This window comes from Sarcophilus harrisii, chromosome 4 (genome assembly GCF_902635505.1).
Source record: "Sarcophilus harrisii chromosome 4, mSarHar1.11, whole genome shotgun sequence".
Taxonomy (NCBI): domain Eukaryota; kingdom Metazoa; phylum Chordata; class Mammalia; order Dasyuromorphia; family Dasyuridae; genus Sarcophilus; species Sarcophilus harrisii.
Window position 1 is genome coordinate 54,590,781 of NC_045429.1, and position 121,944 is coordinate 54,712,724.

The 121,944-nt window shown below is 37.7% G+C and overlaps 2 protein-coding genes across 13 annotated transcripts; one reads left to right on the forward strand and one right to left on the reverse strand.

The window, feature by feature from the left end:
• Nucleotides 1–367: 367 nt before the first annotated feature.
• On the forward strand, nt 368–11,636 carry LOC116419057 (neurofilament heavy polypeptide-like). Of its 9 annotated transcripts, XM_031936818.1 has the most exons (15): nt 368–468; nt 1,016–1,120; nt 1,386–1,493; nt 1,621–1,728; nt 1,852–1,950; nt 3,312–3,437; nt 3,537–3,668; nt 3,768–3,884; nt 3,999–4,097; nt 4,860–4,964; nt 5,092–5,196; nt 5,456–5,584; nt 5,687–5,776; nt 10,205–10,679; nt 10,710–11,636. In XM_031936818.1, the coding sequence occupies exons 2-15, from the start codon at nt 1,030–1,032 to the stop codon at nt 11,071–11,073; spliced, it is 2,148 nt and encodes a 715-aa protein (XP_031792678.1). In that variant the 5' UTR covers nt 368–468; nt 1,016–1,029; the 3' UTR covers nt 11,074–11,636. The 9 variants fall into 9 exon arrangements, with proteins under 9 accessions (XP_031792678.1, XP_031792673.1, XP_031792672.1 ...); XM_031936813.1 differs by having other exon boundaries at nt 370–468; nt 3,768–3,872; nt 10,205–11,636; XM_031936812.1 differs by having other exon boundaries at nt 372–468; nt 10,205–11,636.
• Nucleotides 11,637–31,155: 19,519 nt separating this feature from the next.
• Nucleotides 31,156–114,261, reverse strand: ILDR2 (immunoglobulin like domain containing receptor 2). 4 transcript variants are annotated; one of them, XM_031936822.1, is made up of 11 exons: nt 113,585–114,259; nt 105,435–105,578; nt 84,900–85,232; nt 83,378–83,497; nt 58,567–58,623; nt 54,457–54,603; nt 53,367–53,543; nt 38,770–38,883; nt 35,710–35,926; nt 33,276–33,963; nt 31,156–32,246 (listed from the first exon to the last, which is right to left on the reverse strand). In XM_031936822.1, the coding sequence occupies exons 2-11, from the start codon at nt 105,514–105,516 to the stop codon at nt 32,211–32,213; spliced, it is 1,971 nt and encodes a 656-aa protein (XP_031792682.1). In that variant the 5' UTR covers nt 105,517–105,578; nt 113,585–114,259; the 3' UTR covers nt 31,156–32,210. The 4 variants fall into 4 exon arrangements, with proteins under 4 accessions (XP_031792682.1, XP_031792684.1, XP_031792681.1 ...); XM_031936824.1 differs by lacking the exon at nt 58,567–58,623; XM_031936821.1 differs by lacking the exon at nt 31,156–32,246 and having other exon boundaries at nt 32,892–33,963; nt 113,585–114,261.
• Nucleotides 114,262–121,944: the final 7,683 nt, after the last annotated feature.

Below are 121,944 nucleotides of genomic sequence, written 5' to 3' on the forward strand. Positions count from 1 at the left end.
ATAAGAATATATCAGGTGCTCTGAATATATGAACTCTAGCTATTATTAAGAGTCATAAAAAAGTTCACATTTCAATTGTTCCTTTCAACAGTGATTTCTTCACAACAGTTCTGGAAGATAAGGTTAGAGTGAGTATCCCTACTTTTGTAGATCAGAAATCTGAATGAAGTTCAGAGAGGATTAATATCTTAAACATAAACAAGGAACTTAATAGGGAGCAATCATGATTCAACTCAATTCTCCTGATTCCAAGTCTGATGCCGAATTTTGGGGATGAGAGGACCAGGATCTAGAAGGCATACTAGGGAGACCAACATTTGCCTGGCAGTGTTCAGAGGGACACAGGTGGGATAGATAATCTCATTAAAACCCTAAAAGGAAACCCCCACCAATGGGTGAAAGAGCTGATGGGAGAAGAAAGTTAGATTGTTACTAACAGGGAAAAAAGACCAGGCTCGTGGCAGCGAGGTAAGGATTGTTCCCTAGACCCAAACTTTGAAAAAAAAATCATTAGGTAGCACTTATTTTTAGTAAGATGTCGAAACTAGAAGAGATGCTAGAGATTAGTATAATTCCATATATATATATATATACTGATATTTCACTTGCCTAAGATTAAACCTATGTAACTTGGGCAGGTAGGTCCCTTTAGAACTATGAGCCTTATTCTTATCTGTAAAATGGGGACACTGATGGTACTGAAAACATTAAAGTGTTACATAGATGCATGCTGTTATAATTTCATTGTATTAAACATTTTGCCTACTGTATCTAGATGACTGATAGCAGATCCACCTACTTAATCACTATTGCTTTCTACATTGTTAGAATTAGGTCTAATTAGGTCTTGGATTACCCCTCTCCCACACACTTTTTAAGTTTTCTTTTGTATATTCATTAAATTGTAAGCTCTTTCAGGGAAGGGACTGTCTCTTGTTTGTATTTCTAGCACTTAGCACAATGTAGATGCTTAGTAAGAATTTAAAGATGCCCTGTCTTCTTTCTTTCTAAACAGAACTAATTTCCAAAATGGCTACTCCTCTGAAAAGGGACATAAACACAAGTGACCAAGAAGATCAAAAACCTAAGGAAGAAGAGGACTTGGAACACTTCTCAAAAGGTAAAAGAGACAGGTCCCATCTTCCTTCTATCCTTGTTCTCCAGCATACCCTCTTGTCAATACTTTGTCTGCTCCATTTCCCCACTTTTCAGTTTCCTTTTGAATGTTTTCTCCTATTAGATTATAAACTCCTTGAGGGCAGGTACTGGTTTTTTTTTTTTTTTTTTTTTTTTTTTTTTTTTTTTTTTTTTTTTTTATGTCTATCACTTGGCACAGTCTAGATACTTAATAAATATTCAGTGGTGCTCTATCTTCTTACAAACAGAACGACTAATGTCCAAGATGGCTACTCCTCCAAAAAGAACCATAAGCACAAGTGACCAGGAACACCAAAAAGAAAAGGAAGAAGAGAACTTGGAAGCCTCCTCAAAAGGTAAAGGAGAGGGCAAACTTTTTGAAAGTAGCGACTTTTTCCTTTGCTTATTTGCATTCCTAGCACTGAGCACAATATATTAATAAATGTTAACATTCAATGCTGCCCTGTCTTCTTCTACAAACAGAACTACTGATGTCCAAGATGGCTACTCCTCCAAAAAGAACCATAAGCACAAGTGACCAGGAACACCAAAAAGGCAAGAAAGAAGAGAACTTGGAAACCCCCTCAAAAGGTAAAGGAGAGGGCAAATTTCTTGAGAGTAGGGATTCTTTTCTTTGCTTATTTTTATCCCTAGCACTGAACACAATGTAGGTACTTAATAAATATTCAGTGGTGCCCTTTCTTCTACAAACAGAACTACTAATGTCCAAGATGGCTACCCCTCCAAAAAGCACAAGTGACCAGGAACACCAAAAAGCCAAGAAAGAAGAGGACTTGGGAGCTTTCTCAAAAGGTAAAGAAGAGGGCAAATTTCTTGAGAGGAGGGACTGTTTCCTTTGCTTGTTTGTATCCCTAGCACTGAACACAATGTAGGTACTTAATAAATATTCAGTGGTGCCCTTTCTTCTACAAACAGAACTACTAATGTCCAAGATGGCTACCCCTCCAAAAAATTATTATTATTATTATTATTATAGTAACTTTAATTGACAGAATCCATGCCAGGGTAATTTTTTTTTTTTTTACAACATTATCCCTTGCACTCACTTCTGTTCTGATTTTTCCCTTCCACCCTCCACCCCTTCCCCTAGATGGCAAGCAGTCCTATATATGTTGAATATGTCCTAGTATATCCTATATACAATATATGTGTGCAGATCCAAACAGTTTTCTTGTTGCACAGGGAAAACTGGATTCAGAAGATAGAAATAACCCGGGAAGAAAAACAAAAATGCAAACAGTTTACATTCGTTTCCCAGTGTTTTTTCTTTGGGTGTAGCTGCTTCTGTCCATCATTGATCAATTGAAACTGAATTGGGTCTCTTTGTCAAAGAAATCCACTTCCATCAGATTACATCTTCATACAGTATTGTTGTTGATGTATATAATGATCTCTTGGTTCTGCTCATTTCACTTAGCATCAGTTCATGTAAGTCTCTCCAAGCTTCTCTTCATCTTGCTGGTCATTTCTTACAGAACAATAATATTCCATAACATTCATATACCACAATTTACTCAACCATTCTCCAATTGATGGGCATCCATTCATTTTCCGGTTTCTGGCCACTACAAACAGGGCTGCCACAAACATTTTGGCACATACAGGTCCCTTTCCCTTCTTTAGTATCTCTTTGGGATATAAGCCCAGTAGTAGCACTGCTGGATCAAAAGGTATGCACAGTTTGATAACTTTTTGGGCATAATTCCAGAGTGTTCTCCAGAATGGTTGGATTCGTTCACAACTCCAACAATGTATCAGTGTCCCAGTTTTCCTGCATCCCCTCCAACAATCATCATTATTTTTTCCTGTCATCTTAGCCAATCTGACAGGTGTGTAGTAGTATCTCAAGAGTTGTCTTAATTTGCATTTCTCTGATTAATAATGATTTGGAACACTCTTTCATATGAGTGGTAATGATTTCAATTTCATCATCTGAAAATTTTCTGTTCATATCCTTTGACCATTTATCAATTGGAGAATGGCTTGGTTTCTTATAAATTAGAGTCAGTTCTCTATATATTTTGGAAATGAGGAAAAAGGTAAACTTCTTGAGAGGAGGGACTGTTTCCTTTGCTTGTTTGTATACCTAACACTGAACACAATGTAGGTGCTTAATAAATATTCAGTGGTGCCCTGTCTTCTTCTACAAACAGAACTACTAATATTCAAGATGGCTACCCCTCCAAAAAGCACAAGTGACCAGGAACACCAAAAAGCCAAGGAAGAAGAGAACTTGGAAGCTTTCTCAAAAGGTAAAGGAGAAGGTAAACTTCTTGAGAGTAGGTATTCTTTCCTTTGCTTATTTGTATCCCTAGCACTGAACACAATGTAGGTGCTTAACAAATATTCAATGGTGCCCTGTCTTCTTCTACAAACAGAACTAATAATATTCGAGATGGCTACTCCTCCAAAAAGAACCAGAACAAGTGACCAGGAACACCAAAAAGCCAAGGAAGAAGAGGGCTTGAAAGCACCCTCAAAAGGTGAAGGAGAAGGTAAACTTCTTGAGAGTAGGGATTCTTTTCTTTGCTTATTTGTATCCCTAGCACTGAACACAATGTAGGTGCTTAACAAATATTCAATGGGGCCCTGTCTTCTTCTACAAACAGAACTAATAATATTCGAGATGGCTACTCCTCCAAAAAGAACCAGAACAAGTGACCAGGAACACCAAAAAGCCAAGGAAGAAGAGGGCTTGGAAGCCCCCTCAAAAGGTGAAGGAGAAGGTAAACTTCTTGAGAATAGGGATTATTTCATTTGCTTATTTGTATCCCTAGCATTGAACACAATGTAGGTGCCTAATAAATATTCAGTGGTGCCCTGTCTTCTTCTACAAACAGAACTACTAATGTCCAAGATGGCTACCCCTCCAAAAAGCACAAGTGACCAGAAACACCAAAAAGCCAAGAAAGAAGAGAACTTGGAAGCCTTCTCAAAAGGTAAAGCAGAGTATCAATTGGAGAATGGCTGAATAAATTGTGGCATATGAATATTATGAAATATTGTTGTTCTGTAAGAAATGACCAACAGGATTATTTCAAAAAGGCCTGGAGAGACTTGCCAGAACTGATGCTTAGTGAAATGAGTAGGACCAGGAGATCATTATATACTTCAACAACAATACTATATGATGATCAATTCTGATGGACCTGGCCATCTTCAGCAATGAGATGAAACAAATCAGTTCCAATAGAACAGTAATGAACTGAAACAGCTACACCCAGGGAAAGAACTCTGGGAGATGACTAAGAATCACTATATAGGATTCCCAATCCCTCTATTTTTGTCTGCCTGCAGTTTTGATTTCCTTCACAGGCTAATCGTACAAGATTTCAAAGTCTGATTGTTTTAGTATAACAAACTAATAGTATGGACATGTATACATATATTGTATTTAACATCTTTAACATGTATTGGTCAACCTGCCATTTGGGGGAAGGGGTGGGGGGAAAGAGGGGAAAAGTTGGAACAAAGTTTTGCAATTGTAAATGATGAAAAATTACTCATGCATATATCTTGTAAATAAAAAGCTATTTTAAAAAATAGAGAAAAGAAAATAGATAATACTGCATTAAAAAAGGTAAAGGAGAGTGCAAACTTGGAAGGAGTCCCTACTCTCAACTTTGCTTATTTGTATCCCTAGCACTGAGCACGATATATTTAATGTTAATATTCAATACTGCCCTGTCTTCTACAAACAGAACTACTAAAGTCCAAGTTGGCTACCCCTCCAAAGACAACCATAAACACAAGTGACCAGGAACACCAAAAAGCCAAGGAAGAGAACTTGGAAGCCTCCTCAAAAGGTAAAGGAGAAGGCAAACTTCTTGAGAGTAGGGACTCTTTCCTTTCCTTATTTGTATCCCTAGCACTGAGTACAATGTAGGTGTTCAATAAATATTCAATGGTTCTTTATCTTGCTCTTACAAACAGAATTAACTTCCAAGATGGCTACTTCTCCAACAGAAACCAAAACCACAAGTGACAAGGAGTACCAAAAAGCCAAGGAATTCGAGAAGTTGCATAACTTGTTGAAAGGTAAAGGAAAGTGCAAGCTCCTTGGAGGCAGGGACCATCTTTTATCTTTGTACTCCAGCATACCCCTTTTGCCAGTACTTTCTCTGCCCTATTCTTCCACTTTTCAATTTCCTTTTTGCATGTTATTTTCTCCTATTAGATTGTAAACTCCTTGAGGGACAGCAGGGATTATCTTTTTCTTATTTGTATGCCTAGCATTTAGTAAGATGCAGGTGCTTAATAAATATTCAATGATCCTCTGTCTTCTTCCTACAAACAGAACTAATTTCCAAGTTGGTTACTCTTTCAAAAAGAAACATAAGGACGCGTGAGCAGGAGTATCAAAAAGCCAAGGAAGAGAACCTGGAAGACCCCTTAAGACGTAAAGAAGTGTTCACAACTGTTGAGAGTAGGGACTGTTTTTTCTTTTGCTTATTTGTATCCCTACCATTGCACAATTTAGGTGCTTAATAAATATTTAATAGAGATCCATCTTCTTTCCTACAAACAGAACTAAAGTCTCTTACGGCTACTCTTCTAAAACAATACAAAAAATCAAATGACCAGGAGCACCAAAAGACCACAGAAGACTTCTCAACAGGTAAATGAGAATGTAAGCTTGAAGGAAGAAATTAGGACTACATGTGTGTATTACATATGTTATTGCATTTATAGGTGTGTGTATATACACACACATATATATGTGCTATAGTAAGTGCTTAATGCTTTTTAATTGAGTAGTATAGGGGTTACCTAAGTTAATGAAGAGCTAGATTGAATTCTCCCTTAACATTGGCTTCATTAGGACTTCTCTGGGACCATGAGATGAATCAATTTTTGCCTTTTAAAATCAAGGCTGGCCTAAAAGAGAACCTGAAAAGCTTAAGGAGCTTCTGTGTGAGAACTTTAGGAAAAGGGCCATGTAGGCTGTGAGCCTCTGTTAATCACAATTATTTGGAGGGACAACACCTGCCCTAAGGGCCATCCACCTGGAAAGGGTGCCTCCTCTCACTCCTTTTCTTCTTTTTTGGAATTAAAATGAAATGAAGATAAAATGAGTTGTGTAACTGATACCTCTGAGCTGCCTCAGAGCTAATGGAATAGGCTTCATCTGTACCTGGCTTATTGAATATTGGTTACCTCAGAAAAGGGCTAGGAAATCAGGAATTGGGACAAAAGTTAGGAGATGCCCACTTTTCTTTCTTGCTGCCTCTCTCTCATAAAGAGCTTTGGTTCCAAGCTGATTTGGACTTCCTGTCTTTCTTTCTCTCTCTCTCTTTTTTTTTTTTTTTTTTAATAACTTTTATTAAGAACCCATGCTTAATGTTTTAAAAATTTATCCTTGCACTCCTTTCTGATTTTTTTCCCTCCCACCTTCCACCCCTTCCCTAGATGGAAGCATCCTATATGTGAATATGTATAGTATATCCTAGATAAAATGTATGTGGCAGATCCAAACAGTTTTCTTGTTGCACAGGGAGAATTTTTAGAAGGTAAAATAACCGAGAAGAAAGACAGAAAATGCAAACAGTTTAATTCATTTCCCAGTGTTTTTCTTTGGGGTAGCTGCTTCTGTCCATCATTGATCAATTGAAACTGAATTGGGTCTTTGTCAAAAAACACTTCCATCAGAATAAACTCTTCATAAGAAATATTGTTGGAATATAAACTCTTGGTTCTGCTTTTCACTTAGCATCAGTTCAGTAAGTTCTCCGCCTCTCTGTATTCATCCTGTGGTCATTTCTTAAGAACAATTATTCCTAAATTATATAACAATTTACCCAACCATTCTCCAATTGATGGGATCCATTCATTTTCCGTTTTCTTACTACAAAAGGGCTGCCCAAACATTTTTGGACATACAGGCCCTTTCCTTCTTTAGTATCTTTGGGATATAAGCCCCAGTAGTACACTGCTGGACGGGAGCACAGTTTGATAACTTTTTTGGGCATAATTCCCAGAGTGTTCTCCAGAATGGTTGGATTCGTTCACAACTCCAACAATGTATCAGTGTCCCAGTTTTTCCGCATTCCCCTCCAACAATCATCAGTTATTTTTCCTGTCATCTTAGCCAATCTGGACAGGTGTGTAGTGGTATCTCAGAGTTGTCTTAATTTGCATTTCTTGATTAATAATGATTTGGAAACTTTTCATATGAGTGGTAATGATTTCAATTTCATCATCTAAAATTTTCTGTTCATATCCTTTTGACCATTTGTCAATTGGAGAATGGCTTGGTTTCTTATAAATTAGAGTCAGTTCTCTTATATTTTTGGAAATGAGGCCTTTTATCAGAACTTTTAACTGCGAAGATGTTTTCCTAGTTTGTTGCTTCCCTTCTAATCTTGTTTACATTAGTTTTGTTTGTACAGATGCTTTTTAATTTGATGTAATCAAAAATTTCTATTTTGTGATCAATAATGGTCTCTAGTTTGTCTTTGGTCACAAATTTCTTCCTCCTCCACAGGTCTGAGAGATAAACTATCCTATGTTCCTCCAATTTATTTATAATCTCATTCTTTATGTCTAAATCATGGACCCATTTTGATCTTATCTTGGTATATGGTGTTAAGTGTGGGTCCATGCCTAATTTCTGCCATACTAATTTCCAGTTATCCCAGCAGTTTTTGTCAAATAATGAATTCTTATCCCAAAAGTGAGGATCTTTGGGTTTGTTAAACACTAAATTGCTATAGCTGACTATTCTGTCTTGTGAACATAACCTGTTCCACTGATCAACTAATCTATTTCTTAGCCAGTACCAAATGGTTTTGGTGACTGCTGCTTCATAATATAGTTTTAGATCAGGTACAGCTAGGCCACCTACATTTGATTTTTTTTTTCATTAATTCTTTTGAGATTCTCGACCTTTTATTATTCCATATGAATTTTGTTGTTGTTTTTTCTAGATCATTAAAATAGTTTCTTGGGAGTCTGATTGGTATAGCACTAAATAAATAGATTAGTTTAGGGAGTATTGTCATCTTTATTATATTCGTTCAGCCTACCCAGGAGCACTTAATATTTTTCCAATTATTTAAGTCTGACTTCATTTGTGTGGAAAGTTTTTTTGTAATTTTGCTCATATAATTCTTGACTTTCCTTTGATAGATAGATTCCCAAATATTTTATGCTGTCGACAGTTATTCTGAATGGAATTTCTCTTTGTATCGCTTGCTGTTGAATTTTGTTGGTGATGTATAAAAAATGCTGAGGATTTATGGGGATTTATTTTATAACCTGCAAACTTTGCTAAAGTTATGAATTATTTCTAATAGCTTTTTAGTAGAATCTCTGGGGTTCTCTAAGTATGCTATCATATCATCTGCAAAGAGTGATAGTTTGGTTTCCTCATTGCCTACTGATTCCTTTAATCTCTTTCTCGACCGACTCTTATTGCCAAGGCTAGTGTTTCTAATACAATATTGAATAATAATGGTGATAGTGGGCAACCTTGCTTCACTCCAGACCTTACTGGAAAGGTTCCAGTTTTTCCCCATTGCATATGATGCTTACTGATGGTTTTAAATATATGCTCCTGATCCTGTCTTTCTTAGAAGTTGACTGACTCTCTGATAGCATCTTGGCACAGAAGAATACTCAAGAGCTCAAATTCCTATAACTTTGTCTGTTTTAAATCCATAATATTTGCACTAACGGGCAGCTATAGTATTTTAATTCATTTACTGAGGCTTTTAAATGTTGACAGAATTATTCCTTGTGTTTTATCTTGATCCTCTCTGGGTCCTTTCTGTAACTCTGTGTGGTAATCTTCCATGTCCCTGTTCCTGGCTTTGCAATAGGCTAATAATTCTTATCAGTTACTGAGGAATTCCAGATCATTTAATAGTTCCTTCCCTCTTAGATGTGGCTTTTCTCAGTTACTAGATAAGAAAATTTACTTTTCCATAGGAATTCAGTAGTGTCAATACTTTACAGAGATGTCTCTGTCTTTCGGTCTCCTTTCTTTCTTTCTATCCATTTTTTTTTTTTTTGGGGGGGGGGAGGAAGCAGTGATCACTGAGAGCCAGCCTTGCTTCCCATAAGGAATGGACCAAGATCAACTGATCTTAATTTTTTTTTTTTTTTTTTTTTTGAGAGGAGAGGGGTTGGCAGAACAAATCTACTAAACTAGTAGAGGAAAATGCTATAGAGACAGTTGGCCTAGATTTCATCAAAGTATTTGTAAAAAGACGGATCAATGAATTAAGCAGTAGTACAATTGAATAGATTCAGTACTGGCTAAATAAGTCTAAACTTTATTTTCTTTGTACTGCTTAAAAGAATCTGAACTAGATTGCCTAAAGAGTATATTTAGGATGGAGAACAATTCAGTAATTAAATATCTATAATATGAGACAGCATGCTAAATACCAAGTATATGAAGCTAAAAGACTGGGAATCTTCCCTCAAAGAGATTATAGCCTAGTAAGGTAGTGAATGATACAAAATAAGAATATAGTTTGAAGCTGGGAGATGTCTAGGAACTCACCTCCTGAGATTCTTTTTTTCTAGGCAAGCAAACTAAAAACCTAGAAATACTGATATTTGTCCAGCAATGGCTTGAGTCTGGGTCATGTGACTTTTTATCTACCTTCTTCATCAGACAAGTACAAATGGAACAAGCCATATAAAGCTGGAGAGCAAAGGGATGATGGATCATCAGGGACTTGACTTTTTTTAATCTTCCAAAAGACTTGGAAGAAGATTGGGATGGATATTTCCATAACCCAGATAGAAAAATATAACTCCTAGTTGTAGCATTCTTTCAATACAGAGAAATGGACAAGATCAAGTCTCAAGCCAGGAACCTTAGTTTCTTTAGGTTTCTGAATAGTCCTCCAAGAGAATGCAGTATCCTCTCACTCAGAAATATAATATAATGGAATCAACATCTCTTTGAAAGAGACTTATGGATAACTTGAAATTATCTTGATTTAAGAGTAGAAAACTTCTCAGGTCCCTTCCAGGTATATAGGTTTTCAGAAGTTAAGACTTTAGGAAGACCAACTTCTTTTTTTCTTTTAAGTTCCAAAAGGTGACAAACTTGCAGAAGACTCTTTGGGGCATGTTCAAAATGATTCATCAGCAACCTCTTCTATTCAACTACCCCCAACCTGGAAATTGAGAGAGTCCCTCTCAGGAACAACCCCTATTTTACCTCCAGTTCAACCAGCACCTGTGGTCAATGAGGAAGGAAGGTTGGACCATCAAACTAGGAGGCCTCAATTCACTGTCAGTCATCAGAGGACAACACCATACCCTTGTATTTACTGTGGAAGCGTGTCAAGACCACGCTCGTGCTGCTATTCAAAGGCAATACAATCTCTAAAGAACTTGGAGAGGAGGTTTCGATATCATGCTATTCGACACCAGATGGAAAGATACTTCCAGAACCAGCCTGATGTTTGTGACCAGTGCAATGGGGATACCTTGCCTGGATACCAAACTCGGATGAATTCCTCCTTTTTGACTAATTCCCGAAGGCAGGCGGCCCTGGCCATGTCAAACGGAGACCCGGCGGCCCTGGCCATGTCAAACGGAGACCCGGCGGCCCTGGCCATGTCAAACGGAGACCCGGCGGCCCTGGCCATGTCAAACGGAGACCCGGCGGCCCTGGCCATGTCAAATGGGTACTGCTCCAGTATTGGCGATGAGGATGATGATGATGGCTTTACTTTAATGTATGCCTCCAAAAACTTAAAGGGCCCTTTCCACTGTCCCTGTTGTTTAGAAATCTTTAGTCATCCAGGAGACTTTCTTATCCACCTGAAAAAACATTCCGGTATCAAAGTTGGCGTCTTGCTTCAAAAACCCAGTTATTATCTGTGCCCTTATTGTGAACAAACCTTCGACTCTTCAGAAAGCATGCTGGCACATCAGTGCTCCAACCAGTGAGCTGGGGAGGTATGCTGTCTGTTGTTCATAGACTTAATTTCCATTAATCAACAATTTGCCTATAGAATGGAAAGGGACTGGGAGAGGAGGTATAATCTGTTTGGTTCTGGTTAGAATGACACAGTGATGAAATGTAGTAACCTAGTTAAGTAAGGGGAACTGGAAAGGAGGAAAAGTGTGAAAGGCTAGTAGAAATAGGGAAAGAAAGTATAATATAAAATAGGAAGCCTCAAGGGAGGAACACACTTGCCATTGGAGAAAAATAAACTATAATCTCAGTCCCAGTATCTAGCTTGTCTCCCTAAAATTTAGTAATATACAAGTAGAGCTATTTATCTAAACAAGCTAAGGTATGTAAAAGATCATCTTGAAGTTGATTTTTAGCCAGCTTCAAAAGGTTCTTAATGTTTATAAACATCAGCTCAGAGGCCTACTTATCAGGCTTGTGATACTGATATTTGGTCTGATCCGTCTGTGTAAAGGTTAGAATGGATGGACATCTCAGACATGGTATCTGCTATATGGTTTTAAATGTTTTTATCTAAATAAAGTACTTTAAAAAAAAAAAACCTATGATCTAAATGAGTTCTTTTCTAAAAATAATGCACTTCCAAATTATTTAAAATCATTTAATACTGGATGACCTTAGCTTGCAACAATATAGCCCCATTGTATCAGTGAAGGAAGCTTATGGTAGTGTGCTCTTTGATTGCTGGTGTCAAATACTCTCCAAATGAATGCAAAAGCTTATGGATCCTGGGATACGGAAGGTATATCATCTTCATAGAACACTCAAGTTGTCGCACCCCGTTCCAACAGGCCTTCTTGTTATCCCCTGAAACCCTTAAGTCCAACTCCTATCTTTATAGCTTCACATGTCCTTTAGTCCATGGAACCTCTGCGATATAAACTCTTGTATTGCCTCATTGACCCTTTCATTTATTTATTTATTTGGTTTTAAAGATGAAATTGAGACCCAGATGTTTTAAATGGGTTGGGGAAATCTCTCTGGCATTGTTATTACATAACATATTAGAATTATATTAGAAACAATATTAGAATTTGATAGTTAAAGCGTCAGCTCGGTTGAGCAACAGATGGACTCATCCATCACCAATATACCCTTCATGAAGGGGTTGAACCAGCCGTCCTTTAAGGTTCCTTTTAGATATAAATTTATCATCTATCTTAAATGAGTACATTTTTCTCCCCTTTTTTTTTTTTTTTTTAATGCCTCATGAAAACACAATCAGTGATAATAGCCAACATTTATATGGCATTTCAAAGTTTGCAAAGAACTTTATAAATCTTATTTTTTTTCCTCCCAATAACTCTGGGAGATAGAAGCCATTATCCCCATTTTATAGATGAGGAAACTGCTAGAAAGAAGTTAAGTAGCTTGTCTAAGTTGGCACAGCCTGGTAAGAGATTTGAACACAAATCTTCCTGACTCCAATGCTCTATCTACTGTACCACATACCTGATCAGAGGATCATCGAACAGTTGTCTTTGTACATCTATCAAAGCAACTTGTATGATTTTTTGTTATAGGAGATATTTTAAATGACAGCCAATTAGGCCGAATTCTGCTTTGCCGAGTCAAATGCTTTATTATAAATAAATAGGGTAGCTTATATATTTTGTCATTCAGTCAGGTATGGGATTGTGGAAAATATGGTCTGCTGTAGGTAGTTCAGTAATTGATTGTAATCCACATAGTCTTTTGGGGGAGGGCAGTAATAGCTAATATAACCCCACTCACACACACCTCCAGTTGCTTGTTATTTTTCCATCTTTGAGAGCTTTTTTTTTTTTTTTTTTTTTTTTTTTTTTTTTTTTTAAGAAAAGCAATCCTTTATTGCTTTACTATCATGCCACATTTAGCAAAGACTTCATCTGGTCTACATGTTTTTTCCTTGACTACATTTCCCTGAGTGCCAGCTTTACTTTTTTTTGATGTTGTGTTTAATATTGAAGTGTTTGAACCCCACACATTGGGATTCTATGTCATTGAATTATTGATGTTGCCTTGGGAAGGCCATTTAGCCTTTTTGTGTCTGTTTCATTATAAATTAGAGAGAAACTAGAGAAAAAGACCTTATAATTGTTAAACTGTTGTATAAAAGTGAACTGTTATCTATCTCCAGGAGCCCTAGAAAAATCGGATAGATGTGCTACCAAGTAAGAAGTGTGAATAGCTAGATTGCTTAAGAGACCAGTAAAAAAAAAAATGAACTTGTACCCAGTGAATAGACTACTACAGTCAACCTCTCCCTACTTATCTCCTACTTAACAAATATAGAAATTAAACAAATTACCCAAAGCAGGGACTCCTTAGACCTTCAGGGAATCCATGAACTTAAATGAGAGAGATAATTACATCTTCATTTTTATTAACCTTGATATGATAGCATTGTCTTTAGTGGTTTAAAAACTTTGTTCCGGGGAGTCATAGACTTCATCCATCTGTGGAAATGGTTCATGATTCTGGGGGGGGAGGGGGAAGGTTTAAAAGATACACAAACAAAAAACCCTTCCTGCCCTAAAGTAGAATGGCCTAATGTGTGGAAAAAGCTTTTTTGAGTCAGGAAAAAAGGATCAAACTGAGGAAGTGTCAAAGGACCCTTTCTGAAGTGGAATGAGTTGTCTAGAGTTGGGGAAAATCACTCTTATTTGGAGTTTTCATAGCAAATTGGAGATAATAGAGAGGATTATTACACAAGAATATATAAGACTAAGCTTATGCGTCTCATGCTTTTTTGTATTCACCATCATTGATTCTTAGCTCTCAAAACCATCTTCAGTTGTGTTCAGCTCTTCCCGAATCCATTTGGGGTGTTCTTAGCAAAGATACTAGAATGGTTTGACATTTCCTTCTGCAGCCTATTTTACAGATGAGGAAACAGATAAACAACCAACATTTGTTAAGTTCTATCAAAGTGCTGTGAAAAGAGATAAAATACACATCATTCTATAAAATGAAGTCTAGACTTTAGTGGAAGCTTGTTATTAACTTATTTTATTTTTATTATTCTTCCTCCTAGACTAATTTTTTTTCCACTAGGTAAAAGAAACCAATATTGGCCTCATTACTTACTTAGCCTTAATCACTGAATGGGTGTTGCCTGGAGACCTGTTGAAGACTTTAGTTTAAAAGTTTTAAAAGGCTTTCAAGGTCTCCCATTGTATCCAGGACCATCTCCAATCATCCTGATCTATATCTTGCCACTGGACCCAAATAACTCTGGAAGAGAAAGTGAGGCTGGTAATTCTGAACAGCCCTTCCTCATTTAAATCCAATTCACTTGTTTTTTTACCTCCCTGATATCATATTCTTCTTTGAAAATGAAGGACAAAATAACAAGAAGTCAGTGACAGTCGTGGTTAGAACCAGATCTCCTGATTCTTTGTTCATAGCTCTTTCCACCATACAATGGTGAATTCAGCAGTGAAGGAAGCTTCCAGTGTGAGCATTTCCTTCATCAAGATGGGTCATATAACCCATTTATGACATAGTAGATAAGTTGCTCAAAGCAATATAGGTCAAATGATTTGCCCAGAATGGCATGTCAATAAGTGTCAGAGGAAAGATTTCATTCCAGGTCTTCCAAACTCCAGAAGCTGTTTTTAATCCAGAAATTCTTCACCTGAAGTCCATAGACCTTCAAGGGATTAGTAATTCACAGATAGATTTTGGGGAGGCATTTTGGGGAGAGGAGTTTGTAAACTTCAATAAGTTTTAAAAAATCTTTATTTCAGTATAATTTATTTCCTTTGTAATCATATATACTTTATATGCTTAAAAACATTATTCTGAGAAACATACTTTCACCAGGCTGCTCTTGAGGTCTCTGACACAATAAAGGTTAAGGACCTTTAAGAGACTATCTTTGTAAAAACAATTCTTTCCATGTTTAAATCCTTTCTTTTGCTTTTTTTTTCTTTAAGGGTGGTGTGTAAGTAGGAGAAAATAATCCTTTTTTAGGTTCCTTCCTGCAGAGAAATAATTTTAAAATCACCCTCTACTTATGAGTCTGAATTATAATGTTACCATAAACCCAGCATGTTGCTAAAACTAAAATTGAAGGTGAAGACACTATGTATTCAAGGAAGACAAAGGAGTAGTACCTTTGGTTAAAAACAAAACAAAACAAAACCCCAAACAAAAAGAAAAACATTTTCAATATCAGTTCTAGATACATCTGTCCTCTGGGGAGAAGATACTGTTGAAGGACTGGAACTGTGGCTTGCAATATCATCTCTTAAAGAATTCAGGCTCAAACTGTCTCCAAATCAAGCAAAGGCATTTACTTGGAGTTAAGGGTGACATACCTTATGGACCTCCTTCATGAGGGAAAGGGACCACCCAGCAGAGTGAAGTAGGAGTTTATGCAGAGAAGGGAAAGTAAAAGGAAAAAAAAAAAAAAGGAGACTGGGCAGAACAGAGAAATTGGATGATCTCAGATTTTGTATACCTCTGGACAATCTTAGAAAGTCCCGGTGATTGGTTTGAGACATCCATTAATACCATGAGAGAATCCAGCTTCTGTGGGATTGTATCTATCTTGACATTTTATAAATCATGAATCTATTCTGAAGCAACTTATTAAGTGTAAATTTCAGAAGAATAATGGGCTTTTACTTATCCCTTTATAGCAAACATGGCTTGCCTGTTGACTGTCCAGTGGACAAGAATTGGAGCTTTCCATCTTCTCTCTCTCCTAGAGAAGAAGTGATAGGTGAACTATTCACCTGATGCTCTGTTCAGACAATGCCAGAAGAAAAAAAGGAATGAATAGTGTGAAGATGAATGTGCCCAGATGAGTACAAAAAGAAGTGGACATTTGCAAGTGGCAGCATTACTTCATTGGATCTGGCTGTCTTCCAACCTTGGCAATCAGAGTTGATTGCCCAGAGATTCAGTCCTGTTCAAACCTTGTGTGCCTAAGCAGGCCTTTCTGGCAACATATGGGGATTTTCCAGACAAAAAAATGTTCCCCTGTTCTTTATATAATATTCTTTCTAATTGTCTTGCCTTTGATCTACCTCCTTTGGTCATTCTCCCCTTTCTTATGTCCTTCTTCATATAGAGAGACTTTTGGGTACCAGGACATAAAACATGCAAATATGATGAAGGAATTTGAAAATTGAGCAGATTTAAAAGGGCTCCTCAACAATACGCAAGATTAATCTATTTTTAAGCATTTCACAGAGTGTCTCCACAGGGTGCTTTTCTCTCTTCTGCAGTAAATCCTAGGTTTTGAGCACATGCATGGCTGTTCTATCTAAAAAGATCTTTTCGTGCAAACAGCTTACCTCTATGTGGAAAGGTACAAAACAGAGAGTTTATAAGTTGTATAAGGGGGAGTTTAATCAGTTTGCGGAGTTCCTCAGTCAATTTGAGGTGATTGTAAGGCATGGAATATATAAATCCTTTGTCTAGAACTTTTGAGAGGTGATTTCTCTTGTACTACTGACACAGGGCAAAGAGAACACAGTTTTTTTTATCAAGATAGTTGGCAGGCTAAGAATTAGGAGCATGGATTCTTATTGGAGGGAACATCCCTCTTTTATCTAGCCGTTGTTCATTTTGATAATAATATAGTGGCTTAAACTATATCATGACAGACCCAGATTAAACATAAGAAAAGACTTCCTGACTACAAGGATACATCAGAAAAAGTTTTATAATACAGGATATGGAACTTTCTCCACCCCTATAGTCTTTAAAAGTAAATATGATTCTTGTGTGATTTCAGGGTAGTGGAATGGAATGATACCTTTCACATCTTAAACGCCAGAATTTTGTGAATGAATACATATCTATTGATGACAAGTACTAACACTTTTATATTGGCAAATTTTGGCTTGAGCTAGGAAAAAACTCTAAAGTTAGTTACCTAAAAGCAGAACAAGGCATCTGGCCAAGTAGTATATTCACTCTCACTAAATGTTTCTGAGCAAAGTTAGTCAATCAACAAGCATTTTTTAAAATACCTTCTATGTGCCAGTGTTGTGCTAAGTGCTAGGGGTACAAAGACAGACAAAATAGTCCCTGCTTTTATGGAACTCACATTCTAATGGGTCTGACAATATAGAAATGACTGCGTACATATAAGAAGCATATAAAGCCATCTGAAAGCAGAGGACATCCAGAAGTGGGTGAGCTGAAACATATCTCTATCAGAAGGTGGACTTTGAGTTGGAGCTTAAAAGAAATCACTGGAACTCAGATGGAGAGAAGGGGACAGAGCTTTCCTAGGATGGAAGACAAAAGATGGAATATTCCGTTTGAGGGAACAGGTAAGTAGGTCAGTGTCAACAAATTATAGAGTTTGCAGAGTAAAGTGTGAAAAGACTAAAAAGATGGGAAAATTTTAAAAGAGCAGTAAATGTCAAACAGGAAGGGAGCCACTAAAACTCATCAAGCAGGATGTGATATGGTCCTACTTACACTTTAGAAAATGGCTTTATCAGCTGAGTGGAGAATGCATTGGAATGAAGATCAGTTAGAAGGCCACCATAGTGCTCCAGGTGAGAAGGGTTGAAAACTTGAGTTGTGTGAATAGAGAGAAGGGGATGGCTAAGAGAGATAGTATGTCAAGATTTGATCACAGATTGATGAATATTTTAAGCTGCATCGTCAAAAGTATTCCTGTTTAGGCTTAGAGTGGAATCTTATTTTAGAATAGTTAAAAAAAAACATTCTTAATCCATGGGCCTTTCAAAAAAAGACATTTGACTAGATTTGATGCACGCACCATAGTTTGTCACCCCCTCAAGCTAGATGATGATGATGAAGATGGCAATGATGATAATGAACATTTCTAAAGCATTTTGATGCTTTTGAAGTGCTATGATATCTCCTTTATGTCTCCTAACAACTGTGAGGTAGGAACCATGGTTATTTTACAAGTAAAGAAACTGAGACTCAAGAATCCCCCTGACCTGCATGATATCTGAGACTATTCTCAACTTCAAGATACTGTTAAAAGTTGTTTCTTCACAATGATCCAACAAATTGACTATTGTTATTCTCTTCATTTTACAGAAAGGAATTAAGACACAGAGAGGTTAAATGACTTTCCAAAGGTACAGGTTTTCTGAATGCTATCAAACACTCTTCTGCTATATTACACTAGGCTTGTATTTCAGCAGAAAAATAGGCCTGGTCTAACTAAAGAAAATTCTTAAAACCTGGTACTATTATTTAAAGCACACACTGATCTTTTTATAGTTTCAAATAAAAGTGAGTGTTTGAATCACACCCATACAGAAAATATGAAATTTTCCCTAGCTGGTATCCTGCAGGTTTGTCCTAAAAAAAACCTGAAAATTTGAATTTATAAAACACAAAAATTATAGGGTATTTATTTTATAAAAGTTTTTTTTTTTTCATGTTAAAAACCAGGAGCTCACTTAGTACTTTTAAAATCTGATGTGATTCACTAAAATAAATGGAATTCTTGCCCTTTTGGGGAATGCTCTGACTGCACAAAATAAGGAACATCAACCACCACATTTTAAAAATATATTATATATATATATATATGTGTATATATATATATATATGTATGTGTGTGTGTGTATGTATGTATGTATCAATATTTCTAACCACAAGAGATTTCACAAGGTCCACTAGATGGCACCTCAGGCAAACACATCTTCCCCATGTGGTTCTGATAATTATCTTTATATCCTATGACTTTTCTCAATCTGAAGAAATTTAGACAAACATTTCTGGAAAACTCTCAGTTTGGCAGGAAATAAAACATTATTTTCTTCTAAACATCACCCAAATGGTAACTGAAGCTTTCTATATTACATATCTAAAAGATATGTCATGATTATTTATGTAGGTATTTTCTTCATTTATTAGACTATAAACTACTCGAAGTCAGCATCATCTATACTTGGTATTCTTTCCAGTTCCCAGAATATTGTTTTAACACATAGTAAGGAGAACAATTTTTTTTGTTTGTTTTGTTTTGTCATTAACTTTGGAATTAAGCTCATGGTAAAGAATTATGTTTTAATTCTTTCTCATGCACATTCAAATGTTTATCATTGGTGTTGTATCTGTTCTGGTTGATGTCTACTTTCTACTGTTTCTACCATTACTCTAGTTCAGGGCCTCATTATTATGATAGTTTTTAGCTGCTGTAGTCAGAGGTGTTGGATTCAAATTCTCACTCTGTTACTGAGAGAATGAGAATAATGTATAGCAATGCTGTCTAGCTAAAATAAAGAATCACTAAACTCTACATAAGGATGCCTGAGGATAGTATATTAACCTAGAAAAAATCACATATTAATATTATCTATGTTTTATTGCATTTTTATTGATTTTGTTGAATGTTTTCCAATTACATTTTAATCAGTAGTGATATGCACCCTCTCTGTCCCCAGCAACTTGTTTGACATCTCTGGTATACAATACTGGGCTTGAAGATAGGAAGACCTAGTTCGGACTAATCCAATTTGGATTAGTTTGGACTCATTTACTTAACAGCTGTATAACTCTAATTACATAACTAACCTTTCTAAGTCACATAATCTCACTGAACATCAGTTTTCCCTTCTACAAAATGGTGGTCATAAGGGCACTTAATTCACTAGGTTATTGTGAGGCTTCAATGGGAAAATAGGTAGGTAGATGGAAAGAGAGAGGGGGGAAGGGAGGGAAGGGAGGGGAGAGAGAGAGATAATAGTGTGGTTCTTCACCTACTCCAATCAGTCAATCAACAGGCAAGATGATGCTTTAAACATATGAGAATTTTGAAAATTTTATCACTACACAAATGAAAGATTTTATTATTGTTCTCCTCTTTCATTTCTTTCTTTTCCTCCTCCTCTTTTTCCTTCCTCCTTCTTTCATGTTTTGGTTTCAGTTACCTAATTCAAAAAATAAAATAAAGATGGTCCAGTCTGAGGATCTCTAAAGTGACTTCTAGCTTTTTGATCACTAAGATTTAATCTTTCCAATCTATCTTTCCTACTACTACTACCAAAGTATTCTTCTTAGACACAGGTCTGATCATGTCAGTTCTGTGCTCAAAACTTCATTCAAACTTCACTATCTACAGGATAAAATGAAAATTCCATAGCTGGCTTGCCAACATCAAGCACTCAAAGCCTATGTTTCCAGTCTGATTGCACCTTTATACAGTTTCATACAGGCTTTCTCCCAATGGAATGAACTCATCTAGTAAGACTGGTGGTGATCTCTCTCTTTGAGTCTCATATTATTTGGCACTTAATTATGGCTATTTGTGTACATCTTATACCTCTTTTGTATTGTAAGCTTTCTAAAAATAAGAATTGTCTTTTTTTCATCTTTCTATCCCCGATGCCAAGAATATCTAGTTTTTTTTTTCACATAATAATCATTTAATAATGTGAAATAATATGCTGGAGGGGAAAAGTATTCTAGAATTGGATCACAAGAGTACTGAGTTTGAATCCTGATTCTGACACTGACCCTGCACACTTTTAGAAGATAATGTTCAGGCTTTTTTTTAAAATCACAACTTTCAGGTAGACCAATCATTTTAAAATTATTTCTCTTAGACCTATTTTTCACGTCAGCTGTTTTTCCAATAAAAAATCTCACATTTTTCCTATTTTTTTTAATTTTTGGACAAGTTATTTAAGTTATTTTCACCTCCATTTCTTCATTTGTCAAATGGAAATAACTGAAAATAGGGAGAAAAGACTTTCATTTCACAGTTAAAGAAAAACCATTTAATAACCAAATACCCTGGTGTGATCACTGACAAACACCTTACTGATGTATTTTATTTTACCCTGTTTGAGTTTTATTTCTTCACAGGATTGTTAGAAATAAGCAAACAAGCCAAGTTACTTGAGTTCTTTACAAATTTTAAAGGGCTATTATCCAAATATAGAACAAAGCAAATGGAGAAGTTCTGAATGCTGTGGATAAGTTCATTTACCTTGGCAGTATACTTTCCATTGATAATTGAGATGGATAATGTGATTTACACACATACTGCCAGACCTAACTCTGTGTTTGGGAGGCTCTGAAGGAAAGTGTGAGAGAGGAGAGATTTTAGATTACTAGGATGAAAGTCTACCGATCTACATTATTGTATGCTTATGAAACCTGGACAGTATACCAGTGCCATTCAAGAAACTGAATCGCTTCTATTTGAAATGCTTAAGAAGTTTCTGAAGATTGCCTGGCAGGATAAGATACCAGACACTGAGGTCCTTTCTCAAACTAAACTGCCAAGCATTCTACCTCTACAACAGAGAGCACAACTCCAATGGGCTGACCATTGTTCAACTGTACACTTGCCAAAAAGACTATTTTATGGAGAACTCACACAGGCAAAAGTTCACAGGGTGATTTAAAAAAAGCAATACAAGGACATTCTCAAGGTCTCTCTTAAGAACTTTAGAATTGGCTGTATGACATGGCATATGACACTGGCACAGGAGCACCCAGCATGGCATGCCCTCATCAGAGAAGGTGCTGTGCTCTATGAGCAAATCAGAATTGAATTAGCTCAGAAAAAATGCTCACTATTAGGGAAGCCACTCCAAATTCATGCCTAACCTATGGCAGAGCAGTCTCAGCTTGTATTGTTCTGCTCTTCCACAATTGGACACACTGTAACTCTACTCTAATATAGTGATACTATTTTGGTCCTCCTTGAGAAAGAAGAACATTAACCAACCAACATAAAGGGCTTTGCAATTTTTAAAGGGCCATGTAAAAGCTCTGTTAACAGTATTGAATTGAACTATTAGAATTATGAGGCACCACAATTTAAAATGAGAGCTAACATTCCCATTGACTGAAGAACTAAAGAGACTTCATTGGAACTGGTCTCTTCCAGAGAACTTTCGTTATTTTCTGGTCTTGATGAAGCTGAAGATCCCATAAGGAGTGCTCAGTCGAGGTGCCTAGGAATGTTGTTGCTTTCAGTCCTACAGTAAACCAGAAAGAGCAGCATCAGCAGGGAAAAGGCAGATTTGGCAGGGGGCCAGAAGGATGTCTGGAACTCTTGAAGAGTGTGGATTTATGCTGGAGCTCAGTCACTGTTCTCAGAATGAGTATCATTTCTATCAGAAAAACAAGGAAGGGGGATTGGAACGGAACCCACCTGATATGAATGGGACATCTTAGCTGTGTGTGAGAGGTGCTGTTATAAAGGGATGGTCCTGGGTTCTTCTACTCTCCTTCAAAATGTGTGTCTGTTTGAACCTATCTCGATAAAATAAAGCTAAAAATCTTTACATTTGGGCTTTTAAAGCTTTTAATTATCTGACAAACCCAAGAGCCTCTTTTGACATGTGTATTTGTCAAAGTATTTGTTTTCTAAAAACCTTCAGATTACATAATCCACCACTGAAAAGGGTCTACCCCCAATATCTTAGTTTACAACTCCATACAAACAACTGATGAATCTTGGAAATAAGGATTATGTTTATTTTTACTTTTCTTCATATCTTCTTGAGACTAGGTCTTGTTTCCTTGTTTATTTATATTAGATGTTCCAAAAGTCTTAGGGAAGTTTTAAGTCTTAATAGCTGGCATCTATTAATAACAACCACAAGAACAATAGCTAGTATTTATATAGCACTCTGCTTTTCAAATATTATTTCATTTGTTCTTCAGGACTACCCTAGATAGTAAGTTAACCTTAGATAGTAAGTGCTATTATTGTCTCCATTTTACAGTTAAGGAAACTAAGGCCCCAAAGATTAAGAGACTTACCCAGCATGACACAACTAGTAAATTTCTGAGTACAGTGAGTATCTGAATACAATAAATATTTTTGATTGACTGAATATGATACCTCTTCACTAATGGAGTTAGATAAAATTATGCTTTATTTCAAGAGTCTAAGACAATACAACCAAATGTAGAATGTCTCATAACAATTATCACATTGTTTCATGAGCAACATTGATACAACATTTTAGTTTTTTTATGCCAAGGACATAGCAAAAAGAACAAACATAATGGTTAGGTACATTACTGAAAAGTCAGGCATCTGAACCTCCCTTCCCTACAACTTTGCTCCATTTCTCCCTAGAATCCATTTTCTATTGAATCCAACCATCTGAAAAACTCCAAAGAACTGGAACCTTTGTTATTGTTGAAATTATTTCTTAAAACTAAGGTTAAGTATGTGGAAGAAAAGTTATCACAAGGTGCTCTCTCCCTTGGTGTCTGCCTAGTCTTTATCTCCAAACTCCCAGAATACCTTTTATTTTTGTTGTTTTTGAGCTAAGATTCTAACAGCATTTTCTCTTTCTTTTTTCTTCCTTCATTTCCATATCCTTTACCTCTCTCCAAAAATCCTTAAACCTTGCCAGTGAAATGAGATGCCAAAGATTTCACCCAAGAGCCCCTTCCCAGATTTCCTGCACTCATTGAAATTTGAGGTTTGCCCAGAATGTTTTTCAAGATAGAATTCTAAAGTTTATGCAATGAGCTGCTTCAGAATCTCTGCCAAATGTGCCCTGGAACAGTTCACAAAAATATAGCTTTTTGAGGTAAAATTATTTTTCATTTCTTACAACAGAACATTTCATAAATGTGTTTGACTTAATGAATGACAGACTCAGAGTCACAGAATGGCCCTTACAGATAACTTATCTAGTCATTTCAGTAATAATAATAAAATAATAATAATAAGCCTGCATTTATATTGTACTTTATAAATATCACACCTTTTGATCTTAATAACCCTGGGCAGAGTTATTATATATCTTCATTTTATAGATGAGGAAACTGAGGCAGAGATTAAGTGATTTACTCAGTCACACAGCTAGTGTCAGAGTCTGAATTTGAACTCTGTCTGACTATTTATTGGCCCACCTGGAACTAAAACCTTATGAAAATTAGTGGTTATTCCTAAACCACCTGAAGTATTCTATTTTAATGTCATCTGTGGAAGAGTGGGTACCAAGATGCATGCCTGATCCTGAAACATTGGCAAGGGTTTGATTCTTGGGAAAATAAACTGAATGTTCAGTTCCACTGACTCCTTTTCTTCATCTTCCCCCAGAAGTTGTATTTACCTGTGGCTAATGTGTGGTAATCTCTTTACTCAGCAAAGTCTGGCCTATTGTTGGAGATTGCTATCCAGCCCTTACTTAACTAAAGTATAATTCATCTTGCTTGAGATGTAGTGCTCTGGAGACAGATGAGATCATCAGACTTCACTCGACCTGTGTGAACTAAGTACTTGACAGCAGAAAAACAAACCTGTGTTAGTGAATCATTATCTTTCCCCTGGCCCATAAATGCCCTGACTGTCAATTCTTAATGGATTTGGATTTTACATTGACTTCCAGAACTTATTAAAAAATGTCACCAGCTCCTCAAGGTTTCTCACAATTTTAATTTTTGATAGGGTGTATATAAGCTTCTCCTGACCACGTCCACTTTTGACCTTAAAGTGTTGATTAGGCGATGATTTTCCTGAATACTTGGGTGGAAAAAGTCTTTTTTCTTTTTGTATTTTTTTTGCCATCCCCTTAGTCCATGGTCCCTTCTCTATCTGTCCCTAGTATGACTAAGAATAGTCTAATGACTAATAGAATAGCATGAAAAGGATGAGAAAATTACCTGTAATTTTTATTCTTTGATTTGACACAGTTATAACAGATCACTGCTCTGTGAATTGAAGAATATAGGTTCCTGGGGATTGATGCTAACATGCCCTCCCCTCTTCTCCAAAGAATTCTCCAGCTGAGGATGAGACAGATAACAGTGTCATGGCCAGATTATCCTGATGGCTTCAGATGGCAGGTAACCAGAACATTCCCTCCCCAGATGACTAGGAACCAACCTCTTTGGCATCCTACACAGGAAATTTGGAGACAAAATCCTGAAGCTTGATGAATGCACTATTTCAACTCTCACTAACATAACCTAGAGGAATTAATATGTAGACTGATCCAGACCTTTTGTCTTTACCAGAGTTTAGCCAAGTCATTTAGTTTCTTTTATCTCAGTTTTCCAGGTTATAAAATAACTGTAAAATTACTAATTATACTTACCTACTTTAGAGGTTAGAAATTGGCAGACAAATCAGATTGCTCTAAATTATCTGGAGGTTACTGAAAACAGCATGGTGTAATGTCAAGAGCACTGGAAGCGAAAGCAGAGCTTCTTCCAAATTCTGGTGGCTATATTTTCTATCTACACAATGATGGACAACTTATCTCTCTAAGCCTGTTTTCTCATCTGCAAAATGGGAATAATAATATTTGAACTACTTTCCTCACAGGCTTTTTAAGAGAAATTTTTTTTTGTATAAAAAGTACAGTATAAATGTGAACTATTATTAGATTAAGGGTAGGACAGCAGTAGTATAATCTAGTTCAAATTTTGCCTGATGTTTTTCTATCTGCTCTGGGCAAGTTGTCCTACCTTAGCATGTATGACTAAATAATCTGATGATAGCTAGCATTTATATAGCACTTTAAGGTTTGTTGAGCACTTTATAAATACATAATTTTATCCTCATGAGAATTCTGGGAAGCAAGCGCTATCGTTATTCATTCTCAATTTACGGATAATGGAACTGAAGTAGACAAACTACGTGACTTTTCCAGGTCACACTAGTGTCTGAGACTGGATTTGAACTCATCTTCCTGACTCTTATTCCAGGATTCTATCAATAGATAGAAATAGTACCATCTGGCTGGCTCTAATCCAACACTGGGCATAATTAATTCAGCACAGCTTGACTATGAAGCAGAGAACAATCCTTCTCCACAATATGCAGAGAACTCTAGGAGGTTCAGCTCTAGCCTCAGAAGGCAGAATATCACCCGCAAGGAATTAAAAATAAATTATGCATTTTCTCATTAGAATGTAAGCTACTAGAGGGCAAGAAATGATTTGCTTGATTATATTTATGTCCCTAGCACTTAGTACTTACCATATGCCTAACCCTAACCCTAACCCTCTCTCTTTCTCTTCCTCTCTTTCTTTTCCTCCTTCTACCCTTCTCTCCATCAATTTATGTATATATGTATCCATCTGTGTAGTGATCCATGTATATATGTTATCCATGTATATTTCTATCCATCCATTTATAGATGTATCTATCCATTCATCCATCTATCCACATATCTATTCCACTTCCTCTGTTAATGAGGTGCAGCATCTGGCTTGCAGATTAGCATCAGAGTTGCAGGTAGACATTTCAGGTAGAATTCAGATTTCTACCCTAAGAAATGATTTGCTTGATTATATTTATATCCCTAGCACTTAGTACTTACCATATGCCTAACCCTAACCCTAACCCTCTCTTTTTCTCTCCCTCTCTTTCTTTTCCTCCTTCTACCCCTCTCTCCATCAATTTATGTATATATGTATCCATCTGTGTAGTGATCCATGTATGTATGTTAACTATGTATATTTCTATCTATCCATTTATAGATATATCTATCTATTCATCCATCTATCCACATATCTATTCCACTTCCTCTGTCAATGAGGTGCAGCATCTGGCTTGCAGATTAGCATCAGAGTTGCAGGTAGACATTTCAGATAGAATTGAGATTTCTACCCTAATTTCTACAGATTGATACCACCAAGTCCATGGAAAATGCCACTAACTCTCTCATGAGCCTATAATATTTGGCCCTGAGATATGCAGGTACTTCTTGAGGCAGAGACTCAGCTCTCCTCATCCTTCACTGATTGAGCCATGATTCACTCGAGGAGGCTCAGTCTCATGAATCATAGGCCTGTCTGCCTAAGTCTATGTCCCTTCTCCAAAATGTGACAAGCTAAGCCCTCCTTAGGACATGTAAAGATCCAGGAAAACCTTTTGGGTGAAAGATTCAGTGGCTATCTGGTGACCAGCATTTTTCACAATTCCCTACTAATCCAGTCTTATAATGGACCCAAGATTGAACACTGGAAAATCTGAACCTGCCTTCCTAAAGGCTTTGGAACAGCCTGTAGTGTGACAGCCTCAAGGGCCACCCACAAGCAATATAATGTAATTTCAGGGATTCTGGGAAGGCTCTATTTAACTTTCCCCATTTGTCTGAAACTCCTTTAATAGAGGAGAAAATTAGAAAAAAGACTGAAAAATAAAAAATACTGGGAAGTGACCATTGATATCAGTATTTTTTTGTGTTTTAACATTTTACCTTTTTTTTTCCTGAGGTAATTGGGAACAAATGATTTGCCCAGGGTCACACAGCTAGGACATGTTAAGTGTCTGAGACCAGATTTGAACTCAGGTCCTCCTGATTTCAGGCGGGTGCTCTAATCACTGTGCCACCTAGCTGTTCCACATTTTACTATTTTTAAAGCCAATATCTCCTCACAACCCATGAAGGAAGTATAGCAAAAGTTGTCATCCATGTTTTGTAGATGCAGATTAGCCAAAGTCATCATCTAGTTAGTGGCTCTGGGTCCAACTTTCTGCACCCGATTCAAACTCTCTCAAATTCATACTAGTGCATCAACGATTGACATTAAATCCTTTCATGAATTTAAAATGAATTAAAAATGAAAAGAAATGTTTGGGGGTAGAGGGGAATAAGAAAGAGAATTCTAGGAAAGAGAAAGAGAACGAGATGACATTAAACAGAGAAAAGAAGTTGGAGATTTCACAATTTTCTCTCAGACCAGTCCTGAAATTCCTTTCCAATGAAGACCATGTCTTTCTATGAGGGAATGAGAACTTCCTTGTATTTTCCAATGGCTTACATGCCAGGCTATGGACCAAATGGACATAGTTCATATACACTCCAATGGTTAAGAAACATTGGGATAACTTTCTGGAGTTTGTAAAGTCCCTAAACAGGAAAGATAAAAGATCTAAAGAAATGTTATAGGATTCCCAGCCAATGTACCAAGGGAAATAATGATAACACATCTTATTCTTGCTGGGTGGGTGTATTTCACTTTATACGATCCCTGTATTCATAGAACTCTAGAATGTTAGAGATGGAAAAAATTTTAATGATCCTGTAATTTATCCTCCTCATTTTTTTATATGAGGAAATTCAAACCCAGAGATGTTCAGTGATTTTTTTTACAAGGTTACAGAGTTAGTGACAAAATCTAGAACTAGTATCGACTTTCTCCCAAATTAATATTTGTCTCACTACATCATTTTGAAAAAGTTACATGCATTTTATGTCATACATCAAAGGTGGCTTTGCATTACACAAAACTTCAGTTTATTCTTTTTCAGAGTGAAAATCCTTCTGGTATATAATCATCCCCTATTTATCTATTTTCTAAATACAGATTTTGTTCAATAGGTGCTACTATTTTTGTTTATAAGGAGGACATACCTGGGCAAAGGAAGCACACACCCAGATGAATTTTTAAAGACTATTTTAGCTTAAAACTATTTTAAGTTCTTTAATGCTTTATAACCTTATTGGGAAATTTTTTATCCATAACTGGTCTTACTTATGTTATTTAATATATTATCTTAAATTTTATTATTTGATAGGTGGGTATCTTGTTGACTCACCTGGACTGTTTGCTGCTTATGAGCGGAGGCAAACATACTATTTCTCTATAGATCATTGCTAGACAGCCAGAAGGCACTCAGTGAATACCTAATTGATTGACCAGATTATGCTACAGCAAATACATTAGGTGATTTTTGAGATCATTGGAAACCCCATATGAAAAAAGTCACTATAACTAATAGATGGGATTCTATAATTAGCAATTAACTTGTTTGAGCTATTTCTCTTGAAATCATTTGTTTAAGTGGAAAGATTCCTAGACAGGGAGCCATATTCAGTTTTTAATATCTTGGAGATATTATCATTCTGAATTATATATTATTCTGAATTATTCAGAAAAGAATAACTTTTCTGAGTTAGGAGAGACCAAAGCTGCACTAGGGCACTGGGTGCTTGAAAATAATGATGTCAGAGATGTGGGAAGGGTCAAAGAGGAGTCAGGTATATTTAATATTGAATGGCTAATGTTGGCTTTATTTATTCTCATCAGTCAGTGAAACCTGTCCTATTAAGTCAGGAGCCTGTGTACTCAAGAAAAAACATTTTCCCATATTAGTTATTGGAAAGTTTGGATGGTTATCATGTCTCTATAAATAAGGTTCCAGTCTTTCTTCCCCAGGTTATTTCATAAACCTGAGGTTTATCTTGTTATTAGAATGTCTTTTTTCCCCCTTAAAGTCAAGATTGTTTCATTCTTTGTATTTTTATCCCTGGGGGTAACACAATGCCTGACCCATGCATAGTATGTGTTCAAAAAGGCTTGAGTTATCAGTTTATTATCTTTTTATTGTTTATATGTAGTTTACAGTCTTTTGAAATAAAGGTTTCCAGTTATAATAGTTTTCTTCCCCTTGCTCCTTAAATCTTTATAAGAATCATACATACCATCTGCTAATAAAAACAATATTTTTTTTGGTCTCTGTAGCTAGTGCTATATTTCTCTGATTTGTGTGAAGCCTGACATAGGGCTCAGTTTAAAGAGATTATAGCCACTGTAGCTCCCAAATTTCATCTGTATCAGGGCCCAGGCAAGCTAGAATATAAAGCTGGGGTTGTCTAGGAATTAAAACTACAGAGAAGACGACAGAGAAATGGTACTTCATCTTTTTCATCTGAATAAAGATCAAAGGTCAACAATGAGAACGAGTCAGACTCTGATGAAGAAGAGTAGGCAAGCACCAGCATTATGATTTGATCTTGTTATTGAAGAAGTCCATCCATCTCTCAGGAATGGCAGAACTTGGAGGTGTTGTAAGCATCCTGCCCTATTCCACTGTGAGGGTTAGGGTAATATTGTGGTCCTTTGGGAAGCCAACCTTGCTAAGGGATACCGTCCAAATCTGAGTGAAATAAATCCTTACTTCTCCTATAATATGCGGTGTGCAGGGCGTATTTTCCTACCTCTCCAAAATGGACCTGGTTATGTTTCAATGCCTGCAACACCCAATTTTAAGAAATGTTATTAAAATACTTTGGAGACCAATGGAACATTGTCCTCAGTCTTGAGAACAATTATCTCAATTGGATCAGGTACCTCTGCAGAAGCCCAAAGAGTTTCTGAAGGGATCCAGCAGAATCAGGACCCACAGCTCCTGAATTTATAAATGAGATTCCTTATGGGGGTAGGGGTAGTAGGAAAGGATTTTAAGGTCAAGTAGGATTGCCCCTTCCAAGAAATTCCAGCCTAAACATGGACCAAACTACCAATGTGGCAGGGTTGATGGTTTATTTGAACAATCATTCAAATACTTTTTCCAACTGAATGGCAGTTATACGATACCCAGAGCTAAAAAATAATAATAATAATAAAAGGCATGGGATATATGATTATAGAAGTAGGCAACCAGATAAAAGATTCTCCTGTATGGACTAGGAAATTTTAGCTGCCTTCTCATGCCTCAACTGAGAATCTTTCTCAAAATCACATGGCTCAGGTTATATGGAGGCCAGCCCATCATCCAGGAAGGATGGAAGAGTGAGCAGGAAGGTGGCTGGTAGAACCTCAGATTCGTATGTTAGGATCAATTTCCATAGAGAACAACTAATAGCTTTTATTACTGCCATACAAGTAGGATCCTGGTCAGAGAAATAAAAAAGGAACGCTCAGTGAGTCTTATGCAGACTTAATCATTCAGGGATGGAAGGAAGAGATCCCCTCTTGCTAAGAAAGCAATATTTACCAAGTACCCACTAATCACAGAGCATTAAAGCGTTGCTTATTCAGATTATCAGATTGCTTACCCTACAAAAATTATTCTTCACCATCCAATGCTGACTTAGAGTTAGCAGATATGAGATGGTAAAAAGAATTCATGGTCAAGAAGGTACCAAAAAAAAAATCAATGATTCTATTATTTTTGTGGGGACATGGTAAACATGCTCAACTGCTACATATATATTTCCCCCAGCTTCTTTCTCATTCTCTTGTTTGCTTTGTCATCTCTTCCTCCTCCCCTTCCCTTTCTTCTCCTCTTTCACTTATGTATTTCCAAAAAAGTTATCTCAAGGTTCCCAAGGACACCAAAATCCTCTCACTGCTGGTAGTGTACTTCTCTAAGTTTATGCTACCAAGCTAAGGGAAGAGGGGGTGAAAGCCCTTTATTAGCTCAAGTCAAGGTGACTTACATGTTCAAGTGAGCAGCATAGACAAAAAAAACACGGTTCGTATTGTTAAATCACATCTTTGGGTCACATATGTCCCAAAGGGATAGATCCTGAACTTATTCTTTCACTGGTATGAAGGTGAAGAGACTCCTCCTACAATGCAGGTCATTATTTTTTCTGTAATATATGGGCTCAGCGAGCTTACTGGAATGCTGAGAAGCTAAGAGACTTGCTCAGAGTTACAGAGTCAGTTGTGTAGGAGGCTTGAATCCCGTTCTTCTCGGCTTTGGAAGCCAGCTCTTTGACCACCACTGCCCTATGTCTCAAACTTATAAAGTTTTTCAGAAAGGAGTTACCCTCCTTTTTTTGCTACTAAAGAATCATCAGTTGGAAGAGCAAACTGAAGTCTCATTGTCCAGCACAACAACATTACTAAGACTTTCAGCAAATTCATTAAGCAATCTCCAAAGGCCTTAAGATTTTGTCCTTACAGTAAATGAATAGTACAGAGATGGTCACAAGAACAGGGGTACTTTTTTTTTTTTTTTTTTTTTTTTTTTTTTTTTGCTTTAGGGCCATGTTCAAATGCTAGCAGCAGACCTCCCCTTAAGGTTAAGAATCGCCTTTCTTGTTCTCATCCAAATGAGTCAAAAGGGATTCTAAGGAGGGTGTCCAAGACGTGGAAAGTGTACCACAGACAGAGGCAATATCAGGTGCTAAGAGGTCAAGAGCTAGCTTTCTTTCATAGTAGAAAATAGCATTTTGGTTCTGGTTCCATGAAATAGAGCACAAATTTTGTGAAACACTTAAGGTCAAAAACATGGGAATAATCCCAATCTTTGCTGTTTTTCTGATCCGTTTCTTGAAGAGCTTATTCAATGGACATTATGGTTTGGAATGAGTTTCCTCAAGACAAAGTTGGTAACTGTCACGTCTTCCATCTCTGATGGCCTGCTGGCTCTTGGGTCAGATTCTTGTCCCTGTAGTCACCTCCTCGTTTCTAGTCATCAAAAGAGATGCCTTGAAAACAAGTATCAGACCACAAGAGACATCCTGGTTGGAAAGTCATTCTGGGGAGAGAAATTAAGAGAGGGAAAAGTTAGGCTACAGAGGGATTAAAAGTTAATGAATCTTTAAATAAAACTTACAAAACAGGTTATTTGGGAAAAGACTATTCCCCAAACAAGACACTCCATCTCTGTATTCTGCTTATTTTATCAGGCTGCCCCCACATTTTGGAATGCTCTCTCTCTCCTCAACTCCATCTCCTGGCTTATCGAGCCCCAGCTAAAATCTCACCTTCTATGAGATGCCTTTCCAATTCCCTTTAATTTTGATCTCTTCCTGCTGTTGATTATTTCTAGTTTATTCTGCATGCAGCTTGTTTGCAGATAATTGCTTATATGTTGACACCCCAATTAGAGTGTGAGTACCTTGAGAATATAGTCTGGTTTTGACCTTAGTATTCCCAACTTTTAGCACATAGTAGGTACATGGCACATAGTGGATGCTTAATAAATATTTAGGGCTGGTAGATAGAGAAATGGATAGAGTGCTAGGCCTGAAGTCAGAAAGACGAATTTCCCATTATTCAAATCTGGCCTCAGACACTTACTACCTGTGTGACCCTGAGCAAGTCATATAACCCTCTTTGCCTCAGTTTCCTCATCTGTAAAATGAATTAGAGAAAAAAAGGCAAGCCAAAAAACCCCAAAGGGTTCATGAAGATTTGGACATGACTGAAACGACTAACAACAACAAAATAAATGTTTACTGACTGAGAGAAGGACTAGATTCCCCCCTATATATAAAACTTAACACGTCCTAGCTGTGTGACCCTGGGCAAGTCACTTAACCCCAATTGTCTCAGCAAAAAATAACAATATAGCAAATAAATAAAATAAAATAGGACAGTCCCTTCCCCAGTTCCCCCAGACTTCGATGACTTGTACGCTTTAATCCCAGAACCCAACCCCTACAAAGCTCTTTCTATTCCACTACAGGCTTTGTGCCAGACTCTGCCCGCCAGCCATAATGTCCCCTGCCTGACGGTCCCCTTCTCATCCCACTTGGATCAGGACCACCAGACACGGTCTCACAGTTTTCTTGGGGAGCTCCTTTTTCCTCTTCTTTTCCGAGTTGCTATGGTACAAGGAATCCCGGCCCCTGTAGGAGGGCCCTCGGGTCAGCTCCAGTTCACTGTAGGGCGGTAAGGTATCTTCCAAATCGTCCTCTTCGTCGGGCTGCGAGGGCGGCTGCTGTCCAGCCCCCGCTTTGTAGGAGGTCGGCGGCGACCAGGCGTAATAGCTCCCGCTCCGCTGCAGCGGCTGGGAGCTCAGCTTGGACGGGGTCTCGAGGCTCCCGCCGCCGCTGCTGCCCTCGCCCCGGGACTTCCTCTCCAGCACGCTGCTCAAGTAGGTGTGGTCGTACTTCTGGCCAACTCCCGGGGTCCGGCTCACCAGCCGCGGGAGGTGTTTGTCCTCGTTGGCCCGTCTGCGCGGGGGGCTGTAGGACCAGCCCCTGTCGGAGTCCGTCAGGGGCTCGCGGCTGCGGCTCCTTTTGCTGTAATACTCCTCTAAGGAGCCGTCGTGATAGAGGCCGCCGTGGGCCCGGGACTCGGATCTCTCAAAGCGGCTCCCGCCGCGAGGCTCTTGGCTGTTGCCCTCGCCTCGGTGGGAGCGCTGGCCGTAGGAGTCCGCAAAGGCGGCCAGCTCGTCCATGGACACAGCTGGCATCCCCATGGCAAAATTCTTCCGCGACAACATCTCCGACTTGGACCGCTGCTGGCTGCAAACCAAGAAGCCAACGGTCAACCTTAGCCAACCAACAAAGGTCCACTGAGCACCTACTGTGTGCGAGATATTACAGCTGGCCCGGAATAGGAGGAGCAAGTCCTGAGACCTGCCAGGGTTTCCCCCTAATCTTGGGACCTATCCTCATGGCCGGGATGTATGTTACATCTCACATCCATAGTGATAACAGCAATAATAATACCAGATTAGGGTTTCGAGATTCTCTTGCAATCATATACCTAGTTACTACTCCAGCAGCTACTGGGCAATATTTCTTCCTTTCTTCCCCAGGGGATAGAGAAAAGAGGGCTTTGGAAAAAGTGAATTGAACAGAGTTCCTTTGCAAAATTCAATTAGCCAAGGATGGAAATATATGCCGCTCTTCTCTTACAGTAAGACAGCAAGAGCAGAGAAGGTGTTACTATGCAGTATAATGTACTTTTAGAGGCTATGTGGCAAAATAAATGAGATGGATGAGAAAACATAGGTATGAGGGTTCACAAGGATTAAGGCGTAAGCTCCTCTGGTCTTATGTTGAAGACAGCCATCTGCACCCAGACAGAGTTAGGTGGAACTGAATGTGGGCCACAACATAGTATTTTCACTCTTTTTGTTGTTTGCTTGAATTTTGTTTTCTTTCTCGTTTTTTTTCCCCCTTTTTGATCTGATTCTTCTTGTACAGCATATTTGTGAAAATATGTATAGGAGGGGCAGCTAGGTGGTGCAGTGGATAGAGCACCAGTCCTAAAGTCAGGCGGACCTGAGTTCAAATTTGGTCTCACACACTTAATACGTCCTGGCTGTGTGACTCTGGGCAAGTCACTTAACCCCAATTGCCTCAAGAAAAAAAAAGTAAGAAAATATGAATAGAAGAATTGTATATGTTTAACATATATTGGATCACTTGCCATCTAGGGGAAGAAGTGAGGGGGAAAATTAGAAAAAATTACAAAGGGTGAATGTTGAAAATTATCCATGTATGTATTTTGAAAATGAAAATTTTTTTTAAAATTTTAATTATTTAAAAAAGGATGTATGACATAGTTCAAAGAAAAAAACGGGAAGTGATTAATGTTTTGACTCTAGTCTAACAAAGTAATTCTTGCAAACAGCATTTTTAAATGTTTCCTTGTTTAAACTTATCTATGGAATGGAGAAACCCAAAAATTACTTGTTATATTCATCAAAGAATTATAGAACGCCAAGAATTCAACAAGTATTTATTCAATTCTGACTGCACACATGGCAGTGAGCTAAGTGATGAGGCTAAAAAGATGAAAATAAAACAATATACTTGTTCTCAAGGAGGTTACAACTGAGTGGGGGATGAGGATTTTGCACATAAATAACTATACTAAAAGAAAATAATAGGAGGCATTGGGAAGATCAGAGTAGTTTGAGATATTTAAGGATAGAAGAATCATTTTTCTATGTGATCTTGAAATGTCATAGCTTTTAAGGTGGAAATCTGCTCATGTTTATAGATAGTATGTAGGATAATTGAGACTTGAACTTTGTTCTCATGACTTTCCATTATGTCATTGGAAATCTAATGGTTTACCAAAAGAAAATGATGCAAAAAGATCTCAGGAGGGAAAGTAAAGCTCAATCAAATTAACATAGAATGGGAAAACGATGAATGGCAATCAGCAGGTCCAGCTTTCCTTAGGCTTTGTACCATGTCTATTTATCCCTCCCCTTTGCCTAAATTCCATTTTCCTTTTAAACAAAATTTCTATACCTGTGCCTGAAGCTGTCTCGATCCTCTTTGTTATAATTGGAAGATGAGGGCCCATGTCCTGACCCACCACTGTTTCCCATTACACCTGTCCAATAGTCTGCATCACTCTCCATGTTCCCCAAAGAAGGGAGAGGCTTCCTCCGCATCTGGCGGTAAGATTGACAGAAATTTCCATTTTCTTCATGCAGGGAGCTGAGTTCAGAAATGGTGTTATTATCTGGAAGGGGGGAAAAACACATCCCAACACAATATTATTCTGTGATCCCTCAAAGCCAAAGGCATTGAGAACAATTCTCTGAGGGCCCTCTTCATTCTCTAATTCAGGGTGGGTTACTGACTAAAGCTCCTTCGGGTTACGCTGAAATACCAGGAATTGCTTGCAATTTAAGGCACGTCTGCTCAGAAAAATGATGTTTCCTCTCTGTGCCTTGCTCTTTGGTAGGAGAATACTTGATATTTTTCAACACTGATGAACAAGACTAACAGAATATAAAGGATTCAGGGTAAGAAGCAGACATACAGGGAGACAAGAAACCAATGTCTATCTTGTTTCTCAGCCTCTCTCAGTAACTAGAAAGTATTCTATCTCATGAGACATATCCAGGAGAAGCAGTGATGGATAGCAAGCTGGCTTCCTTGCCTCCTGAACCAGAAGGATGCAAATCCTGCTTCTGACACAAATTCATCGTGTGATCCTGGGAAAGTAACTTATCTGCCTGGGCTCTGAGTAAGTTCCTAAGACTGTAAATTGCAGAGAAGGGGCTGACCTGCTTTGGGAAAAGGAATTTCCCTATGTGGGAATCCTCCTTTAGCACAGTTTTCCCTTTGAGGTAGACCTTTTCCCTTATAGAGGTAAAAACCCCAAACTGCCTGATGAATCTGATAGTCACCAGCCCAAATTATTCTCAGCAGCAAGTACAGGAGGTCTCTAGGGATTGGGGGAAGGCCCTCTCCCTCCAGCCCCAAAACAGACCCTGAGACTGCCTACAGAAGGACCGTAGACAGGGTCTGAACCTGGAGACTGGAATGAACCATATTAGTTTGCTTAAATCTAAACTATACTGAACTAAAGTTGGACATTCATTTAAAAAAAAAATCATTGGAATAGCACCAGCCCTGAAGTCACTTAACCCCAATTGCCTCAGAAAAAAAAAAATCATTGGAATAAGCCATGTGCCAAATCTACACAAACTGGAACTAATCCTAAATATTTCCAATTCCTAATAAGAATCAGGATGGACAATGGAGGCTTTTGGTTTTTCTTTCTCTTGCCCTTTTTTACTTGTCTTTCACCCAGCAGCCTTTGGGCTCTGCTGCTCTTGTTCATTAGGGTCAAACATGGAAAAGGAAACATTTGAAAAAGGAGATGATGTATGAGAAAGGTGAGCCTAGCGCACCTTCGGAAGGTAGCCCTAAGCCGTAAAATGTCTAGCTCTCGTTTCTTATGTGTTGTTCATACTTTGTTCTTGTGGAGAACCAAAGGCATCGCAGGTATCATGTCTTGACTTGCATGGGAGCTAAGTTTGAGTAAAGCAGGGCTGTGCAAAGTAGTCAGCCTTATTCTCTCCTCTAGTCTTTACTTTTATAAAGGAACCATTTCCTTGGTGTAGTTATGCTACCCAGAAAGACTGTAGCCTTTCTGTGTCTTAGCAAGAGCTGGTATATGGTATAATGGTATAATAGGTATGGTATAATATGGTATAATGGTATAATATGGTATAATGGTATAATAATAATGGTATAATTGGTATATTGGTATATATGGTATAATATATGGTATAATGGTATAATAATAATAACAACAATAATTATGATGATGATGATCTGTAATATCTAGTGACAAAACTCTTTAGATTTAGCTAGGCTGGTCGCCCAGTTGCCAGAGCCATGGTTCATCTCTGAGCCTGTATTCCCAGGATTTAGTCCAGCGCCTAGCACAAAGGTATTTAATAAATAAATTAGCAAATTTCTGTTGGCTGACTGACTACAGCATCTGATTTTGTCAGCATCTGATCCTCTTTCTCCTTCAGCAACCACCCCTTCCCTAGCCTTTCTCCTTCACCCAGGCCTTTCCTTGTGCCCTAATGCAGACCCATCATCACAGCTCATACAACACAGCTCATTTGATGAGCCCATCAAATGCAGTGACATCTGCATTTCTGACATTACAATCTGGAGATGATCTTTTTATAGTAGGTACGGTGGGAGGATACAGCAGTGAATGCTCCTCAGACAGGATAGTTTTAGACTGGAGAGCTAGTCCAGGGTGTGGGCTCCTCCTGATCTGAACAGAACCCCCTAATTATGACAGATTCCTGCTATCAAGGCAGGGAAGGGAAGAGGAAAGAGAGCCTCATAGTCAACTCCAACAGGCCTTCCATAACTAGCCCTCACATGTCAGACCTGCTACATGCAGACACTAATGATATGTGGTGACTAAAGATTTATCCCAAAGAATCATCTCCATCAGCTATATAGGCTTCAGGTCTGTGAATGAGCTCATGGCTGGGGCCCTGCCACCAAGAGACTCTTTAATTAACAAGTCCTTCCAACAAGAGAGACAGCTCTTTCTCTTTCTTTCTGCCCCTCAAGCCTTCCATTACTTGGCTGCTTAGGATGATGGAGGCCCCTGACTGCCAGATTCATAAGGTGGTTTTCTCTCAAATACTTCCTACAGAGAAAACTGCTGCCAGGTCTACAGAATTCCAATGTCAAGGTCTTTTGAGTCAGTGAACTGCAGAATTTAGTCTCTACATTTTCAGGAGCTTTTTAAAAAACATTTTAAAGGGTGGGGTGGGTTTTTTTTTGACAAATTTTTTTTTCTGTCTTTCAAGTGTTTTGATAGCCCCCAGTGATGATAATGGCATCATGTAATAACAAGAGATTCCTTTATCCACCAAATCAGAGGCTCTTTCCCTGGGTTCACTCAAGGTGAATTTTTTCAAGGCCATGGCTCCCTGACAGTTCTTACCTCAGCAAACCCTTGTGCACCGTGGGACTAGCCAGTAGGCTACCTCTCAGAGCTACCAGCATGGAACGAATCACAGATTTATTACTCACATCTTTCTCTCATCCTTCTGGCCGGATCAAACTGAGCCAATTCCTTCTCAACATAATACAGCACCTTCATGGAGTCCCGTTCTTTGTCAGTTTGGATCCGGTAACCTTTGCGAACTGCCAAGAGAAGAACAGGATGGAAGAATACAATTGGATTCCACTTAACAAATATTTACGTGCAAGATACAGTGCTAGGTGCTGGCAGTACAAAGATAGAAATGAAGGACAATCCCTGTCCTCAAGGAGCTTGTTTAAAGGGAAGAAAAGGAAGGGGGAGAGAATACAAATATAAATAAAAATAAATAAGTAAGAAGCAATCTCAAAGGCCATTCACACCACTTAATATCTTGATTGAGAATCTCTTCTAATCAATCAATCAGTAAACATTTATTAAGCACCTGCCATGTACAGAGCCCTATGCTAAGCACTGAGGACACAAAGAAAGGTGAAAGTCAATTCTGTTCTCAAGGAGTCTAATGAGTAAGGTAACATGCTATATATAAAGCAAACAATAATGGGGAAAATATACAGAGGGAAGGCACTAGAATTACGAGAGACTGGGTACATAACATCTCTGTCCAAGTGACCACCCAGCCTCTGTTTAAAAATCTCCAGATAAGAGTCTACTACCACTCTATGATCTTGAACAAATGAGCTTATGATTCTCCATTTATGAAAAGAATCTTTTATAGTTGGATTGACTGAGCATCAACAAGGCAAGAGCCATGAGTTGCCTACCTCTTCACTGAATACAGGATTTAACACTGATAATGAGCCATTGTAATGATTTAGAACAGCCCATCTCTGGAACTTCTCTTCCTCATGACAATAGAGATGACAAGTGAATATCCAGCTTTATTCAAAAACCTCCAGGGATGATGAATTGTCCATATCCCTCATCTGGAGGACTCAGTGTTACGGAAGGTTTTCCTGACATCAATCCTAAATCTTGCTCTTGCCAACTTCTGTCCATATTATACCGCTGCCCCTTGGATCTAACAGAATAAGTCTACCCACCTTCTAAATAAATGCCCTTCTAATACTTCAAGATAGCACTCATATTCATGGGATCCTAAACTCAGCAAACCAGAGCTGGAAAGGACTTCAGAAAGTTAAGATCTGACTCTTAATGAAACTGATTCACAAAGACAGACAAATAGTAATGAAGAGCATTGTATGTGCTTCTAGAGAAAAGCCTACTTTCTATTCTCTGGTCTAATTTTCTAAAATCTATGAGGAGGTAGGTCATCTTGCCCTGATTGTGAGCAAAGCTCTATTTACATCACAGATGAGAATTTTACATTTTGCAGTACGCTAATCACAGAACCAGCACTAAAGACAGTGAAAGACACCCACACACACATTTGCAGGTGCACTGATTATATGAGAACAAGCTGGGCATCTCTTGCACATTCATTTCAAATTGTAGGATTGCTTTAAAAAAATTTAATGATTCTCAGAACACATTTTGGGGGCACCTTTTCTTGGAGGTTAACTCTAAAATCCTTACATGGAGGAAATTATTAGTAATAATGGTTTTATTTATCAAGCACTCACTCTCCCATCTCTGCAGAGGCGTTTGCAGAGTAGTACAGACAGTTCAATTAAAATGCAATTATCCTACGAAAATGCTGTGTCTCTTCTGAGGCAGCTTGGTCTACTGGATAAAGCACAGGGCTGGGGATCAGGAGAATAGTCATCCATTTTCCGCTCTACCAATGAGTCAGTGGGTGACTATGAGCAGATAATGGCTTCTCTGAATCTCAATTTTAAAATCTATAAAATGGGAAGAATTACAACTTATCCCCAATGGGGCTCATGAAAATGCTGAGAGGTTGAGTGAGATGAGATCTGAATTCTGTGTAATTCAAAACATACAAGAAATAACAGATATATATATATATTAGGATGAGTTCCAGTGCTACCTCTTCCATGAAGAACCTTGCCTGATCACTCCAGCTAGCAACAATTTTCCTCTCCTGTGAATTCCAGTAGAATTTTGTTCATACTTATTTTATAGAACTTAATCATATTCTATTTTGTATTACCCTTTGTGTAAATGTCTTACTCTACTTGCTAAATTATCAATCTGTAAGACTGAGATTGTGGTAAAATCATGTCTGTTATCCCATAAAGCATTTAACACAATGCCCTGAACATAACAGATGCTCAACAAATGTTTAGTGAATGAATTAATATCATTTTAATAGTGTTTTAAATAATGGTGACTGGTTAAAGTGGCTAGTTTTTATTAGATCTTACAGAAGAAGCATAGAATCACAGTGAAAAGGGAAATCATTTTTTAGGATCACTCTGGCTCTAGCTGATTGGCTTATAGATCCCAGACCAATCCCCACTTGGTCATTATTTGGGTCCTAATTGATTCAGCGTGAATATAAATAATAATCATTTCTGTTTTGATCAGAAATCCGGATGGTCCTTCTTTCCCCAATTTATTGATTTCTTTATTCAGATTTTTTTTCTCTCTAGATCATTCTTTGCTTCAATTACTACCTACCCTTAATCACTGAATGGGTGTGGCCTTAATCAAACAGACCTGGTTAAAGACCTTAGCTTTAAAACCCTTAGGTCTCCCATTGCATCCAGGACCATCTCCAGATGTCCTGATCTCTATCTGGACCCAGATGGCTCTCTCTGGAGGGGAAAGTGAGGCAGGTGCTTTTGCACAGCTCTCCCTCACTTAAATCTATTTACTTGCACGTCATGTCATCACCTCCCTAATGTCATGATCCACTTTGAAAATGAAGGACAAACAACAACAATCTTTCCTTAAATGTGGGCCCTTCAACTGTACACAGTAGTATTCCAGCTGTGCTCTACTCAGGGCAAATTCTGGAGTATTATTTATCTCTTTTGCTCTGGACACTATTTTTCTCTTACTACAGTCTAAAATTGCATTATAAATGAGATCTCAACCAGATGGAGCTTACAATCTGGGAAGGATGAGAAAATATGTGCATAAATAGTATAATAAAAGGATGTAAGACTGTAATATGAGAGATACAAAGTGCTATGGGAGTCCAGAGAAGAGCCTATTTTCCGCTGAGAAAATAGCAGAATATGAAAGAGATGGTCCTAAAAGATGGGTAGGAAATAAGCTTGTGAGGAGAGCCCTTTTAGGCAGAGGGAATTTGTAAGTAAAGCTAACTAATAGCAATGGCTGACATCTTTATATATTAATATAGATATGTGGATATATCTATATCAATGTTACTTTTAAGAATTTTAAAGAATCTATAGAAACCTGAGAAAACTTGTATCAATGAATGCAAAGTTCAAACAGAATCAAGAAAACAATCAATACACTCATATTCCCCTTGTAAAGACAAACAACTTTGATAGCCTTAGGGACTTTGATGAATTCAATGACCAACCATATTCCAGAGGTGATGACTCAAGATGCAGAATGAAAACATATATTTTGGGACATTGGCAATATGGGGATCTATTTTGCTTAACTGTGCATGTGTGTTAAAAGTTAAACACTATTAAAATGCTATTAATTCATTCATTAATTCATTCTGTAAAGGAAGGAGGGAGAGAGAGACAGAGTGATAGACTCAAAATGCAGAATGAAAATACGTATTTTTGAACATCAGCAATGTGGGGATCTATTTTGCTTAACTATGCATGTGTGTTAAAAGTTAAACACTATTAAAATAATATTGATTCATTCATTAATTCATCCCCTATAGGGAGAGAGACAGAGACAAAGACAGAGATAGAGAAACAGAGATAGTCAGAGACAGAGACAGAGGGCGAGAAAGAAAGAGGGAGGGAGGGGGGAAGGGAGAGAGAGAAGGGAGAATAATTGATAATAAAATAAAAAGGTCTATAAAGTCCATTATTTCATTTGATCCACATCTGACATTTACTCCCTATGTCATCTTGGGATAGTCACTTAACTTGTGCCTCAGTTTCCTTACCTGTAAAATTAGGTTGAATTAGATGATGTGGGAGATCTCTTGCAGCTCTAGGCTTGTATTCTATAATCCTAAAGTATGCATATTCAGAGAAGGAAAGTAACTTGTTCAAAGTCAAAGAGGTGGTGATCAGTAGAGATGTGTCATATCCAAGTGCTGTCCTCCTGCCACTGATGTTTATATCATGGATTGTGTCCAAACAAAATCTGGCTGCCTTTCTTTTGGCAAGCAGGCCAATGTCATCAGTCAGAATGCAGAGTAATCTAAATTCTGGGCTTAGCACAGGCAGATGGCAACAGGCTAAGTAAGGATGCTCTAAATGGTCCAGTCCTCTCCCTATGTTTCTCTCTTTATTCCAAGGTTGCTGAATGTCCTGCCCTTTTCTCCTTGACTTTATTTTCATGTTGCCTAATATTTTAATATAACAGAACTTCAAAAAATAGTAAGACCAGGGTGGTAAGAGAAAGCAGTGATACATGGGACATGATTCCCTAACAATGAGACAATGCAATTAGAATCAGGGAACTGAGAAATTCAAGAGACTTTGGAAATTGTATTTAACCCAATGCCTTCTTTGATAACTATGACAAATCAGCATCCCTTTAACCATCTCCAGTGAGGCACTGGCTCACAAGGCAGTTTTTTAATTATATTTTTCAGACAACCTTAATTATTAAGGAGGGTAATGATAACAAGCTAAAATTCATTTTCCTGTACTTTCTACTTCATGGATCTTGTACTTATAGGACTGAATCAAGCAAAGCCAATTCCTATTCCTTCCTTCCTTTCTTCCTCCCTTCCTTTCTTCCAATTCTTCCCTTCCTTCCTTCTTTCCCGTCCTTCCCTTCCTTTCTTCCTTTTTTCCAATCCTTCCCTTCCTTCTTTCCTTCCTTCCTTCCTTCCTTCCTTCCTTCCTTCCTTCCTTCCTTCCTTCCTTCTCCTCCTACCCTTTAGATATAGGTCTAAATATCCTGAATTCCTTAAACTGATCCCAGTTGGAATTATAAATCTGAACCATATACACAGTTTAGATATGTCGCATCCTCATAAAATTCATGACTGTACATATTGTGATACCATACATATCAAGTCAGACGCTCTGAAACCTAATCTGTATACTTCATAACCTAGAAAGAAGGTATTTGTCCTGTCCTCTAGTACAACATTATATCCTAGGTCCGCTATTCTTCAAAAAAAAAAAAAAAAAAAAAAACGTAAAGTTGATTTCCTAGTCATGCCATCTGGGTCTTCAGGGATTTCTAATGCTCATCAAATGAACACTGGAAGCCATTGAGGGAAGATGGTGCCTGGATCTCTTTATGTCCAAAGAATGTCATCAGTTTGGGTTTCAGTAGCTAAAGAACTTGGCAATACCTCCTGTATAAAATGTGTGGTCATTTTAAAGTCTGAAGTTAAAAATCCTGTTATTGATCAGCCACAGTGGCAGTTATTTTTACTACAGAGTTAACAGTTTTATTGTTGACTATATTAGAATTTTACAAATTTTAGTGGTTTAGACAGTTCTGTTTTTAAAGTAACTCACAAAAACATTCCGATTTTTGCCTAACATTCATTGAGAAAGAAATCTGCTTAGGGGGACATGAAGGTTTTCATTGGTATACTCAATCTTTATCAGTAGCTAACGTGATTGCGAAGATAAAGTTTTGTTTTGATCAGATAATACTTTATTGGTCTTTTGCTCATTCTTTCTCCCATCATTCACATACATCTACAGAGATAACACACTTCAAGAATTTATTCCTTTCAGAATCCACAAGACAAAAATTCAAATTCACCACGTTAGCAAATCCAAAATATGTTATCTCCACCTCACCTCCTAACATTTCTTTTCTTTTCTCCTTCTGCTCTGGGAACAGTAATCAAATCAGTACTATCCGTGCTTTTGGAAAGTCTGTGCCAATCAACTCTCCCATCACTCACACAATCTGCGTGGCTCTCAGACCAAAACTGAGACCAGACTTTCCCTGGCCTATACTTCCCAAAGATGCCTCTGTCTTTTAAATGTAAATTCCTTGAAGGAAAGGAAATTGTTAACTTTTTTATTCATGTCCTCAGTACTTGGCAATATACTTAGCACATAGTAAGCACTGAAAAAAACATTTATTTCTGTTAGGTAATTTCATTGATTAGCATCATTTGTGATGAAACAGTTATTTCATCCCAATCTGAACTGTTACGGCTCACTGACACTACAAAACCCAATAGTAGCTGGGATAATTTTATGTTATTATGCTTCTTTACATAATAGAGAATGGTCCAAAGTTCAGGGAATTCCAAAATGGTGGTGATAATTTAATGAGAAATATGCAATACTACTGGCTAGAATCATTTTTGGAAAATTGGATTTTTAAAAAAACAGTTTTCAATTTAGAGTCAATGAATGATTTATATAATTTTTCTCTTTAGTCCAGTCTAAGTCTTTGCATTAATAACAACAACAATAATGAAATCCAGATCTTTAAGGTTTGATAAAGAACTTTACAAATATCATCAGGATATTCACATCTCAGGTTCTCCAATTTGTTAACTTAACCAGTTTTTATTTTATTGGAAAGGAGATGCCAGCAAATTCAATCTGATGTCATACTTTAGTTCCACAATATGTGGATTTTTTTAATGGATGGTAAAATAGCTGCCATATTCCATCCCCAAGGGGACATCCGTTCAGGAGGGAATATAGTAATGATTTCATTTTTGCATGTCATATGTGTATATATACTACAATTATGTAATTATGCATATTCAGGCACATACACACATTATCAGAATTGTAAACAAGATTTCACCAATCTACTCATCAATACACTAGTTCACTCATCTGTCCCAGAAGGAAAACGGGTGTGAGGCTGAAAGGAGTGAGGAACTGGTAGTCAAAAATCAATCAAGAAATAAACCTTTAGGGCCAGGTGTAATGGATAGAGAACCAGCCCTGAAGTCAAGAGGACCTGAGTTCAAATCTGCAGAATTATTGGACAAGTCACTTAACCCCAATTGCCTCAGCAAAAATAAACAAACAAACAAATAAGTAAAAGAAAGAAACATTTATTATAAGCCCAATATGTGCCAAGTGCTGTAAAAAGGAGGCTCTAGGTTGTGAGGTACACGGAGGGAAGTAAAGGGGAAAATGACTGGGAAGAAAGGGAAGGAGGTCAAGGCTAGAAAATGCTTTAAAACTCAAACAGAGGATTAGTACTAATTAAGAGACATTTGGGGACTGATGGGACATCAGAGCAATGACTAAGTACTTCTATTCCCCAGCCAGGCTCTTGATGATAATTAACAAGAGAGGCAGGGGGTGTCCCTGGGCTACACAAGCCATTCATTGTTGGGAACTTCAACACAAGCTCATTCAGCGTGGGTCAGGAGGCTGGTTTTGTTTTCTTTGATTTTACAAGACTGGTATGTTCTTTTAAGTGCTCCTGGAACCTTTTGGTTTCCAGGCACTAAACAAATAAATGTCAACAGAGCCTATGATGTCTCAAAATTATTGCAGAGATGCCGGGAATTCTTATTAAAAGTCCAGGAAATTTCTAGGCTTCTAGGCAGCGTAAGAAGCTAAGGAAGAGAGGTTCTACTTTCTGGTGAGGTGCCCTGGGCACTTGTCTCATTCAGAAACTAGGGGGCTAGAAAGAGCTTACTTGGATTAAAAGCTACATGTGCTCCCCCCAGCTGGCACTAGTCTTAATATGCTTCAGGAAGAAGCTGGGATAATATGTGAATAATAATAATAATAATAACTACCATTTATATAGCATTTTAAGGTTTGCAAAGTACAACAATCCTAAATAGGTAGGTACTATTACTATTCCCATTTTACAGATGAGGAAACTGAGGGACACAGAGGGGAAGTGATCTGCTCAGGTAACATAGCTAGTGAATGAACTCTAGTCTTCCTGACTCCAGATCTAGCACTCTATCCAGTGGACCGCTTAGCTGTCTCTCTTAAAAGCTTATAAGAACAGGTTCTAACTCTCAAATCCCAGTTTTCTTCAAGTACTTGTAATTCCATGTCCACAGCTATTTATTTTCCTTAGTTCCAACAAACTAGAGCTCTTCTTTGTTTAGAATGCAACCCTTTACTCAGCCTTCCTGTCTCCAGAAAGCATTTTTATCTAGAGAATTTAGCTGTCTCTTAAAAGCTTATAAGACTACGCTCTAACTCTCAAATTCCAGTTTTCTTCAGGTACTTGTAGTTCCATGTCCATGACGATTTATTTTCCTTAGTTCCAACAAGTTAGAGTTCTTCTTTGTATAGAATGCAACCCTTTGCTCAGCCTTTCTGTGTCCAGAAAGCATTTTTTATCTGGGCAGGAGGAGTATAAATCCTACCCAGCATGCCCAATGGATCCTCTCTGCCTTCTTCTTCAAGAGCAGGCTGCTTACCCACTTGAAAATGCACACATGCTGAAGCAATCCAATGTGCCAACTTACACAGCACGTAGCTCTCACTCCCTGCTAGAGTCATTTGGGGATTTTTGTATATCTGGACCGTGTCTGGATTTTTTTCTGTGATGTCAAGAATCTGCAGTATTCTCCTTGGCTCACCCAGATGTATCATTCACATTCTAGGGCCTGGAATGACACTGAAAATTTATGTAAGTAGTGTCCTTTGGGCCAGAACTCCAACCATGCTGCAGAAATTTAATCTCCCCAATGGTAAACGATAAGGATTAGCTTTTGTGTTGTTAAAGAAAGACAGGATTCGACTCACAGAGACAAGAGAATACTAGTTTCAAGGCTGAGGGTAAAGTGCCCATTGATTGGGGGGTTACACAAATTGTGTTATGTATATGGAGGTGAAGGAATATATCCCTAAAAATATTCCTTTTTTGATTAGTTGTGTCTATTTGTGACCCTGTTTGGGTTTTTTTTGGCAAAGATACTGGAGTCTTTTGCAAATTTTTTCTCCTGATCATTTGACAAATTAGGAAACTGAGGCAGACAGGATTATGTAACTAGTGTTTGAGGCCATATTAGAAGTCAGGGTCTGCCAACTCCAGGACTGGCACTCTATTCCCATGTTCCTGGATTCAAGGGATTTTGTTTTCTTTCAGAGAAGTAAAATTTTTTTTAAAATGAAAATTCAGCTTGTTTGATGCTTATGCTGTTCTAATGTTGGCGGATTATCATCAGCTAAAGCTATTTATTAAACTCACATAGGTGGTAAAGTGGGAGTCTGGATTAAGGATGTGAATAATAATCATGATGATAAAAAAAAGTCAAAAATGAAGAGTTATATGAAGTGCTGCATAGTGAGAAATAAGTAGTAGCAGGAAAACAATACATAACAATGACTATGATAATGCAAATGAAAGGAACAAAAAAGTAAAAATGAATGCTGTGTAATTATGACCTAGCTTGGTCCCTGAGAAGAGTTAAGAAAACACACCTCCCAGAATACATCTGATCTATAAGAAATGATGAACAGGCAGATTTCATAAAAACCTGAAAAGACTTAGGTGAACTAATGCTGAGTGAAGTGAGCAGAACCAGGAGAACATTGTACACAGTAACAGCAAGACTGTGTGATGATCAACTATGATAAACGTAGTTCTTTTCCATAATACAGTGATCCAAGACAATTCCAACAGATTTGTAATAGGAAATGCCATTCACATATAGAGAAAGAACTATGATGATAAAATAGAGATCAAAGCATACTATTTTCATTAATATAAAAATATGTTGAATGGAATTGTACATGTATAACCTATATCAGATTGATTGCTGACTTAGGGAGGAGGGAGGTAAGGTGATGGAGGGGAAAAAATATAGAATTCAAAATCTTACAAAAATGAAATGTTGAAAATGAACTATCTTTACATATAATCGGAAAAAGTAGAATACTATTAAGTGGGGAAAAAAAGAAAATTATACTTCCGCCTCCTCTTCACTCTAGAAAAGGAATCTAGGCATGTGGAATATTACATATAATCTCAAGGTTAATGTTTTGCTGATTATCACTTATTCTCTCTTTTGAAATTTTGTTACAAAGCATAGCTCCCTTGATTGTAAAGAGAGGAATATAGTTAGAAATGCAGACAGGAAGTAAATACAAAGAACATCAGTAACAATACAATTAAAAACATACAAAGTGTTTTGCTCTATTTACATTCATATACACAATAGGTTTGTTTAAATAGAAAACTACTTGATTGAGTATAATGGTATAAGATCTGTGTATAGATTTCATAAAATTTTGAGGTAGGAAATCAAATACTTAGGCATTTTACAAATGAGAAAATGCAGCCCAGGGCAATTTAAGGACTTACAGTATTACACAAATGATAATGCTGGGTCATGACTCAAATCCAGGTCTTCTGACCACAGAAACCTGGCATCCTTTCTACTGCATAACCCAGATCCCACTGTGAAGTTTAATAAATAGTTCTGGATGATGGTAATTCTTTTATGGTTAGAATAACATAAAATGTAAAACTATTAATTTTCAATTTTGAAAATTTACTTCTCTCAAAGAAAATAAAACTCCTTGAAGAATGTATTTCCCCCAAGCCAACTTCTTTGAGCTAGAAGTAGTCAAAGAACACCTACAATATGGCCATCCCTGACAGGATTTGGGATTTGAAGGGACCATTTCATTGTATAGGTAAGGACATTTGACAACTGGAAAGTTTGAAAGATCTGCTCAAAGCACAGAGAGCAAATATCTCACCAGCTGCTAATGGCCTCCCCTCCAAGTTACCTTGTCTTTAACCATTTTGAATTTATTTGCATTTATTATCTTTAAGCTTATTGTGTATATACATGTATGTGTATATACATATGTATATATTTACACATACATATTTATACAAACACACACAGCCTATATCCCCAACAACCAGCACAGTGTCTGGCACACAGTAAGTATGTAATAAAGGCTTACTGATTCACTGACCAAAATAGCACAATTGGGCATTGAGTCAAATCCAATGCTCTTTCCACAATACCACATAAGCTCACCACATTAGGTCTCTTCCACTTGACACCATTAACGTCACAAAGAATTCACTGGAGAGCTCCATCATAAGGATTGGATAAGAATAAGAATGTCCAGATGCCTGAGCAAAGATTGTTAAAATGGCAAATAGTACCCAGCACAATTAGGTTGAAAGAAACATGAAAGAAGAGGGAAAGGAAAGTCAGAATAGGAAGCTACATGCAGAGACAGTGGGCATGGGGGGGAGGGGAAGGAGAATAATAGAAAAGACGGAGAGAAGACTCATGGATGATCAGAAAATTTCCACCAGTGATTTTCTCTACTCCATTTCTCAGGAGAATTACTGAGAATTACTCCCCTTCATACACTCTACAAGACAGCTATCTGGTCTGCTTGCTGTTCTTCCCCTTTCATATCTTGCCTCCATGTTTCTTCACTGGCTGTTCCCCATTCCTAACATGCTCTCCCTCCTCACTTTCATGTTTTGTCTTCCGGGTCTCCTGCAAGACACAGAGACAGTCTTTTCCCCCAACCTTATTCTCATCTGAACTTCCCCCTTATTGCCAAGAATCTTCCCATTTGCAACAGAGGTTCACAATCTCTGTATGACCATTGACTGATGTACCCTCATGTAGTCATCAAATCTTGTCATTTCTACCCAGTGTTTCCTCTTTCTGTCACTACTCACACTTCTCACACAGCCACCATCTTTCTTCAGTACCTTAATACCTCTTGCCTGTATCACTGCATTAGTCTCCTACCTTTACTCCCAAGCTCAAATCTCTTCTCTGTCCCAGTCATCAGCAGCCAAAATGATTTTCTTAAAGAATAGGTCTAACTATGTCATTCCCTTACTCAAAAAACTCTCCTGGCTCCCTATTATTGTGAGGATCAAACATAAATTTCTATTTGTAAAAGCCCATTATAATTCCTATAACCTAACTTACACATTATTCCCTTTCCCATACTTTACAGTCCAGCCAAACTGGACTTTTTCCTGTTTCTCACATGTGAAGTTCCATTTTCTGTCTCCATTTTTCCATGCCTAGAAGGCACCTCACCTCTTCCTTTTGGAATCCCTTGTTTCCTTCAAAACTCTGCTCAAGGGGACAGCTAGGTGGCCCAGTGGATAGAGCACCAGCCCTGAAGTCAAGAGGACCTGAGTTCAAATCTAGCCTCAGATACTTAACACTTCCTAGCTGTGTGACCTTGGGCAAGTCACTTAACCCCAATTGCCTCAGCAAAAAACAACTCTGCTCAAGTCCTACCTTCTACATGACACCTTTCCTGATCCTCCAGTTCCTAGTAGTACTCCTACTGCCTAAAAAATTCATGTTGTGTTTATTCCACAATTATTGTTGTATGTATGTGTGTGTGTATGTGTGTGTATGTTATCTCCTTGGAAAGAATGTAAAAAAAAAGTTTGGTACATAGGTGATGTTTAAAAAGTGCTTATTGACTGATATTTGAGATCTAAAAATAATAACTGTCCCCAATAAGACCCAATTTTATCCAATGAAATATACTTGGCTATAGAAAGTTGTTATTGTTACTCAATATCAACAGGTTAATAAAACAAGAAAAAATCAGGCTTTTATCCCTTACTGAGGTTTTATCCACTCCTTAAGTTTTAACTGTCTTCTCTATGCATGTGAACTTGCAGGTCACTTCTCTAGCCCTGCTCTCTCACATTCCAGACCCATTTTTGCAAATGCCTGCAGGAAATTTTGATTTGTTATTGTATTTCGAAATGAAAAGGGAACTCAGATATTGTCTACTCCAGTGATTCTTAAAAGAGAAAAAAAGGACCTAGAATCTACTTGGTTAAAACTATTTTCATAATATTAAAATAGTTGGATTCCTCCCTATGGCAAATATCAATGGTTATAACCTATTTGGGGAAAAAAAAAGCTCTTTGAAGGGAAGTTGTTGATAATTTTTAAGAAAGTAAAGGGGTCCTTTCTTCTAATTCCTCTGTTACAAATGGGAAAAAGGAAGCTCAGAATAATTTGCTGAAGGTCGTAGAGTGAATTAATGACAATTAATTAGAATGTTCCACTGTACCATACTGAGAGCTCAAACTCAACTTAGATCAAACTGACAACTTCAAACTATCTCACGTTTTCCTCCTTGTTATCCACAAGTTGCTGATGAGTGCAGATCCAGAGACTGAGAGATTCTAACTTGAGAGTCTATATTCTGTGAAGGCTTATAATTAGTGCTAGCTCCATACCAATTTCACCTGTAAAATTCCTTCGTCTGGTATCCGAAGCCTCTATAATCTAGTTCTAATGTACCCTTGCTGACTTGTTTCACAATAGTCTCCCTTCATGCACACTGTGTTCCAACCAAATTAGACAACCACCTGTTCTCATTTTGTCTTTTTCCCACCTCTGAGTATCTGTCTTCTCCCTCAACACACACACACACACACACACACACACACACACCCCACCACCACCATTGCCTGAAACAGACTTCACATCCTCGGCTTTAAAAAAAAAATCTCTTTTCCTTCAGGGCCCAATTTAAGTATTTCCTCATCCATGAAGGGGTCCCAATTCCCTTATCTAGAAAAGGATTCCTTCCTTCCTTCCTAAATCACCCATCCTTCTCTGTTTGAACTCTCCTATGCACTTGCCACATTCTGGCTTTGATTATATTTATCTTGTTCTCTCCAATGGAACGTTAGCTCCTCAAGGCAGGGTATGATGCCATTTATACCTTTTTGCTGAATGCAGTAGGCACTTAATATAGAGTAGGCACTTAACAAATCTTTATTTCACTGCACTGAACAATGTCTCTGATTCATCTTATCTTTTCTGCTTGCATTTCCAATACTTGGCTCAGTGGAACATAAAAGCATTCTGAATTCTGTTAATTCTAGTTTTTACTTCTTCCAATCCATTTTACATACTGCTTTCATGCTAGTCTTCCTAAAAGCCACTTTAAAAATATTTTCTTTTTTAATTTATGGAAGAAAACAGGAATTTCCATAACTTGTATGCTTTTTAATGATTTCATGTGAAACTGCAAATCTATTGTCTGCTTCCTACTCACCCAATACTCCACAATGGTTTTCAAAACCCTCCATTATCTGGTAATGTCAACTGATTTACCATTACCTTCCCTACCAGTCCTTTCTGTTAGTCTTTGCCTATTAGTCTCTCCAACTTGGGAGTGCTCTTTCTTGTCCTTTGCTATCTCAATCCTCTTCAACATTCAAGACTCACCTCTTCTATGAAATGGAACCTTTCCAGCCTGCTCTAACCCACAGCAAACTCTCCTTTTTCTGAATCAAAATAGTCCTATACAATTTAACACCAGATTATATACTTTTTGAGGATAGAACCTAAATATTATATGTTTTTTAAAATGATATCTAACACAATCCTGGGATGATGGCAGATAACTTTTCAGTTGATTAAATGACTAGAGGTCTGAGTAGATTGAATTATTTTCTATTATTTTCTGGTTGTATTTCTTATTTTTCTAAGGCCTAGAGGAAGAGAAAAATAATGTCCTCTTGCCCTTGGAAATTCTGGTACCATGGATGGGCATTGGGTTGGAGTTGCTTTTTTGACTCCATCCATGAAATTAATAGCTCCACTGAGTCGACTGTGCTAAGAAAGGAACAGAGATGAGAGCCCATATGCAGGATGGGGAAGGATAAGGAAAATATATGTTGCTTTTACCACTCTGGCTTCCTCCAAGGGAGTCACTTGGCGCCAAGGGAGGTGGATGTGGCTTATCCATCAGCATGGCAGAAGAGGAGACTCCTCCAACAGGAACAGAGGGAATATAGTAAGGACCAGGAACGCTGGAGACAGAGGGAGGATAGCCAGCTTTTGCAGCTTTCCCTGCTTCATATACTGTGAAGAGAAGAGAAAAATAGATTATATCCCCAACTAACTCCTCACAATTCTCACATAAACACACACACACACACACCCCTAGGATTTATAGCCAACAGAACAACCTAAGGAAATTCCTGGTTTCAAAATTATTTTTATTTTCCACCCCTGAACTGACTCATCAGGCTCACTTTCCCCACCCCCTTACATTCCTCCAGCTATGCTGAAAGACAGTGGTATGAGGAATTATAGTATTTAGTATCTGACAAAACTGGGTAATTAAATGGCACTAGGTACCATCCTAGCAGCCCCTGGCACTTAAGAAGGCATCCGCCACAAAAACAACCTGGCAACCCAGTCTAAAATCAGAATCCTGCTTTAGTCCTTAGGGAGGAGACCCACAGCTAGGGATGTTCTTAACTGGATCTCAGCCTCCTACCCTAGCTGAAGTGAAGAATAAATAACCCTGATTTCTCTTAGGAAGTTGCCTTAATGCTAAGTATGGAAGATATCTTTCCCCTAATAGTCTCCAGGATGGAGAATTCTATAGGAATAAGCGGGATTTTAATTAGTCTCTGGAGGAAAAGGAGTGAGCTCATTTGCTATACCCTTGAGGTCCTTGGTGAAAGGGTTGAGGGGTTCTAGCCTTTCCAAGTTCAGACTTCCGAATCTGCCCTCTTACCTTCAAATATGTCCTTTGTTGAAATCAATGAAGACTCCATGTGAAGGAAAAATATATGTGGGTTAAAAGGTAGGGACATGGGAATGGGATTGTTGGTAATGAGGCAATGATGCTCTGGTTCCTCAGGGATCTCCAGCAAGGATGAGGGTCTGGAAGGATCAGCCCATTGGTGAGAAGAAAGCTTTGGGGAAGGGAAAGTGAGGTTGGTACAGTTCTGAATGTTAACTCAAAATGTTCATTTTCACTCACATGCCCGAGGACAGCAACAGGAGTCTGGGCAACAAGGGCATCTGACGTAGCAACAACAGCTGTGTGGGCAGCACTGGCACCAACAAATCCCAACCAGGAGGAAGAAGAGGAACACTCCCAAGATCACCAGGCCAACAAACACCCACTCTGGAAACAGAAAGAGAAAATCTATACTAAAGGAGATTCTATGTCAGGAAAAGAGTCTCCTGGATTCATGCTCCCCCTGTGAAACAACAGCTGGGACCTGAAGAAGGGGATATCTCCTAACAAGGCAGAGAGCTCCCATATCCAAAGAAAACTCTGGAAATGAGGGGCACTGAGCCTCCCCAGCGTGGAGAGAAGGAAAGGGTGACTGGGCTTGCACTGTGCAACATAATGACCAATAAACACGAAATCATGGGACAATACAGATTAATTTCACTGTTACCTCTTAGGGAAAGTGCTCCTCAAATTGATGGAGGAGGTATCAGAATGGTTATCAGCTACAGCAAAAGGGCTGCCTTTTAGATTTTGCAAGCATGAGGTTTTGATCTATGGGTCTTCCCATACCACATTACAATTTTCTCTATTACATTATGCCTACTTTCAAAATATGTTTTGGTACCATGTGCTCCTATTTTTAAATCTGCTTTCCCATGATCATCACTAATCTGATCCTACATTAGTGCTTTTCAGACTATTAAAAGGAATACGTGCCCCTTGAAGGCAGGGAAGCTTTGTCTTTGAATCCTCAGCGTCTAGAACAGTGTTCCAATACACAGAAAGTACCAAATAAATACTTATTGAATAAATTAAAGTGATTTTTCAATTATCTAATCAACAATCATTTATTAAGTACCATGCTAGTAGATGGAAAAAGACAAAGACTGTAAACAGTTCTTACTTTCATGGAACATTAATGCTTAAAACTAAGATCCTCTGCCTAGGTCTTCCTGTATATCAAAATAGGGCTGGAATAGAAATCTACAATCAGGTAATTTTTCACACTATAAGGTCACTCTATGATCTAATCCTCTCATTCTACCTGGAAGGGAACTAAGGTCTGGAGGAATTAAGTGACTTACTGAGCACACAGAGCAAATTAAAGCAGAACTGAGAATTGAATGCAGATCTCTTGACCTTGAGTCTAGTGGTCTGAAGAGTATGACTTGGATGATACCACCCTGTGATGTAAGCACGTCATATTATAGTTACTAGAACAGCTGAGGGAAGAAATTAATTAAAACTAAGTGATAGGACATTTGATGTAGTTGAATTTAGCTCTGTATACTACGGTTTGCTCATCAATGGAATGTGAATGTCCCCTCCAAGAAGAATTGGACAAATGGGTGGACATTACAAAGAGGTAATCTGAATTGGGAGAAAGGGGGGACCCCACTTCATAACAATGTGGGCTCTCTCAATATAGAAGAGGTAATAAGTTTCTCTTTATTGAAAGTCTTGGGAGAAAGCCTGTATGACCATTTGTCAGGTATGTTGTAGAGGAAATAATCTGTTTGTTTTTCCCCTGGGGCAGACCAGATGGTCACTATGATCTTTTCTCAGCTCTGAAATGAAAATGATTCTGTGATTTTGATTCATTTTAGTGACAGAATGCATGATCAGAGTTCTGTGAATCATGATAGCATTGTACCACACAGAATACTGATGTTGTGAAGAATGTAAATGAGGCTTTTTATGTCTGCTGGTATCATAAACACACGCAAAAACATATCCTTTAAGAAGAATAGAAGCATGAGACTAAAGAGATAAGAAAGCTAAGATGTTTACCAAAGCCTGAAGAATATCTTACTCAAAAAACCAAGGACAGAAAGATGGGAACTTACTCCAGATAAACAAATAATACTATCAGCAGGAAGGAAGGTTCAGACCCACAGAGCAAGATAAACAAAATACAGTGATGTCTCGTGGGGAATGGTGGGTGTAACATTTCTTTGGCACAATGTATACAAAACTTTTGTTTGTGATGTAATATGTTCCTGGTCACTTGAGTCCTAAAAGGACATTCATTTGGCAATAATTAGTGGGAATTCTACATTTAGATTGTCCAGCTAATGGGAAAGGGCTTCTTAGTACTTAGAGCACTAAGGAATAAATAGTTACTGAGTGGTATAGGATACTTTAAAACTTAACACTAAATTTTACTTTTAGATTTGTTTTTCTTTTCTATTTGTCTAGCTTCTCTGGCCAAGAAGGTTCTGAAAGCATCGACCAACTTGAAAGCAACAATTAAGAACAGGGTGACTCTAAGAGCTACCTCTAAACAGTAAGCAAATTAAAATTGGGGGCTCATGCCCACTGTGTGTCTTCTTTTTTTGCCATCTTTCACCCTGTTTCATCTATAATTTTTGTAAAGCAGTGTTCTGATCACATTGCTTCTCTACTTTTGAAATATTTTATTGTTTCTTTTTTGCTTTTTGAAAGCAAAAACTCCTTATTTTGGCATTCAAAGCCCTCTCTAATCTGGCTCTAAACTTTTTTTCAGACCAATCTTATACTTCTCTTCTTTACATGTTCTACCCAAATTGAACCATTCATCATACCCATTCTGATCTTTCCTTGTCCCACTTTTTCATATTGTCTCACTTGCCTGGACTAGACTCCATCTACCCTACCAAAGGAGCCATCCTCTTGTAGAAGATGCTTTCTTTCAAGACTCAACTCAGGGACTTTCCCATGACACCTTCCTTCCGCATTCTTCCAAATGAGAGATCTCTCCATTTAAAATTTCTCAAATGAGATAATGCATGAAAAATGAAAATGTCAAAATATGATAAAAATGTCAGCCATTGTTATTCTCTGATTGTCTGTGCAAATGTCATGTTTTCCCCAATTTGATAGTAAGATCCCTTAGGGTCTGACAGCATCTTTTTGATTTCTCTTTTGGACTCAAGTATCAAGAATGCTGCCTTGTTCATATATAGGTACTCAATAAATGTTGTTGGATTTAGTTTTAATTTTTAAGCCTCCCAGATAAAACTCCATCAGAACCAATGACTTGAAGTCATTTGTAGTGATTCTTATCACTTCATTTTATGGCTCAGAAATATTAGCCAGCTCTTGGACTATTTGAAGATATAGTTGAAATTTGGTTTGTAGAAGACCTGCATGAACGGATACAAAATGAAATGAACAGAACTAGGAGAACATTACACAGGAAAAGCAATTATTATATGATGAGCAACTGTGAATGACTTAGCTATTCTCTGCAATACAATGACACAAAACAATTCTGAAGGATTTATGATGAAAAGTACTATTTATTTACAAAGAAAGAACTGATGAAGTCTGAATACAGATTAAAGTATACTTTTTTAACTGTCTTTATTATTCTGCTTTTTTAAACTTGCATTTTCTTTTGCATTATAGGTAATATAGAAAGGTTTTGCAAAACTGTACATGTATAATCTATATTAAATTGCTTGCCTTCTGAAATAAAGAGGAAGAAGAGGAGGGAGGAAGGAAGAGAATTTGAAACCCAAAATTTTTTGAAAAGAATTAAAAAAAAATTTGTGTTTAGATGGAATTGAGGAAAAATAAATCAAAAATTAAATACACAAAAAAGAAAGCTGGCCTGTAATGTCTAGTATTTCCTAATCATTTATCTTTAATTTACAACTGCCTTCATCCACTACATACAGACTATACTATATCAATAATACTAGCTCATATTTGAGTAAGCTTTAAGGTTTGCAAAAATAGGGGGAAAAACAGGGCGATGATTTGTTTGACTAAAAGTTGCAGTGGAATATGTTGTTGTTTAACAGGCTCCTACAAGAATATAAATTAATAATCAATACACCATGGTATTTACTAGTTTTAGCAAGACAATGAGATAAAAACAAAGACTTTGTTTAAGGTTCTGCTTTTCTAAAACTGAAGATGTCCCCTCTCAGCTCTTTTTTCTCTTTCACTGGCCAGAACTATAAATGGAATGGGGACTAAAGCCTGGTAGGTTTTTCCAAAAGAAGCAGTCCATCCTGAGAAAGATCATAAACATCAACACACAAACTGGACAAAAAATAAAGGGTGAAATTAGTATACAATGCAGAAGCTGGACAGACAGACTAATAGAATAACAAGTAAATAAGGAGTTAAATGACTGAATACCTGACATAATCTTCACAGCAAAACTTGGCAAGAGAGCAGCAAGCCACCCTGTCCTGCCTAGAAAAGGCAGAAGGAAAAGAAGGAAAGAGGTTACTCCAGGGGAAAAGGCTGCCAAAAGCCTGGCCCCAACCAGTCATGCATCCCCAGGCCATGATCCTGACCCACAAGCATTTTTATGAATCACTAGCACTTGGTCTTTTTTATCCTCCTCTTAACTGGGTAATGATCTCCCTTTGATTCCATGTTAAGGGGCAAGGGATGGGCTGAGGGGTGGGCTGTAGAGATAGAAAGGGAGCTTTTCTCTCCGATCTATTAATTGTCATAGAGAAACTGTTTTAATACAGTTAGGGACAACTGCCTAACAGACATGTTATATTAACTGATATTGACACTCTTCTCTATAAATCACAAAATCTAATTCATTCCCACTCAAACATCCAATCCACATTTTCATGTCTTTGCCCATTCATACAAACATACATACACTCATAATTCTATGTCCACATAAAAGCAAATGCATTTACACATTCAGTTTAATCTTGGAGTTATCATATTACTAGATGATGCTATTTATGCCTTAGACTGAATTCAATGATTAAAATATTCAAATGCAGAGGAAGGTGAGAAGTAGATGAATCGCCGACTTCTCCACCCTCCTTCTGCCTTCAGAAATATCCGTTACACACATATATAGGGGACCGTGTTTCCATATGCCATGCCCAGATGAGGCCGTATGAACACAAGAGCTTTCAGTACAGTATAGCATGATAGATGAAAAAGTACAGTATGCTATGACAGCCTTACCCCTCAGGATGTTCATGGTACATTTGTGTAGTGAAAAAAGCAAATTCCACAGCAAAAAGGTTTTATCATTTCATATCAGACAGCAAAGACCAGCAGCTGCCATTTAAATCTTTATTAGGTGACTCTCAAACCTTTATCTACTAACTATACCATCCTGTCATAAATAGATCAAAAATTACTTTTATGCTAACCCACGTCCAGACCTAAATAGGATTCTGCTTTATTTCTGTACTTAAAAGGTCCCCACATTTTTGTACACAGGCTGTGGAATATTGCTAATGTTCTCTATTCATTCAGAAGGCTACAAGTAGCTAAAAAATGTTTTTTCTTTATAAAAGTTATTATAATCGTGGCTTTACTTGTAACTATACATTTTGGGATGAATGTACATCATTGATGATGATTAACCAACAACTAGGATATCACTTAACTATATGATAATAGTAACATACATTTCTAAAGTGTTTTTAAAGGTTTACAAAATATTTTTTAAATAACAGCTCCATGAAGTAATGCAAATATTATCCCTCTTTGATAGATTAGGAAAGCAAGCCTCATAAAAAATCAGTGAAAGTAATTCATCCAGCTAATAAGTGTCAGAGTGGGGCCATATCCAGTAATCTTTTCATTACAGCACCCCTATCTACAAAACCTTAGGATGGTTCCTGGGGTCATTAGAAACTCTTAGTACATCAAAGCAGATGTTCATTGATTGTGAGAAAGAAATAAGTTCTGCTTGTGTTTACTTTTTAATGGTCAAGGCAAAGTATTAAGATTATTATTAATTATCATAGTTCACATTTATGCGCTTTTGATGTAGTGAGGAGAAAGGTCACATAAACATATCAATAGAAAAGAGAATATTAAATGTAATCTACTAATGTTGTTAGCTTGGCAAATATTAGCTGGTTTTCAGACAATAACTCTAAAAAAGAATATAAACCCCTTGAGGATAGGGACTCTTTTTTTTTGCTTTTATTTGTAGGCCCAGTGCTTAGCAAAGATTACTTGATATATATTAAGCACATAATAACTACTCATTTCCTTCTTTCTTTCTTCTGATGAGTGTATATATATATATGCATGTTTTTAATATATGTTGCATGTTTATGTGCACATGCACATATATAGATATATAATCGATATAATCTATAATTAATATAATCAATAATAGATAAAATGCAAATTGGAAGGATCATGGTAAGGAAAGGAAGGAAATAAACATTTATATATCACCTACCATACATCAAGCACTGTACTTTACACTTTGCAAATATTATTTCATTTGATTCTCACAGCAATCCTGGGAAGTACCTGCTATTATGATTTCCAATTTACAGTTGAGAGTACTGAAGCAAAGAGATTTGTCCAGGGCTTGACTTTGACTTGCTAATGTCTGGGGCTGGATTTGAATTCAAGTCTTCCTAACTCCAGACACACCAGGGCTCTATCTGCAGTAGCACCCAGAGGGAAAGAACTCTAGGGGGAGAGTAGGGAATCCCGAGTTTTATCAATTCCAGGCTTTGACAACAAGCAGTGTGATCTCAAAGAAATAAATGAATTTCTCCAAGCCTGTTGTCCCCATCTGGAAAAGGAGGATGGGGGAGGGGGCAGATAATCAAAGATGCTTTAGAAGAAAGGGAGAAGTCTCCCATCAAACCCCTGGTCAGGACTGTGCTGATGGATTTTACTGGACAGAGTGGGGACCAGGTACAAGTGGCTTCAGAATCCTGGACTCCACTGGGCCCTGGGGAGAGAAGGCAGGTAATCTCCCACCCCATCCTGCCCATCTTCTGCTGGGCCTGGTCTGAGATAAAATGAGAGATAGATATAGAATAACAGAGATGGAAAGAAGCAGAAGGCTGAAAAGATAGTTGGCTGCCCCCACCTCTGTCTAACTTTATCTCTTTATCTGGACAGAGATAGAGATACAAATGTCTGCTGGGACCCTGAGTGTGTGTATGTAACAGCACATTCATATCTTGTAGTCTTTTACAAAGTAATTTCTTCAGAGAATGAGAGAAATATAAATATAATATAATGAAATTATATAGATATAATAATAATATAAACCATCTCCATCTAGCTCTAAATTTATCTCTTTAACTGGACAGTAGTTTTTTATGTAGTAATTAATGAAAAGAATAATAAAAATATAAACATAATATAATGAAATTATATATTATAGATATAATGCATGCATATACATAATACATAATGTATAATATGTTATATTTATATACAAAATGCATCACTGTTTAATAATAATAGTAATATTTATATAGAGCACCTACTATGTACCAGGCACTATGCTAAGCATCTCATTTGATCCTCATAACCATCCTGGGAGGTCAGTACTATTATCATCTCCATTTTATAGCTGAGACAAACAGAGATTAAATGTGAAGCTGAATTTGAATTCAGTTCTTTTTGACTGCAGGCCCGGCTTTCTAACTACTGTCTAATATATGAGCACAATCCCTGGCATTAATTTGGTGCTTCAATGTTTGTAAATCACTTGACAACTATCTTATTTGATCCTCCTAATAACCCTGGGAAGTAAGTGTTATTATTAGTTCCATTTTACAGATGAGGAACTGAAGCAAATAGAGATTGACCTGTCCAGAGTCACACAACTGGTCTGAGTTGTCTAAGTGTCTGAGACTAGATTTGATTTCAAGTTATCCTGATTCTAGGTTCTGAGCTCAATCCATTGGATCACCTAGCTTCATGCATGCATCTATGCAGCATATATACAAATAAATATATACATACACACATACATACAATATCTATATATATATACCTAACCACAATGCATATATGCAGCACACATAGTATATATGTGTATATATAGTATATTTGTCTATATATGCATATGCACACACTCACAATATCTATAATTATAGCTGCATGTATCTGTGTTATGTAGAGACACATATAGTTGATTGTATTATATTATTATGTAATTAATAATTTTGTTATATATATATATATGTATCTAGGTGGTGAGTGGAGATAGTTTGACTCTAAATACAATCTTAATACAACCTCATATGTCAAATATACAAGCTAGACACTCTACCTATGGGCGGGCTGAGGAAGGGGAGAAGAAGACATGAGAGCGCTCTTAATACAACCTCTCTTTCTCTCTCTTTTTCTCCCTCCATTACTCTTTCTCTCTCTTTCTATCCCTCATTCCCTCCCTCCCTCCTCCCCCCAATATAAAAATAAATAAAAAACATGAATATCATACACATATCATTTCTGAAAAGAATATATAACATCTAACATATTACATATATATTATTATATAAATTATGACTCATATAATTCTTTTAAAATGAATAATATGCTACACATCATATTAATATGTAATAATATACATTGTATAAGTGTAATATTATATAGTTTATTATCTATATATAGTATGTGATAATGTACGATAATTATAACATTATATAATACAGCATCATATAATACTGAATATATAATAACATTCTTTCTCTTAAGAAATTATTACATAAAATAATACCTCACAAAAAATGGTGCCAGCATATATGCATGTTCACAGTCTTAGAACTTTGGAGCAACTTAAATGTCATTAAAATCAACTCTCCCATTTTATAGAAGGAGTAATCAAAACCCAGGGAAGTTAAATAATTTGCCTAAGCTCACACAAATTATGAATCCAAATTTCTTGACTCTAAACCCAGTGCTCTTCCTATAGCACCATGTTCTCCTCTCTCATACCGGAAGCACACATGTTCATACATTCTTAATTGCACAGTCACTATAGAAACATACTTTGCATATAGAACAAGAATAAAGTTTATATATTCTCTACAATTCCATGTTTAGCTTTCTATCTTAGTTGCTTCCTGCTAATTTACATTCTGGCTTGGAGTTTTGCAAAGTTTTCCCAAATCTGACTGCTTTTGTACATACATGAGGATCAGAATATTCAGGAACTTTCTCTAATTCATCATCTAGTTCTCTGCTCTGTGTCTACAAAATTACATTCACTAACGTCAGCAAAGACTCGGCAGATCCCAAATATATTTCCTCATTCTTGTTTTTCTCGTTCCCATTGTTGCAACTAGGTATCACTATATTTCATACATAGTAACATACATAAGAAGATACATGTTATTTGCCATCTATATCCAAACTAATTATAAAGATATAAGTATCATGGATTTACAAAATAAATGTGGATGAGTTGTTTCAGTCATGACCAACTCTCCATGATCCCATTTGGATTTTTGGGGGGTGAAGACACTGACAGGGCTTGACATTTCCATCTCCAGCTCATTTTACAGATGAGGAAACTGAGGCAAACAAGGTTAAGTGACTTCCCTAGGGTCACTTAGGGTTTGAACACAAGTCCTCCAGATCCCAAGACTGGCATTTTATGCAATGTGCCATCTAGCTACCAAATATACATTAATAGTAACATATAATCAAAAACAATGTATCTTAACTGTAATGTATATACAACTGATTGCTTTTGACCATGCACAACTGCACACATCTTAGGTGATGGTTATTCTCTGAATCTTTGCTAACTGACATTAACACAGAGTTCTTATTATTAACAAATCTACTGATTAACCAACTGACATTTACTAAGTGCTTGCTATGTATCAGGAACCGTATTAGTCTATGTGACATGAAGGGAAAAACCATGAAACAGAATCTGCTTCAAGGAACTTGACAACCAACTAGCCCTATTTTCTGGTGCATGTGCATTGTAATGCTAGCTAACATGTATGCAGTCCCAAGCCTAAACAGGATGCTGCTTTATTTCTATACATGACAAAAGCCAATAGAAACATAAGTTCTTTGCACTCAAAGCAGAATCCTTCCTATGTATAATTTATAATGGCTTGTATCCCAAATATAGAATGATCCCTTTCCCTTTCTTACATATATTATACAACACTTATAATCTATTTATATAAACTATCTTTTTAGTGGGTAATCTGCCTAAGTCAATGCCCTCTCTATTTGTGTTAATTGTTTTACATTATAAGGGCTTGCAGGGGAAGAGCCAGACCTAGGCATTTTTGATATTGTTGTTCAGTCATTTCAGTCACGTCTGATTCTTCTTGTGATCCCTTTCGGGGTTTTCTTGGCAACTATACTGGAGTGATTCCTGCTCATTTTACAAGTGAGGAATATGTGAGGAACTGAGGCAAACAGGGTTAAGTGACTTGCCCAGGATTACACAGCTAGGAAGAACCTGAAGTTGGATTTAAATTCAAGCCTGGCTCTCTATGCACTGTACCAAGCATTTTTTAAAATACTTAACTAAAAGTGCTCTCTCCAAAGTTATCAAGTTTGCCTAACTATCAAAAGTCTCACCCTTCCTGACCTCTCTGTAAATATTGTTCATCACACCTCCCTTAGATGTTTCTTCCTCACTCAGTTTTCAATCAATCAATAAGCAATCACCAAAGTTCCAATTAGAACTTCCCACTTTCTTTCTTTCTGCTGAGGCAATTGGGATTAAGTGATTTGCCTAGAGTCATACTGCTAGGAAGTGTTAAGTGCCTAAAATCAAATTTGAACCCAGGACCTCCTGACTTCAGGGCTGGTGCTCTATCCACTGCACCACCTAGCTGCCCCTCCTTCCCACTTTCTTTAACTGTATCTTTACCCACCACAGGTCTACTTATTATCTCTAAGGCTCAGAATGTCCCAAAAGTATGAGTATAATTTTAAGCTTCAATAGCCTATAGTTACAAGACTTTGGGGACATTCTATATAAACTACTTTTTTGTCTCAAAATCCTGTACCAGAAATCTGGCCCCTTCAGACTTTTCTAGCCTTCTCACACACCTTTATATGCTTCACACATAATGTTCCTTCTCCCAACTCCATTCTTGGGATTAGCTCTCCCCCCATTCCTGGAATGGTATTCCTTCTTCCTCACATTTTTTGGAATCCCTGATTTTTCACTCTTTCTATATGAACTCTTTCCTGATTCCCCAACTGCCAATGCTTTCCTCTTCAGGGATAATCTAGTGACTGGCTTTGCATAGATTTTTACATATGCTTATATGTGTATATGTTATTTTTCTTTTAAAATGTAAGCATCTTGAGGTTAGGAACTGTTTTACTTTTGCATCTCTAGCCTCAGGATCAAGTTTTGCGCCCAACACATAATAGGCACTTTAAAAATACTGGTTACCTTATTTAATTATACTTTAAAATAATAATTTATAGTTTTTGATGAGTGACTACGGCCACTCACATAGTATAGCGGGAAAGGATTATTTAACCCAAATCACAGAATCATAAATTTAAAGCTGGAAAAGCCTTGGGGATCATTCTGTCCAAACCCCTCATATTGCAGATGGGAAAATGTTACCTCAGAGAGCTAAACCTCAGAGAGTGATTTGCCTGTGGTCACAGAGGCAGAATATAAAAAAACTGGTTCTCACTCCATATGGTGTACATTCTCATTGCATCTAGAACAAGAACCCAGGTCTCCTAACTTCCAGTCCAGTATTCTTTATACCATCCTAAGTGTAGGGATTAACCTGGAGCTTGTGAACTTAAAAAAAAATTTAAAATATGTTTACATACACATATATATTTATATGTACATATACTTGTGTATATGTAAGATTATACCTGATATATACAACTATTTCAATATAACAATAGACTTCTCTGTGTACTTTTAGACAGTAAAAAAACATTCTAATGGATCCAGTAGACAATCAATCCCAAAGGAGTCCCCTTCTGTCCCTCCCTCCTTCCCTCTCATTCTCTCTTCTCCCTCTCTTCCCCTCCCTTCTCTCCCTTCTTTTTTCTCTTCCCTTTTCCTCCCCCCACACTATTCCGCTCTAGTGCTTTTCATTCTTATGCCATTGTTCCTAGACTTCTTTCAGTAATGTGAAGTGACTGAATTTTATTCTCTAAGTATATGCCACAAAAGCTATTTTTGCATTTATTTGTGTTTGCAATGTCATTACAGCACGTAGTGTAATTAAAGTATGATTTCTGAATGTAGAAAACATTTTAAATCATTGAAACCTTTTAAAAACCCAGCGTCTTGTAACGTTCCAACCTGCTAAAGATTATCCAATCTATCATAGCCCAGCATGATCTCATTAAAAGGCATTCAATGTATCTCTATAAACTAATAAACAAAAATGATTGCAAAGCACTTTAGTTGCACAGTATTAAGAGAAATTCTCCTCAAGATTCAAATACGTGCAAACATTAGCGAGACAGACCATTTGGCTCAGTCTGTACTATGAGATGGAGGTAACACACAAGTGGGAGGTTTAGCTCTAAAATAATGTGGAGAAGGGTGGGGTTCACTGGGAGGAGGAAACAGTTTCTGGCGCCCGCTGGGATGATTTCCTGAGCTAGGTCTGCTCGGCTGCATGGGCACCTTGTCTTGTAGATCGGCTCCAGAAAAGTTGGGGAAGTAAGAGGTCTTGGAGGAAACTGACAATCATGGGAAAGAGTCTTCTTCTCTCCCACCCCTCCATCCCCCCCCCCCGCCAGTTTAAGCAAAGGGCTCATTCTATGGGGACCTTCCCAGAGCCCCACTCTTTCATGAGAAGTCAATTCAGCAGGATCCAGGGTCCAGGTCACGTCGGAACCCAGACCTGCTCCCTTGAATAGCAGCAGCTGGCTTTTGGGAGTGGGAGGGGGCAGATGGGGAACTCAATGATCGTCCCGGGTCTAGCTTTCAAAAATTTCCATTCTTTCCTTCCAGGGATTGAGCCGATTTATAGTTAACACCCAGCCCTGCCCCGGAGGGGGTGGGGGGTCTCCTTTGCAGACCCGGTGCCCCCCGTCCTCCCCAGCTCTCCTCATTCTTAATAGCCGGCTACAATGAAATGCTGGGGCTGACCCAGCTGCTCTTGTTCATACCAGCAGTAACCACGGCAACGGCGGGGAGGAGGAGGCTGCGCAAGCCTGTCTTGAATGCTCACTAATTGAAGGCCAAGCTTCCTCCCACGGCGCTGATCTACAAGTGCAGCAAAAAAAAAGAGGGAGAGCGAGGAAGGGGGAGGGGGCCGGGAGAAGGGGAGGTTCGGCCCTGAGGTCGCTCGTCCGTTTGTTCTCAGTGACCGCAGAGGACATTGAGCTTTATGGGCGGCCCCTGGGAAAGGGGCCCCCCGCGGGTGTTCCCAGCGCCAGGCTGGAGGAAGAAGCCTCAGTCGGTGAAAGCTCCCCTTGCTAGGGAGTTATGAGACTCATGCACGAACACTCAGTGAGGGGACTGGCCCAGAGTCACTCAGTACTAGTGCTGGAGTTGCATTTGAACTCAGGACTGCGTGACTCCAAGACCACTGCAAAAGCTAATAATGGTTAGACTCTACACCCATTAATTCACTGCATGTCACAACAGCTCTGTGGGTGGGTGCTATATTACACGCGAGGAAACGGAGCTAGTAAGTATCTAAAGCCAGAATTGAACTGAATCTTACTCCAGTGGTCTATCCACTGCACCACCTAGCTGCCCATGATAATGATGATAATAATAACAATATTTATAAAAAAAACATCTCACAGTAAGGAAAAGGCTTTGAAAACCTTGAATTATAAATTAAATGTGAGTTGCTGCTGTTCGTGTTATTCTTTCCAGTTAGGACTGACAAAGAAAACTTCTAGTTTTAAATGTTTTTTTTTTTGGGGGGGGAGGATTGTGATTAATTGATTTGTTCAGGGTTAACACAGTTAGCATTCAGTGTCTGAGGCCACATTTGAACTCACATCCTCCTGACTCAAGGCTGGCACCTAGTTGCTCTGGTTATGGATTTTTAAAAAATATATCCCAGGCCCTTGGCTCCCTTCAGGATGATTCTCCCTTAGGCTATAAGAAGAAAGAAGGGATTTTAGTAAGGCCAGCAGTGATAGAGCAATATGTGAGCATTAATGAAGGGCTTCGGTGCTGTTATGGTCAGTCCCTTTCCTCCAGCTCTCAATTCACAGGTTAGTCTGCCTGTGTATCTAACCAACATAGAAGAGAAGCTCAGGCCATGTGCCATCAGGGACGGAGTCCTGGGCTTACAGTCAGAGGATCCAGGTTGAAATTCTGCCTGGCATCTACAACCAGTAGGACCTGCAGGAAGTCTTTTACAATTCATTCAATTGCCTACCAGCCAGATGTCCTCTAAAAGTCCCTTCTCCCTCTATAGGTCCTAAGTACAGAGATATACAAGAGGATCACCTGGTCATCCAGGGTGAGCTTCTGTTCTGACAGCCTAACTAACTGGCGCTGACTGATCAAGTATAAGGAAAACATCTCTGTGATCAGCCTGTGGGTGGGCATTTTCCAGATCCGTAAAATAGGAATAATACTTATACCACATATAACTCTGGGTCACAAGACTTGTGAAAAATAATTTCTAAATCTTAAGATACTTTGTAAATAAGTGGCACAGATATACCTCATATTATATGTATATATGTGTGTGTATACATACACACATATACAAACATGCTTTATAAGATATAGCTCATATGTATATATATATATATATACATACATATCTGTATACACACATATACTGACATGCTTTATAAATGAGTGTCAAGAATATATATTATATATGTATTTATGTATGTGTTTATACATACACATGCTGGCATACTTTATAAATATATGTATATTTGTATATTTATATATAATGTATAATGTATAAATATACATTATATTATATGTCGATATTTGTGTGTATATGTAGATATATCTATACTGACATACTTTGAGTGGCAAAAATATGCATGATATTATATATATGTAGTACATATACACAAATATTCATATATACTAACACATCTTAATTTTTAACTTCAAAAGGTTCATTGCTGAATTTTTCTTTCTATACCTTAGCAGATGGTATCATGAGCTACCGGAGCCAACATCGATCGTTACCTGGTGGCCAGCCCCGTGGTGATAAGCCTGCCCACATGATAAGCCTCATGTATCACATGAGATTAGTCTTCAGACAAGAAAGACATATCATCCATTTTTTCTGGAGACTTGGCATATTTTTTAAAGCTCCCAAGGTTACCTCCAAAACAGGATGAGATATTAGAATGGAAATTCAGTGGCGTGAGTGTGTATACACACATACACACACACACATACACATATATATTAATATACAGACTTATATATACTTACAGATATATAGCACAAAGAGTTAATTCTATGCATACCCACATGTAAAGAAATACAGAATTTTAAAAGCAGGATGAAGGGTATAAAGGATAAAAATTAGGCTATGGACAAGTTTAGGATCTCATAGATAGACTGTGGGTTCATCTGCCAACAGTTAATCCATCTTTAAAGACTTCTATGTAGAAAGACTAACTTCCCCAAAGCATACTGAAAGGATTTTTGATGAAGTCCATTACATATTATTTTGTCAGTAATAACTGGAGTTACTCTACCTTCTTCATCCAGGCACTTTACCCTTGGATCTCTCATGACATATCTCTTAAATAATTATCACTTGTTATTTTTATCATATATTATATCTACATATCGGTTACAACTCCTTACCAAATGGCTTTCTCCATAAGAACAAGGACAGGATATTACCTAAATGTATTTTCTCCAGAACCAAATCCAGTGCTTTGCCCATAGTAGGTATCTATTTAATCAATGTTTGTTAAATTATGTTGTCTTTCATCTAGAAATACCACGAATTCTATCTTGTTTTATTCTCTAATGATTTCATTTATGGAAAGGCAGAAACAAGAGTCCCCAGAGGATAAGAAGATATAAAGGGGTTGCAATCTGCACATATGGAAAAGACCTTAAAGAGACCACGGATCCAACAAAATACTGAAAAGATGAACCTTGCCTCTCACAAAACTTGTGATGTCATTCATTAAGTGACAAACCATGTCCCTTTCTCATTTTGCATGATTATTGTGCTCAAAAATAGGCACTCAAAAGGTATTTATTGTCTTTAATTAAATCGGATCTTAAGACAATATTTCCCAAACTGATTTAGTAATAGTTTTTAGATGTGAAATGTTTTGCTTAAACTACTCATGTGGATCTGAGGATAAAGTTGAGTTGGGGAAATGGAGCAACAGATGATGGGTGTGATGAAAGATGGCGGCATACATTGATAACAGGCATTGTATAGGAGGAGATGGTGAAAGATGTTTATGTCCAATATCAAGCATTTGAAGGGTTAGACAGCAGGATGTGGGTCAGAGACTGGGTATGAGAGGAGAACTGATGGTGTGTGTCCAACCTAGGGCATAAAGGGGTGGAGTAGAAAGTGATAGACCCAGAGTAGGAATGGGAAGACTGTGGGTGGGCATTAAACAGGGCATGGAAGGGGAATCCGTGATGTGTATAAATGTGACCAATATGTTAACAGGGAGGGGAAGAATGAGAGAGAGAGAGAGAGAGAGAGAGAGAGAGAGAGAGAGAGAGAGAGAGAGAGCGGGAGGGAGGGAGGGAGATAGGCAGACCCAGAGTATGAATGGGAAGACTGTAGGTGGGTATTAAACAAGGCATGGGAAGGGAAACGATGATGTGTATGGATGTGACTAACATGTGAACAGGGAAGGATGTGTGTGTGGGGTGGTAACAGAGACACAGAGACAGAGAATAACAGAGTGACAGAGACAAAGATAGAGACAGAGAGAGATAGGAAATCAATGTACACTGGTGTACAAGGAGCATACTTTTGCCTCTGGAGGCAGGATGAGGAAAACTCAGGACTGCAAAGCCAGCCACGAAGACCTGTTTTGGTTCCAAGGGGCCACTCTATTAGTCTTTTTCATCATCAAATATTTTTCATAAAATCCTTTAGTCATGTGGGATGGATCAAGTCCACTAAGTACAGTTGGTTATTAATGCCTCAAGCACATTATACCATACATGAAGCTAGGATTTAGACACTTTTTTCATGACACCAAGTTATTTCCTTGAGAAAACCTGTAATCACCAGCTGTTGCAAAAGACAAAATTCGTGATTTGCTGCCAGAGGCCCCCAGACTGGTGGGAGGAAGAGGGGAGATGGGAGAACCACATAGGACACCCATGACAGTATGAGGCCTTTCACTGATGGCAGATGACTATGTTCTGACTTGACTGAGGCCTGGCTATAGATTTTAAATCCATCTCTCATTTTCCAGTTCTTCCCGTTAGTTTATAAGAAAGGAGGGTGGCTTGTGAAAGATCCAGTCAGTGTGAGCCAAGGCCCACCCTACTATGATCTTTTATCTCTTGGTCATTTCACCAGTCCTGAAAAATCTGAGGGAAGAAGTGGGCACTTCAGTCATTCAAGGTGGGAAGGAAGAGTATTTCCTTGTTTCTGTCTACTTTGATCAGATCAATATGTCTATATTGGAGCCAGAAACAAGGCCCTTCTAAAGCACAGGACTCCTAATTCCAAATCAGATGTTCAGGAACAGAGTACTAAGACTTGTTTGGAGAAATGTAGCCCGATAATTAATTCCTTCTCTCTCCTTTGCCAAAAATAAATTCTCACTTTCCTCTCTCCCAATCTTTTGCTCCCCCTCCTCCTCCTTCTTCTTCTCCTCCTCCCTCCTCCTCTTCCTCCTCCCCGTTTCTCATTCTGGGGGAGAACCAGCAGCAGCCACTCTCCAAGATCAAAGTTTGAGCAGGCGACAAAGACCTCGGAGGAGACTGTTGCCATGGGAACTTTCCTAGCTGAGGCCCTTTAAATCTGCAAAACTCTTTTGTTTGCATCAGTGAGGCTGGGGCTGGTAAATAAAAGGAGAAGGGGGGCACCTTGGCAACAAGTCGCCTTTCTAAACAGTAGGAAATAGAGTAACGGGGGTGGGAGGTGGGGACAGAGATTCATAGGGAAGTAGCAGCAGCCCATGGGTGGTTGGGAAGAAGAATCTGACAGAACCTGGAAGAGCTTCAAGAAAGAAGCTCCCCATGGAAGTCACGGGAGCAAGCAGGACCAAACGGAGCCTCCCTTTGCCAAATGCTGTTCACTGGTGTCCTCGATGGCTTTTAATACAAATGGGTAGAAAGGTTTACTTTAGCCCAGAAAAACCCTTCCTAAAATTACAAACGACTCAGATTTGGAGGATGAGAAAAAAATAGCCCAACATGATTCACCAGATCTTTCCAAGAGTTTTTATCCAGATTATACTCCTAGGTTTCACCTTAGTTATAATGGAAGAGAGAAGGGGAAAGGGAGAGGAAGAGGGAAAAGATGAGAGAGAGAGACAGAAAGACAGACAGACTGACAGAGACAAAAGGAATCAGAGACAGAGGAAGATGGAAAGAGAGAGAGAGAGTAGGAGAAGGAGGAAGGGGAAAAGGAGATGGAAGGAGGGAGGGAGAAAAAGGGATAGAGAGGGAGGGAGAGACAGAAAAAGAGACAGAGACAGAGGGAGAGAAACACACAGACAAGACAAAGACAGAGATAGACAGACATAGAGACAGAGACAGAAAGAAACAGAAAAGAGAGAGAGAGAGAGAGAGAGAGACAGGAAGACACAGAGAGATAAACTACAGTACAAACACAGAAATAATAGTGTGTTCATGTGGTATAGTTTGTTCTAAACTAGTTTCTATTTATAAGGATTTAAAATGTTTGGGCTTAATTAATTTTATGGGATGGGGTTTAACTATATAATATGCTGTATTCTACATTAGCCAGTCAATAAACATTTATTAAATGCCTACTATGTGTCAGGTTCCATCTAAGTGCCAGGGATACAAAACAACGCAAAAGACAGTTCCTGAACTCAAGGAGCTCACAATCTAATGGAGAAAACAACATATAAAAAGAAACTGAAAAGTAGAGGTAGGGATGGTTTAAGGGCTAGCCACAAGGAGCATGATGAATTGCAGACTAAAGGGGAAAATAAAAAGAAATGATGGCCTTGCCATGCTCCTTATGTAAAGGATCTAGAGGGAGCTCTTCACCCCCTCCAACCAAAGGGAGGAAGGAATCCAAGGGGTATGACCTCCTGAGGAGGTATGAGTTTTATGGGTTGACAAGATCTTGCAGGATGTTAAATTTTGGGAAGGTATTACCACAAGGATTGTACCAGGTGGCAAGCTGGCTCAATGGGAACTGTATTTGTCTTCTGTGTGGATTTACTTTTGTGATCTGGAGGATCTTTTCAGAAGAGACATAGAATCGCTGGCCTGAAAGAGCTTTTGAGAGCTGAAAAGGAATGACTAGTGGGTTCCCCTTCACTAGGAGTATTCACATAAAGGCTGAACAACTACTTTTTGGAAATGGAATTCATGCTTTGAGTAAGGACGTAGACTTCTTGAGGGTACCTTTTGGTAGGCTTAATGCTTAACAGAGCATCTGGCACACAGTAGGTGATTAATAATTGTTTGTTGATTGATTGAGGTCTCTTCTAATTCTTGAATTCCATGATTCTGGGTCATCTAGAATATCCTCCAAATTTCCCTCTTTTTTATTAAGAGCTTTATAATGCTCCTAATAGTCAGGCTCAAAGCCTTTCATCTCCCATATTCAATAAATTGCCAAGTATTACTAATTCTACTTTAGGCACTTAGCAGAGTGCCTGGCATATAGTTATGACTTAATAAATGTTTCCTGAATTAAATTGAATAATGTATCTGGAAGCACCTTCTTCTGTACACTTTACACTCATGCAGCCACCATATTAATTTAAACCTTCATTCCCCACCTCTCTCCTGGAATACTACAAAAGCTTTTGAATTGGCCTCTGTGCTTCCAGTATCTCCCTTCTCCAAACCATTTTCCAGACGACAAAATCATCTTCCTAAGGTAGATCTAATTGCATCAGTTCCATGATCAAAATCCTTCGTGACTAAAGTAAAAGCACATTTCTCAGCCTGGTATTGGGATCACAGTCTGGTTTCTACCAAGCTCAAGCATGAATTACCATCAATACACTTCTTGTATTCTCTAGACATTCCAGCTGGACTCTTCGCTTCTCCAAATTTGGCACTGGATACTGGGTCTGTGTATATTTGCTCAAGTCACATCCTCTGCCTGCAGAGCACTTCACTTCCTCTCCACTCCACCTGCAGAATCCTTGTCTTTTTTTAAGACTGAACTTGTGTTTCATCACCCTCATGAAAATCTCTAATCTCCCAATTTGACTTGGTGATTTTTCTCTCCTTGAGCTACCTTGTGTTTATATCTATTCCCTCTTTACCATAATATGAGCTCGCAGAAGGGCAAGAACTATCCTATCTTTATACTCCTAAAATTTAGCACAATGCTTTACATAGGATAGATATTTAATCATCATCATCCTTCCAACATGTGATAGAGTCCCAGTATTCTTACTTGTTCATGGAACTCAAAAAGAATATGGTCACTGCTGGAGAATTGTGGTCAATAATCTTTACCTAATGTTTGATTAGTTTAAATGAGTCTTGGACAAGTGAATAATCTGCCAACTGACCAATTAACAAGCAATTTTATTAAACACTTACTACATTGCCACATTCTTCAGGAGAGGCAGCTGTATTCTTTTTCTTCATCAGCACTCCAATACCTTTTTTTTTAGAAAGTTCTCCTTCATTTTAATGTGAATTTCTACTGCACATTTTATGCTTCTCTGTCTTCAACTCAAGAAGCCACACTGGCTGAAAAGGTATTATCTTACTGACCAAATTTCTATGGCCCTTTGGCAATATTGATACCTTTCTCTTCCTGAATATTCTTTTTCAGAAAGTTCTCCATCATTTTAATGTGAATTTCTCTTGCCCATTTTATCTTTCTCTGTCTTCAATCCAAGAAGCCATGTTAGCAAAAAGGTCATTTCTGACCAAACTTCTATGGCTCTTTGATAGTACTGATACCTTTCTCCTTCTGAATATTCTCTCCTACCTGGGTTTTCATGACACTATTATCTCTATTTCAAACTACTCCTCAGTCTTCTATACTGATTTATCATCCATATTCTACCCCCAACATAAGATTCTGCTTGGGCCCTCTTCTCTCTCACTTTCTTAGTGACTTCCTAAGTTCCCATGGGTTTAACTACCATTTCCATGAAGATTACTCCCACATCTACAACTACAGCCCAAATCTCTATATCACATTATCTCCTGAACAGTTCTTACTGGATGTTTTGTAGGCATCTCAAAATATAACATACCCAAAACATACTATCTTTTCTCTGAAACCCCTCTTCTAAAATGCCCTGTTAAGGGTACCACCATCTTTTTCACCACCCAGATTTGCAAACTTGAAATCATCCTCAGATCTTCCCTTTTTCTTACCCCACATATTCAATTGGTTATCAGTCTAAGTGATTTTTATCTCTACATCTCTCCTATCTGCCTTTTCTATCTTGTTACAAAGCCATTATCCTAGCAGATTTTTTTCACATCTTATCTGGATTATTCCAACAGTCTCCTACTTGATCTTGCCTAAGTCTTTCCCCTTTCGGATCTACCTTTGTAGCAGTGTTTTCCTGAGGCACAGTTCTGATCACATCCCTTCCCTGCTCAATAAACTGCAGTGGTTCCCTATTACCTCTAGAATCAACTACATATTCCTCTCTTTGTCATTTCCAGCCCTTCACAGCCTGGCTTCCAACTTGCCTTTCCAGTCTTATTATATATTCCTCCCTATCACATGCATTACGATTCAGCCAAATTGCCCTTTTTGCTGTTCCTCCTTATGGTGTTCCATTTCCCATTTCTGTCCCTTGCTCCTATGATACACTCCCTCCCCATCTCCAACCTCTTAGGAATCCTAATTTCCTTCAACATGAGGCTCAAACATCATTTCCTATCTGAAATCATTCCTGACTCCCTAGATGCTAGTTCCTCCCCTCAAAAAATTATCTGCATTTATTTGGTATATATTTATTTATGTACATGTGGTTTTCCTGGATAGAATATAAACTTCTTGAAGGCAAGTAGTCTTCATCTTTGTCTTTAGCTCTCCAGAACCTGGCCATAGAAAGCATTTAACAAATATTCTTCAGTTAACTGATAACCCTTTTTATTCAATATCCACCTTCTCTAACATCAACCTAGTTTGAGAGTCCTTTTAAAAAAATCCTGCCCCATGGGGTATTCAAAGAGAGAAGGTGAGGTCCATTGAATGCAGTGAAAAAAAAAATATATATATATATGAAGGATTTCTCTGAAGTTTAAAAATAAAAATTACATCTTGAGCCTAAAATGGCATAGTCCTTTGTCATGCCAGCTGGAGTCAACCCAGAGAACTTTATTTCTAACTAAACAGTGGCACAATTCCAGGATATAAAGGCCAGTCCCTGCCCACTGATTCCCAGACTCCATGTGGTAATTCCAGAAAAGCAGACTTCAGTTGGCGTGACCCTATGAACTCAAATGCCTTCAATATTGGGCACTTCCCACCAAAGAGGACCTTCCCTCTCATTTATTTAATTATTAATTTGTTTCTGGTCCCTCTCCCACTAGAGAACAAAGTAACCATTTGGAGTGAGATAGAGATTTAAGATTGGAGTTTGTTAATGAAATAGGGTTCTGGTGAGAATCAGGAGGAACATAACAAGAACATTTTTAGAAAGGATTTTTAGAACTACCTTTGCAGTAAGTGCGGAAGCCCATAGCTACAAGTAGCTTTTTAAAGAAAGGAAATAAAACCTACAAATTACCCAGAGGAAATTATTGACCACAAGTCTCCAGCAGTGATCATATTCTCAAGAAGCTCTATGAAGAGGCAAGAATCCTGGGGATCCTGTTGAAGATGCTGATGGAAGTTTACAAAGTCTCAAGTTGAAGGCACCTCAGCTGTCATGTGTTCCAATGTCTATCTGAAGAAAAATCCCCTTCTTTAAAGAGTACTAGATTTAGAATTAGAGACCTGAATCCAAATTCTTCTTCTATATAATAAGGGTGTTGAATTCAGTGACCTTTTGGGTCCCCTCCAATTTTACACCGAGGATCTACATAACCATGGAATCTCTGAAGGCTGCCAGTGATGAGAAAGTTGCTATCGTCCAAGGAAACCTAATCCATTTCAGCATCTTTAGGAAAGCGGTCCTTCCAAAAAGTCACCATCATTGCTCTACATATCCTCCCCATGGCTTGCAGCTTTGTTTTGTGGGACTAAGAAAAACAAATTGAATCCCTCTTCCATGCAATAGCTGTCTTCACACACAGTTATTTCCTTCTGAAGTTTTTACCTCTGCAGGCCAAATATGCCCAATCCCCACAATTGATTTTTCCATGCTTTAATCTCTATACTCTTTACAATTTAGTCACATCTTTACTGAAATCTTTTTAGAGGGTCATTCTGGAATCAAATATATTAGTTACTCCCCCCAGATTTGTATCAACTATAATTTTGAACAATTCCTTTTGTTCTTATATCACGCATTCATTTCCTAATATATCTACCTTCCTCCCTTGCCCATGTAGTCATCCTTTATAACAAAGATTTTTTAAAAGAAGTAGAGGGAAAAGTAATTTAGCAAAACCAACCAACAGTATTTCAATTACATCTAGTGAGGCTTGCAGTATTCTATATCCATATTCCCTCAGGTCTACAGTACAGGGAGAGTCTCTGTTTCATCTTTTTTTTGGAGGTGGAAAAGGTATCTGAAGTGCAAAAGATTGACTGAAATTCATAAATGGATGGGTTTATTCTCTCAACCTTTCTCTGAGTCCAAATTTGAGCATTAAAAATAAGGGTTGCTTTTGTTTGATTATTCTTTCCATTTATATTGTGGTAGTTATTGTTTATACTATTTTACTGGTTCTATTTACTGCCATGTTTTATTATTTCCTATAAGTTTTGCCATGCTTCATTGAATTTTTCATATTCATTCTTTTTCATAGTGAGACATTTTATTATGTTCAATGTTTGACCATTTTCCAATCAAGAAGTTCCCACTGTGTTTCCAGTTCTTCGGTATCACAGAGTATAGCTATGAATACTCGTGGAGGAAAGGAATAAGTATTAAGTGCCTACTATGTACCAGGTTTTGTATTAAACACTTTACAAAAATTATCTTATTTAGCCCTTCCCACAACCTTGGGAGGCAGTAACTTGAATCCAGGACCATTTTAGGTTTGCATTTTCCAACTTAGAAGGGATATTATAAGTCACCTCATTCAATGATTTTTTAAGGGCAGCTAGATGGCTCAGTGAATAGAGTTCTGGGCCTGGAGTCAAGAAGACCTGAGTTCAAATATGGCCTCAGACACTTACTAGCGTTGTGACTCTGAGCAAGTCACTTAACTCTGTTTGCCTCAGTTTACTTATATATCAAATGAGCTGGAGAAGGAAATGGCAAATCACTCCAGTATCTTTGCCAAGGAAACTCCAAAAGGAGTCACAAAGAGTCAGCCACAAGTGAACAACAAACAACAATAATAGACTGGGACTTTTCATTCTCCAGGTAAGGAAATAAGCCCAGTGATTATAGGATTTTCCTTACTTGTCATAACTAAGAGAAAGAACTAGGATTCAAAACAAGGAAACTAATATCTTTTCCAAATCTACCTTTCCTTCCACTGCACCATAAAGTGCACTTTGAGAAAATAGTGATACACATGGTTTAAAATTGTTCAATAATTGAGGCACATAGTTTTGAGTTTGCTGAACTCATCATGTACATCGGTGGTAGGCAACTCAGGAAAGGTAGATAACACTGTGGTGGGCCAGGGAAAACCTGTGTCAGCAAGACAACAGAGCCATAAGCTGAATCCCCCTTATGACTGTAATGTGTCACGCCCATTTTACATTAATTTGGCTTCAGTTTTAATTCTATCTCAATCGAATTTGCTCACTCACCATATCAACCAGCCCCCTCTATTCATCTACTTTTATCCTCCCTACCAAAGAAAATAAGACAATATCAACTAATTCAAGTTGAGGGAGCATCTTCCAAGTCAGCAGCTTTTCTGTGTAGTCTGAGGAGAGACCTAAGAATTACTTCTTTTTGTTACTGAAACTTTGTAAAAGCCCAGCTTGTTTTTCTGTGATTCCCTGGTGAATGTGAATGGTTATAACATGGCCCCAGGTGGTCAGATGATCCATCTGCTGAAGGACTTTGGCCCTATTTTATTCTTAGCAGGGCCATTAAATCCCTGGAGATTAGTTTCCCATTTGGTAAAGCCTTCAGCTACCCTGGATGGGAAGACAGACTTGTTCTAGGATCTTCTACTTTTTATTTTCCATGGAAATAAAATATTTCAGATCTATCTGTTAGGTATAAAATATAAAATATAGTGTTAACTCTCAATTTAAAGATAGAGAAACTGAGATCCAAGGAGTTGACGTGATTTGTAAATAGTAGAGGCAACATTGAACGCAGATATTTGGATTCTAAATTATCACACCATATCAATACCTCTTGATTGTATGATTGATGTATATATATATATATATACCAATCACATACCAACCATATAATACTATTCAATACCAATGATTAATCAATCAACAAGCACTTACTAAGCATCTACTATGTGCCATACAAGGCACTGGGATTACAAAGACAAAGGATGAAACAATTCCGACTCTTAAGAGGCTTATATAACTGTAGCTACATAATGCTACAACCTTTGAGCCTGAAAAAACATTCCAACAGATCTGAGGGAGAGGCATTGGGCCTAAGGGACCCCATAGATCTGAAGAATTCCTACTTACTCAATACTGACCTTTTGCAAAAGCAACTGGTATTTTCTTTTCTTTGAAAAGTTAATAGGATCAGTTTTTTAGCCTTCTTTCCCTAAATGTCTGGACAGAACCAGGATGAAGTATTTCAGGATTGTGCCTTTACTGGATTATATTACCTACCAGAAACTTTGAGTCTTCACTGCAAAACATGTAGAACCTGACTGATCATATAATCAATAACTATATGACATAGTAGTAATAAGAATCATAGCAACACACACACATATATATATATAACTACATATATGTAAAACTATATATATATAATTATGTATGTGTGTATACATCCTGAAGCATAATAAAGATGTTTGAGAAATGTGTATTGACTTGAAAGCTTACAAAACAATTTCTTCACATCCAGACTTTAAGGTAGGGAGTACACCATCATTGCCCCTATTACCATCACCTTCCTTTTTGATGTATCATGTCAAAGAACAAATTTTCCTAGCCTGAAAGTCAGCAAAGCCTGGGGTTTAACTTTTGACTCTCTCCCTTGCCATGTCACTGTAGATCATTAATTTCCTCTCTTGAGACACTCTGGTCCTTATTTGTAAAATGCAGTTAATCGGAGACTCTTCAAGAAGTTATTGAGGAGATCAAGATTGCAAAATTGAAAGTTCTGAGTAAATGTTAACTACTGCTATTATTGTTCCTCATAATTATTAGTATTAAAATTCCAGTTTTATGAGTGTGAAAACTAAGGCTCAGAAGAATTGAGTATTTGCCCAGAAGAGTACAGGTAGAGATAGCTAGTAGGCACAGCAGATAGAGTACCAGGCCTGGAGTCAGGAAGATTTATCTGTTAGGTATAAAGCGTAGCGTTAAATCTCAGTTTATAAATAAAGAAACTGAATCCCAAAGAGTTGAGGTGATTTGTAAGTAGTAGGGGCAGCATTTGAACACATTTGGATTCTAAATCACTTTGTCATCATACCACATTAATACCTCTTGATTAAATCAATTTATCTTCTTGAGTTCAAATCTGTCCTCAGATACTTACTATCTGTGTGACTGTATGCAAACCCCTTATTCCTATTTGCCTCAGTTTCCTCATTTGAAAATAAGCTGGAGAAGTAAACCACTTTAGTGTCTTTGCTAAAAAAAATCCCAAATAGGATCATGAACAATGGGACAGGACTGAAAAATGACTGAACAACATGTACAATAATTACTCAACTAGCCAGGATCTGAACCTGGCCTTTCCCTCAGATTCTAATATAGTGCCCTTAGTTCCAAGGAAGGGAAGGGAATAATTTACCCCAAATCACTTGGGTATTATTAGACATCACCATTAGGACCCAAACTCAGGTTTTCTGAGAATTCCAACACACAGGAGATAGAATTCCTGGGCTTTAAAAACATATATTTTATAAAAAGGACATTTGTAGCCTATGTAACCACCCCTCCTAAATCCAAATGCTGCTCTGACCATAACACAGCATGTGTGGCTGCTCCCATGCTAAATATGCCATTACTTTCTTATGATTTGTACTTAAAATCACAGACTAGAAGAAACTTTAAAAGGGACTTTGGAAGTCATCCCATCTCAGCCTTTCATATCTAAGTTCAGACCTAAGAGCTAATAAATATGGCAGCATTGGACTTAAACTGAGTTCTCCTGCTTCTAATTCAAAGCTCTTTTCTCTCTCTGCTCATGTTCCTTTTCACTTGAATCAAGACTAAGACTTTTCAGCTGCACCTTTTTTTTTCTCCCATCCTTACTAATCACTGCAGCCAAGACTTTCTATCTCCCACCTCTCAGATGCTGACACCATTTTCCTCCCGTTTGTTGGAACCACACTGAGAATAGCATCTTCCCACAAGTTGCTTTTTATATGTTTTGATCCAGAGAAGTGTCCTTCATGCACTTCAGCACATCCTCGGATGACATGACTTCATGCATTTATTTTTCAAGAGTTTGCAGGGTAATTGGGTCCAAATTATTTAAAGTGGCCTCTACCTTATCTCCTTTTCCTGCATAGGCAATTACTTTTCTGCAAATAACCGTACTGGGCAAATAACTGTATCCACAATTAGCTAATTGCCAGCTCGATGAGCCGCTTATCCTTTCAAACTTGGCTTTTATAGTTATATGATTAAGCAGAAATTCATTCCCCCCTTCTGGTTTAGAGATTCATAGCTGTTTCCCACTCTCATTTCCCTGGGGTGTCTTACAGTACCAGCATAAGACTTCCACTTTTGCTTTCCTTTTAAACAGGTTGTATTTTTATTCATGCAAACAGTAGCAACTAGTTTGCAGTTCTTGAGAACTGTTCATTCTCCTATCTTTAAACATATTTTAGATGCAAACTAATTCAACATTCTAGGAAAATCTACCATTATCATCATTATTCCACTTGATGGAAAAGCAAGGAAAAAGGGACCAGAATCCCAGAACAAGTCATGGAATACTGAATATCAGCAGTGGCCTCTTCTTTCAGCAATTTTTTTTCCAGCAGAGAATATCAACTTCCCAAATATATCACTTTCAAAAGTATATGCCCTTTTGAAATTTACTATCCCCTGTTTTTTTTCTTTTAGTTTTTCTTAAATAACTAAAGTCCACAAAAATGTAATTTCTCTTGTATAATTCCCTCCTCCAGTCCGCATACTAGTGACTGCTTTTGTTTCCAATATTAAAGCAATTTGCTTTTAAAAAAAACTTTTTAAAATTTTCCTCATTTATAATTTCAGAGAAAGACATACCCCCAACCTATGTATTAAAGGACCAAAAATGTAAAAGGAATACATTTATATTCATGAAGATAATTCAATGTATTTGTTCTGAAGGGAAGTCAAGCCCTCCTAGGCAGGCAGTCAGTTTCACTTCCCACCTTTTTCCTTGGGGAATTGGCAAGTTGAATGCTAACAATCAAAAAAACAACCAAGTAATTATTAGCTGCCTCTGACATCCAAGCACTGCAACCTTTCATACCTTTGTGATTCTCTTAGTTGGAAATGAACTAGATGGAGGAAACATCCCTCAAGTCTCAGGAGAGACTGAAATACCAATTCTGTTTTCATTCCAGTGGTCTCTGCCCTCCTTCAAGGGCCCTTTTCTCTTGTTTTCCTAACACATTAGCATAGAAAAAAAGACAAATATAGCACAAGAGAACAGGAGGTGAAAGAGGAAGGGAAAGGGGAAAATGAAGCTGGAAAGTAGGAAAAGCATCTGGATTGACACTGAAAGCAGGAGAGAGCTTCAGAGCAATGAGGGCATCTGGCACCTGAAGAGTGTGTTCATCTTCAGATGGGTTTTTCTGGACAGAGAGAAAACAATATACACAGATCTAAACTCATATGTCTATGGAGTAAGAGGAGAATCAGAAACAGCCTGCCCAAGCAAGGCTAGAATGGAGGAAGTGGCTTCCACTCACCTAACACAAGGAGTTCCACCGAGTCTTCATTTTTGCCTTCCACATCATCAGGAGTGGTGACAATACAGTAGTAGAGGCCGCTGTCTCCCCACATGACTTTCCCAATCTTGAGCTCTGCACCTGTCACACAAAATCAAGAGCCACAAGATCAGAGACAACCTTGAGAGCAAGTCCAGCCTCTTCATGTTGCAGGTGATGAGTCTGAGACCCAGAAAGATGGCGTCTTAGTGGCAGAGAATATTGCTGATTTGTCAGCCCTGTGCTCTTGAGCACAGATCGAAAAACCATGAGACAAACCCAAGCTAGGAAAGACAATCAGAGAAGGTCTAGAACTTGGCCTTCTCCCCTACCCCACTCAATTATTCTCTCTCCTCTAAATCTTCCTTAACTTCCCCATAATTAAAAAATGGCATGTGGAAAATTGGGATAATATACCTCCAGTAGAAATGCTATGCTCTGAGAGCACTTACGCTCCATCTCTTTTTCATCCTTGTACTGATGTCTCTCCTTACCCCCATTTCTTTTCCATTATTTCCTGCCTCAGTGAACACACAGCATTGCTTATCCCATGTTAGTAAACCCTTAGGCTAAATGTGTTGCTATCTCATGGTATAATCCAGTAGAAGAGATAATGTCAGATTTGAGGTTAATTCTGATCTAGTTCCAGAGATAGGTATGTTCTTTGGAGAATGTTGGAGAATAGTCTTTAAGATCTCAGAAAAATCTTAGAATAAGCCCATTCTCCCAGAAATGAACAGGATTCATGGGACTTTCCAACCCAAGAATGTTTCCAGGTCAGCCCTAATTCCCTTAGTCTTTTATAAGAAATAAAAGTCAAATTGAAGGGGGAAATAAGGCTACTAGATCTCAGATTTTGGGCTGGAATGGGGCTCAGGTATATCTAAGGCCTTAAAGAATTTTAAACAAACTACACCCTCATTCATTTTCCAAAAGAAGAATCTGAAATTCTTGTTATAATGGAAGACAGTCACATATTATTGCTTTGAACCTCTCTTCTCCCTGAGTCAGAGACAATTTAGCAAAGTCTTTCATGTAAAATAAGGAATACCAAAGACACACTGGTACAATCTGATGTCTAGTGAGAGAAGTCAAATTTGCATACAGGATCTGCTATCAACATCATGCTGAAGTGATATCTGCCCAGGAGTCAGCTCTCTTTTCTCCACAATTCTTTTCTGTCCATCTCCAGTGAGGGGACAGACTAGGCTTGTGATCTATGGGTCCGGGTGAAATCTCAGCTCTGTCCACAAGCAATTGTATGTTCCTGGACATGTCTCTGAGTTTTGTATTTGTAAAATAAAGATGAGATAATGTAGGGAAAACACTACCCAAACCCTGAGATGTCAAATGTAAATTGTAATTCTATCCTTGGTCTGTCTTTGTTCCACATGATCAAATGTTCATCGAGTTAGAAGGGCCATCAACAGCTCTCTCCTCCTGGAAGATTAGGCTTGTGTTAAAACCATAATAACAACAACAGATACCTTCTAGACCAAATTACCTTCACCAAAGGTGATATCTCTTCCCCTATAGAACTCGCCCAGGGTGACCACAGCTCCTTGCTTTGAGGCTACAACTCGCACTGTCCGCCGGCTGTCTACGCAGTCCAGATAGGGGTCCCACTCCAGGTTCCTTTTGCTGAGGGGCTGGACTCCGGCAGTGGCCATGCCCAAGGCTTCCTTCATTCGATCCTGGCAGTAGGACTTAAATTTCCACTGGATGACAGCCGGCTGCTGGGAGGACGTGCTGAAGCGGCAGCTTAGCACAATTGGCTGAAAAAGCATAGCTTTCTTCGTCCTTTCAGGTACAATGACCTGCAAACCTTCAGCGACCGCTGTGAAAGCAAGAAGGACAAACCAGATTTTACATCCACATATGAAGGGAGAATCTCATCCCTCGAAACTTAAAATGGGAGAATGACTTTTGGTTCTAGGAATGTGGAATCTCACTTCTGGAGCTTCTTTAACAGGTCCCATAGTGGGTGTATCTGGAGTCAGAAAGACCTGAATTCAAAACGGGCTTTGGACACTTCACAGCAGCATGAATCAGGCAAATCACATACCCTGTCTCAGACTCAATTTCCTCATTTATTAAATGGGGATATAATCATAGCTCCTTCACAGAGTTGTTGAGAAGACTTCAGTGAAATAAAATATGTAAAGCATTGTGCAAACTTTAAAAGGGTAACTAGTAGTAATAGTAGTAGTAGTAGTAGTAGTATCTCAATGTAACATCAGGCTCAAGTCTAGACATTTGCATGAGATTCTCCCAATTAATGGATAGAATGATTACTTTAGGGCAGCTGAGTAATGTAGTAGATTGAATACCAGACCTGGAATCAGGAAGACTCAATTTCCAGAGTTCAAATCTGGTCTCACATAGTTTCCAGCTATGTGATCCTGAGCAAGTCACTTAACTTTGTTTGCCTCAGTTTCCTTATTTGTAAAGTGAGCTGAAGAAGAAAATGGCAAACTGCTCCAGTACCTTTGCCATCAAAACTCTATGTGGAACATGAAGAGTCATACATAATTGAAATGACTGAACAACAATAATGTATGATTACTTGATACTCCATGTCTCTGTGATGGGTGTACTTAATGAGAGTTTAGGAAAAGAAAGTTGGTCTGCTAGCAGAATTCCAGCTTTGAAGAAGTCACATACTCTTTCAGAGAGGACTCCTTGAAGGGAGACAAAGACTCTGGGGAAAAACTAGCAGACTGAGGAGTCCACCTGATTTTCTCCTTAAAAATTTTATGGAATTTCCCTTTAGCTGAGATTAAATATTCTCTTGATGGAATTCATCCTCTTGACCTCTCCTTAACTTTGATACTATTGATCACCTTGATATTCCTTAATATTCTCTCCTCTCTAGGTTTTCATGACATTTCTCTCTCCTGGTTCTCTTTTTTATCTGTCTGACATCTCCTTCACAGCTTCCTTTACTTGATCTTCATTTAGGTTCTACCTATTAACTATGGGTGTTTCCCAAGTTTCTGTTTTAGGATTACTAGGTGAAGTGATCACATCAACTCCCATGTATTCAATTATCATCTCTAAGTATATGATTCTTAAAACTATTTGTCCAGTCCTAATTTCTCTCATGACTTTATCTCTAATTTCAAATATCTACTAGACATCTTGATTGAACTGAATGTCTTGTAGACATCTTAAATTCAGTCTGTCCAAAGGATCTTTCCAAAACCCTCTTCTTCATTTCCCTATGGTTCTTGAGGATGCCACCATTCTCCCAGTCATCCAGGTTCAACCTACATGGAATCCTCAACTCCTCCCTTCTTCTCACCCTACATAGTCAATCTGTTGCCCTATTATTTCTATCTTCATAACATCTCTTATATACTTCTCCATTTCTCCCTTGAGACTGCCATCACCATATTGCAAGGACTTGTCCTCTTGGATTCCCTTGCTTCAAGTCTCTTCCTATTCCAATACATCTTCTAGTCACTTGTCATATTGATCTTCCTGAAGTGGAAGAATGACCAGATAACCATCACTATCTCTCCCCATTTTATAAACTCAGTTTGTCTCCAGAATCAAATATAAAATCCTGTTCGATTTTTAAAGTCCTTGATAACCTGGACCCCTCCTACTTTTCCAGTCTTCTTATATTTTACTCCCTCCAAAGTACTCTATGATCCATTGACACTGATTTTCTTGCTGTATCTTCAGCAAGATATTTCATCCTCCTACATTTAACCTTTTCTCTGAGTATCCCCCATATTTTGAACCCTGTCTCTTTTATTTCCATTTCTAGGTCCTCTTGGCTTCCTTCAAGTCACAGCTAAAGTTTGATTTTCTACTAAAAGCCTTTCCCATAAATCTTAGTGCTTTCCATTTGAGATTATCTCATTTTATCCTATATTTATATTTTGTTTACAGGTTTACATGTTATTTCTCCTTTTTGACTATCAGCTTTTCTTTGTATCCTTACAGCTTAGACCCAGAGCATGGCACATAATAAATGCTTGTTGTTTTGATTTCATTTGGAGCTCACATATCCAGCTGTAGTGGGGAGAACTTATTTGCTCTCATCCAAGGGGAAATGCTTAAGATGTCAGCTTCTCTACATGTCAACTTCTTCCTGTAGTCTGTATCTCCCCCCAGGGATCTCTCTTGAAAGGAGCCTGGAACTGCTTGTGTCCTCCCTCAAAGTCTAGAAGCCAGAAGACCAATTCTTCTCTCTCTAATTCCCCTTTCACTTAGGAACACAGCATTGAATAATTAATCATCATCTCTATCAATTGCAAGAGTTCTGTTAAAATACCTAGGGTGAATAGCACACAATACATCCAAATAACTGTTAAAAATATTACAAATACAGATTTATCAAACATAAAAGGCTCTTTATAGGTACTAATTGTATGATTTGAATGGGTAAGAGAATAAAATCACAGAATCTTGTCAATTTGACCTTCACAACCTCTCTCTGACCAGTGGCTATATGAGCCAAAAGAAGGCCCTTTGAGTTATTGTAATCAACTTCTATTTCACATCCTTGCTTCCATTATTTCCTCTTTCCAAATCCATCTGCCCCAACACTATTTAAATCATTATATGTCAAAAATCTGAGCATATCACTGAATTGCTCAAAAACTACTAGTGCCTAGAATTGAGGATCCTAACTTTCTGGTTTTCACTTACTTTTCCAGTCTTTTTCCATTCTATTCTCCTTCACAAATTGTACATTACAGCAAAATTGAGCAACTAGACTTTCCCCAAGTTTAACATTCCATCTCCTATCATGCATTCATAAAAGGTAACCTCACTCTTCTCCTTCATGACTGGAATGCATTGTGTCCTCATCTAAGTCTCTCAAAATCACTGTCTCATACTCTAAAAATCCTTTAGTGCTCAGCTCACATATCATTTCCTTTGTGGAACCTTTCCTGACCTCACCATAGTTTTTTTTCCCACCATAATAATTTAGGAATATGTTATCTTCACAAAATCATACTTCATTGCCTCCCTGTAGTATGTCAATGACCTGAGGTTTTCAAAGGCTATCCCAACAGAGATTAAGGTCTGGTAGGTTCTACCATGTTAGAAAAGCTGCTATTATAGGAAGATGACCACCTAATGATGAATTTTTTGACCATATCAACCTTGAAACAAAGAAAAATAGAAAATATCCCTCATTCCCTTGTATTGCCTTTCTAATTCTGTAATGGTATGACATAAGGCTAAGAATCACTCAATTTTTTGACCATGTGGAAATATTAATTTGACTTAGTACCCTAAATATGAAATGTTCAATGACAGGACATGATGTAAAGGAGATTAATCATATCAACCTTAATATTCTTGCTATAAATGAAATGAAAAGAAAGAAGGAAGTTGCAACTAAATGTAAAGATAGCTTACAGATACTATATAGAGAGGCAAAGAAAGGAGTTGATAGTAATAAGAAACATTATTTCAAGGGATTTGGGATGCAATGTTGATAAGTATTTGCAAAAAATATGAAAATAATGGCACCACCATGAAAATAATGGCAACTTATGTACCACCACTGGTTGCTACAGATGAAAGAGTAGAGAAATTCCACAAGGAACTCATTAAGATCTTTTAAATTTAATCACATTATACTCATACTCTGTAATATCAATATAAAGGTAAGAAAAGATGATGGAAATACATAGTTCAGGAATGAGAGAAGCCAAAAGCCTATAGATTACATGGAAGCTTGACACCTTTGTATCATGAACAAATTCCTCAGGAAGAGAATTGGTAGGGAAGGGACATGGCAAACACCACAAATAATACTGCCACAATAGAAATAACTCTATTCCGGAGCTAGGAAAATGTTTGGCATTATATTGACAATTATCCCTGAATCACTGTCTTTGTAAAGTTAAACTACTAACTTGTTGGGGTGAAGGTCAGAATGAATAAAAAGTAATACTAATGATAATGAGAAAAATAGCATACAATGGAAACAGATCAATTCTAAATTACTTAAGTAATCAACAAAGGCAGATGGAACATAGAAAGAAGAAATGTCCATTACACTGATCACAATAATTTTATAAAGAGTTTTAACCACAAATCTACTCCTACAAGAAGTCCAAAAGAACCTAGGAAGCCTATTAGTCAGCAAACATTTAACCCACTTGCCAAGTGGAGGATAATGGATGCTTAAGACAACTTCAATTTAGACTATAAACTCTTCTGAGAAGTCTTATAAAGAAAGATAAGGGGAAATTATGAGCAGTCTAATAAAGTAGAAAAATGTAGTGGAGAGGAAAATCAGTTTTTTAAAAAGCTTGCCAAGAGATACAATTAAGTAAAATTATCCAAGGGCATTTAAGGATAAAAATGGAAGGACAACAAACAGATGAAAAGTTTAAAAAAAGAAAGATCGGCAAAAATCTTATAACAGACGTTTCTCACCGTCAAGGACAGAAGAAATTACACTTGAAATTTAGCACCCAAGTCCTACTTGTTCTCATAGGTGAATTAGAAATGGACAGTAAAGATCAAAGCAGAGAAAACCAAAGGTACTGAATTAAGGATATACAGAAAATACTGAGGATTCTTTGAAATAAAGAAACCAAAGTACTGACCAATAACAGACCGTATTAATACCAAGAGGTTAGATTAAGGAAACATGAACAACTCGTGATTCTTTGCCTCCTGTCCACACAGTCTCTTCATGAATCATTGATAAACAAAATGAGAATATTCTCAGTGAAGAAACAAGTAGCTTGCTTTTATAATGGATATTTAACAACAGACCACATCTTTACAATGTCACAATTAATGGAAGGCTAGAAAATATGTGACCCTATTTTACTTGTTAATTATGGAAAAGCATTTGATTCCATAAAGCAAAACTTCAACTAGTTTTATTAGTTCTTTTCTGAAACTGACTACAACCCATTGCTCAAAATCATTCAAGATTCCTCTAGACATGATAGAAAAAATCATTAGACCAATAATTTTCTGCTCATAAAAATCAGATGAGGCATTAAAACAGGGAAATGCATGCTCCACCAAATGGTCATTGTGGTGAAAGAGATGCAAATTGAATAGTTTTTTTTTTTTCCGTGAATGAAGAGGACTTCCAAATAAAATTAGATAACATAAATTAGCATGATGATGATGATGATGTTCTCATTTGTGGCTGACATTGGTTTATTTAAGCTCTAGAAAACTACAAAGTCTTCTGGAATAGATGTATATTAAATCTAAAGAATTTAACCATCTGCACAAGAAAGATAAAGTAGAGGAAGAATGTCTATTGTATAGGATAGAAAACTTATTAGTATGTATACAGACAGACAGTATAGATGAATATGAGTTGAAATTGAAATTGAACAGGAAGAATAGTATGGACTGGAATGCCTTCAGGAAATTCCATAGATCCTTTAATAATCCTATCTTCCCCATGAAAGCAAAGATCCGTCTTTATAAAACCAACATTCTACCCGTGTTAGAATAAGGCAACAAAACATAGAATTTAATAATCTCCAGAGAATTTTAAATGACTGACATGTAGACAGTAATGGAAAGGCACCAAGTGAGTGTAAGCAGGCTGTAACATATAACTAATGAACAACTTTGAAATTAAATAGAAATAAAAGATATCATCATAGAACTGCATGATGGAAGGAGATTAACTAGTCGTATGGGTAAGGTAAAGTATGACAGAATAACAGGAGTGTTTCACTTAACAATGTTACATAGAGTTAAAAAGATGTTAACTAATAAGAGTATCTAGAAATCACTTATCAGAATTTGCTTAAGAATGATTTTTAAAAGCCATTTGAAATGCTAGAAATCATTATGAGTATTTATATAGTCTTATATGAATGTATACACATACATATTTGTATGTATATATATAGATACACACACGTAGCATCTCTATACTAGTAGGAATTTTAAAGGAGTCTACATATTCTGAAAATGTAAAACTAAAAACCGAAAAATCCCCACCTCCCCAAAAATACAGAAGAAATTTTATTTTATTCTTTATACCTCTTAATTAATACTTCATGTTTCCTTATGTTTTCAATAGCATGTTTTGGAATATCACCAATATTTTTATTTCTAATGTCAAGTGGTATTCCTCTTAACTAAGAATCTTTTGTGAGACTTTATTTGCCCTGTCAAGCATTATCACTCTAGGCATGTTACATCTGCGTTGCTCATATTCAACCTTATTAATAGATATAGTAAATCAATCAGCAGTAATACTTAAATATTCAAATAATCAAAATTATATCACAGAAAGTCATAAAAAAGGATTTAAAAAGCAAAAATATTATGTGGATAACTTTTTTTTAAATAGCAATTTATTATTTTTTTCTCTGGTGGATTCCTCTGACACAATAGTATCTGATAAATTCTGGATGGAGAATCTTTACAACGGGTCCCTGAAAATGTAAAGATCACCACAATAAATCCTGGACTACCCCTTTCTACATAAGGTTTGTGCTGAGTAGGAAACTTCAATGAAGTCTCTTCATGAGTCCTAACTGGCTCACTCACACCAAACCTCGCTTATGTTGGCAGGTTTGGGTTTTTAGAGAAAGGCCAGTACCATATAGCTATAACAAACTTTCTCAGAGTTCTGAGGTAACCCTGTTAGGAGGAGGATATACTCTCCCTATTTTTTTACTTAAGTTCTTGAGCCCCACTGGCGTCCTTTCCATCTACACAAAATTAATCAGTCACAATGATGATACCATTAATTCTTAAACTTAAAACATATACTTAATGATAATGTAACATAGATAATAATCAATCCATTATGTTATCTATATAAAGCCAATATAGGAATTATTGACACATCACTTTGAATAATATCCCACCAATGAATAAAGTGAAAGAGAGTGGTACTCAGAAAAATTTAGCAGGGAAACAAAAGGGAAGATGATTCATTTACTCAGAAACTTTATAATTCTAGATTGTAAGCTAAATATCCTTGTTCCCTTTAGTACCACATCAATCTGCTCCTTCTACCCCTCATAGCTCTTTTTCTTGGCAACTCTACTTTCTTTTTAACCTAATTGTTGAAGCAATGGCAAACCTTTCTAAATCAGTCATTAGAGGGCACTGAAACAGAATTTCTTTATTATAGTGACAAGTAGCTCCCCATAAACTAGAAAACTACCAAGTTCCTCAGATTGGTTCTCTAGACAATGCAGGAAAAAAAAGAGTAGACAGATTCCCACTCAAGGGGATACTGTGTTGTTAAATCAGCTTCAACCTATGATTATAGCAAAGCAGCTATAAAACCTGTTTTCCCTCTCAAACTAGAGAAAAAGCAAAGAAATTGCACTTCTAAGAGACTTCACCTTTTTAAAATTGCAGATGATGCTAAAAAGCAATAGACAGAATGTAACTGTCTTCCAAGGGCTTTTATTCCTGCCAATCAACAGCATCCATTATATAGTAGATGAAGATTTCCTAAAAGATGACTGCTGGATAGCCTCTTCTTGCTTAGCACCTTTTGCTTCTATTAGGTAGATTCAATACTCAAACTGGCTTAAATCAGAGCTTTCTGGTGTTAAGGAATTCATCTTTCTTTACAAGGTAAAACTCACAAAATCCATTTTTCTATTAATTATGAAATCAACAGTACTTATTTAATCACCCCATAGTCTCCAAAAACTTATCTGATTCACCATTTTGTGAGTATTACTCTTTCAAACTCTAAAAACACTCAAATGTAAATAAGTTGAGATACCATAATAGTTTGCATCTTCAGCGTTTTTCTGTCCTTAAACAGGTCCTTTAGTTAGCTCTCTATTTAGTTTTCCTATCAGTTATGCTACATATTTAACATTAAAACTGTTCCTTCACATATGGGATTTTACAAATTTAAGTTACTTTCTTTTTTTATTTGAGCTACATATTTATTGAAAGGGTCAGAAAATGGATTTTGATAACAAACCCCCAAACTTTTGTATAAAGAAAAAAGTTAAATCAATCAGTGAAAGATAAAAAGCACAACTGTATGTGAATAAATAAGAGACAGAACAATAACTTTTGTTCATGAAAAATTTGTAAAATCTCATATTTCTAAGTCCTTAAATCAAAAACTCTGGTTTGTAATATTAATAAAAGCTTACATTTATAAAACATCTTGAGTGTTCCTCAAAACATCCTTTTTGAAACAATGTTATTATCCCCATTTTACAGAATAAGAAAAAACCCCGAGACTCATAAAAATTAAAGTATTTGCCCGTGATCACACAGTCAGGAAGAGTTAAAGCTAGAATTCAACCCTAGCATCTCTCCTAACTCCAAGGCCATTATTCTTTTTATGATATCATTGCTGCTTTTCTCAGAATAAACTTTATCCCTTACACCACTGGTATCAAGCTCAAACAGAAACAGGGGTCACCAAACCATATATAATGATCCCTGTGGTATGTATTGACTTAGCAAATTGCATATTAACATTATTTATGTTTTGTGGCACTTTTATGTATTTTGTTAGATATTTCCCAATTACATTTTAATCTGGTTTGGACTATATTCAGAAGTGTTGTGGAAAGCATGCAGACTACTGAATGGGTTTTGAAAAACTATTTACATTTTATTGCATAAATCCTTATGACTTCATCAGAGAATAAATGAACACTGATAGGTGAAATAACGTGTTCCTCTTATCTACAATGCCTGCAAAATAGCTACAGCTGATTGATTCATTATAAATATTGTTTCCCCGCACCACACTTGGTCTACTTGACCATACCACCTTTCTATTATGGTCCCAATTCAGCTAAGGTGCTCAGAAAATCTTAACAGAGAAAGTAGGAGACTGAAACATTGGGATTTGAGGTATTTTTTTTGAGAGTTAAAGCACTGGGCTTTGTCAGCTAGGTGATTACTAAGAATAACCTGCCTCCTAGTTCTATTCTCTGTTGCTAAGATTAGCCACTTGTATACAGCACTGGATTCTTTTAACCAATTATTAACAGAGGTTTACTCCATTCTCAGTTCTCAATACTACATATATTTGTTTGTTCAGGTCAAATCAGCATATACATAATCCACATATGAATTTTCATACAGCTAGCTTTAGATGATTATGTGACTTTCAACTGGCCTAGATATCTTACTGGTTTAAATGAGCTTAGGAATTTGGACACATAGGTCTAAGGAACATAACAGTAATAACTTTCAATTACACAGCATTTATGATTTAGAAAGCACTTTTCTTACAAAAACTCAATGATGTAGGATTCTTAGATTTATGGGGTGTTTAGGGACATATAGCACTTCCAGGGTGAGGGCTAGCTGAATCCTTTTCAGGGCTGTTTGTCCACCACTGGTGTCCACTTTCTGTCCATTCTCACCCATGGCTCCAAGAAACTGTAGATTGCACAGTAGGCACATCAGAATAAAACCATGTCAGCTGATAGGCTGAGAGTAACCCTGAGATTTTAAAACTATTGGAGAGTTAGGGGGATGTCTACCCTGAGCATGTTAAGACTTCCCCTGGAGGAAAGGGGAGATGAGAACAATTTTTCCAACAGCAATGAAAGCAGCTAAAAAGCAGGCAACATTGAGCTCTCAGAACTTGATAAGACATCAAAAATGTCAAAGTCACCCACTATATTCCAGGCTATAGACAGTCATCCTGACTTTTGTCTTACCTCCATACTTGGTGACTCTGGAAGAGAATGATACAGATTTTTGTCTAACTCTGCTTCACTTAAATCCAATTTGCCTGAGAGTCTAGATATCACCCAATGATGTCATTGGTCCTCTTGAACAATAATATATATTGGACTTAACATATTTCTGCCATGTTTAACATATATTGGACTACTTGTCATCTAAGGGAGGTTGTGGGAGAAGGGGGGGGATTGGAACACAAAATTTTGCAAGGGCTAATGTTGAAGAATTGTCCATGCATGTCTTGAAAAATAAAAAGCTTTAATAAAAAATTTTAAAAAGAATGAACAATAATAAATGTAAAAACTTGAATCTGAGAACAATAAAGTGGCTTATTAGTACTTGTTAGTAAAGGGGCTGGAAAGCAGCCTTCTGATTACTCCATCCCCCCAGATCTACAGTTGGCTATGGGGGGTGGAATAGAACCTGTTTGGTAAGACATAATCAAAAGCATACAGTAAAGAAAATGAAAAAACTTAAGTTCCAATTCTAACTCTGCTGCTTATGAGCACCAACATTTATTAAATGGAAACCCTAACCTTTCAAAGCAATTGTCAGCAAAATATTTGGTGAATGTTAAAATGTACCAGAAAGATGAGGTAGTCCCATCTTCTCAGAAGGTTAGTTTTTATGGGTTGATGTGGATAAGTTCTACTATCTAGAAAAACTGATTAATTAACTGATTACTTAACTTGCTCTTCAGAAGACCCAGAATAGTGTCAGTGTGAAGAATCTTTCAATGAGTGCTTTTTTGAGGATGATAATCAAAACCTCACACCTTTTTAATTCTTCTTTGTCTTCCTTTTTATTGAGACTGTACTTTTCTGAATTAATTCCCTTTAGAAAGAAAAAAAGTTACTAAATCTAAGAAATCAGGAAGTAAGAACACAGCTATGATATAAACTTTTATTCTAAACATTCCCTAAGTAATAGATTCTTCCACATGTGGCTTTGGGTAGACTGGTGGTCCTTAAGCTTTTTGCATCAAAGTCCCCTTTAGTAGTCTGATAAAATCTATAGATTCCTGCTCAAGGTATCTTTAAATGCATATACTAAAATACATAGGATTATAAAGGAAACAAGTTATACTAAAATACACTTAGCAAAATATTAAGACACAAAGGTCATAAATCATAGCTTAGGAGCCCATGGGGACATACAGATTAAGTATTAAGTATGACCTACAGCAGAACATTACAGTTAACTTGATTACAAAATTAGAAACCAGTTACTTCAACAAGTATCATTTTATGTCTAAAGTGATGGTGAGTCTAAACTGATCATTGAGGTAGAAATTAATATTAACATGGAGACAACCTCAGGTGATCAAGTTGGTCTTTGGCAGTTGTCCTCCTATCCTTCTCTACTTATTTGACTATTTTTTCAAAACCCCTTTTAGTCATTTTTGTTGGTACAGCACCAGACCCAGGTATACCTTTCTTTTCACTGCTCCCTCTCTTTATTTCAAAGAAGGAAAATCTTTTAAGAAGGCTTCACTAATGGTCTAGGCCTAGGATCAAATATAAAGAAATCCATTTGGCCCGTCATAAACCCAACCCTGTGCTTTTCCAGACACATTAAACAATATTCTCCTCCATTTTCTATAAGAGTTCTGGCTAAATTGATTTTGCTATTTCTCACCCACAACCCTCTTCTCTCATCGGTGTCTCTCATGTCTGATATACTCTCCACCCTTATGTCCACCTCCATGACTTCTTACTAACTAAAGAGTTGCCTTCTGACTAAAGTCTTTCTTGATTCCCTTCAGCTGCTAATCCTACCTCTCAAAATTACATCATAGTATAAGTTGTAATACATGAATGTTATAGAATATTATTGTTCTGTAAGAAATGACCCAGCAGGATGATTTCAGAAAGGCCTGGAGAGACTTACATGAACTGATGCTAAGTGAAATGAGCAGGACCAGGAGATCATTATACACTTCAACAACAATACTATATGATAATCATTTCTGATGGACATGGAACATCTATCAATGTTCAACAATGAGACGAACCAGATCAGTTCCATTTGTTGGATAATGAAGAGAACCAGTTACACCCAGCCAAAGAACTATGGGAAATGAGTATGAACCACAACATAGTATTTCCACTCCCTCTGTTTTGTCCACTTGCATTTTTGATTTCCTTCTCAGGTTATTTTTACCTTATTTCTAAGTCTGATTTTTCTTGTGCAGCAAAATAACTGTATAGATATGTATACATATATTGTATTTAACATATACTTTAACATATTTAACATGTATTGGTCTACCTGCCATCTAGGGAAGGGAGTAGGGGGAAGGAGGGGAAAAGTTGGAACAGAAGGTTTTGCAAGGGTCAACACTGAAAAATTACCCATGCATATATCTTGTAAATAAAAAGCTATAATAAAAATAATTACCTCATATTTGTTTTATTTTGTATAGAACATATATATTAAATGTTGAGAATTTTTAAAAAGGCAAAATACAATCCCTGAGCTTACGATCTAGTATATACAAAATAATTTTAGATTAGCAGCTGGGAAATCAGAAAAGCCTTCCTGCTTGGGAAGAGAAGAAAGACTAGTACATCTTGCTCCTTTTTTCAGTCTCTTAATTTGGCTTGGCCTGGATTGCCGCAAAGGGAGGGAGAGAAACACCTGGCTTCTCCACTTGTCCACTCACTTGAGTTGCCCGATACCAGACCAAATACCTCAGAACTCAATGCAGTGACAAACAAAATATGACCTGCCATATGTTCTTCATCATTCTGAGCCCTGAGTATTATTCCCAACCCATTCTCTGCCCCATACTGTCCACTCTTTATTCCTACCTTCCTCAACCTAATTTCCAGCATGTCCCAATTTAAGGTTGCCCACTGTGCTCTCTGTAATATCTGTCCTGTAACTAACAAACCTGATTTCATCTGAAGTCTTTTCTTTACCTGCTTTCATTTTTCACTCTCATTAAAACCCAGCTTTCTCCTGATGATACTGGCTTCCCTTTCCAACACTGGCTGCATTTTCTGGAGTGATCTCCTGATCTCTTAGGTGAGTTATAATATTTCTTGCTCTATCCACCCCGACCTTGCCACTTCCAAGTTCTCCTTCTACCCATTACCCAGCAAGTTCTCCTTCTTAGAAGTTCACTGGATCCTTATTAACTAGTTATTCAAAATCCAGATACCCACAATACTCCAGGACACTCCTTTCCTTAATGAATTCAGTGCCTGGTTCCAAGGATTTCTTTCCTTCCAATCCCTGTCCTCCTAAAGAGTGATTTTAATGCACATAGTGGAACTCCTCAAACAACCTAATCTCCCAATTCCTGGACTAACTCTGTTCCCATAACCTACTTCTGATGCCTCAACCCATCTCTGTTATACACAATCACAGAAATCCTCTTGACCTTGCCATCCCCCATCAATGTTCTTTTTTTTATGTTCATGAGCTCCAAAATCTCCTTATGTGACCTCAACCTGTTGCATTTTACCACTCCCTCTGCTTTGTAACTCCTGCTCTTTGTCCTCATCTCCTAATTCCCAATCCTTTACCCTGTTTTTCCTCAGGTCATCCCCCCTGCATTAGCTACATTATCCTCCTTTCCCCATCTCAACCTCCAGGTAAAACAGTTCAACTCTACATTATTTACTCCTTTGGAGTCCCTTTCTCTCATGTCCTCCTAGAGATTTTGTCCTCTCATGTTTCAGCATGGGATTGATTACTCCCATTGCCCTCATTCCTAGTAGTGCACTGATGAATCCAAACTAGAGAAAATCATGATACTACAGATTTCGATCATTTTCTCATGCCTAGACTATTGCAATAACCTGTTCATAAGACTTTCTGGCTCCAGTTTCTAATCCATCCTTCACTGAGATTTCTCCTAAAGGCACTAACACTAACAGGGGGATTAGGAAAAGCCTTCTTGCAAAAAGTAGGATTTTAGCTGGGACTAAATTTTCTTTTTGTCATTCAAAGCCTTTCATAATCTAGCTCCCTCCTATCTTTCCAGTCATTTTACATCTTTGTTACCCAACATGTTCCTCTAACAAAATATTCCATCTTCCAACTACTGGCATTATCACTGGCTGTCCCCAGCGCTTGGAATTCTCTTCCTCTTCATCACTACTTCTGGCTTCCTTTTAGTCCCAGCTAAAATCCCACTTTTTACAAGAAGGCTTTTCCTAATCCCCCTGTTAGTGTCTTCTTTTCAATGGTTATCTCCAATTTAACATATAGTAATTGTCATATGTTCTCCATCAGATTGTAAACTCCTTGAGAGCAAGGAATCTTTTTTTTTTTTTTTTTTGCATTTCTAACACTTAATGCAATGTTTAGAACATGGTAGATGCTTAATAAATGCTTAGTGACTGACACCCTGGTGGAGCTGAGAAGGATTCTATGAGGCAGAAATGAAGTACAACCAAGGCATGTAAAACCCAAGAATGAGAAAGAGATGTCATGCATGGGGGAAGAGGCAGCAGGACAGTTTGATTGGGCTATAGAGTCTATGAAGAGAAATATCCAATTAATCTATAAAGATGGAGCTAGACTTTGTAGGCTAAAAAGCCAAATCAAGAAACATACTTTATTTTAGCATCAAGAAGTTTCTTAGAAGGATACTAATAGGGTCAAACCTGGTACCTGTGTGAAGCATGTATTGGTGAAGGGAAAAAACCAAAAGCAATGAGATCAATTAGGAGTTAACAGAGAAGGGTGATGAGGTGACCATTCAAGGAGGAAAGAAAAGGGAAAAGATTATGGGAGGTAGAATCCACAAGATTTCCATATGTTCTCCCTATCTCTTCTTTACCAATCCTGTTGCTGTTCCTACAGCCCAGCTTCTTAAACTATGGTCCACAACTCCCATATCCCCATATTGTAATTAAATGTGGGGGTTGTGAAATTATGATTTATCAGTAAATGTTTGCTTGTAAACCTGTTTCATATATCTAGATACCCAGATGCAAGTAATCAAGTAAGTCTCAGCCATGTCTTTTATGTAACTTCTTTTTGCTGAGTATTTTGAAATACGCTCCTAGTTAACTGATAGTCTCAGGAAGCATTAGGAGGATTGACCATTGTCCTGGCATCTTAATTAATGAATATCCTTTATGGTAGGCCTGTGTTAATTCTGGAAACTTGGCCAATTCCTGGAGTAAACATAATCCTTCTAACGGAATAAACAAATATTCTCTTTGATAGAACTCTTGCAATAGAATATCCCTGTACTTAAGGGGGCCTGATCAATCTCAAAGGTCACATATAAAATGAGAATTTTTATTGTAGTGCTTTCTTTGTTCTTAACCTATAAAAACCCCTTAGTGGAAACAGATTTTGAGAATTCACCTAGGAAGTTTGGTTTAACAAAGCTTCCCACTTGAGACTTTGAATAGCTGTGACCTAAATTCTCCCAGCTCAGGAATTCAGATGTTGATGCTTCTTCATAGTGATGATGATGTATATTATATGTTGTCTGTTTGCTTCTTATATTGTCTTGATGATCACTGTGTTTGCTAATTATGCATTACTTTTATGGTATAAGTTTCCTCTTTCCTTATATCTTGTTTAAGTCAAGGTTCTGAGCAGTAATAAACTTGTACCCACTTATTTTAAGACTATGCCTGTTGAATGTGAATTCTGAACCTAGATTAATCCTACACAGGGATTGTATAAAAATTTCTTGGGTATAAAAGGGTAGTGAAAAAGTTTAAAAGCCCTGCTCTAGAGGAACCTTCCTCCTAGAATTCCTCTGCCTCACAACTGGTGATTGCCTCTCAGACTCAGGCTTGATTCTTCTTACTTTTTAGTCATCTCTTCCTCACCAACTTTCTTGTTACTTCTTCTCACCTCCACTCCCAACCTAGTTCAGGAACCATGAGCCCTGATTCCACCATCTCTGCCATTATTCCTTTATAGAGTGTGTCAACCTATTTGTCAGTCTTTACAAAGTGTCCCTTCCTGGCCACTACTACCCTTTGTGATTTGGATCCCTAATTAAAATATAAGTTCCTTAAGGATAAAGATTATTTTTATTTTTGTATTTGTATCCCCAATAATACATCTAATACATATATGTATTAATACTACCTAATAAATACTTTGTTTTTTCATTAACTTATTTGCTGATTGCATACATGAGGATATACTTGTACTTCTACCCCCCCAACCCATATATATATATGTATATATATATATATATCTCACAAATCGCTACACCATTGTAAACTCTTATTAAATACTTTCTGATCAGTATTAAAGCATAGATTTAGGCTAGATTACTCCCTAGAATGCTAGCTTTGTCTAGATTTCAAGGCAGTTTAGTGATATAGCAGCAAAAACAGCAGGTGTGCTGAGAAAAAACATAGAACACACCCTGCTGATTTCCCTTCCTGAAGGGAATTCCAGGAGAGTATAGGAATACACAAAAGAGAAAATGTCCCCAAGAACTCCAAACCAACACAGCCTCATTGTCTCACTACATCAAAAATTGTGCATTTCCTTCTTTGCACAGAAAGGTCTCTCATATATCAACAATAATTATGTTCCCCTGGTTATAAACTGTCCCTACTATTATGTTTTATATAGTTATACAAACACACAATGTATCTATATGCATAGATACCTACACGTGTGTATATGTATATATGTATATCCCAGGGGTGGAAAACCTTTTTTTTCTGGCAAGGGCCATTTGGATATGGATAATATCATTTGCAGATGACTTCATATGCCTATCAAAGGCTAGACATTTCCCACCCTTGGTATGTACATATATGTATATAGACATTTGTATACATACATTTATACATAAATATATAAATATGTACATATAAATATAAATAAAAGCTATAGATTCTTGATTTTATCAATTTCTTTCTTGCTTTCCTTCTATATTTACACTTTGATTGTGCTGCCTTCCCTACTATGCTATACAAACCCATAAAAACAGACTCTTTATTTAATAAAAACTTATGCTACCTGCATTGATGTGTTATGACTTCCACTCCATTTGAAGCCTACCTTTATGTTAATTCTAATTTGATTTCATTTTTATAAAAATATGATCCATCCCAGGCAACAATCTCCAAGAAACAACACTAAAGCCTGTTATCATGAGGTCTTTTGAACTAAAGAGAGTCAGGTCAAACCTGCCCTGCAGTGCCCCATGATAGAGAATATTTCTTTTTTTCTAATATTCTTTTTAGAAATGATAGAAATGAGAAAAAGTAAAATTTCTAAGCTCCTAACTTGCTTACTCAATTCAAATATCCTACTGCCCTAAAGTTCTTCCTTTTTACTCCCCCTCAACAACCAAGAATATGGTAAAAGAAAACCAGAAAAATAACAAAGTTGTGAAGTTAATGGTTTGTTTCCATATTTGTCCTATCTCAGTTATAGTGCAAGGCCCTGCAGGGTAGTGGTTATTTCTAGCTTTCTTCTGTGTGCTCAAATGGTTATTCTTTTGGAATGAAAGGATAAGAGAAGAGGATATCTTTTGATTTTAACAGTTCCCTTCACTAAATAAACTTCTTCAGGGTTATATATCACATCTCAATCATTTTAGAGTGGTTATGGCAGGAGGGTGCTGGAGCCAGCTCTAAGTTAGCTTGGAAATCATCAACTAGTAGAAATCCAGGCTTGATTTACTGTTTTGTTGATTGTCTAGACTTGAGAGAATGATGGAGAAAATTTTACTAATGCATATTAGCTTAAAAGTAAGTCAAGGAGACACACACATATACACATATGGGCATATATGTGTGTATATGTGTGTGCTCTTCCCCAGAGAGCCAGTTTTAAATATTTAATAGCTCACCTGTGACAGTATGCCTCCTTTCTCTAAGGAGAAGAAAATCAATTAACTGACAAACATCTGATCACCTACTATGCACTATGTACAAGACATTGTGCTAAATTCTTGAGGGGATGTGAAGAAGTCTACATGGCTGGAAATACCTCACGGTTATGAAATACCTCACAATCTAGTTAGGACAACATGAAATAAACATATGAATAATTATATAGCAATAATATAGAAATGGGCTTAGTGGATACAGCCAGATCTGGAGTCAGGAAGATCTTTCTGAATTCAAATCTAACATTACACACTTCATAGTATCTTAATACTATTTGCCTCAGTTTCCTCGTCTATAAAATGAACTGAAAATGACAAATCACTCTGGTTTCTTTGCCAAGAAAATCCCAAATGGAATCATGAAGAAATGGACATGAATGAAAAATACCTAAAAACAACAGAAATGGTTCAGTGCTAGTGAAAAAAGATCCACAAGACTCAGACTGTTAAATGAATTGTACAGATAATGAATAGTAAAAAAGGTCAGAGAAACCAGAAATAATGGGACACTGAAATGTTTCTTTAAAAACAGGTCAGATTTATAGAGTCAAGAGGAGGCACTACAAGTGAATGAATGACATGACCAAAAGCATCAGGAGGAAGGTACGTGGGAATAACATGAGTAAATGAGTTTGGCAAAATTGACAGAACTGAGAATATGAGTGGTTTAAAAGGTTGGAAAGGTGAATTAGACCCAAATTTTTAATAGCGTTTAAACTTTACTCCAGTCAGAATTGAAGAGGAGTAGTTATTAATAACAACAATAATAAACAGCTAACATTTACATGGCATTTACTATATGTCAGGCTCTGTACTAAACACTTTAAGATCCTAGCGAAAGGAGGAATGATAGTGATAATATAGCTTCTGTTTTATATTCCTGAGGTCTAATCATATTCCAGAGGCCACAAGGAAGTCTGTCTAACCATCCTCTCCCCTCTCCTACCAATGGCTTCTCATCTCCTACCTTCTATGTGCTGGCACTTTATTGGTTCTATAGCTCATTAGAAATCAGAGCACTAAAAATTAAGTATATAACAGGAATTCTGACTGAGCCCTGGGTCCGGGAAACTGTCCTGGAGCATCAGAATTCTTATAAAGAAAAAGCAGAAAGATGAAGGAGGCACTCCGATGTCCATCCCATCAAGTAAATTGGTGTCATAGCAAGGTGGGCAAATGACTGTGAAAGGAGAAGATTTTTAGAGAGTACGGGAAGGAGACTTTAAGAATAGCATCTCAAAGTAGATAAGATTCTGGACTTGGGATCAGGAGATAAGTTAAAAGTTTACCTCAGATACTTACTCATGAGCAAGTCACAATGTTTCAGAGTTTTAGTTTCTTTGTCTGCAAAACCAGGATGATTATATTGCCTACCTCAAAGTTTGCTGTGAGGAAAGTGCTTTGTAAATTTTCTAGCACTCTAGAAATGTGAGTTGTTTGAAATTAATTCAGGTTATTCAGTGCAAAGTCAAATACTGAACCTGAAGCTTAAATACTTTGGCCACACAAGAGAAGATGGAACTCACTGGGAAAGACTCTGATGTTGGAAAAGATTGAAGGCAAAAACGAAAAGGAGTCAGTAGAAAATGAGATAAGAATATCGTGGAATCAATGAACATGTTCTGTTCTGTTCATGAACACACTTTGAAAGATTGTGGGGGACAGAAGATCCCCACGTACTATAGCCACGGGGTCATAATGAATCAGACAAGACTGAATGACAAAAATTTTAAAAATAAAAATAATTTTTCTTATTGATTATTAATTATAATGGTATAATTATTGTAGTTAATTTCAATGTAATTATAGTTGTTAATTATAATGTTGTTATTTATAATGGTATAATTATACTGTGTAGAACCCATTAGAGTAGAGCAGAAATTACTAAAATATTCCTTGATTTACAAAGGTAATGGATAGAAAATGAATGCTATACTCTTTAGCTTTGCAGTGGAGTGAGACATCTCCCTTAATGTTGAAAATTAATGCCTCTTAAGGATCCTCTAGTTCTTAGTTTTCTCACCTAATAGTATACCGAAGACTGGGAAAATATCTAAAATCTTTACCTCCAACCACTCCACTTTCCCCAATCTTTGAAAATAGCTTCTAATGGTTCAGAGGTTGGATTGTTGCTGCTGCTGGATAAAATAAATAAAGAAAGAGGCAGGAGGCAGAGCCATGATCAGGGTAAAATGATAAAAAGGCTTTCTCCAAGAGTGCCAAAATTTAGAGGGGTGCTCTTTTAGTAAGCACAAGTAACTGACTTTAGCTCTAAATTAGCAAGAATAATTAGCTCAGGGGGTTATGGAGTTGTCTACCATTCACCCAGTTTTTATCCTGTTCTTTCCCTTCAAATCTGTGTGCTAACGTCTCTGATTCTTTTGCCATAAGACAATATTCTTATAGGACTTTCTGTCCAGAGGTCCAAAATCTCTCCTCACTGACTTTCTCAAGCCTTTCTCAAGCTAAATTTGGTATTTGTCCCCAAAGAAGTACCCCAGCCATCTTTGATCAAAGAAGATATTATTTATTACACAGTACCTTGCACACAGTAGATACTTAATAAATGCTTGTTTCCTCTGTCCTCTCCCTCCATCTTCCAGCCATACTGAGACCATTCCATCCTCTGTCCAAGACCTCTACTTTCAGCCCTCTCCAGCTATTCATATTGAGCTATACCCAAACCTAAAAAAAAAAAAAAAAAAAACCCTTGTTCTTGTGCTGCTCTACAGGAAGCCAACCCTCCCTCCCATCTATGTACTTTCTATCAAGATATGGTAAAATGAAGGTTGATAACAGCCCCCCAAATTGAACCTTTATGGTAAACTAGTCACCAAACAGGTTAGGGCTTGGACAACAGAGTCATGTCTAGTAAAGTAAATGAATTATTATCATGGAAAGAAAAACTATTCTAGATATGAGGCACCCTGCCCTTGTGAAAAAAAAATTAAAGGCTGTATCTATAGAAATGCTGTTCTTATTTTTAGCACTTTCATATTTTGAAAGTGAGTTTCTTTTTTTTTTTAATCAGGCACTAGCTATTCCTCACATTACTAAGAGGAAGATCTGTAAGTAGAGTCCTATTTTAGAGAAACACCAAGATTGCTTCACTAAAGGTCACAGCCTGATCTTTCCAGATCTTGGAGTTAATACTGCCCTCCCTTAATCATTTAAGTCTCAAAGGTGAGAGTAGTTCTTAGAGCAACCAATTCCCAAGTCTATCCTTAAAATTGAGGATTTTTCTTCCAATCAATGTCTTTTTTGTCTGCCAAACACCTCCTTTTTAAGAAAGTCATCCTGATTTTTGCTTTGGTTTTCTGATACTTCATCCCAGTTTCCTTATAAGTCGCTTAAAAATAAATGGTTCTTGTCCTTTAAAAAAATGTAGGTATAGAAATAGTTTCTTTTATGATTGGTCCATAAGTGTAGGCTAAACAAACCCCCCTCAAACTATCTCCTTTTCTGTTACCTAATAAGACTTTCAGAATTGGAACAAAGTTTTCTGGGAAATGTTCTACAGAATTACAGCAAAATATATATTTTTAAAAGAGTTAAAACTTGGTTTGAATTCCTTCAGGTTCAGGAAATATTTTTCTACATGCTGTTCCCTTAGAAATGAGCGAAGAAGAGCTATTCACTGTTTAATAGGATCCTTTTTAATTCAAGCATCCCCAAGTTGTCCTTTGAGCTTCCTCAGTGTTAGGGTAACTAGTTGTTACCATTTTAACAAGATGTTCTGTTTTATAGCACTATTGGTTGTTATCTGAAAGAATTCAAAGAAATTTCCACTTGTAAATCTAGTCATCCCATTGTTACTTCATTGACCCAAATGACTTTGTTCATTGTCTGGCAAGCAAAAGAGATGGGAATAAGAACTGGATTTGGATTTCACTGGGATAGATACCTCCCAAGAGAGAAATTTCCCTCTATCAAAGCAGGTCAGAATCCTCTCTACAACTTAAAGTCTTAGAGAGTTTGCCTAGCACCCTGAGGTATGAAATGTCTAGGATTCCACAGTCAGGATGTCAGAGGAGGTCTTGAACCCTGGTCTTCCTAGTTTTGAGGTTAGTTCTCTATCCCCTACTATAGGTATTAAACATGTGGCCACACTCCTAAGTGGGTCCAAACCAGATTAAAATGCGATTGGGAAATATTTGACAAAATAAATAAAAATATAATAAAGCATAAATAACATTACTTTTAGGAATCCTTATATATAGATTAGTGGCCCCTGATTCTTTTTGAGTTTGACACCCCCGAATGGTCTCTCTTAGTCAATTGGACTTTTCATATAAAACCTGATGCTACCCTCTGTTATTTTTTTTCCCCAATAACTGTATGTAACAACTTACCTATTTCTTAAGCATGGATAGTATCATTCCCAATGGCTTCATGAACAACATCATCCTAACCCTATACTATTAGTGTACAGATGAAGATGAGACACCTATTTCCTTTATGCCTGCTACTCCTATCCTACTACATAACTAAAATGAGCTCCACCTGAAGTCTAACTGGCTCAGTCCCAATTCCAATATGAAAAGATAGCAGCAGAGTCCAACCTACAATCAAGAGACTAGTTTGGAAGAAATCCCAAAACAGGTAGTCAGACTTCTACTAGGGAGATGTGTGATTTGGTGCAGTAATCCAGACAGGAAAAATACCTACAAGCAATAGCTTTTTATCAACCCATACAAACATCTGCCTGTGCTTCCTAGGGAGCCAAAGGCATGAAGGAAATAATCAAGAGGAACATTAGCTACCTAGGGAGGCACAGTCCCTTCCACATCAAAACATACCATCTCAGACAAGGACCTCAGAAAGTGAAATGTTGTGACTAAGACATCATGATTCCTTGGCTCAGAGTCACTCAAAGTGTCTTTTTTCACTTCCAAGTAGATAAGACTAAAATCCAAAGTTATACATATTTGTTGAAATCGCGATGGACTCCACCACAATTCCTTGGGATCAAAGCTTCCCCATTATTTACTTTTTTACCCTGAATCACATGCTCTTCTTTTAGTGTTATGCCTCTGTATCACTCATATGATGTTTTCACACATCTCAAGACTTATTAGAAGTACTAATGTACTTTCCTAATTTTTTATAGTTCACTTATAGAGGAATTGAGAATAAAGTGAGCATGAGCAGGCTTAAAAAAATAGAAAGAACCTCAAAGAAGAACCCAAAGGTTCATCAAATAATTGTATAATTAATAAAGAAGATGGGTGGGTCATGTAGCAATAAACCAATTAACAAAGTAGTTCTTTACTGGTATGATGATGTCAAGTAAAAGTGAATTTGACCAAATTGTACTTGACCAAATAAAAATATAATAAAGGATAGATAATATTACATTTAGGGATCCTTATGTATAGATTAGTGGCCCATGTTTCTTTTTGAGTTTGACATCTCTGAACTATTTCTGTGTTCTCTCTTGGTCAGTTGAACTATCATTTTTCTCATAAAATCTAATTCTATTTTCTGTTGTTTTTTTTTTCATTAAGTATATGTAACAACTTATTCCCAGAACACTGGGTAGATAGCCTATAGCGAATTTATGAGAGGATATGACTAAAAGTACCATAGAATTGGCAGACACAGATAGGTTGATATCTGTATCACTGGAGGGAAAAATCCATATTGATGATACAAAAAGTCTGAGTATTTCAGTAATCTGCACTTTAAAAAACTGATCTTCCTGAATTTTATGCTATTTATCCCATGCCCCAACTAGGATACATCCAACTTTTGACAGAATACCATGAAATAAGGAGTTCTTGTGTTATCCAGGCTTCTCTTTAGGTCCAGGTACTTAAAACAGCTTACTAGTTCCTATCAACTGCCCTTTCCTTTTAATAAAATGCCATTGACCTAAGGGTACATTGCATGGCACATATGAAACACTTAACAAATGCTAGCTGATTGAGCCTCTGAATGTCACTCAACCAATGAGTTTCACTTTCCTGATTTGTAACATAGGGAAGAAAGGTAAATTGATAAAGACCTGATTTCAGTCCTATGTCTAAGGACACAGACAGACTTTGTGACTCTGGGCGAGTTACTGTAACCTCTTCTTTAAGTTATAAGTGAGTTTCTAAGTTGCATGGATAAAGGGAATTTCCATACCTGGAGTGCTCTATATCCACTAAATCCTAGACCCAGAACACCACATCCCTGAAGTACTCTCAAATAACGCCTGCCCTGCCTAATTCATAAGGGTTGTTGTAAAGACAACTAAGTGATTTATATGAAAGAACCTTGACAAAAGCAACATGAGATACTATTTGTTAAAATGTGATTTCTTCACAGTCTTGACTAGGGAGTAAGAGGAACTGGAACAGAGAAGGAGATAAAGGGAGGAATAAAAGACAAGAAAGGAAAGGCCTTGGGGCAGAGAGAAAGGAAGTTAAGATTGGCAAGAGTCCCAGATAACTGGTGGTCATAGAAGATATCTGTCATTTTTTTTGTTCCCTTAGAACATAAACTTTTTTCCCAATGTCCTTGTCACATTTCACATCTCCCCAGTAGCACCCAATTTAATTCTCCAGAGTTGATACTACTTTCTGTACCAACTCAACAGATGATTACTCCACTCGTTAGAAAGGGGAGTCTTGTCTAACAAGAAAATTCATTCCTCTGCTTCTGTTTTACATTTTTCATAATGACTAGATTGAAAGAGACTGCCATCTGACAACTATTCACTATGGACTTTTGGTCAAATAAATCTAGAATAGGTGCTTTCAGGCTCTGATATCTAGGTCACTGATCACCATCACAATTAATTACTAGCATTTACATTACTCATAATAACCAAATTTAACATTAACTATCCCTCTAATAGAAGTGTCTTAGCTGTGTGAGCCTGAACAAGTCACTCAAGCCTGTTTGCCTCAGTTTTCTCATTTGTAAAATGAGATGGAGAAGGAAATAGCAAACTGTTCCAGTATTTCTACCAAGAAAAGTCCAAAAGGGACCATTTAGAGTTGGACGCAACTGAACAACAACAAAGGCATTTTGGTCGAGTGAAGGGATGCAGCAAGTAGCCCATGTTTCTGGCTTCACTGTAATAGACTCATATCAGATGCAGGGATGGGAAGAAGAAAGAGTGCTATGCATACCCTTGAAATGTTAGCCCCTGGGAAACAGATTGGGGAGAAAAAGAAGTTGAAATGAGCAAGAAAAGAGTAGAGACCAGGTACAGAGCAAAGGAAAATTGAGATTAGCAGCAAAATGCCAGAATTTTAACAAAACTATTGATTAATTATCATTAACATTATTACTATTAATGTAGTTATTATTAAGTTATTATTAACAAACTAATGGGACCAACGACAAGATTCCCTCCGGAATGAACCTACAAGAAATGTTGGAAATGCTAACATAGCAATCAAGCAAATATCCAAAAGAATTTAAAGGGCCACATAACAAGGGTGCAACATGTGCCTGCTCCCAAGTGTGTCAGCACTACTTTGGGATTTCTAACATCTTCTACCTTCAAGAAAGGGTAAAATGCCCCGAATTAGGAAAAAAAAGACATTGAAACTTCCCTTCCACTATTAATGCCTAATTAACACCTGTTGCTATAATAGCAGTTGATGATCATTTTGTTTTGTTTTTGTTTAAAAAAAAAAAAAGATATACCCCTGGAAGCATAGCAATTACAATGATAAATCATGAGATGAAACACATATCAGAAACAATGATTTTTCACAATGAAAGAAAGAATTAGCTGCTGATGTCTGAGGAAAAAGCAAGAATACTGATTTGAAATTTCTCGGCTCATGTAAAAGAGGGAGGTAAGGGAAGTGGAAGTGTGTGTGTGTGTGTGTGTGTGTGTGTGTGTGTGTGAGAGAGAGAGAGAGAGAGAGAGAGAGAGAGAGAGAGAGAGAGAGAATATGAGTTTATTTTTGACACTCTGTCTCATATTAAAAATCTATCCTTTCCTCTTTCCTTTCCATTCTGCCACCCCCTCAAGAGAGAATACATTGATTGGGCTGGATGAAAATTCCTTACCTTTCCTCTCTTGCTTTTTTAAATGAGAAGAATTAGAGTCTGAATCAATATCATACTCTACCCACTCTTTCTCTCCTCCTCCCAAACCCTATTCTAGTCATCTCTACTTTCCCTAGCTTATGAGACAGCTCATGGACTTCATGCAGAGATACCCAGTCGCAGAGGAGTAATGGGATGAAGTGATGTAATAGAACGGAGAGAACGAAGGCGGATGATAGATTTGCTTGTGATGAGTAACCAAAGATACCTCCAGACACATCTGTCACTTGATACAGACCTGCTAACCTGTTGCTCGCTTCATGCTATTTTCTAACTGCTGAACTAGTATCTCCCCCCCTACACACACACACACACACACACACACACACACACCCGGAGAGAGTAGTATGTAATAGAAATAACACTGGCCTGATAGTCACACCTGGATTACAGTCTAGATTCTGCCGTTCATTAGCATTCACAAGCCTTTATGTAAGCCCCTCGATCTCATAGTGTGTCTCTAACATCTCTTTCAACTCTGAAGTTGTATCTGGTAAATTTCTGTTCTATGGAAACTTACTGAATACTCACTCACAAGCTCTACAAGTACTCCTACTTCTGACCTACTGTAGTCATTCTTCTACTTAAAAATAGGAATATTCCACTGTGTGGGGCTATTCCCCTCCCAGAAGCGTAGAGCCCAGTGCCAACAGGCTGAGATCCTTCCCCAGCACCTCCTCCCTGAGGTCTTAAGTAACACTGTTGCTACTTTGAGGTTGTGGCTATTGTTGCTCTTCCTTTGTTCTCCAAGATGACCATGACTTCAGGGAGGTGATGCCATGATATGCATGTGAATTGGATTTGAGGGAGGGAGGGCTGAGCTATCTGCAGTGAGAGAAGGGAAAGTGACAGATTCAGCCTGAGGGTGGGAGTGAAGAATGGGGGTGGATCAGAGGAGGTAAAGGCTGTAGGTGGTGGGGACTGGGGGGAGCAGGGAAGTGCTCTTAATCCGCAAGACCCGGTTAAGAGACTGGGTGTAGGCAACCTCAGGAATTGTAGATGACTCATTCTGGTGTAGGAGGAAGGGTAAAGAGGAAAAGCCAAATAAGAAGCAAACTCTGCAAATGAGATTGACATACTCAAGGGTGGCCAACAGGAACAGCTTGAGGAATCACTTAATTGAAAAAAAAAGTTTTAGAGAGCTTCTTTTTGAAGTTGAAACAGCATATTTTCTCTCTTTTCTTACTGTTTCCCTCTTTTTACTTACCTTTATATTTAACCTGTATTTAAATTTTATTTCTATTTTCCTAGAGTTTTGACGGTAGCACCTGTATATGACCAGCAGATTCCCATTCTGTAGAGAATCTGCTGTTGAGTTACCTCCTGCTTTCTTTGTCCTTTCTTCCTTTTGCCCATCTTGGCTTCCTCTATATATCAGCTTTCTCAACTTTGCTTCTAATGACACCCTCATTCAAGTGGTACCTCAACTTACCTCTTCTTGCCACGCTTCCAAGTTTGGCCACACTAACCCTACCTAACAACCCTCCTCTGACAGCAGCACTGACCTAAGCAGACAACCATTATGGTATGATTGGACTTGATTTCACCAAGAAGTACCAAATTTTGAACTGTCCTCCAACCTTCTTTGGGAGAGGGGATGAACTCTTACTCCCTCCCCACCCCTCTTTGCTGTCAGGTCTGGAAGAAGAAAATGCATTCATCATGTGTAACAGCTTGTTAGGGAAAAATCCCTTCCTAACCTGAGCAGAAAGTTTGGGGGCAACTCACTGGCCCAAGAAGACAAAACAGAATTTATCTTAATCCAATGCCCCAGTGAACAGGAAGGAACCAATCTTTCTCAACCAAAAATCATCATCATCACTACCACCATCATTTAGAACCCAGTGAGGGTCCCTTTTTCAACCTCTCTCAGTTTTATCCATAAGGAACTTAGTGTTAAATTTCTTTACCCAAAGATTTCCCACATATAACCATAGATCTTACTCTGAATCCCTCTACACATTCTTTGTTGGGGGGAGGCAAAAGGAGGAAGACAGAGAAGAATGGGGAGGGGGGAGGCTTGAACATGAAGGATGATGTGCATTTTCTGGGGCCTTTTCTTCTAAGACACTGTGGCCCCCTCCCTAACTTGTAGCTAGAGTAAGAGAAAACCAGTGCTAAACTCCATTCCCACTCCCTACCTATATTCCTTACCACCCACCACCCCAGCCTTCCAGTAAGAAAACAAATAAGAAAAATATTCTGAGTTTCTTTAGGGAAAGAATTAAAGGTTGCTTTTTCTTTAAGAATCCAGGTTTCCTCATTTCTATCTCTTCTGAGTCCTCCTTTACCAGTTGAGTTCATACCAGGACTCAAGGCATTATAAACTCCCGTTAAGAGAGAACTGCTATGAGGAGGAAGGGGAGAAACGGGGGAATGCACATGCGAAAGAAGAATGCATCATCCGTGAATCAAACACCTTCATATTTCATTTGGCATTTCCCTCTGTCTCACTCGTAATACAGCTCCTTACCTCCCCCTTCTTCCCCGCCTCCATTTAATAATCGAGTATCTAATATATTCAAACACAGGGAATTAGAAAAGAAAAATTAGGAGGGAGGGGATTGGTTCAATAAAGATCTCACTAGTGGAATCCTTTTTAAAAGTTAAACATCATCGTGGAATACATTTCTTACCTGTTACCCAGAAGAGAACTATCCATCCCAGCAGTATTCTGTCCATTCTGCCTGACTTCCCATCCAGGTGAAGGAGAGAGAAAAGTGGGGAGTGAAGTAGACAGATGCACCCGATCAAAACAGGGAAATAAGGAGCCGGTCCTCCCAATCACCTGGCACCAAGCAGCCCCCTTCTCCTTCTCTCTCCGCTTGGCTCAGTAGTCACCCAGTGTATGAATCAGCCAGACTTCTGAATGGAAGCTACCACTGTGCTCCCTGAGAAAGGAACAATACTTTTACCCTGCCTTCCGTCTTCCCCAATTTCAGCCCCTTCTCAGGCTCCAGATGAAGCTCGACTCAGATTTAAGGCATCTGCTGGGGGAGCTCCATCTCGGCAGCCGCGCAGTCAGGGAAAAGTAAAGCCGAGGATTTCGTCTAGCTGGCTCCACTCCTCCCCTTCCTCCCCCTCTCCCAGTCTCCTGTGGTAACCGAAGTTTCTAAATCACATGTCTGTCCATTGAAGCTGCTGCCTCTGAGCCTGAGAGAGTTCATCGTTAAGTAACCAAGTCCGCGAGAGGAGCCGGGGGCCGAGGGGCAACGAGGACACTGAATGACTGTGGACAATCAGGAGGCGGGCAGCAAATCAGAGGGCTGTCTGCGAGACACTAGTGGCGCTCACTCCCAGGGGGATTAATGAGCTCTCTCTCTCTCTCTCTCTCTCTCTCTTTCTTTCTCTCTCTCTCTCTCTCTCTCTCTCTCTCTCTCTCTCTCTCTCTCTCTCTCTCTCTCGACAGAATAGGCGCTGAGATGATCTAGCTGCACTTTGTCTCTAGCGCTTCCCTTACATTGAACAAGGTCCTTCATGCTCCCTGCTCGAGGGAATTTAAGAGCTCCAGTGGCAGAAACATTTTCCTCGGAAAGCATTGTGAGGGAGTATTTGTGCATAAAACTTGTTTGCTGGAAGTGTAGGAAATCAGCACTTGTTTAGCCTCCAGTGTGAGAAATCCAAATTTAGGTCTGGAGACAGTGAGAGAGTAAGCTGCTGGGCGAGGTGGGGAATTTTCCCTTGCCAGAGCTTCTCAAGTGCAGCCTGCATGGCCACTTGTTGGGGATAATATAGAAGATGCTCGACTGGCGGGTACCAAGTGGAACAAGAAGACCTTGAATTCTCTTCCAGCTCGCAGATTGTTTCTCTAAGAGGGCAAAGTCATCTGTGAAAGTGACAGCGTACACAACATTTCTGTGAAAATTTGCAAGAGAAACAATGTGACAGAGTGGCTTCAAGGGCTGCTTCTCATATGTACTTTGTCATGTGACCCTCAGTAGATCATTTAAATTCTCCTGGGGGTGCACCAAGCAACTCAACAGCGACGATAACAACAACACTTTTAAGATGGCAAAGCTGCTTATAAATATTATCGCAGTTGGTCCCAACTGGTCCCCAAAAGATTACAATAATTTTGGGAGGTAGGTGCTATTAATATTCCCATTTTACTCAAAAGGAAACTGAGGCAAAGAAGTTAAGTGACTTAGCCCAGATCATACAGCTAATAAGTATCTGAGGCAAGATTGTGTTACCTGTAAAATCAAGTTGCCTTCAAGACTCCAATTTGTGGAATGGTTGCTAATCTACAGTAGTAGAATGAGTTTCGTGACTGGGAGAAATCACATATAATATATGATAAATCTATAATAAAATCACAAATGCAAAGTCTTTCTCAAACTGCTCCCATCTCACTCAAAAAATAAGTGTATGTACCGAGGAAGCTGTTCATGTGAGGGTAAACATATATGTGTCTATGTAAAAAGTGAAGAATCTGTGGTTAGAACTTTATGTGTGACAACCACTGAATCACAAGAATTGGAAGGGACCTCTATGGATTTCCTCTCTGACCTGCCCCTGATCCCTGCTGCAAGATCCATGAAAAGTAGCCATCCAAACTTTACAGGAAGACCCTCTACGGAAAGGGAACCCACTACCTGCCCAGACAGCTCACTCCATCTTTGAATCTCTCTATGGGGTAATTTTTCATAGTTTTCACTACACTACATTCTATATCAGCTCTCTGACAAGTCCACAAATTCCTTCTCATTTTCTCTCCTCTGTGGAACACCTTCCTCCTCATGAAAACCTTTACAAAACTTGCAGACAACTATCATGTCCCCTACTACCCCAAGTTTTCTCTTTTTCATGCTAAATAACGCCATTTCCTTCAAGCAATTTTCATGTAACTTGATCAACAATATTCTAGCTACCCTCATTCAAATGCCTTTGGTTTTATCAACCACCTTCCTTAAATGAGATGGTCACACTGACACAGTATTCCAGATGTTGTCTTACCAAGGCAAAATAGTTGTTCTATCATCACCCTAGGCCTGGACATAGTACCTTTCTAATTGCAGCCTAAGTTGGCTATGTCATGTTGTGGACTCATTTTGGAGTTGTGTGTGTGTGTGTGTGTATTTCCCTCTCTCTCTCTCTCTCTCTGTCTCTCCCTCTCTCTCTGTCTCTCCCTCCTTCCCTCTTTCCTTCCTTCTCTTTCTCTCTCTCTTCTTATACATACATCCATTTTATATTTAAGAAACTGATTTTTTTTAAAAAAACAAATGTAAGACTTCATATTTGTTCCTATTAAATTTCACCTTAGAATCATAAATTTAGAGCTAGAAGGAACCTTAGAAATCATGTAGCCTAATCTCATTAGATCTGGCTCAGTATAATAGGCTGTTGAGATTTTTTTGTGTGGATTCTCCCTTGCAGTTTTGTGTTAGTTTCTAGTGTTATATCATCTGAAAATATGATAAGCTTGTCATTTATGATTCTTCGAGTGATAAAAATGTTAAATAGCATTAGATCAATTGCAATGAGGTACTCCGCTAGAAACTGCCTTCCAAATTGACATATCATTAACTCTTTAGGTCTGGCCCACTCAAATTCCAAATTCAACAGTCCAAATACCCTGTCAAAAAAAATAGGAAGATTAATTTAGCATGATCTTGATGAAACCATGGTTGTTTGGTATCACTGCCTATTAGGTGTTCAGTAAAGATATTCTAGTGTTTGATGACATATAGTTTACATACCCCACTCGCTTTCCTTTTTTGAAAACAGCATATGGGGCCTTTCCTCCTTGTCATGGCACCTATCCTGTTCTCCACAATGATCTGAAGACTAGCAACAGTCTTAGTAATAACAAGAGAGAGAACTTAAAATATAGCAAATAATCAAATAAATTAATAGTCAAAGAAACCATAAAGGGCTTTGAGATGGATAGAAATAGAGAACTTTTGTGAAGCCAAGCAGGAACAGAGGGTCACGTGGATACATGGACCAGAGACCAAGAAGAGTAGAGATAAAAATAATGGAGATGAATGATGATATGAAATTAAGTGGAGAAATGGGATAGTATATGACTACCTGAAATCTAATAATTTGTATCTGGATACTCATATGAATGGTACTTAGTGTATAACCTGTAGAAAATGAGGCACTTTGAGAGAGAATATGAGTGAAAAACAGAAGCCCCATACAAGCTTATGAAATATGAACATGGGTGGATCTTTTTGGTTGAACTTAGAACTGAAAGTTAAGATATGAAAATGGAAAAGAGGTTATTCATTTATGTTAGTCAGAGAATCAAGAATACTTTAGTTTATCTTATGAATTTGGCTGCCTCCCATATTCTAGGAGTATAATAATTCACTTTGTATCAACAGGGTCAAATTAGGGAGAGGATGAATTTAGGAAAACATCCCAATTCCTCCTATTCTACCCCAAAATAGCTAAGTTTAAAATAAGACAAAGTAAACTGCCTACTGAATAGACAGGGGGAGCCCTGAAAGAGGAAAAGAGGTCTCAAAGCAGCAAAGAACACAGTAAGGGCCTTCTTAATCCCTTCCTTGGGGAGAGGGATACAGATTGTGGCATTATTCTCTGTATCCCTTAATGTCTGTATTCAAGGCTTTGTTTGTAGTTTTAGTACTAAGAAACATCTTCCTATTCCTACCTTGATCACTGTTCATTATACTAAGAAACCCTCTAAATAGAGTGATGATTAGAGGAAGAAGGAATCTTGGATCTATAGAGAACATTAGCTTAAGGCTGATTCCCAGAGAAGAATATGGGAATGTGACAGAAAGGGATCTCACCTAGTTCCTGCAAGATTCCCAGAAGGCCCCATGGTAGAGAATAAGGAGTAGGGGGTGGCAGTGAGGGGAGGAAGAGTTGAGAGGGTAAGGGGCTAGGGAATAAAGATTGAGTTAATAAGAATATCAAGTTAAAGGTGAACATTAAGAGAGAATTAGGACACAGAACTAGAGGCTCTGAATAACAGTGCAGAGATTTGATGGTAGCTGTTAGCAACAACACTGGTACAAAAATAATATAGCTGAGTCTTCTTAAAATCATGATTTCATTACATACACACAGACATGCATGTACATGAATATGATAACACTTTCTGACAGTTTTTTTTTCCCCCAAGATAACTTTATCTTTAGACTAGTGCTCTCCTCCAACATTGTGTTCTAGCAGGAATGTGTAGGTAGAATGGCAGGGAAGAGAAAGGATTCCCAAACAAGATTTGTTCACTTGCTTTACTTTCTACTTTTAAGCCTGTTATCCTTCCTATTCCTTGCACCAAAATGTTAGTTCAGTATATGTATATATAAATTAATTCCAGTTCTTACCAAGGAATAAACAGAAAAAAAAAGATATTTTCAGAAGTCTGAGCCTAGAAATTGAAGCACTCATAACTTGAAGTCTTTTCCCCTTTGGACAATAAATTGCTTTATTAAGAAAAGGTTTATAAAGAAAAATGCAAATGTGAGGTAATTTCCCTTACCCCCAACAAAAAGAAAATTCAAGCTACAGAGAACAATGGCTGGTATATAAGGAAAAAGATTAATTCGTCGTGCTGAAAATTGCAAGGAGCTGATTTAACCCTAGAGCCTGCTGTCTCATAGTTTTAATACAAACTGATTTGTTATGTACTGAAGAGGATACTGCAGTCTGCTTATCACTCCCCATGCCAGATCTGACTTGTGAGCAAGGCACTCGGTATATCTAAATTAGGCACTCCAGCAGTTGCTTCTAACCCACAAAGATCCACCCAAACAATAATTCACCGGTAGTTCCCAGGATTTTGACAAGGAAGGAAAGAAAAAGGAAGGAGAAATAAAACAGGTGTCTTTTTATGCCTTTCTTTAACCAGACATATTTCTTCCTTTTACACACCTGTTCTCATTCTGTTTGTACAACCCACATAGGTCCCAGTAGCTCTCAGGATATAATGCCAGTATTTTCCTGGTGCCTAGTCAAACATAAGGTTACAAGGAAAGGCTGGTTCTATTTCTGAGTCTTAGCCTTTTCTGAATACCACCTTTGATAGTACATACTGTAGCCAATGATCAAGTCCCATCTTTCAATCTGATAAAATAAAAGAGACCACTGGCTGCCTATAGCTGACCCAGGCCTTGAATGTCTAGGTTTTGGGAACATGCTACAACTTTTCTTGGCATAGCCCTAAGCATGCTCCTAGCTTTCTCCTGAGCTAGCATGGATCAAAACTGAAAAGTCTAAGATAGGGGAATCAGCTAGAAAACAAAATGTTTCTAATTTTATGACCTCATCCCCAGAGAATGAAGGAGGGAGGAGAGCTAGAATGAGAAAATGAGGGAACTGAGTAGCATGGCTGGCTAATCAGAGATATCACTGGAAGGTTCTTGATGTCCAGAGTGAGGGGACAAAGCAGAGGACATAAGCATTTGTTCCAAAGTCTGAGATAACAGAAACACAGATCTTTTAAAAGAGCAGTTAGGCAGCAATGAGGGAACAACACCTCAATTCCCTATACCCAAAAAAACCTAAAATTCAGCATATCTAGAAATATGATAGATGTCAGAAAAGAGGCACAAAGCTGGGAGAAACTGATGAGAGATCCAAGAGATTCCAAGAGATTGGAAAGATCAAGGAAGGATTCTTAAAAGGGGTGGGATTTGCACTGGGTCTTCAAAAATATGAATATGGTTTCAGCAAATGAGAATGGCAAAGGAGCTGAACAGGGTCAGCATATTTCATTTATCAAGTAGAAAGAGCATCACAATTAAAAATATGGAAGCTAGAAAGCCTTGTATATGTTCAGAGTGGTGAGTAATCCAATTTAGCTACAGTATAGCATATTGTTATTTGTCCTCCATTCTTGAAGAGGACCATGACATACAAATGAATTGGATTGAAGTGAGGGAGTCACCAGCCTTATTCTGTCCAGTGGCCAGATATAGAACAGGAGGATTGGAAATGGCTTTGGGTCCAGTGGGAGATCTTGGCCTTTTCAAGCTAAGGTCTTTTAACAGTCTCAGTTTGACTAAGATAACACCCATTCAGTAATTAAGTCTAAATAAGAATTAAGGCAAAGAATGTCCTCTTTTACCTAGTCAAAAATAAAAAAAAAATCAATCTGGGAGGGCAAGACCTTCAGTTTCCAGCCAAAATAGAAACAATTGCTATTTACATTCACTCTGAATCAATCAGGGCCCAAATAATGACAAATTGGGGTTTGACTTCGGACCTGTTGGCTAATCAAGGAGAGTCAGAGTGATTTGGGTTTAAGCCATAGTCCTTATAGAAATCTAGCCAGTAAACCTCAAAATACCTTGTGAGGTTTCTTCAATCAAAAAAAGTCTACATTCTTTAGGCAAGGGAATACAAGGGAAAATAAAATAAGGGAAGACAAGAGATGGAAGGGAAGGGAAGAAAAGAAGAAGAAGAAGAAGAAGAAGAAGAAGAAGAAGAAGAAGAAGAAGAAGAAGAAGAAGAAGAAGAAGAAGAGGAGGAGGAGGAGGAGGAGGAGGAGGAGGAGGAGGAGGAAGAGGAGGAGGAGGGGGAGGAGGAAGAAGAAGAAGAGGAGGAGGAGGAGGAGGAGGAGGAGGAGGAGGAAGGAAGAAGGAAGGAAGGAAGGAAGGAAGGAAGGAAGGAAGGAAGGAAGGAAGGAAGGAAGGAAGGAAGGAAAGAAAAGAGGGAAGGAAGGAAAGAAAAGAGGGAGGGAAGGAGGGAGGGAGAGAGGGAAGGAGGAGGCAGAAGTAGGTAACTGTTACTATCTTTTCCAGTTTGGTTCCCAGTGGGGCAGCTGTATTCACAGAGGTTATTGTTTGTCCTTTTTGGGTTTTGCAATTTTATTTTTTGTTAATAATAGCTTTTTATTTTTCAAAATACATACGAAGATAATGTTCAACATTTACCCTTGCAAAACCTTGTGTTCCACATTTTTCTCCCTCTCTCCCCACCTTGCCCCTTCTCTAATCAGCAAGCAATCCAATATAGGTTAATCATGTGCAGTTCTTCTAAATAATTTCTTTAAAACTTTTCCACATATATTATGCTGCACAAGAAAAATCAGAACAAAAAAAAAAGAAGAAAATGAGAATAAAATAAGTAAGCAAACAACACTAACAAAGATGAAAATACTATGTTGTGATCTACATTCAGTCCGCATAATCCTCTCTCTGGATGTAAATGGCTCCCTCCATCACAAATCTATTGTAATTCACCTGAATCATCTCACTGTTGAAAGAGCCAAATCCATCATAGTTGATCATCTTGTTGCCATGTACAACGTTCTCTTGGTTCTTCTCATTTCTTTTGGTATCAGTTAATGTAAGTCTCTCCAGGCCTTTTTTAAATCATCCTGCTGATCATTTCTTATAGAACAATAATATTTCTTTACATTTATATATCATAACTTATTCAACTATTCCCCAACTGATGGGCATCCACTCAGTTTCCAGTTCCTTCCCCCTACAAAAAGGGCTGCTACAAACATTTTTGTACATATGGGTCCCTTTCCCTCCTCTATAATCTCTTTGGGATACAGGCCCAACAGAGACACTGCTGGATCAAAGGGTATGCACAGTTTGATAGCCTTTTGGGCATAGCTCCAAATTGCTCTCTAAAATGGTTGGATCAGTTCACAACTCCACCAACAATGTATTAGTGTCTCAGTCTTTCCATATCCCCTCCAGCACTCATCATTATTTTTTTCCTGTCATTTCAGCCAATCTGAGAGGTGTGAAATGGTACCTCAGAGTTGTCTTAATTTGCATTTCTCTAATCAATAGTGATTTAGAGTCTGTCCTTTTTTCTTTAAGAGGACCATGACAAGAGGGAAGTAATGCCATGATATGCAAGTGAATTGGATTTAAGTGAGGGAAGGCTATGCAAAATCCCTAGACTTACTTTCTCCACCAGAGCCATCTGATCAGGATGACTAGAGATAATACTGGATGGTCAGTCAGCACAACATTTCAATTACCATATAGAAAGAACATCAAAATTAGTGATTTGGAAGCTACAAAGCCATGTATATCTTCAGAAAATGGTAAGT

Coding starts and splice junctions, on each gene's coding strand:
- LOC116419057 (XM_031936812.1), top strand. CDS start 1,030: ATGGCTACTCCTCTGAAAAGGGACATAAACACAAGTGACCAAGAAGAT. Junction 1,121..1,385: donor CTTGGAACACTTCTCAAAAG/GTAAAAGAGACA, acceptor TCTTACAAACAG/AACGACTAATGTCCAAGATG. Junction 1,729..1,851: donor CTTGGAAACCCCCTCAAAAG/GTAAAGGAGAGG, acceptor TTCTACAAACAG/AACTACTAATGTCCAAGATG.
- ILDR2 (XM_031936821.1), bottom strand. CDS start 105,516: ATGGAATGGTCTCAGTATGGCTGGAAGATGGAGGGAGAGGACAGAGGA. Junction 58,624..83,377: donor GGTGGAACTCCTTGTGTTAG/GTGAGTGGAAGC, acceptor TGCCTTTTCTAG/GCAGGACAGGGTGGCTTGCT. Junction 54,604..58,566: donor TGCTGTGAAGATTATGTCAG/GTATTCAGTCAT, acceptor TTCTGTTTCCAG/AGTGGGTGTTTGTTGGCCTG.